The sequence below is a fragment of the Fistularia commersonii genome, chromosome 11 (assembly GCF_037954325.1).
Source record: "Fistularia commersonii isolate RoL2024-O1a breed Wild chromosome 11, RoL_Fcom_v1.0, whole genome shotgun sequence".
Taxonomy (NCBI): domain Eukaryota; kingdom Metazoa; phylum Chordata; class Actinopteri; order Syngnathiformes; family Fistulariidae; genus Fistularia; species Fistularia commersonii.
Window position 1 is genome coordinate 1097229 of NC_141294.1, and position 144179 is coordinate 1241407.

Below are 144179 nucleotides of genomic sequence, written 5' to 3' on the forward strand. Positions count from 1 at the left end.
AAACGCACGTGACGACCTGATCCGTACACGGGAGATGTATTTCACATCTCAAAAGGGCCCTGCTGGAAAATGAGCTACTGGACATGCTGGAGAATCGGTGAGGAATGACGCTTTCCACCGAGCACGGATTCACCTTTTGACAGCAGCGGCAGCAGCAGCATAGTTTGGCATCATTAGTTTTATTTACAAGCACGCGATGAGACCTTTCTCTTTTGTCTCCTCCTTTGTTCCCTTGCTGCTGCTGCTGCTGCTGCTGCTGCTGCTGTCCAGACACAATGGACGTCTCCAGGCAGTGCATCCAGGAAAGTTTTTTTTTTTATTTAACCCACCCCGCCCACCCGTCAGCCAGCCTGAGCTGTAGACGGCACCAAAGACAGGCACCGACCCATTGAGAAAAGACTGCTTCGATGAAAATAGTTTTAGTGAGGCTGACCTAAGTACACCTCAAAGCAGACACAATGCACGATGCTTGTGGGTGGAAAACAAAGAGGCGTGTGTGGATATATGTCTTTGAATGGCTGGATAGATAGAGTGATACACACATACACACATACATATGCATGGATAAATACATATGCGCAAACATGCACACACAAAGGGAAGGGACAGTGATTAGGGGAAGTTTGTATGTGGCAAACAAGGAGGTGTGTGGACATATCTGTGGATAGATAGTGTGATAGTACATACATGTATATAAATGTACATACATACACATACACATAGATACATACATGCATGCATACATATAAACATACATACATACACACATGCACACACATATATACATACATACATACATACATACATACATACATACATACGTACATACATACATACATACATACATGCATGCATGCATGGATGCTTGGATATTTAGATATATATGTATATATAAATGTACATACACACACATTCACATCCATCCATACATGCATGTATACATATAAGCATACATACATACATGCAAAAATGCATGGAGTCTTGGATATTTAGATATATATGTATATATAAGTGTACATACATACACATACATACATGCATGTATACATATGAACACATATACATACATATCTGTGGGTGTTCTGTCATCCAGGTCATGGTGAATGACAATATACATAAATACATACATATATATATATACACACATACATACATACATACATACACACACACATATATATATATGCATATATACACATACATATATACATACACACACACACACACACATATATGCATACATACATATATACATGTATGCATGCAGGCATGCATGCATACATGCACAAATATATAGATGAACAAAGTGAAATTATTATTATTTGTTGAAGTTTTGAAGTCAAATGACTATATAAATAAATAGATATATGAATAAGTGAGTCTCGCCGCCGCTCAATTAACCCCCGTGCTTTGCACTGGGACGCGTTCACGGTCCGTCTATATTGTTTTGCGCATAGTTGTTTGACTTTGAGAGGGCGGGACTCTTTGGAGAGCGAAATGAACTAGGCGCGGCCAAAAGGAGCCCCATCCATCTATCACACGTGTAGACAAAGGGGGACTCCACAACACAAAGCTGGATGTGCCCTCTCAAACTTTTACCTTTTCTCTCTCTCTCTCTCCACGACGCACCGCGACACGCACGGAGCGAGCGGACCTCCAGGTGAGTCCCCCCCCAACCCCCCCCCCCCCCCCCCCCCACTCCCACGCCGGCTTTACCTGCAGCCCCCCCCCCCCCCCCCCCATCCGGGAGCGATTATTTGTTTGATTTCCAGTAAGAAGAGAAAGAAAAAGTTGCCGCCGCAGTTTGTGCGTCAGCGCTCAAACTTGAGCACAAAGCAGGAGAGGGAGAGGGTGAGAGACATAGCGGGAGAGTGGGAGAGAGAGAGGGAGAGAGAGAGGAGCGCTCCCCTTTTCCTTTGTCTGATGCGGGGCGCTTTGAGGAGAGAACTTGCGGGGACGCCGAGGCACGCATCTTCACGACCCCCGCAACGGGATGAGATCCGCAGTGAGATCCCACCGGGGGTGAGATGGAGTTTCCACGACCGCCGTGTTTTTTTTTTTTTGTCTCGGGGGTGGAGGTGTGTGTGTGTGTGTGTGTGCGGGGGGGGATGTTGCCACTCACAAAGACAAAGCAGCTGCCTGTCAGAAGTTTACAGAGAAACGGACCTTTCTTTTTTTTGTTGTTTTACGCACAACAAAACCAAAACAAAAGTTGCGCACAGAATTCCACTTCTTTTGCGCAGCACTTTCTTTCCACGCAGGTCGCGGTCGGTGATGGCACACGCGTGTCGGGCACCGTGGGAATTCACTCCAATGTGATCAGGTGTAAAAAAAAAAAAAAAAACAACACCAAAAAACGATGACGACCATCAGAGTTGTTGCAAAGGACGTGCACGGAGCGGGAACCGGGGCTTCGTGCGGCGGAGGGGGTTTGATGGCGCGGCGGCGCAGAGATGAAGGAGCGGAGGATCCGGAGCAAAGTTAGTCTGATGGGGATCAACAGGTACAAGCCGCTGCCGAGTCTTTGTTGCAGCGCTGCCTTCTTTGTTCTCAGCCCGTACAAAGAAAAGGACTGAGTCTCCCTCCACGGCTTCCCCTCACTCCTTTCCCCTTGCAAAAGTTTGGGGAACATTTTCGTGGAAGGATTCTCATTTGATTTTTTGTGCATTCAAAGTGTAAGGGGATCCACCAGTGGGCCATTTCTTTTCTTTTTTTTTTTATTGATTTTTTTTTGTTGTTGTTGTTTTTCTAAACGCACTTCCAAAACTTCCAAGTCAAGTGAACCCGGTGATTATTTTGCTTTTGTCCTGTGGATTATTTTAAAATAACTTTGTCTCTTACTATTTAATAGTGGGGTCGAAAGAGAAAAAGTAGTTGTATTTTCTCCATTCTATTGTACCGTGTCCCCGGCTCCTGAACAGGAGGAGGGTTCCATGGATTTTATTGTATTTATTTTTATCATTTGTCTTTTGATTCAGTTTGTGCAAAATCTGCTTTGTTATATTTTTTACATTTTTTTTCAAGCCGCCTCAAAGTTCCATAGTACTTTTCACTTGAACTGCATGCTTTATTTACAGTCTTAAAATCTTTACTCACGTTTTGACTCTTTCTTTTTTTTTTCCAGCTGGATTTTTGTTTTTGTTCAACCCCAGAACCGACCAATCAAGTGTTTTCTGAGGAAACCCAAAGTTTACCGGACGTGGACGGGAGGAGCGCAGATCCAACCAGCATGCAGCTTTTAGGATTAAGAGACATTTTTTTTTTCTTTTCTTTTTGGAGAAGATGGTGGCTCATCTCTTAAGGATATACACCTCAGAAAACAGCTGTACCCGGGAGCGATGCATTTAAGGCCGACTCTGCAAATCTAAAACTCCTGGAGTCGAGACGTTTTGGGGATTATAGACGTTTGCCTACAGACAAGTTACAGCCCGGCGTCTACGATCGCTGAGAACTGCACCAAAAGGTAGGTGACATAAGCTGTTGTCACAGTTGTTGTCCTTTATTGGCAACCACACACACACACACACACACACACACACACACACACACACACACACACATACACACACACACTCTACAAGGACCACCATCACCGTTACCTTTACTGTAACAATTGCACTTGGTAACTTAGTTGAAGTTGGAAAAACCTTTGCTCCAGAGAAACCCTGACCCCCCCTACACACACACACACACACACACACACACACACACACACACAAGTTGTTCTGCTGAGTGGGTTGCCGAGTAATCACTGGGTGTCTGGTTTGATTGACAGCTCTCTCATAGTTCATGGCAAAAGTCCTGGATGAGGCCTTCACCTGGAGGACATGGACAACTGAATGAATGGATGAATGAATGGATGAATGAATGAATGAATGAATGGATGGATGGATGGATGGATGGATGGATGGATGGATGGATGGATGGATGGATGGATGTGAAGGTGCGATGTGGTCCGATAACGCCTAGAGAATGCACAAAGGCGGTTTTTAAGCGTGCCTTCCTGCAGAAAGGTGTGCTAACATCTACAAGCTGTCTTTGTAATAACTATCTACTGTCGCTCCAACATTTATAGGGCTGCTTTGTCATATTTGGAATTTATTCTGTCATTCATTATTTGCCTTTTGAAAGTTCATAATAATACGTCAATAAATGATATTAAATGTAAATGAAGTCCACTGCTACATGATTTACCCACAGTGTGTGATATTATAGGTTCTTGCAGTACAAGTGTTGGAAGCGTTGTGTACATTTCTGTGTTTCGTCGTATTTGAAGTCTTCCTCACAGAGGCTGCGGTCTGGGAATTGTGGAGAAAAGACGGGGAAAGATGACGTACGTCTGATTTCAGAAAAAAAGATTCCTGCAAGTGGCCTTAAACTGAGCTCACACTTCATGTAAACGACTAAAAGAGAGAGAGAGAGTCCGACTCATTTCGCTATCTGGCTGCTCCTTATCAGTGATGTCATTGACAGCCAATCAGAGGATACTGCTAAGCTCCGCCCCCCCAGACTCTTTCTTTTTTTTTTCTTTCTTTTTTTGCATGGCGGTCCACATGGTCCTGCAGCATCACCCTGCCTCACTCTGCTGCAGAGAGCCCGGCGTGCAGACGTGTGCTCTGAATTTAATCCTTCCCATCAACTGAGAGCCGGCCGGCCGGCTCGCGGTGGAAGCCGGGCTCGATCTGTGGGTCTCCACATCAGCTGAGAACGTGCAAACTTTCAAATTAGAGGATAAGGAAAGCCAGAGATGATACCACACAGACTGACCTTTTCACCGGCAGCCGTGTCGTTAACCTTCACGTGCTTAATTATTAACATGAATGATCAATTATTATGATTGATTTAATTCGGTGTAAGGATTTATGCCTGTGAACGGTGTGAAACCGTGGCCGCCCGGAAGTGCCCGGATCGGCAGGATGTGGGTCAGTCGAGTGTGACACACAGGTGGGGATGATGTAGGTCAGTGGGAGAGGAGCTGATGAGTCACGGAGCCGAGGCTTCAGCCTCCCGGAACAACTTGTAATAATCATTTCTCTGTCGTACTGTATGCGTTCATCTCTGCTTGTCCTTTCTGGTGGCTATTTTGAGTCTGACCGTGGATCTCACGGAAGGATCCAGATCTTGCATTTACACCTCATACACACATATCAGTTTGTGTATGACTAATCACTCCGACGAGCCCCGTCGCAGGAGCGCCGCTTTAGTTACAAAACTCATTTTGCTCCACTCTCTATATCATAATTGCATTGCTTATCTGCAGCAGTGATATATAGAAAGCGTGATGGAGTCTCCAGAACACTCAGGAGTTTCGGTCGCCGGATCGCGGTCCGATACAGCGGCGTCGGCCCGTCGAGAGCCGAGTTCCACGCCTAGTCGGGCGTCTTCCACGTGACCCACGTTGGCTCATCGGTCCGCCCCGCCCCCCTTTAATATGAAGGTTCGGCTTCTCGCAGAGCTGGAATGCTCATTAAAACGGGGCAGTGGTTTCATAGCATCTCTGCCGCGGCGCAACACGCTCGGCTAAACGTCATCTTCATCTCTGGCCCATCTGTGTTTGCGATCCCACTAATTTTCTGCGTTCTGTGTTTGCGCAGAGCAACGGTAAAGTACATTTCCAGGCTCAACAAAGATACCCGTCTCCCTCAGGCTCTCTCTCCACGCCGCCCCTTTTACCCATAGAACTCAAGTTGCGTCGCGGCGCCTTCCTCGGAGCCTCCGCCTCACGTTTTTCTCGTCCCGGCGTCCGTGGCTTTCCTCTGGGTTCCTCCCGCAGTCCGCAAACAAACAGCAGCTTTTCTGAGCTGAACTTTAGCGGACGGGTGGACGACACGTGAATGGATGCTTTTCTTTTCTCTCCTTTCTCTTGGACGTGACTGACGGCCAGTAGTTGTCGGTCCCTAAATGACAAAGTCCACTTTACGGAGGACCGAAATCCGGTTTCTCCAAGAACCACGGCGCAACAGTACAAAAAAATGATAAATATGACATCGCAGACAGGAAGTTACGAGGAGCTAGCGAGGTTACGTTGACGTTAAGAAAGAAAAACCTCTGCTGCTGCTCTCTTTAATCAAATGGCACATATTTATACATTTCTGTCTTCATGCCGTCAGATGTTTGTCATCTTTTCACCTTAACAGAGGTTTGTATCTGCGTGCATTTACACCTTATGCTTTAGTGTTTATGTTCAACTCTATTATTATTTTGTTAATTTCCTGTCACCGTGGGAACGTCTTCTCCGTAGCTCTGCATGTCCAGTACATGCAAAGAAATAGACAATCAAGCTGACTTTGACTTTGTTATGGCCCAAGTGTTATTTTTTTTTTTTTTCAAGTGAAAAGTGCATTTGCAGAGATCTAGAGTTGTTTTTTCTCCATGTGAACGTGCAGATCTCTACATGATGAGTGAATGAGTGTGTGAGCGGTTTGTCTCTCATATGGCGTCTGAATGAGAGGGTGAATGTTGTTACGTCTCTATATGTGGGGCTGCTGACGCCTCAGTGATGGGAAAGTGTTGTTGCGCCATTTTTTTGTTTTTACAGAATTATGAAGCGATGCAATGAAAACACTGCAGGAAAAATGACAATCTAAGAAAGGTCCTGTAGCATTTCTAAACTTGTCACGGCGGAAGAAGCGGCTTCTTTTATTCATTAATATCCCACAACGCTGTTGTTGTTCAGGGTTTAATGAATGAAAAGGCGCTTTGTTTTTTTAATAAACCCGCGTTAAAGCCACAGGTGAGGCCTGCTTCGGCAAAAAGGAAACTAAAACCGCAGGTTAAGGGTTTGGCTGACGCTGTGGTTGCGGTCGAAGATGTAAAACGGGAAACAACGGGCTCGGCATTAAACGGATTATCTCATCGCGGCCTTCGCTCTTTCCTGAAACGTCGGCACGGGGGAATTCTCAGGCGTCCCCGGATTATAACCGCAGCTCTTTATTCCCAGGGCTCGGCTTCACCTCGGCGTTAAACCGTACGGTTGGACTCACTTCCCAAAATTAACCGATTTCCCACACCTTGACGGTTATGAAGACTCCGGTTGGGAAACATCAGTAACAGGTTCCTCTTTAGCAACCGCCATTTGAAACCGCTGAGTTCTCACCTAGTTACGTCCCGCTAATGCGTAAAGACAAGTATGATATGAGTGCTTTGGATTAGAAGGTAACATTAGGCCTGGAATATCTAACCCCAGCTATCAGGCTAATGTTGTCAGACATCCTGTGGGCGCCCGGGGAAAGCCATCAGGTTTGGTTTTACTTTTCCCCCCATGCGGCTTCAGGCCATCACGCCGTCCCCTAATAGAGGTTACGTTTGTTTCTCATTTTCTCCGGCGGGTCGAACCGGAATGCGGTTGCACAATCCGATCCCAGTTGAGGTTTTCCGCGTTTTAATTACCCCACGCTCGATTGAGCCCGTATCGTTCCGTAATGCGAGAGTAGAAACGGACGTTTTTTGCACGTCGTCAAAATCGCTGCCGTAATTATGATTATTTTATTTTTTTTCTGTAAAAGCTGAGCTCTCGTTGACGTTCTTGGTGTCGTCAATTCGCTCGGGACGGTAAACGGCGGCTGCAGAATCCAGCAGAGTGACAGTGCAGGAAAAGGCGAGGCCCACCGGCGCTAATTGCCGGGACAGTTCTAATTCTCGGAGCTGCAGGCGTCCTGCGGTCGTCCTGTTGCAAACTATCAGAGCTTAGTTTTTCACCACTCAGTGCCTGTCGCAGGGAGATAAGTTAGCATGCTTTGCCGCCATGAGGAGGAGGAGGAGGCGCGGGAATAAATCATTTATTTATTTTCTTTTATGACTGCACACGAGGCAAAGCAGTTAAAAGGGGGGGCGGTTGTGGATGGATGGATGGATGGATGGATGGATGGATGGAGAGCGGGAGCATCTGGAGATGAAGAAAAAGTGGAAAAGACAGTGGAGAGGAAAGAAAGCGGAGAAATCCCAAGACAGATTGAGAGTTCGGGAAGCGTTACGGCAACCTTTACCGTCGACTTTCTGCAGGTTACAGTCATTTCCCCTGAATGTCAGACTCATTTGATTTTACATGCAGTTATGAAAAAAAAAAAAAAAATATATATATATATATATATATATATATATATATAAATATATGAAAAAAAAAAAATATATGAAATGGTTATATTTATTCATGGAGAAAAAAAATATATATATGTATGAAAAAAAAAATGAAATGGTTATATTTATTCATGGAGAAAAATGAAAAAATAAATGAAATGGTTATATTTATTCAGTTGTTTGTACTATAAAGTTATTTTCCATGTAGCTTCACCAATTTTATTTTATTTTTTTTCAAAATCGTAAAAAAAAAAATCACATTTACCGTTAGAATATGAGGAAGAGACATGCGGTGCACGTCACTGATACATGTATCTTACAATTCTGGATCGCCTTGCATTTCAAGAACATTGATAAGTCAAAAGTTCTACAAAAATATCCTTTTTTTTTTGTGTTTCAGAGCGTTTTAACATAAAACTGCCGCTTCGTTGCTGTGAGTGACGGGTGCAACGCCGTGATAGCGAGAACCTTCCTCCGCTGTTCTTGAACCGGGTTTGCACGTCATTCAGTGCAGGCCTGTGGCAGGACTGTGCCTGCCTGAGTGCACACTTCCTAAGAAAATGATTGAAAGATTGACTTCTTGCTGCTGTTTTTACCCTATTTATATATTTCTTTTTTTATTTCAATTGCAAAACTGTCACTCGTTCACTTATCCATGATGTCAGACAAAACACTGTGTTTGTGTGTGGTAAATAATATATATGTGTATATATGTGAGTATATAGGGGGGCTGGCGTGGCAATGACGGGTTTGCAGGATTGATGGGAATCGAAACAGCGTCGTGAATTTTGGGGATCGTTTGAAAGTATCCGTGTCATCCGGTGAAAGCTGGGCTCATGTAAACACATGGAATAAATGTTAAAATAGACAGATATTTAATAGAAAGATATTTAAACACACAAGGGGAGCGTTTGTGTTTCTTGGCAAAGAATAAAAAGAATACGGTTGCTCTCGGTATCACGGCAAATCAGCGTTCGGTGGAAATTGACGGGATGGGCACACCTGGTGGTTTGAACGGCGGATCCGTGGAGTGCCAAAGACACGGATCCGTGCCTCTCATTCGTCCTTGGCCCGGTGGAGACACACACACACAACCACGGCATCCAATTACGGTGATAGCCGGTCGCCTGTCTGTCTATTACAGGTCAACTTATTACCTCCATAAATGCACAGCGTGTCGCTGTCTGGGGATGGACTGATAATCCCTCTAAAGACCGGGGGGTTTTGTCAAAGCTGAATCTGCTGCAGGAGCGCGCACACACAAACACACACGAGCATGCATGCATGCGTGCATGCATTCCATGCGTGGAGAACACACACGGCAACACGAAGCCACGCAGAGACTTCCATATGGAGATCGACTCGCTCGGTACACAGATGTGTGCGTAAAGGCTGGGATTTGATGGCAGACAAATCTGCTATTGTCTGCTACTTAGGGGATTATAAAGGGGTGATGTATAGACGTATAGATACACACAGATACGCCGACGCTCCGGGGAGGATGAACATTGGAGAGCACACGGACAGCGGGAAGTGGCGGCGGCGGCGGGCCGCTTCGATGCTGTGAGTGACGGGTGCAACGCCGTGATAGCGAGAACCTTCCTCCGCTGTTCTTGAACCGGGTTTGCAGGTCATTCTGTGCAGGCCTGTGGCAGGACTGTGCCTGCCTGGGTGCACACTAACTAAGAAAATGATTGAAAGATTGACTTCCTGCGGCTGTTTTTACCCTATTTATATATTTATATTTTTTTTATTTCATTTACAAAATGGTCAGTCGTTCACTTATCCATGTTGCCGGACAAAACGTTGTGTTCGTGTTCATGAAAATGATCCCGCTTCCTGTTATAACGCACAAAAAATAGCTAATAGCGTAGGTAGCAGCAAAATCATGAACATCAAGAATAAAATTAAAAAAAAAAAAAATTAAAAAGGAGAATAGTATATATATATATATATATATATATATATATATATATATATATACATATAAAATTCCCCTTTCAATTTTTTTAATTAAAATTAATTTTTTTTTTTAAATTAAATTAGATTTAAAATTAGATTCAATTTCATATATACGTATATATGAAATTGAATTTAATTTTAAATTTATATATATATAATATATATATAATATATATATATAATTATATATAAAATTATATATAATTTTATATATATATATATGTATATATGAAATTGAATTTAATTTTAATTGGCATGGGACTGATGGATCTGCAGAGTTTTGCGTGCGGGGCAGCGAGCCGAGTTTGCGACCAGAGTGGAGCCTCTCCAAAGCGGGGTGTCAGATGTGGGACTGATCTACGAGGATCTTTTTGCCTGTTTTTAATATTTGATTGAAAGTGACGCAGGAGAGAAGTCTGAGAGGTTGGCCAGTCATTTTGGAGCAGACCAAGGCCTTGCGCTCCAGGCCATTCCTGTTGGGAAAATCGCATTTCACGAGACCTGTTTTCACGACAGGACTTTTTGTATTTCACAAGTTTATGAAAAGTTCTTCTTCTTTTCCGTTGGTCTCTTCCCCTCAGGGTCTCAACAGCAAATCCACCTTCTCCATCTCACCCTGTTCTCTGGATCCTCCTCTCTCACACCAACTACCTTCATGTCCTCTCTCACGACATCCATCCATCTTCTCCTTGGTCTTCCTCTAGACCTCCAATTCCAGCATCCGTCTACCAATATATTGACTCTCCCTCCTCTGTCCATGACCCAACCATCTCTGACCTTCTCTCCAAAACATCTGATGGACTCCTTCCTGCTCCTCTCCATCCTGGTCGCTCCCAAAGAGAACCTCAACATTTCTTATGAAAAGTTAATATTTCATAAAGCTGATGAACACACCAGTGCATTGTCTGTAGCATGTACAGAAACCAATGTGTTGAAACACACACACACACACACACACACACACACACACACACACACACACACACTTTCTGCCAGTCTTCACACAGTATTCATCGTATTTAATGCATTCCCCTTCTAAGAGAAGGTTGACTACTTTGGAAGTTGTAAAGTTGCGTTCAATACGTTCCAAATGGATGTGCGTCTTTCTCAAATAATGCAATTCTAATCTTTTTTAACGGGACTATTTGAAAGGCGGGGAGGAATCTGGAGACGGGTTCCTGCAACGAGCTGCAGTCTTGCTCAGATGCAGCTGTCAGATTCACGTTAAGCGTGGAGTCGTCTGGTGTGCAACAGCGACGCTAATATTTCCGTGTGTTTTATTGCGACGGCGCGTGCTATTGGCCCGCCGCTGTCGTGCTGGCGATAGCGCATCGGGGTAATCTCGTGTCATATCATTTCTTTACCGCGTAACGCCGTGTCAGAATGGTGCGCCACGGTTGACTCGCTCTGAATGAAGCCCGGAATGATGTCGATATCTTTTTGGTGAGCCGACCGCGGTCAGAAAATTCACTTTATATTCGGCGGTATCTTCCTCTATTGATATGGGGTAGCCTTTATCCTTCCTTTGTATATGCAGAGTCTGATGAGTATCTGTGTTTTACAAAGATTAGAGACTGGAATCGGGCGGATTGGCGAACGGGAAATGAATAAAAGCAATCCGAGATACAATAAACAGCACAAATATATGTAACTTTCCTACGGGATTTGAATATTTCCGACTTTTCTTCTCCTCATCCTTCTCCTTCCTGGAAGAATTATACGTGCAGACATCAAATATCTATCGCTTCCCAGAATCTCTGTGAATAGAAATGCCTTTTATAACCGCGGACTGGTTAATATTTTAAAAAGTGTCCTGCAGGCAGATTACGCCTCAGACTATGAAAGCCTTCCCGTAGGAGAATCTGCTGTGACACGATTTTCCAGCCTGGTGCGAGGCATAATCCGAGTGCCTGGAAATGGGCTGAATAAGCTCGAGTAAATGCCTGGTTCTCAATAATGTAGTAGAACCGCGCCTGGTCTGGTTACATCTGATTACACACTGCATTTCTTATAAAACATGACTGCATCTGTCCGTTTTAAAGATACACCTTCCGGGAGCGCGTGCGACCAAAATAGTCCCATGATTTCCGAGTAGAAACCCCCGCCGTCGGATGATTGTTATTTTTCACCTGCAAGTTTGAAAGCGAGCTTTTATCGTAAACGTGACAACAATGCGAACAATCGAAAAGATCTCGGGGAAAATAAACCCAGATATGTGATTTCTTTTCACGTAGTCGCTGACGGGACGCGACGAATAAGGCCGAGTCGTGACCCGCTCTTTAATTACGACGCACGGGCCGTTTTAGCTATTCTGTGCGATGGTTCACGAGGTCAAATGCTACTTGTAAACGTCCTTGATGAATAAAATTAGATTCTCACCTTTACTACATATGACTCATAGCCGATTTTAGTGTGGTATATGGGATGCGGTCCCGGCCCGCTCGCGCCCTCTGCGGGTTTTCGCCGCGTCGCCGCTCGTCCGACCGAACCGCTCGGAGCGGAACGACAGTTGACACAAATTTGTTTTCAGACAAGGTCAAGGCTTCTTCAATCCAGGAATGAGCTGAGTCAGCATGAGTCATGCTTTCAATTATGCATTAGCCCCCCCAACCCAGCGCGCTCTGACAGGCAGCTTTCAGATATCTGTCAGAGGGGTTGGATTTACGAGTGACCTTCCAGTCCTTGGGCACGGTGAAGCCAGAAAACAGCAAGTTAACTATTAAAAACATCAAAATGATATTTGTGTCAGGTTTAGACTGAATTAAAAGGCAAATGAAGTCACTCCTCCTAATGACACCGGCTCCCTGAGCCACCCCGAACTGACTAATGCAAGTGCATTATGTTAATCTCAGCCCGATATCCTATTAGCCGAACCAATTTGCTCACTTTCCCAATATAAGTGGCCCGTGTAAACACCCTAATTGGCCTGGAGGAAACTTAATTGTTCTTTTACATAACCCTCATACTTCCTCACTCGCCAAACGACCTGCCTTCACACCGTCACCCAGGGCAGCCGGCCAAGAAGACGTGACCGGCCGGCCTCCCGTTCGGGGCTGAAATTAAATTCCCACTCATTTCGCTATTGCACATACAGTTAATCCCTGCGCGTCTTTTTCTTTTTTTCTTTCTTGCTGGTTTATGGAGTTAATCCACTCTCAGCCTCCCACTGTATGCATATGTGTGAGCATGCTCTGTTGTACCACGCCCCCGCTCCACCCCCCGGCCCGGATGCCGTTTTTTTGTGTTTCTTACTTGTTTGGTTCTCGGTGCTGATGTCGGTACGCAGGCAGACTGTGGCGGATTTACCAGCTGCTCGCTAAGCTCTCTGATGTTGTCATCTGTGTGTGATAGCTGCTGACACAATGAACCGCGGCCAGAAAACACCTGCTCCACAAAGCGACGCCGACACGACATCGGGTCCGAATAATCGTTTACTTTTCTGCTCGTTTCCACGTACGCGCGAGCATTTCCATCCGAGATGCACCTCTACGCCTGGCGGCGCCGAATGGGTTTCTGTTTTCGGGTCCAAAACCATGCAGGAGGTTCATAGGAGCCCCTTAAATGCCCAGATGTGTGAATGAAGTGTTGGCGCATGAGTGAATGGTTTCGATATGATGTACGAGTGAGAGGGTAAATAGTTGTTTGTCTGTATGTGAATGAAAGAGTGAACGTTTACGCCTTGTGGTGGACGAGCGGACGCCGCTAGGCAAAGGGGGATCAGGCCAAAAATGCAGAGAAATTCCTATAAAATGTTTTATTACGGGATTGGTGGTAAAGCCAAACGGAGAGATATCCATAGAAATACATGCTTTTTTTTGTTTTTTTTCAATCATTTTGGAAAAAGAAAACTTTCAAAAGCTCAGGTCGAACTGTCATCGTGTCCCAAAAACAAAACTTGCCAGATCTCCGATTTAAACAAACAACAACTGTGCAGGAAGGACAAACACGAAAGGGAGTATCAAACATCGGACTCAAATGGGGGCTCGCTAAGTCTCTAACGGGAGCAGAGAATAAATATCAACAAGGACAGACGCAGAATCTCCTTCCAACATGGGAAAGACTTTCATACATAAAGGGGCGCCCGGCACCGTGAGCGCATGAAAGGGGGAAACCATGAGCAACTAAACACAAAGACATAGCAGACAGCTTTGCACCATGAGGACATTTCTGACTGACCAACGATATTAAAATGTAACTCCATACAACAGTGCATTGCGAGAAAGAAACAGTGTCGTCCCCATGACACTGCCGGGTCGGACCGGACCACCCGTGGCGAGAACCCGGTAAATGTTCCCGCCGGCGCCCTTTTGCACCCGGAGGAGCTCATCGACAACGAGGGCCACCGTCCCGATAGGCTACGTTGCGCTTCTTAAGGACGCGAGTTCGCGATGACTCAAAACACCGCCCAGATCTGCCCACGGCGTCGTTTCACTTCCTTGTCCGTAGCAGTTGTAAGTAACACCCGAGCGGCCCGCTCTGGAGTCTTGCGCGTAAAAACGACTGTCCGCGTACAAGGGTATCCGTCCACGTGAGTGCGTTTGACCAAGAGTTGATGCATCTCTATCTGAAGTCTGGACGATTGGTTGATGTTTGAGTGAGCGGGCGACTTCTTGGATGTCTGTATATGATGTGCAAAGGAGTGAGCGGGTGAACAGTTTGTCTATATGTGAACTAGTACACCAGAGGGAAAGCTTGTATGTCTCTGTTTGGCCTCCCGGATCGATCCAAGGTGAACCCCGCCTCTCGCCCGATGACGGCTCGGACGGGCTCGCGACCCTGACCGCCGGGTAAGCGGTACTGATAATTAACGAACACCGGAATAAATGAAAGAATGAACCGACAGCAAACAGATGCAGAATTCCCGAAGTCCCAACCAAATATTCAGGCACAGATGCCTCAAAATGGCGCCCTCTTCCCGCTGGCTTGCGAGCAGGGAGGCCTCTTCGGTGCCTGACGGACAGCGAATCCGGGCTCCGGTTTCGGATATTATTTTTGAATATTAGACGTAACGTACGGCGCCTCCCGTTAGTGTTTCCAAAAGATCCCGATTTATTGTGCCGCGGGAGGCTTCGTTGACACCATTACGGACTGTGTTCGACAATAAATCCAGGGAGAGACGGGCGATACTCGGAACCAGTAACGTCCTTGTAAAAACTCTATTAATCCATCAAGGTTGGTGGTTTGTCGGGAGTTGTATTTCACCCGTCGGGCGGCTGTGAATCTTGTCAGCCGGCAAAGCTTGACTTATGGCCCGCTTCGCCGTCTTTCGGGACTCGGGGCGACGACGGACGAGTCGTCCTTGTCTCGGGGAGATCTCGTCTGCCGGGCCACGATAAGCGCGTGAGATTCCTGCTGGGTTTTCCACTCGGTGTGCGGTTCGATGTCTCACACTCTGACTTTCTTTTTTACCGCCTCGCACTTTTGGTGTCCCGCTGGTGCGCGTGGCTGTCTTACAGCATTTGAACTTGAGGTTTCCTTGCGCTGCCGCCGTCCGTCCGTCTGGCTCGTTCTCGCCCTCAGGTTTCTGCTCGCCTTCCTGTGTTTATTGCCGCCATCCACATTATAACGTCTGCCCGTGCCTCCTACTCTTATTTTCTGTCTGCGTTTTGACATTTCTAAATAAATTCACGCCGAGCCGTCTCCTTCCCCGTTGTGGAATTCTTAAAATCGCCTGTCTCTTTCTCTATTTATCAGCGTCGGCCAACTATTTGTTACCATATTCCATTGTATCTGAATAATGGTTTGCTTTTCAGCCCTTATCGCGGGCATGTAAATGAGTGCATACCCGCAATAAGACGGGCCTTTTTCTTCCCCTGGCTGAGTCACCGTCTGAACGCCGCGGTGTCACGTTTCATCTGATCTCCGAGAGAGTTTGCTGCATCAGAAGTTTCCACTCCTCACATTACCTCTAATTAGTATCTGCGAGATGAAGATTTTTTTATTTTTATATTTTCTGGGAGCCGGTTTTGGATTACCCCCCCGTCCCCCCGGGGGAGCGGGCACGGCGAATGAAGGCGAAATAAATCCAGGCGTAAGATTTCCTGTCACACATTGGAGTGTAATTTTAAACATTTCATTTGCAGACGCACGAGCGCCACGCCTGCACCCGGCCTCGCGCGCCACATATTTCCCCGCTGGCGTTGCCTCGTCGCGGACAGCAATACATTGGCTGCTTTCGCGCTGAAGGAGATTTTTGCATTTCCCAGTACCTTTTCAGGAACTCTCACTGCATTCGGGCGGCAGAGGAACCAGGAACCAGGACCTCACTTCCTCGAACCGTGGCAGCTGCGACTCGGACGCACGTTCTTCTTACCATTCCACAGGAACTCGTATGACGTAGGTGCTGAGTGATCGGTGGAACTCATAACCAGATGCTTCTTGTGGACCGCAGAGTGCCCTTTTCAAAAACAATTTTTCCTTTCGAAAAAATTGGACAGAACCAGCGCGGTGTTGAATGACGAAGACGTCCTAGCTCTTCCTGCCTGCCAACATTTGGACCAAAATAAGCACAGTTTGCTCACGGCGGCTTTTTTTTTCATGCGGCAAAGCAGTGCGGGGATCTGATGGTCCACGGGCCGTGCAGAACATGCACAGCATGAACGCTGTGGTAACTTTATTCTCTATTTTGTCTCATTCGCGGTGGTTTGTTTATGAGCGCGATGCCTTAGGTCACGCCGCCGTCTACCCCGATCCCTCACCGCCCGTGAGAATGCAAAACTAAAAAGGTTCCCCTGGAGGAGGAGGAGGAGGAGGAGGTTAATTCCTGGGACGAAATTTGAGTTGAGAACAGTTCCATCCGAAAACAGCCATCGCTCCCTCAGCGCCGTTGCACAACCGTCACCTCGAGCCTCCAGCTCTATTTTCCTCGGTCTCTAAGTTTACGCTATAATCGCATCTGGTTGCTTGTTATATCGGGATACGCTAGATTTAGTGTTCCTCAAAACAGAGGTCTCCAATCCCGGGTCCCTGGACCGGTACCGGAGCGCAAAGAAAATCTCTCTCTGTACAAATGATAGTTTTTTTAATTCGACCTTCTGGATCTTATCCTGAAAAAAAGCCTGTTTCCTCCTTCGCTTTCCTGCCGCACTTCAGCTACCGCAAGCTAGCCCTTGAAAAAATGAGCCATAAAACAAAAGTCGCCGGAGAGCTTGTTCGGGACGAAACGAGCAAAAGATGAGAGCGTCATGAGCTGCCGGCAAACAGAAAGCTGCATTTAACAGAAAATATCAAGATTCCTACCGAAGTTACGGGTTCATCGCAACAGGTGACGCACAAGCTCCGCGCCCGCTAGGCATTATTTCTGGTGAACCAAAAAATACGGATATACGTGACACATTTGCAGCATCAGTGTCTCCCATCACCCACTGATGGGAGCGCCTAGTAGCAGGAAACAAGCCCACGGCTCCCGCTGACTCTACATTATGGGGAATTGACATTATAGTGCCAAATGATTGTAATTTCCTTATATAAAGTGTAATTGTATTCAAATTAAATACTGTGAAGTGACAAAAGTTTTTATCATTTGAGCCCGTTGGTGGATACATGTTCACGCATGAAACGAGTCCCTGGTACAAGAAAAGGTGGGAACGCTGCCTCAAACCATAAATCTCCGATTTTATTCATACATAAATAAAAGAATGAATGGCGAGTTTGTCGCCGGCGTGTTTCCATCTCTCGGTGTCCGAGATGTTTTCCTGATTGTAGCGCGAAAATATCAAACTTAAACTGCACTCAAATGTCTTATTGCACCGCCAGTGTTCACATTTATATCTATAATAATGTTGACACTCTTCCTGTCAGCCCAGATCCTAACGCACTGCGGAAAGCAAAGTAGGAATTTGGCTGTTTCTTCACCGTGTGACTATAAACGCTTTGAATCTTGCATCTCGCAAATGTGAAATGCGTCCATATGCAGTCCGGCGTTTGGCGTCTATATTTACATGCCGGACACAGTCGACATGGAATTTCCTGTCCACGGCCCCCCCCACGCCCTCGCCGTCGGAGCCATTGTCTCCAACGAGGGGCCAGTAAAGGGGCGGCGGTGAGTATTTTGAAATCCAAGTGTTCTTATCTCATGCACTATTAAGTGAGGCAGTGGGGTGTGTGGGTAACTTGGTTCGGAGTCCGTCTGTCACCGCCTCGGGGCGTGTTGCTTCGAGTGCACGCGGAGACACACACACACACACACACACGTGTGAAAGTATGCATATGCATAAACACACGCATAAAAAAAAAACAAAAAACAGACTCTCCTTTAACACACTTGAACACACACCTATTTCTCTCATTTGTGCATTAACACACAAAAGCATTTCCAATGCCTCGGGGCGCCGCAGCTCCAGTTCTGTCCGGTTTGGGCGCGCGTGAAAAGGGTCAACTGAAACTCTCTTCATACATATAAATATAAATATACATGCGCTTCCATGTATATTTACCCTTTAATCAACTTTGACCCGAGGGCAGGGGACGCCCCGGAGGCTGACGGTGAATTATTAACAAAGAAATGAATATCGAATCTAACCGTAGGGATAAGGTGATGATGCTCATTACAGTTGGGGATCCGACCGCCGCTTCATGCTTATGGCGTGATGTCGACCTGCCGTTGTTAGCCGCTTAGTTAAATCCTCATTCTCAAGGCGACGGCATCGCTGGGATAAAGACGTCCCTTTCGCGCCGTCACGGTCGCTAATGCTACGCGACGGCGAGGTGCGAGGAAAGCCGAAGCGCAGACAAAGATCCGACCACAGGCGGCGCCGCCGTAGACGAGCGATGGGATGTGAGTGGGCGGCGTGCGGCGTCTTCATCGGGAAGATTATGCGATGTTTTTCCGCATCACAATGTCCACCTGCGTTGATTTATGGATGTTATTCACAAACACAACTGACATTGATGGCTGGTTCTCGGTTCTTCATCCTACACATTTCCACTCAGCGGGGATTTAGGCGTGTTCGCCATCAATCCTCACTCCTCTATCACTTTTTTTTTTTTTTTTAAACATACGAGGCGCCGCCCGCACACGTTCTTTGTGACCATCGTTTTTCAAACAATGTCAAAAACATCAATTCAAGGCCAGGATGAATCGGACGGATGATAAAAACACACGTTTGACATTTGGCCTCTTGGATGCAGAAGGACAGACATGATATTTTGCTTTTTCCACCTTTGCTAGAAATGCTATGATGTCACACCCGGATGGAGAACGCAATTGGTGATTGGTCGATTGGGGTTTTGAATAAATGAATGAATGAATGAAGGCGTACTTCCAACGCACACCATTTCTCACTAACTTCTAATGACTAGCGTGCGCTAAATACAAACGCACCCATCTTAGCCCCACATTCTTCCAGAATGTTCTTGTGGAGCGCTACTGGAAGCATCATCACATCGCATGGCGTGAAAATGATGTCACTGATATCCGTGTGTGTGTGTTGTATCCTGGAAACCATTGTAGCAATGGTTGGGGGCATAGGTGGTGGTTGTGTGTGTGTGTGTGTGTGTGTGTGTGTGAGAGAGGTGGTAAAATTCAAAATATCCCCTGAACCCCTGTGAGTGTCTCGGCTCTTCAAATTCACCAAGTGAGTACTGTGAGATCATTTTTCACGACACTGGTTTTAAACAAATTCATTCATTGCGGTGCCCGTGCTTGAGGAGTGTGTGAGCGAGATTGGCTGCATGTGTGTGTGTGTGTGTGTGTGTGCATTTGAGTGTGTGTGTGTGTGTGTGAGTGAGAGTGAGGGATGAAGAGACATTCTCGCTGCATCAGTGGCCCCCTTGTGGTAATATCGATTCAAGAGGTCCTTCACTCTGCACTCAAAAGTGTTTACCTTCATTGACTGATTGATTGATTGATCGATTGATTATTTATCAAGCATACCTTAGGAGACATTCTCCATCCCTGTGCATCTGTAAACTTTGTGTTTCCACTCCCCCATCCTCCCAAAAAAAAACAAAAAAAAACAAATAAAACTCAGGAGGTCTTCTATCTGCTTTAATTTGTTTCCAGGTCGTGCTGGGCGGTATTTTTTGACCGTCACACACACAAAGAAACACACTCTTCCTGCTTTTGCTGAGTGAGTAACACAGATTACGACAGACTGCGTGTGAAGTGCTAAGTGAGCAGAAGACTCGCCGGCGAGCTCTCACAGCCTCTGCCAACAGCATGTTGCCTTGGCAGAAGAACTGTCCTTTTTGCACAGCTAGTGGTTCCACTGATAAAATATGTGCATGTGTGTGTGTGTGTGTGTGTGTGTGTAAGAGGGACCGCTGCAATTCCTGCTGTGTGTCTCAGTTTGTTCTGAACATCAAGTTGTATCTGAGGATCTGATTGGCTGTCTGCTCCGCTGATAACAAAAAAAAGAGTGTTGTATACTTGTGTGTTAATGTCGCCTCTGTCTTCATTCATTCATTCATTCATTCGTTCATTCTCCTCACCATTTTTCACAAATAATAGACACATTTAACCATTCACACGTCACATAGAGACTTACAGCTGTTCGCTCTGTTATTATCTTGTTGTTTACAGACGTCCAACCATTCACTCTGTCATCAAATACGGATGTAGAACATTCATTCTGTCATCCTCATGTCACGTAACCACACACACATATTCACTCCCTCATTCATACAGCCATTCACAAATCATATTTTAATATTTTATATAATATAGATATATTATATTTATCATATATTTATATGCAGTGGTATGAAAATCTGTGGTGTGATTAAAAGCGGGCTGTCCGTGCTCGGAAACCATCCAACCTGACTGAACTGGAGATGTTTTGTAAAGAAGAACGGTCAAAAATACCTTCAACCAGAATCCAGACCCTCATTGGAAGCTATTTAGAGGCTGTTATTTTTGCAAAAGGAGGATCTACTAAATATTGATGTCATTTTTCTGTTGGGGTGCCCAAATTTATGCACCTGCCTACTTTTGTTTAAATAGTTATTGCTCACTTTCTGTAAATCCTATAAACTTCACTTCACTTCTCAAATATCACGATGTTTGTCTTCTATATGTTTGTCTTCTATATGATATATTAAACTGAAATTGCTGAGACTTATAAAGCAAAATCTTGAAAATGATCAGGGGTGCCCAAACTTTTTCATCCCACTGTATATATTATATTTATCATATTTTCCTACCTGAGGTAGGTTTTTAATTCCTCTTCCTTCAGCCAAAGGGAATATTCAAATCTTTGTACTTTTTAAGACCTTTAAACACTTGATCGCCTTAACTTTGACACTTTATATTTTATTGTATTTCTTATTCTCCTTCCTTCCTACTATTATCTATAATTTGTTATGTTTTACTTGAAACTCTGGCACAACAATTTCCTTCGGGATAAATAAAGTTGTTCTTATCTTATCTTAGATGTATACATGCTATCATTCACACATCATACAGAGACATACAAATATTCACTCAGTCATCTTCATTCTGTCATTTCCACATCATAGATACAGACGACCATTCACTCTTTTTGAGTCATTTGAAGACATCAAATCGTTCACTCACTCACAAATAATTGACACGTTCAACTATTCACACGTCATATAGAGACTTACAGTGGTTCGCTCTGTTATTATCTTGTCGTTTACAGACGTACAACCATTCATATGGATGTAAAACATTCATTCTGTCATCCTCATGTCACGTAACCACACACACATGTTCACTCCCCCATTCATACAACCATTCACAAGTCATATGTATACATACAACCAGTCACACATCATACAGAGACATACAAACGTTCACTCAGTCATCTTGATGTCAATAAGAGACATGTAAACATTCATTCATTCATTTGCAAATAATAGACAGGTTCAACTATTCACAAACAGAGACATATTATGGTTCACTCTGTCATCATCCTGTGGTTTAGAGACGTGCAAACATTCACACGGCATCGAAACATGCAACCATTCACCACCTCACAAGTCATATAGACATGCAACTATTCGCCCTCATTCACGTCAGATTCACACAACCGTTCACTCATTCAATACAATAATTCACTCTGTCATTATCATGTCATATACAACCACTCACTCGTTCACACCACATTGAAACACGCGACCTTTCACCGCGTCGCGTCATAGCGACACGTACAACCGCTCGCTCCGTCACTGACATCGTATACAGACATAAGACATTTATTCTGCTATTTTCACCTGATTGAAACATTCAAACAACCACTCACACATTCATAAGTTATAGACGCTCCTTCATTCACTCGACCGATGGACCCGCGTCTCAGCCTCAGCACGGCGACCCCTGCAGGTCGCAACGCCTCCACGTCGTTATTAGAAAGGAGGACGGACGTCGACGTCTTGTACGATCGCGTTGTTTCCGTTCGGTGGAGATTTTCCGCTCCTCGCTTCAAACACGCAGACTGATCCGCAACACAACGCTTGTTACTCCGAACAGAGAAGTGAAGGTTAGCGCGATCTCCCGACGCCGTTGCGGGGGTTTATCAACAAAGCTCTTTGCAGCAGCGCGGAGGGGAAAGGAGCGGCGGGGGGAGATGAAGAGTTGAAAGTAGCAATAGGGGTCTTTTCTAGTTGAAAGTCAACCGGAGTGTGAGCTTGCGATCAAGGCTCGGGCAAATGACTCTCATCTGACCTGAGACCAAGGAAAAAAGGAAAAAGAATATATATATTATATATATATATATCAATTTCAAAGTTGGAGGAAGTTATAATCGCATACTTCAGAGAAAGAGAGTGAGTAAGAGTGGGTGGGAAGGAAGTGTCACCCAGATGATGAGCCTTAATATTTGTACCTGTCCTTATTCCTTCTAGCAGGCTGTGTACATTCAGAGAAAGAAATAAAATATGCCGGTTTAACTGCTGTCAAGTAGCAATCCTTCGTTACGGGAAAGGTGGGGAAGGGAAGGGAAGGGAGGCTCTCTTTCCCGTAAACAAATACGCAGGCGGTGTGTTTACGTGTCGCTCAGACACTTTAATGAACCACCTTTCCGCCTCTTCCCGAAATAAAATAAAAAAATAAAAACAAACCCAAGCAAGTTTCTTTTTGTGACCGGTTGAGCCCGACCGGCTATTTAATTAAAATTGCTGCCGCGGACAGATTTTTTCTTTTTTTGGGGAAATTCCTAACGCGGCATTTTGGGAAAATTTGGGTCCCGAGCCTAATTAGGGGTTCAATATGGGCCGCTGACTTCTTATCCGGCCTGTGGACGCACCGGAGGCTTCCATCCCGGCGTCTCAGCAGAATTAAAATGCAAACGCGTCAAGGCTTGATGCATCTCACGGGCCGAGCGCATTTCCTCCATCGCTCTTCATTTTCTCATATTAGAAGTGCATAATCAATGGGACGGACGTAAACATTCTCCGAGAACGGTCTCGGCACTTTATAAGCCTTATCGCGATTTTTCAATTCTCCGAGCGCTGATACTGTTAATTAAGAAGTGCGTTCTGGACCCGGTTTATATGAAAACGAATGGTGCGTCTTTTCCCCGATGTGAAACCCACGTCCCGAGGATTTACGGCCGCATTACACGGAGGACGTATCTCCCCGCTCCCAATGCATCTCCATCGCGAAAAGCCCCGGAGTCGGGCTCATTACGGGGATTTAAGTTCTCCCCGGGCCTCCTCGCCGTCCGGCAGGGGATCTATAAGGGTACGTTTCCCTGACTCACTGCCGCAGCTGAGCGGGGAAATCCCTTCTCTTCACGGTCTAGTTAGGATGACTGATGCAAATATGCCGTTGCCGAGTCCAGAAACTGACACCATCATAACACTGACCTAGTTTGAGGGAGGCAGACGGAATGCAAGAGAGAGCCAGAGAGCGTTTTCAGATTTATATTTTTTAATGTTTATTCATTGTTAATTAATCCTTGTATTTATTGATTGCGTTATCAATTAATAAATTAATTAAATGAATCGATTGATTGATACATGGTTTTGTTTATTTTTGGTTTTATTTATTCCGGTTTTATTTTCTCATTTATTTATTGTTTTATTTCTCTCTGACAGATCTGATGCCAAGCTCTTTTTCTTTTTATGTTTGTTTTGTGCAGCAAATAAAAAATACATGCAGCTGAAACATATTGAATTTAATAAGATTTTTTTTCTTCCCCCCTCCCATTGTGAATAATTCACAACTAACCCTAATTGGCCCTCGGGGGGACGAATAAAGTTTTTTTTTTTTTCCCCCCATTCTGATTCCCTTGCTAGCTGCTAGCAGATGCTATGGACATCCAGCTGAGCTAACCGGCCGTGGGGAAGTTCACCCGTCCGATGACGTCCGAGGTGAATTCGCTGAGTAAAGATCTCGTCACGCGGCGCGACGATCGGCGGTAAAACCGTCGACGGACGTTTCCGCTCGAACGGGAGGTCACGTGACCCTCTCCCAGCGAACCGTCGGTGCCGAGCTTTCATGCTGGAAGTTGCCGCTCATTAACCTTTCCTAATATGACCCGCCATGTATTAATAACGCTCGGCAGGAAAGGTCAATCGATGGATGCGAGCGCGCGTTTGTTTTTTTTTTTTTTTTTTTGCTCAGGAAATGCTTATGAAACCTATTAGTGGCTCGGTATAGGAGCTATATATGAGCTTGTCAGTGGACTAGAGAGGCTCAATTGAATTTGCTCTAAATAATTAACCAGGACTGATGGTTTAATGTTGTGTAGTGCTTGTTTGTCCCGGGCTGCGGGGGAAGGTGAGGAGGGGGGTCCAGCTAATGATGAAATATTACCGTGGCGAGTTAACATTTTATGATAACATAATATCATCGTGCGTAATGAGGTGCGTTCACTTGTGCCGCTCTCTGGAAAAATTGAGAACGTTCGGATTCCGCGGGTTTTATTTGCGGATTCGTCGGCACCGCTGGAAGACTTTAAGCATTAATATACGCAGAGTCGCCCGGGCTATGAGTTTAAACTTGTTTACAATGTGAAATTTAATTCCCTTTGACCTCGAGGGCAATGATGAAGAATTAAAATGTATACGGCCGACCCGCGGGATCGGGTGAAGCGGTTTGAATTGATTTTCCCGAGGAGGCCTTACATGATCAAGTCATGAGTTCAGACTGACCTTTTTAATTCGACAGCGCTCGGACACCTGGCTTTAAAACACACACACACACACACACGCACACACACGCACACCAGCAGAGTGATAACATTGTTTTACTCCCACGCATATCCAGTCGTCGCTTATTATAGAACCACAGAGGAAGTGTGATCCCAACATGTCGATTGAGTTAGCAGCTTTCTAATGAGGACATTGTTCCACTTTGAGTTTTTTTTGTGAAATAAACAAGAAAACACAATCTAATTGGCATATTTTCGCTCAGCCTTATTGGCCCTCCTTTGAGATACTAAGAAGGTTTGATTATTTCAAGAAACAGACCATCCTGAATAATAATAATAATAATAACAACAATAATAATAGCAATAGTAATAATGATTATAACAATAATAATAATACTGATAACAATACTGATAATGATAACAATAATAATAATAATAATAATAATAATAATAAAGAATAATAATAATAATGTATAATAATAATACAAAATGCATAGATAATTATAATACATAAATGCATAATAATAATAACACATAAATGCATAAATAATAATAATAATGATAATAATAATAATTAAACTAATAATAATAACAATAATAAAAATGCAAAAATACATAAATGCATAAATAATAACACACAAATGCATAAATAATAATAATACAAAAATACATAAATAATTATAATACATAAATGCATAAATGATAATAATAATAATAATAATAATAATAATCATAATAATAATAATAATGATAATAATAATAATAATACATTGTATTCCTGAGCCTCTTTCTTAGGCCATGCCCACTTTACAAAAAGTGTGAAAAAATAAACAATCATAGATTTGTAGCGGAGAGGAGGAGATTTTGAAGAGCTAAACTGAGGGAGAGGGTCAGCATTTGTGATGTCGGGCGTCCCGTCCCGTAGCCTGCAGTATTATGGGATACGGGACGGAGAGTCATGGATGACGACCTGGGAGAGCCGGACGGAGCGGCGGTCCGAAGCAGGTGTGACAGGTGTGGACGGGCGAGGTTGTGAAGTTGATCCTGGTTTCTAGGGGCAACCGGCGGCGTCTCGAAGGGTTAGCGAGGGGCGGTAAGGAAGCGAGCAAGGGGCGGAGCCTATTCATGTCACCCGGAAGCAGGCAGACCGGGTGGTAGTATTAATTAGAGTTCACTGCATTGGAGAAAGACATATTTTTTCCTCTCCTTTCTTTTGCTTCCTAATTTACTCCCTCGAGGTGACAAATATATATCAAGGACGCCAACATGACCAAATCCTAATGTGACGCTGAATAGATTTGAAGGCACAAGGACTTATGAAATCCGCTGAAACCCTCCCAACTCCAAAATCCACGCTTGTCTCCCGGGTGCGAGCCACCTCTTTTCCATAATGTCATCAATGTCATGACCTTTTCATGAATAATTGAACGTCGGTTTCCAGTTTCCTCTTACCGGGGAGAAAAGAAAACAATGCCACGGTAAAAAGTGTCTGATTTCCGAGCGTTGGCAGGTGAAAGTCAATGATTCGCCGAGCCGCGGCTCCTCCCTCCGCCCCCCCGGCGCTTTCTTGTAATTAGAAAAAAAATAAAAAATCACCCCGTCTGTCGTGCAGACCAGTGACTCGTCCGCGATGCCCGGACGCCCCCGCGCAAAGTTCAGCTTTCATTTAATTGCGAGCCGCCGATGAAAAGCCGCAGACCCAATTTTGGGTCCCAACTCATGTTTTAGGAAAAACATCCGACACGAGCCGTTGCAGACGAACATTTCATGTTTTCTCGGTATGTGATTTCCAATCTGACTGAGGCCTGATAACGGCAACGCCGCTGTTACTCATTCCCTCAGATCTCCTGCCTCCGTCTCCCCTAATCAGATTTCTCTGGTTGGGTTATTTATCATCTCCAGCTCTGACTGTGAGTGATGCTTGGCTAATGGGTTTAGCATTCAAATCTGCCGGCTTGATGCGACAGAATCCCAACAAGGGTTGCCAGTCCTGTGGCGGCGACGGCGGCTTCCGAGTGGCTTAAACGGCGGAGGAATGACATTGTGGAAATATGCATTCGCGGCACGCTTTGGAGAAAGTGCAAACGCATAAATAACAAAGAGAAACAAATAAAGAACTTGAATTATTATTTTTCCAAAAGCTAAACATGTGGGTCCCTTTCAGGTAATATCGGGAAAAAGTAGGAACGCAGAGGCAGAATGTATGGCCACATGAACCGGTGACTCAAGATAACACACACACACACACACACACCTCACTGAGATGTGACGTTGAGTGACAGTTATGGTGATGACAATAATTACAAATCACAAACCAACAGCTGTGAGAGCCGTCGTCTTTCCTGGTTCTGCTCAACATCATGCGATATGTGTTTCTCGAACGTTTTCTCCTGCCTTGTTGTGTTTTGCATAATCAGCAGCGATGACAGAAGTGCAAATTAAGAGGCGGACGACTTTCGGTCCCTCTCCGTTTTTCTTCTTTTCATTACGGGATGCGCGGCCGGGTGTCATTTTATAACGTGAGATCCGAGGCCATGAATTACGCCGAGAGGACATAATGAGGCGATTTGTTTGGATGAATAAGTTTTTCAGACTCAGAATTCACCACCGCCCTGCTACATTCACAAGAAAAACTCCCCGCGGGTCAAAAAATAAATGGTTTTATGTTAATGTATAAATGACATCATTGGACTACATCGTCCAATCGGACGTCCGTATGGTGGAAAAGTCTATGTAGGTTGAGTTCATTGCTTTTCGCGGTTTCACCCCTTCACACACAGATGGCGGTTAAGGTCCGGAGGTGCAAGGCAGCAAGCGATGGACGCAAAGGAAGAAAAGTCACGGAATTGAATCCAGAAATTCGACATTTTTTTCCAGAAACCGTGTTGTTCATTCGTTAAGTATCCCACTCATCCTGCAGAATGCACTCCCGCATTAGCATGTAGGGCTACAACATGACGTCCATTCACTCCAATCATGAGATTGATATTATCGCTGTCAGCTTTCCTTCTTGCAGAAAGTGGAGCCGTCATCTAGTTTGATGGCCGCAGGTAGGAAAGACCTCAGGCTACGGCTGAAGGTCTCTGCTACTGAGCAGCTTCTTCAGCCTCCTCCTCTCAGATGCCTCCACCAACTCCCAGGACGGAGCCGGCCTTCCTGATGAGCTCATTAAGTCTGTTAGCGCGCCGCCTTCGGCACACCGCGGCGTAGAAGATGACGCTGGACGCCACCGTGTGATCAAACACCCGCAACACGGCTTTGCAGAAACTGAATAGAGACGGGCAACCATTCACCGTCTCATTCACACATCGTATGGAGACGAGAAGCATTCATGCCCACGTTAGCGTGTCATCTGGAGACATGCGACCATTCGCCCTCTTATTCACATGGAGTTATGAAACCATTCGCTGTCTCATTCACACATCATACAGACGCACAGCCACAACACATCTGCGGAGGTTCTCTGTCGAATTCTTGTCGAAATCTTTTTGTCTTGGCAACCGGACTTGAAATTCTTCCCTTTCACCCCTCATTCGAGAGGCTTCTTCGGTTCTTCACTTATTTAATGCCTGTTACGTGTCGTCTGTTGAGCAGCGTCAACCAAAGCAAATTCCTTATAGGTGCAAAATTACTCGGCGAATAAAGCGATTCTGATTCTGATTCAGTTCATGAAGAACCTGAAGAAGAACTGAAGAAGCCTCTTGGATGAGGGTGAAAGAGAAGAAATTGGAGTGCGGTTGCCAAGACAAGAAGATTTCAACAAGAATTCGTATACAAGCATTCACCTTCCCATTAGCATGCCATGCTAAAGTACCTCGGGGTCCACGTCAACAATCATCTAGACCGGAGACACAACACCGATGCTCCCTACAGGAAGGGTCGGAGCAGGATGTTCTTCCTGAGGAGATTGAGGTTGTTCCTCAACACCTTCTACCGGTCTGTGGTAGAAGGTGCTCTTTTCTTGGCTACAGAGCGCTGGTGGGGGGGTGCTTGGACCGCCGAGGTCAACAGGCTCAACAAGATAGACCCATAGAAGATGGACCATCTCCAATCAGTGGCAGTGGGGAGGGTGAAGGACAAACCGGGAGCTATCCTGGACAATCCTTCCCACCCCTGCACCACGAGCCGAGGCTGACGGGCGGCGGCTCAAGCCGACGGCGCAAAACCCAACGCTTCAGACGCTCCTTCGGGTCCACGGCCATCAGACTCATGGACGTTCACACGTCTGGTCTTCAACTGGTCTACCTGGACCGTGGGAGGAAACCAGGAGGTTCCCCACAGAAAGGCCCCCCGTGGGAATCTAACCAGAGCCCATTTTTCCTCCTCATAACCATCACAGAATGATCCGATGGCTTCTAAAATCCTCCATTCTCAAATGCATTTTACAGAACAAATGTTCTGAAAAACATTCGGATTGAGAAACATCACCGATCAACCTGCTTGGGCGCTACATCAGGCAAGTCAGGACGTGTGCTGAACTCAAATCTGCATTTGCCCCAAATACACACACACACACCCACACCCACACACACACACACAAACAAATAAATCCTGTTTCCATTAACAGTCCAAAAAAACGGTCTGGGGGGCCTAATTCAACCGAACAAGCTGTCGAACCTGCCTCGCTGGTTGACGTTGACGAGGTCAGATCACATCATCTCCAGCACCCGCGTCGTACTTCACGGTTCGTGAAAAAGTACAAAAAACAAATAAACACATTCGATCAGCTGATATCCGTCTTTTTTTTTTTTTTTTTTTTTTCCACCCTTTAATGAATTTGGGCCGCTGGAAAGCCGAGTTTGTAGCCCGAGCCGGTTTTCCTGTTCATCAGCAAATAAAGAGGCCCTTTGACTGCGTCCCGGTAACCCCAAGCTGTTTCCCACATTTACATGTTATAGAATAAATCCTACCCGAGCGGCTTCTCGCCGTCATAAACCGAATCCATCCCCGTCCGTCGCCACTTTTAATTCGCCAGGTTCATCCGTCATCCTTTGTCTCTCGTCTTCATTTTACTTGTGTAGACATTTTGCTGAATCTAATTCCTTCCCCCCTCCGTTTTAATACTTGACTCGATTACGGTGTCAGGCCTGGTGGAATCAGCTGAAATTTCTGCCCTTCTTCTACTTTCATTAATTATCGGGATCCGTAAGGCTGTTCAGATCTCTAAATACCGACGTCCTTTCACTGGATGCTGACCAGGGATTTCTTTGCTGAATTCAAGTGGCGAATAAATGACATGTAATTGTCGCAGTGTCTCTGTTTGGGCCCGTCACACACTCCTATCCAACAGTCTGGAGTGTGTGCATTTGATTGTTGTCAGATGTGCGTGTGTGTGTGTGTGTGTATATGTGTGTATATGTGTGTGTGTGTGTTTGTCAACGTCATGTGTCTCAGCGTGACTTCAAGTCTCCCATTGCTTTGTAAATACCTTTTGCCCAGCTATGACTATTAATTGGAGTACACACACACACACATACACACACACACACACACACACATACACACACACACACACACGAAAAGAGTAGATGCCAGCATAGACCTGTCATTAACATTCATTTGTTCACATCCACCCCATCAATCCTTCCTTCCTGCTCAGCAACTCTTCCAACCCCAGACACGCGAACATCCGAACATCCACTCTGGGTGTTGTTTTGTGACAGTGTGCAACACCTGCATGAAACAACATTCTGGAAATTAGCGAGTCGCACTCTTATAAGGAATGACGGGAATAAAGGGAAGGGTGAAACGGAGCATATCCTCCCAAAACATGAACGCCCATTAAATGGGTCATGACCTGAGACCTGTCTGCTTGGTTTCTATGTCCCATCGGATGCAAGACTTGTATGCCTTTAAATAAACAATCAAGCCACGGCAACACCCCACCCTATCAGATTTATAATTGGTGCAGCATGACCACTCCGGAGCGCTGACGCAGCAATACGCAGATAGCGTCGTGCCTTGCAAGGCTAACTTCGAGGATCGTGACCGGCGTGGGATCCTCGTAGGAAACGAAGGTACGCGCCACTTTCCCTGGTGAAAGACGATTAAAGGGGATGCGTTTTTCTGTCTGGGTTCTGTAAACATGTGAAATAGTTTTTCAGCATGTGCCATGGATGTGTGCAGCCGGAGCAGGAAAGCGCTGACAATAATAGCCCGGGGTTTGCTCAACAGGTTTGCACTCTTCCCCTCTCCAGGCGGCTGTTGCCTCAGTCTCTCCAGCCCACGCACTCCCTCCCCGAGCTCATTGTTATTTGTCGAGTTTGTTGAGTTGATGGTTTGCTGCCAATGCAGGGTGACCAAATTTTGATTTCAAAAATAAATAAATAAATTGATAAAAAAACAAAAAACAAACAAACAAAAAAAAAAAACACCCTTCTCCGCCTCAAGATATTTAAATGATACTCAAAGTTTACTTGGCTTTACTTGGATATAAAGTATAGCTCGTCTGTACGGATGGGAAATTCAGTTATACAACAAAATAATGTGTCTTTAATACCGAAGACACAAAGTATAATTCTGAGAGGTAATTCATCATGTCTTGTGATTTAAAGGAAACTCTCTCTTTGGTAAGTCGCAAAATAAAATTAGAATTGAAATCTCTGGAATGAGACGATAACAGAATTAAAGCCTCTTAACCAAATGATAGTCATTCTTTCGGGTCCTCTTGGAAAAATTGAAAAACATTTAATAATGTTTGACATAATACCTCGTCGGGACTAGAAATTCTCTTTTTAAATAAACATATCCTCCTATCTCTTCAAGGTAATTATGTAAATAATAAAAGAGGAGGCCCAGATCTGACTAAATCACCACACCTTCAGTTTTCTCCTTCATCCATGTTCTGTTGCAGAGCGGTCTTCAACAAATAGCAATAAAAGTCTTCAAAATTAAGTCGTTAATTATCTATACCACATTTAGGAGGGGGGGCTATCGATGCTGTGGTTGGACGAGAGGCGGAGTTCAACCTGGATCGATCCCGGAGCCTCATACAAAGTCAAAAACCTTGAATCTTGAACCGTCATTCACACGTTGTACAACGCAAAACAACGTCTACTTTCACTCATTTATTCCTCCCCGAGCCAAAGTCAGAGCCTGAGCTCGGTCAAAAGCTCGTATGAAACGCATACAGCTAACACGGCACGTAAAAGCATCTTTCTGTGTTTGCTGTCCCAGATTATTGGCAACGGTCTGAACCTCGGTATTCATTTGGATCGCAGAACAGGTTGTCCGTTTTAACACTCTTATTCATTCGGGACAGGCGGAGGCACGTTTCCCAGAGAAAATGTTAAATCACTCGTCTCAAACAGCCCTCGGGTACGAGAGGCCGCGTGGTGATTTGCTTAAAGCGCTGCATCCGGGGGTCACTGACCCTCGGCACCCCTCATCGGTGCAAAAACAGTCGTCGCTCCGCATTATTCCCAGTTATGGTAACGTCAAAGTTTTACTGGCTTGGAAAGAAGAGGGACGGCGGCGAGCGGAAAACGTATTGTCAAAGATTTCAGTTTGCAGCGACGAGTCTCTGAAAGGCGAGGCGCTTCCCTGAGCTCATACAACCTGTCCATCACCATCCGATCGCTTGGACCAGACATGTCAAACTCAGGAGATGATTTCAAATATGTATTACATCTGGCCCGCCGGCCCGTTATACAGCGCACGTACCGCTAAAGGTGCCTACACATTGAACGCGTCAAGCGCTGGGTGGCGTCAGCGCAGCCATTCATCGTGTACGTGCGACGTCAGCGACAGAGCGCAAGTCCGCGCCGAGGCGCAGAGCGTCGCACGAGGGTGGCGTTTGACGCCTTGACGCCCGATTTAAAACATTTTTAATTCGAGCGTCAAAACGCTGTGACGACATCTACGCGCGGCCAATAGGAGAGCAGCCGGTGCTGGGGGCGGGAGTTACCGATGTGGAGCAGGAAGCTAAGCTTAGCTGCTGCTGAGCGATAGAAGGGGCGCTGCCGTCCGCGACATTGGCGATACTCGGGGCTCGAAGTGTCGGCATTTTATGTGGCCGTTTTTAATTTTTTATTATTTAATTATGATGATTATTTCACCAGTATTATACCAGTCCTTCTTGTCAGTTTTAACAATTTATGCACTACATATCAAACTTTATTAAAGGGACACCACGGAGAAAACTCTCTATTATTTTCTTAAACCTGTTCTGGTTTCAGTATTTAAGCAAAAATTCAATTGTAATATATTAGGATGGTTAATACAGTAGTTTACTGTATCTTAAAGATAATAAAAACATAAATAAATTAATAAAAAAAATGGGTCTGGCCCTCGACAATGTTCTTTTTTTTTAATTTTGGCCCTCTGTGAATTTGAGTTTGACACCCCTTGCTTGGACGGTCGACGGCTCGCTCTACAAACCGAGCCACGGGGACTTGGGACGGATCTGGAAGTTAAAGTCTGGAGCCGCAAGTCAGCCGCCGATGGAGGCGATTGAATCCATTCTAAGAAATTCTGCATGTGTCGTCATCTTGGTCGTTTGTTTGTTGACCGATTCATTCGTCCTGTACCGCTTTCCCTGCAGTCGTGGTCGCGTTGAGCCGCAGCCAATCCCATGTGTCACAAGGCGAGAGGCGGGGTTCACCCCGGATCGATGGCAGGACCACATACGGAGACGTACAACCATTCACTCCCTCGGTCGCCTGCCGGCTTCACCGACCGACAGGCGCCACAGGGCGCTAAAACCACCGGTTCTCTTTTGAAAGAGAAAGTCGCGCATTCGTATTTTCCCATTGTTATTTTCTTGATGGTTTACATTGATAAAAACACGGCGGAAAAAAGCAGCAGGACAGAGAAAAAAAAAAACAATAGTGGATTTGTAACCCGACATTTGTAACCCGGGAACAAAAATGCAAACGTGGACGCAAGAGAAGACCGGCGAGCTAACAGCGTTTCTCAACAATGACGGAATAACATCAATATCATCAAATTTTAGGCAACACTGACCGTGATTCAAAAAAACGAAATGGGAAAATACATTCAGAATGGGTTCGCAATACTTGAAATATAACACCATTGAGTACATTTTGATAGAAAGAAAGATACCTCTTTGCGAAAAACGAAGCAGCCCATTTCCCGCCGTCAAATGAATCCCGACAGAACAAAAGTCTGTTTTTTTTTTTGGCACGGCATACGTCTCACATGTTCACGGCGGAGAGGAAGGAGAATATGTGGAGTCGCAGTGGCAAAATAGGCAATTATTGCTAAGAATTGCCACCGATTATTACTTGAAGCATGTGTTTCGGGTTTGGTCAACCAGTTCCGATGAGCTTCGGGCGCCATATGTTCTTTAATTTGCATCTGTCTCTCATTCTGCTCCTCTTTTTCTAGTCAAGACTCAAACTTCAGACACGTATGTGTGTGTTTGTGTTTGTGTGTGTGTGTGAGATGTACAGACAGAACGTGTGATTGTGGCAATGGTTGAAGCCATTCCCCATCTGTGTGTGCAATTTTGTGACAAGAAAGCCACAGATTATTGCACATGAAATGTTATTCATACAAAGCAGCTCTAGCGTGACTATCCCCTTGCTACAGCACTCAACAGCCTATTGGAGAAACACAACAGAACAAATCTCGGTGAAAATAACAGTCTTCGAATCTCACAAGGGAGATTCTCCCTCACTGTTCTTCATTTTTGGTGTTAACTCATTTCTCCTTTTTTTTTTTTTTCTTTCCTCTGTGGCAGGGATGCACTGATGACAATGACGGTATTTTCTAATTAACAAAAAAAAAAAAAAAAGAAAAAAAAAAAGAAAATAAAGGTCCTGCTGCATCTGTTTTGAGGCGCCGATGAGTTCCAGGAGTTCATTTGAATATCTAAATGACGGCATCGTCTACCGGTGTTCAAATGGCTTTCGTAATTGTTTGTTGGAAAATATTCTCAATTTAAAATGTAAAATTGACAAGAATATCAAACGTGGGGAAAAAAGTTTTCAAAGGAGGACCTGGTTTTACATTACATTACATTACATTGCATTTGGCAGACGCTTTTATCCAAGGAGACTTACAATAGAGGACATAGGGACTGCAAATACACTTGCAAATACACGATGCACAGGAAATATACAGAACAGTAAGCTGCGGTTAGTGAGTTTTTTCTTTTTTTGACAAAGACATACACAAACGTACACACACACACACACACTGCATAGCCTAACTTGCTGCCTAACCTGATCTGGGGCATTAGCGCAGTAAGGTTGAGATAAATGATGCTAGACTTGTTGCTTCTGGGTTTTAATCGCAGCTCGGTTCTTTCATTGCTGTGTCTGCGTCTGCGTCTGCGTCTGCGTCTGCGTCTGCGTCTGCGAGTCGGTGACTCCTTTCCTTCTATCTGATTCTTTAAATCTGCGTTGCTTTTCCTGAAGCTCTGGAGCCATCACAGGGACACACATGGAGACACCCAACCAATCATCTCGTCATTTACTAACCCGTCGTATATCTGCGGAGGGTCTCCGTTAACCGTGTCGTGGGGAATTCTAATTGAAATCTTGGCAAATTTCTTCACTTAATGTTTCGCCGCTCGTCCCAGAGGCCTGTTGAGTTCATGTAGATGCACCTCTTGCAGAGGCATGGAGACTCCAGAGGTCACCACACAAATTCACCTTCTCCATCTAACTCCACCTACTCTCTGGATCCTCCTCTCTCACCACGTCCATCCATCTTCTCTCTGGTCTTCTTCTACACCTCCGATTCCAGCATCCGTCTACCAATACATTGAGTCTCCCTCCTCCGTCCATGACCCAACCGTCTCTGACCTTCTCTCCAAAACGTCCTCCACGGGCCACCCAAAGTGGTCAACATGGCAGGAAACCAAAAATCAATGTTTGCTTATATTAGCTAAAAGACAAATGAGTAGCTGTGTTCCATTGTAGTTCTGTGAACACACACACACACACACACACACACACACACACACACACACTGACACACACTGTTGTCATTCTAAGAATATCATGTCTTTCCCTCTTTCATTCTCATTTCTCCACTTCGCTTTGATTAAACTCTCTCTTTTATTTGGTTCCCAGTCGCTTTTTGGTTGTTTTTTTTGTTTTTTTCGTCGCCAACCGTCTAATCTCCTCTCACTTATTTGTTCTCCATCAACCAAAATCATGTTTTTCTTTTTCTTTACCACCTTTTTTCCTCTCATCTCCCCCTTTGAGTCGCCCCTCTCCTAAATTTGCCACCCGTCACCCTTTCTTGTCATTTCTGACACTTCGGCATTGATAAATGCAAATGGTGGTACGCGCCAGAGAAATGGGTTTCGTCATCCTAATTTGAAGTTTTGGTTACATTTTATATCTCGTTTTAATGAAAGTAGGAGGAAACAATGAGTCTCTTACCTTCGGCGTCGGCTGCACGCTCACGGTTTCGCTTCCTTTGTATTTCCAAGCATTTCCTTGGTTGTTTGACCTGACTGAGCTCTTTGTGTGATGACAATGGATCTCGACTGCAAAAGAAAATAAAAAAAATAGATAAAAGAAAGAAAAAAAAAACAAAACAAAGGGCGGCCTTGCATCGCTTGTTTCTCGGATAAAAGTCAGTAAATAAATTGGTGCGATAGCAAAGGGCACAACTTTGTAAGACTTATTCCTTTTAATAAATGCGATTTGAATTGTATTATTTTCTCTCCCCTCTGAGCAAAGTCCTTGAACAGTGGCTTAACAAGTGGCGGTTGCTAGGCAACGCGGAAGCGGTAACTTTTGGGCCGGAGCATTCATTTTAATAGCGACGTGTTAGCGATGTGTGTACTGTATTTCTTTTTTTTCTAAACATTTTTTTAAACCCCGCATTGGTGCACATCACCGGCACACAGGAACAATCCATCGGTGATGGCGGCGGACGGTTATTAAAAGGATTTTTCAAATTCTGATTTCCTCTCAATGTGTCAGAACCCCCCCTCCAGTTGGTTAACACACACACACACACAAGAGAAACATCTCTTTGTGAATAGAGATAGACCATATTTCACGGCAGCCGTGTATTTAAAAGGGGAACAGACAGCTGGAAGAATGGTTTCTGTAGTCTGACTCTGACGCTTATGATGCTTTCGACTTTTTAACCCCAACTTTCATTGGACGGAGGATTCGCCCCCCTTCTCTCCGTCTCATTTCCCCATTTGCTCTCATTCATGTCTGTCACACACACACGACACACCCCGCCGACGCCACCACCCCTCTTTCTACGTCTCATTACCTCTCTCGAACCCCCCCCATCCTCCTCACACACACACACACACACACACACACACACACACACAACCTCCCGCCCATCCACCACCTCCCATACTGGCACAATGCTGCTCTCTTCTTTCTCAGCGCCCGCGGTCATTTTCAGTCGGTGATTGAACTGACTCGTATGTGTGTGTGTGTGTGTGTGTGTGTGTGTGTGTGAAACAGGAGGAGCGGGAAAGAAAAGCCGGATCCAGTGATGAGGACGGGGCGGTAGAGAGGAACAGGATGAGAGAGCCTCGCAGAGTAGAGAAAGATGCATCGGAGGAAAAAAAAAAAAAAAAAAAGAAATAGAAGGGAAAATTGTACAGCGAGACAACGCCTTGATGTTGATACTACCGCGCTGACCTTCCATTCACCTGAATCCCTTTTTTCTCCCCCGTCTATCTTTTTCATGCCTCTCCGTCTCGCTCAAATTATTCCTCGACAAAATCCATAACACAATGGACAGAGGCCATTTGTCTCTCGCGGCACTTTGGAAACCGCAGCCCAATTAAGTCACGAGTAGACTGATCATATTTTGCAGCAATAAATGTGCATAAATACGGCGTTTTTTTTCTTTTCTTTTTCTCTCTAGATCACTCACTTTATCCCTCTTTGAGGATATCAATCTTTTCCACCATGTCTCAGCCGTTGGAGTATCACCCACTCCCACTCCTTACATTCTGTTATTTTTTTTAAGCCGTGTAATTTGAGACGGAACACATCGAGAAAATCCCCGCTAGCCTGACCCGCCGATGAACCTTTACTTGCTTTGACAGATCGCTGCAACACGAGCCTTTCATTTCATCTGCGGGGGAAAAAAAAAAAAAAAAAAAAGAAAAAATAAAAAGGTCTCACCCCCCCACCCCCTTTTTTTTTTTTAATGTGTTGTGTCTTTCACTTCAAATGGACACCAGTAAAAAAAAAAAAAAAAAAAAAGATCAAGTCCAGCGCCATTAATGTGATGTGTGTGTGTGTGTGTTTGTCCACCCCGGTGTCATTGATGTATACGATGATTATGTGTCTGTGTGGGGGCCCCATTTGTGTGATAAGAGTAGCTATATAGTGGCGATAAGGCGCGAGCAGAAAGAGGCTTTGTTTTGTCCAGATGTGGCGAGAGGGTTGACGCAGACAGTTATAATGATTCATGCGCTCGCGCTTTAAGCACCTCTTACTGTGAAAGCATCCAAAGGTGTTATCTGCGCGAGCGTGTGTGAGGACCGGCCGAAAAACCGAATCTACGTCGAACCTTTACGTCCGATCCGTGCGTTTATTACTGTAAATTACCGGTTGATCAAAAAACGTTTTAATCATAATTATTACACCCCGCTATTGACTCCAGCAAAAAAAAGGCTTTCATTATTGGCGATGATAAGACCCGGCCGCTGCTTTAAATGGGTGTCAGGCCGCAACGCTAGCTCGCCGTCGTGGGCGAAATGAAAGGTTACGGCGATCGAGAGGAAAATTAAAGGTTATAAATAAAATCGGGAATTGCCTCCGCGAGGTCATTTGAGAGATTGAGATCATCATCGCCGTGGCGGGGAAAAAAAAAAATGAAAAAAGAGAACATCGGGTCTGTTGTTGCGACCCAAGACTCGACAACGTGGAGGGTAGACTTACGGCGCCATGGATGAATTAAGAAGGGAGGTTGAATAAGGGCGGGGAACACGAAAAGAAGCAGAGCGGGGAGATGGTGAGCATCTTGACGTCTAGTAGAAGGTCATTTACTCCAGCCGTCTCCCCAACTTCTTCTTCTTCTCCTCCAGATAAAACCCCGGTAAGATGCTGCTCTTCACCCGAGCTCTTTCCGTTCCCCTTCCGGTCCTCCCACTGCATCAACCCCTCCTTTTTTTCCCTCCCTTCTTTCTCGGTCTGAGTTTGCGTCCCACTCGTTGCCACGGCAAAATTATTAACGGACGTGAATGATTTTAACGAACGGCCCCGGGTTGTGGAGGAACCCCTTTTTTTTTTCCTCTTTGTTTTAACGTGTTTTTGTCGTTTGGCGCGAGTGGTCTCGTCCAGGCGCGTCGGAACGTCGGAAGTTTCCGCCCAATGGCAAGATTGGGATTTTTTTTTTTACGGGCGATAGTAGAATTGAAACGATATCGGTGTTTTCATTGGTGGATATCAGGCACATTTCTGTCCTGCACGTAATTATTGAAGAGATTATTCCAAGTCACTGTGGGCTCTTAAACATAGCCTTCAGCTCTTATTGTGCGATGGGATAATTGCGCTCATATATTCTCGGCAGAATTTAATTGGCTTACTAAATTAAAAACAGAGTTATGTAGAAACGCGAGCGAACACGTAAGCCGCGACGCTCCGCTCTCGTTCTTGAAGGAAAAGGACAAAACGGACCCGGAGTCCCGACCTCGTGCACGGAAAAAAAACAGACGGGCAGAAATGAAAGAATACAAGAACAAATGTGATTGGCAGCGTCGGAGGCCGGGCCGAGGCGTCAGCGGACGAGTCACGTTGATTTCAAGATTGGACTAAAATTGAACGATTGTGTGACGCCCAGCGGGCGCCCCTGGAAGGAGTGAAGATATTATCAAGAAAGGGAATGAAAAGTTTGGAAAACGTCATCGATTCTCGTTCGTATGGGAGTTCGTATGTCTGCATTGTCTGAACCTTCATTTATGTTGCAAAAAAAGGACGATTTGACCCTGTGTGAAGTTCAATTTGGCAAAATCTTCAGGTCAGGCATTGAGAAAGTGCTTGAAACTACAGAAAAAAACATTTTTTTCTCGCCTTTTAATTAGCCAATCATGGATTTCTGTGGGCCCTTTAACCCTCTAATTATGTTAACGGTCAATTTCACCCATTGGGTCAATGGGTGAAATGGGTCAAATTGACCCTTAACATAATATGAGGGTAAAAAAGCAATGTCTCATTTTTCAGCAAGAAACTGAAGCTCAAAATGATCTACTGGATCGGAGGAGGCCAGACAGCTGCCGCAGTGCAAGTGAACCTATAGAAATGTAAGAACGGAATCCACATCTTATAATCGTGACGTTTCCCATTGGCTCGTTCCCCAACGCAGGACGTGGATGTTCATAAGAAGTCGCAAAGCGGTCGGGAAGAAGCTCCAGGGTTGGAACTGTGAGCGTATCTAGGCTGCAGTTGTCTAGAAAGCCGCGGTTGTAACATGAGATATTTACACACAAACATTCTTTTAAAACTTTTGATTAAATACGTGCCAGGATAAAATGCTTTTCAACACGGCTGATGAAAAGGATTAATACTTATTAAAACAGTTATGTAGTTTAATGAAATAAATACAGGTAACATCCGCAAATAAGTTCTGGAAATGCTTTTTTCCGAGCAGTGGCTGTAAAACGGCTGATGAAAAAGATGAATAATGAAATAAATAAGGTAAAGTCCATCCATCCTTCCATTTTCTATCCGTGCTTTTCGTCCTCCGGCCGATGGCTATCTTGGTCTTCCTCCTGCGCGATAAAAACCACTAAAGTCGTTTTCGCCGTCAGAATTGAACGGCCTCAGAATTTCACGTTCATTTTATCGGTCCGATGTGACCGGGCTAAATGTTTCGACAGCGTGAAGCTCGTTAGCCCCGAAAAAATCCATAAATAAGCTGCATTGTTGTTTAAGCCGCAGTGTTCAAATGGTGTGAAAAAAATATCGGTTTATAGTCCGGAAATGACGGCGACGAGAAATCATCAAATCAGGCACGTTAAGGCCATGAAATAAATTTATTTTCATCTTATGATGTACTTGAATCGTCTTCTGACACGGCAGAATTTAGCTCAAAAGTCAAAGTCAGCTTATTGTCAAATTCTCGGCAGGCACTGGACATGCAAAGTGCAGTAAAGTGCAGTTACATGAAACAGTAAACAAACTATAAAGTGCACATAGATACAAACTACTTGTAAGGTAGTGACGGCATGAGGACTGAAATGTGTAAATACGTGTCATTTGAATACAGCGAACCCTCGCTATAACGCGGTTTACTTTTCACGGTTTCGCTACTTCACGGATTTGCATGGTGCATTGTGTTCTGCATTCTGATTGGCTAAAAAGTCACTCCGCTTCTTCTCTACCTGTGCGTCAATAACGTTGCAGTTTAAAATGTACACGTACGTAAAACAGCTTGACAAATTTACATGACGTACGTGCAAATTCTCTCGCAATTTCGAGTTTCTCTAAAACCCGTAATGTTGACAAAACGCTCTGGAGCGACAAAAGCACCTTGCAGGGCCCAAAAGGCAGCGGAAGATGCTATCTATGGCAGATAAAGTTAAACTTCTGGACATGCTAAGGGAAGCTAAAAGCTATGCGGCTGTAGGTCAGCATTACGGAATTCATGAATCTTCCGTTCGTTCCATAAAGAAGGAAGAAAAAAACATAAGGACGACAGCAGCGATAAGTTTTAATAAGGATGCAAAAAGAGTTGCAACTGTCTGCAATTTTTTTTTATAATCATTTTTAATTTTTTCCCTTTTAATCCAATTCCTCGGGTCGCGGTGGGCGGAGCTAATCTCTGCCATTTGAAGCCTTCTGTTCACATTGATGATTAAAACTATTATTTGACAGTACAGTACAGAAGTTATTTGTTGAAAAAAAACATTCTAAAGTACAGTGAAACAAATGATTGAGCCTGTAAAATGGTTTGTTCTTTCTTTTCAATGTATAATAGAGTATTTAATTGTATAATAATCAAAAAAAATATAAAGGTTTCTACTTCACGGATTTTGCTTATCACGGGTTCTTTTTGGAACGTAACCCCGGGAAAAACAAGGGTTTACTGTACACCAATTTCATCGGTCCGTTGTGACGTGGCTAAATGTTTTAGCGGCGTGAAGCTCATTCGCCCCCCCACCCAAAAAAAAAACAAAAACATAAATCATTATTCAAGCCGCATAACGTTTAAGCTTCCGCGTTCAAAGCGTGTGAAAAGAGTAGCGTCTTCTAGTCCGGAAATGTTCGGACAAAAAGAGGACCTTGTAGCCTCTCCTGTGCTTGTAGAAGCTCATCCCTGAAAAACACTCACTGAAGACCTTCGGATCATCTGTTCCATCTTTCTCCCCTCGCTTTCTTTCCCTCTCGCTGTCTGAATGCGCTGACACAAGATGAAAAACCCTCCTTCCTCTACGGACGGATCCACCGGCACCTAGTTAATGTCGAGCTGTCGGACCCTGAGTGCTAGATTTCTTTAAACAGGCCTCGTCCTAATGAAGACAGAATGTGTTACATAAGTCATTTTCATGTAGGTGAATTTAATCATAGAAAGAAATCTGCTACGTGTTGTTGCCTGACACACACACACACACACATACACACTTGTGTTATTTTACCGGGTTCCCCAAACGTTCATTCATTTAATGGCGGGTCACTTAAGAATTTAGCCGCCACACACACTGATTTATTTAAGTTTCTAGACCACCTGCTCTGGTTCTCTCTCCCCAGCACATGACAAACTACCTGTTAATGGCAACCACTGCGCGTGAACAAATAGAAAAATCCAAATCTGAATAATTACACCCCCTCCCCTCCGCGCTGCACAGCTTGTCCTCTAATGACTGTCAAACACCTCAGAAAGCACGGGAGCGTCAGCGCCGCTGCCCTCGGGGAGGAGATGCTCACCAGGAGGAGATGCCGGCGTTCATCTCCAGACGTTCTCCTCCGAGACTCACATACAAATGTTTTCTAGATCGGCTTTTTCCCGGAGTCGGACTTTGGCGCGTTGCTTCCGTCTCGAAGGCGCTTCAGGCGGCGACTCGAGGTTTAACTCGAGTTCTCGTAATTGTTTTTGCGTTTGTTAATAATCCCATGGCTTATTCAAAATAGTGCACGTGGGCCAACGTGCATGCAGTCCATTGCGGTCGTTCCTGTTTGTTTTCTCATATAACCTTTCTTTTTATTTCCTTTGTTCAGTAACTTTATTTAAAGATGTTTTCTTCTCCAACAATAAATTTTACATTACATATATTTTAATATATTTTTGCATACCTTTAACATTACATTTATTTCTATTTTCATTTTTATTATTCACAATTTTATTCTTTATTTTTATATAAGATAAGATAAACTTTATTGATCCCCATAGGGGAAATCCCTTTGTCGCAGCAGCGTAACAGTTATAAGGAAAAAAAAAAAAAAAAAAAAAAGGAAAAAATAGAAATAAATATGACTATAAATACAAATAGAGAGACAGATGATAGCAAGACAATATATTGTCTATTTCGAGTTCTATGTTGATTCTTCCACCCTTGACTGTCGCAGGAGCTGCTTTAAACGCCTCCCGGGGATCAATAAAGTATTCAGATTCTGATTCTCTGGCCAGAACCACCTGAAATGACGTGGCTGGTTTCTGGATCCCCCCAGACTAGATCTGTCTGTTTTGGTTGATGTTTCACCGGCCCTTTGTTCACTGGAAGTTCACAGCTGTTTTTGAAGTGATTCACCCATGTGAGAATTGAATCACCCTGCCCTCTGAAGATGTTTAGCAGAGGGACTTCCCGAGATCCCGAAAGGTGACGGTGTGTCGAGCTATTTCGAGCGTCCATATTTGGAGTCATGTCGGGCTCAAGCCTCCGGTGAGCTGTGTGAGCATCAGTGGTGGGTTGTGTGTTTTAAGACTACAAGTTTCCCCCTGGAATCAAAGCACTTCCTGATGCCAAAATGTGATGCTCCATCTACGGAAACCGCTAATATTTTACCGAAACCCGATAAATAGTTGATCCATCAGCAGTGGGTGTCTCACGTATCAAGGATGGTTGCCATAGCTTCAGCAAGATCACCTGAGGAGCAAAGTCCATCAAGTTTCCCCTCACTGCGGCCAAAGTTAGACCACGTGCGTCAATATTTACCCAATAAAATAACAAAAATGTATAAAGTAACGTAGATGTGATTCATAATATGCCCCAAAACACAAAGTCCCTCCTGCTTTCTTTCCTCAAGAAGAGCTCAGGCCATACAAGGTGAAAGAGAAGTGTGGTACAAGGGAAGGACAGAAATCACAAAGATCAAGTTTGATGATAAAAGATCCGATTTAACATCTTAAACGTGAGCCGTAAAACAAAACTAAAAGGGAGGGCACATAGAATAGAAAACCCGGTAGTTTTAAACGATATGGTTGTCAGAGTTGTCAGGGTCGGATCGTGCGGTCGGTCCTGGTTCCCGGCAACCACTGGGAGCTTAAAACCCAGAGCTTTAAGTCTCACTGGTTGCCGGGTCATTTCCCGATTTCCCTCGGTATTCCCCGTTTGCACCTTTTCCCCTGACAATGTAAACCCGTGCCGCTGGCCGACCGCCACCTCCTCTGTGGGTGTATGTTAGCATCTTCCAACTAGCCGCCCGCTCCCTACCAGGCTTCCTGTTCCTGCCCGGGTTGCCTTCCTCGTTGGAGTGTGGCAGTGCCTCTTGTCTGGCCGCCCGTGACCCATCGGGCTTCCCTTGTCGGTGTATGTTAGCGCTTCCCACCTAGCCGTCCATCCCATACTAGCGCCTTCTGCCTAGCCAACCGTCCCCAACAGGGCTTCCCTCGCCGGTGTATGCTAGCGCTTTCCGTCTAGCCGACCGTCCCCAACCTTGCCTCTCTCGTCGGTGTATGCTCGAGCCCCCCCTAACCAATTGTCCCCAACCTCTGTCATCGGTGTATGCTAACGCCTTCTGCGTGGCTGCCCCAGACCCAACAGGGCTTCCGTTGTCGGTGTATGTTAGCGCTTCCCACCTAGCCGGCCATCCCTGACCGGGCATCCCTCATCTGTGTATGCTAGTGCCGTCTGCCTATCCAATCGTTCCAAACAGGGCTTCCCTCGCCAGTGTATGCTAGCGCTTTCCGTTTAGCCAACCGTCCCCATCAGGAGTTCCCTCGCCAGAGTATGCTCGAGCCCCCCCCCAGCCAAGTGTACCCAACCTCTCTCATCGGTGTATGCTAGCGCCTTCTGCCTGGCTGCCCCAGACCCAACAGTGCTTCCCTCGGTGTATGCTAGCGCCTTCCGCCCAGTTTCCTGCTCCTGCTCTGCGATCCCCTACCCGCTCTGCATGTTCATTGGTCTAAGTAAACTTGCTGTGTGTGTTGGTGCGGAGCCCTGCACCCGTGTGACCGTCCTACCTACAAAATCAGAAATAATAGTTACGAGGGAGAGATTTTCTCAAGCGAATGGCAGGAACATTAACGCTAAATGACATTATTTTCCACCACATCTCAACAGAAGAGACAAAAGGCCTCTAAACGTCAAGGCCCATGTTGGAGTTTCAAAGCATGTTATATTTCCCTGTAAATATCAATAAATAAAAATAACCAAACAAATTCAATCACGATTCATTACTTTATTTATTTTTCAATTTATCCATTCATATTTTTACCTATGTTACTTTTATTCTTTTCAATGCTGATTTCATGGCTCCTTTTGCACTAATGGAAGAAGGAAAACCTCCAGTAGCTGAATGGCAACAGTTGTTTTTTTTTTGTTGAATACACTTTTATTTGTTGCTTATTTAATAATAATAATAATAATAATAATAATACTACTAATAAAATATTGATAATAATAATAATAATAATAATGATAATAAAATATTGATAATAAGAATACAAATATTATTATTAATAATAACAATAACATTATTATTATTATTAATAATAATAATAATAATAATAGTAATGTTTATTGGGGCTAAAGGGGTTGGGGGGGAAAATAAATAAAAAATGACTTAAAAACCAGTCTCTGTGCAAATGTTGGGTGTTGTTGTTAGTGCCGGGAGTTACCCGTGACATCCCTGCTGCAGACATTGGGTTAAATCGGAGTAACCGCCGTGTATCAATGCCTGGTGAACCATGATACGTGTGTGCAGACCATGACGAAATGCAGACGTGCATTTATGTCTTAAACACATCGTGCGCCGCCCCGGCCAGCGCTGCTCACTGCATGACGTCAACTTTGGAGAGGCATGTGGACGTTTTTCGGGAGCAACATTTAGTCCCGATTATTCATTAGCCAGAGATAAAGCTGGAAGTCACGGCAGCGGCGGACATCCTCCATTCTCCTTCCATCTCTGCTCTGCTGAGCTCATCCAGGTTGTTGAACCGTGAGCGTTTCAAGCGAAACTAAAAAACCTGGCTGGAAGGAGCCTTCTCGCCGGGACAAACCTGAGGAAATCTAAATTTAACCGGGGGGTCACCGAAGGTCTGCGGCGGCCGCCGAACCGCCCGCCCTCACATGTTTGTCTGCAGACAATCAGGGAGAAACAACACAATTCAGAAGGCCCGAACCGACAGACGCGCAAACTTCGGCCACCCAGGAAGAGATGGAAACTTTAACCATGTTTATAACCCAATTCTGGATTACAGGGTTGACGGTAAGAAAGAGAGAGAGAGGGAGAAAGAGCAGGGGGTTTCGCCTGCTCAGCTGTAAATAATTAAAATGCAGCCCTCTTCTGCTCTGTCTTCAACTTCCTGCCTCCCACAAACACACACAGATGCTAATACACAGTAACCTTTATGATCTCTGTTATGACTTCCCTTCCTGCTATATATTGGCTGCTGATTTTACAGAAGAAAAAAAACAACACTGCTTTGAAGGAAAGCATCCTGTTCAGCTGTATCTGTGTTTTATTATATATGAGACGTAGAAGCAATAAGACCACGACGTATGTTGTGCCCGTACACGTCTTCTTATCAATCACCCCATCAATATAAAAGTCTGAATATGTTTTGTGACGTACGAGCAGATGCAGAAGGCGCGGCTGTGCTTCGGGAGCAAATATTGCCATATATAGTATATTTTTGGATGCATATTCAGCTGCGGCTGTTCTTCCCCGTCCATGGGCGAAGGGGTCGGAAAACTCCATTTTATCATCAACTCGAGTAAAAGGAGCCGTCCGATTGGTGCTTCTATTATTAATTCTCTTGTTATCGGCTTTGAGAGGCCCGTTTCGTAAACGGGAGCCGTCAACATTCGGCTGCATGAATCACTTAGCGACAATCTGATTTTTGTAATTCCTCGTTTATGAGCTCCAGAGGGAGGAAAGGGTGAGCGACATCCTGCCAGACGGGATGATCGCCATCTGACCTCCCCCTCCAATAGCAAAATCAGTTTCGGCTGCACCAAATAATCATTTTGAAAACTTCTAGAACCGCCGCGTGCGATAAGTCATCTGCGATCCATTTGCCGTGGATCCAAGGCCTTTAACGGTGGATCTCATTGGCAAAGCTAACACACAGCTGAAAGCCTCACAGATGAAAAGACATAAAACCCTACAAGGCATAAGGCTCGTAAAAGAGGCTTCGGTTTAAACAAGCTCGGGAAGATTACTTTCAGATTGGAGTCCATTACGGAAAACCGATTTACCTGCTTAAACCCGCTCCCCCCGATCGCTGAAATATTTCTCAGCGTCGCCTCTCCGATGGCACGTCCACACTTGGAAGATGCTCGGCGTGACAAACGGTGACGTGTTTGCCGAGCTGGAGGTGGGCGGATGACGGGCCGCGAAGCAACCATTTATCCGTTCATCTTATCTTCCAGAGGTTTCCAAGGAATATTACGCTTCCCTGAGCTCTGCTGCTGCTCTCTAAAGTCAAATGACACATATTTATACATTGCAGTCCTCATGCCGTCACTACCTTAGTTTGTATCTACGTGAACTTTATACCTTAAAGTTGAATGTTTACTGTTCAATGGAACCGCACTTCGCTGACTTTGACTTTTGAGCTAAATTCTGCCATTTAAGAAGCCAATTCAACGACATCATAATCTGAAAATTGATGTATTTCATGGCCTTAACGTGCCTGATTAGGGGTGTTCTCTTTTTTTTTTCCACAGTTTCTCAGCTCAAAATAAGCGATCAAATTTACCATCATTTCCGGACTATAAGCCGCTTCTAGACGAGTGCAGCCTCTACAGGAGTGTCTCAGAAAATTGTGATAAAGTTCTTTATCTTCTGTAAAGCAATTACAAAAACAAAAATGTCATACATTCTGGATTCATTACAAATCAACTGAAATATTGCAAGCCTTTTATTATTTTAATATTGCTGATTATAGCTTAAATCTTAAGAAAACTCAAAAATCCTATCTCAAAATATTAGAATATCCTGAAAAAGTAATTTCTGTTTTTCCAATTGCAGAACTCTATCACAATATTCTAATTTTCTGGGACAGTCCTGTATATGTACACATTTATTTAGTAATTTTCAGCCGATGCGCTCAATCTTTCAGATATTATGTTAACACACTTTGCACTGAGGCCTTATTTCTTTGAGTCGGCAATCGGTCGGCGCCTTCCGTCCGTCCTCCGCATTCATTTCCTGCATGATTCCGTACGTTTTTGGGTCGAATGCCTCATTTAACGTCTCCTTCTGCCGTCCGACCCCGAACCTGAGATCCAGAACTCGGGAGTGACCTTGGAGCTCCGCGCTGCCCGTAGGGGACAAGTGGCTTCACAAACCTGTCGACGGGCGGCGACGCTAGACAACGTTTACGTGAAGTCAGCAGAAAGGACCCTTAAGAGTGCATCTCATCTGAGTAACCACGGCAACAGGATGCAGGTCTGAGCATACCGGAGGTCAGACGTTCGGCAGCGGACTAGAAATATCTCAATACACAGCAACGATTGAAAAATTCACACCCTATTGATCGACTTTGACGACTTGTGTACCCTCAGAAACTTTGGATGGTGATGAAAAACAAACGCGGCTCCCTTAAATCATCATGTCTGATTAATTTGAACAAAAGCTTTGGATGCAATCAGGAGATGTATGCGCGGACATTTCGTTTGTGTGTTTCCCTGATCTCTCTTCATGTCACTGACGCCTCTTTAGGAATTTTAAATCGGCCGCAGGCGGGCGACGCTTAACAAACGGCGATAGAAAGCTTAAGAAATAAGAAAAAAAAATAAAAGGCGAGTCGGGGAAATTCTTAAATTCCTCAGCTGCGTGCAGCAGGTAGTTCTGCTGTGTGTGTGTGTGTGTGTGTGTGTGTTGTGAACATGGATTACTGCTGTACCAGCTCTGAAGGCTGGTTAAAGTAAACAGAGAGATGTGAGAAGCTGCTGGTTGCAGCGCACAGAGACTCTCTGTAGGACGTGTGTGTGGCCTGAAACCTCCAGAAAAGTGACGGCGTCCAGAACTCTCACGTCCGACATCGACACGATCATCGGCGTTTTGGAGGCGGGGTCTTGTGCCCCCCCCCCCCCCCCCCGACGCCCCCCGTATGCTTTTAGCACTCTTCTCACCGCACAAGTATGCGAGGGAAAAAAAAAAAAAAAAAGCTGGCACGGGATAACTTTCCCTTAACTTAATGATTCACGAGAGGTGTTGGCAGACTAAATTATCACCTTCTGAAAAGACCCATTGAGATCCCATATGTGAGACACAAGTATCTGTGCAAGAGCTGCACTCAGCCAAGAGGCGGGTTTTGATCCTGCGATGAATCGGGGGTGTCGCCTGTTGTTCGGCCCCCCCGAACTGGAAAAGAAGGGCTGAGAAGTGTGAAAAAAAATGAATAAAATACAGTTCGAGGTCTACGTCGGGTTCAGGGAAACACCGACTTTATTTGTTTCTTTTCTTTTTCGCCAAGAGTCAAAGTATATATTCAAATGAATTCGCCCGGGTGATAAAAGGGAACGTAAGGCAAATATTCTCCCCGGCGTTCGTGATGAAAGACTCGCTTTCAAGGCGTGACTTCCTTAAGCGATTTTCCTGCACGGGTGGATTCAGGTGTGCACAGGTTAACCGCGCAAGCCTTAAATCACTTAACTGATATATCAGATGGCGAGACTTGCGAGGCTCTCGGCACATGCGTGTCTTTTGCCTCCCATATGAAAATCACCAGATAACAAAAACCCCTTCCTCCTCCTCCTCCTCCTCAGATGAAAGAGCAGAAATCGAGGCGGCGTGATATGACGGCTAAATTGACGGCATGGGACGGAGCACGCCGACTGTCCTGAAGGTCTAATGAAAGGTTTCTTTGAGAGGCCGTGTCAGCAGGTGAAAGGAGGTGAAATATGTCCTCCTTTCTCCTTCTCCCCACCTGTCTTCTCCTCCACGAAGTCTTTTTTTTTTTCTCTTTGGGCAAAATGGCCGGTCCGCTTTGATAGTCAGGCTTCTATTATCGGTCCGTCTGTCTTTCTGTCTGTGTTTTTATGTGTGAGTGAACATGTGTGCCTCTGCTACCGGCTACCTTTGATGGGCCTTTTGATTTATTGCAACATTAAAGGGCTGTTGCCTGCGTTTGCATTTTTATTTTATGATTCCTCCTCCTTGCATGGTGAGATACTTATTAGCGCCAGGGATTCTGCAGAGGACGGTATTTCGGTGTGTACGAGGGGCCCCGGAATCGGAGGCACTGCGGCGCACGGCGCGTACGTTCAAATTATTAGATTTTAAATCACCTGCAAAAAAAAAAAAAAAAAAAAAAAAACAATCACTGATGCATTAATTAGAAATGTAACTTAATGTAGTCACTGTGCATTCTGATGCAGCTGAAGCAATACATCAAATGACGCTTGTCTAAAGTCGACGTTTTTGCTTTTAAACACGTCATTTATGCATTCATTCATTCTCTGTATCGCTTGTCCTGCTCTCAGGGTTGCGGGGCTGCAGGGCGGGTTTAACCTCCATCACGCCACCAACTCTTAATCTCAAAGGGACAGAAAACCATTCACTCAGGATCGGACGCCGCTCAACATCCAACCTTCTCGCTGTGAGGGCGGCTACGCTAACCGCCGCGCTCCCCTCGTGCGTTTATCCATTTATTTATTTTATCTATCCAAGTCAAATGGCGAAGTGTGTTACATTTGATTTTGAGCTGAGAAACTTGAGAAAAAACAGCAAACACCCCCAAATCAGGCACGTTCAAGCCATGAAATACATCGATTTTCATATTATGATGGAACCGAATCGGCTTCTTAAATGGCAGGATTCGGCTCAAAAGTCAAAGTCAGCTTTATTGTCAGTTTCTCCGCTTGCACTGGACATGCAGACCAATCGATCCCACGGTGACATGAAATCAACAAAATAGTAATAATAGAGTGCAAATTACAGAGTGAAGTGGACTGTTACATTGAACATAAACATTAAATCATACGGTGTAAATGCACGCAGATACAAACCTCTGTTCAGGTGAAAAGATGACAAACATCTGACGGCATGAAGACAGAAATGTATAAATATGTGTCATTTGAATAAAGAGAGCAGCAGCAGAGGTTTTTATTTTTTAACGTCAACATAACCTTGCTAGCTCCCATAAGTTCCTGTCTGCGATGTAATATTTATCATTGTTTTGTACTATTGCGCCGCGGGTCTTAGAGAAACCCGCATTTCGGTCGACAATAAAGTGGACTTTGTCATTTAGGGGCCGACGGTCACGTCCGAGGGAGGAACTCGGGTGGAACGGTGAGGCTACAGGGAGTGGAGATCAAGAAGCTGGAGGATTTCAGGTACTTGGGGTCAACAGTCCAGAGCGTAGGAGAGTGTGGAAAAGAGGTGAAGAGACGGTCCAAGCAGGTTGGAATGGGTGGAGAAAAGTGTCAGGGGTACTATGTGATAGAAGACTATCGGCCAGAATAAAAGGAAAGGTGTACAAGACAGTGGTGAGACCAGAGATGATGTTTGGACTAGAAACTGTTCCAATGACCAAAAGACCGCAGGCAGAACTAGAGGTTGCAGAGATGAAGATGTTGAGGTTCTCTTTGGGAGTGACCAGGATGGAGAGGATCAGGAATGAGTCTATCAGAGGAACAGCACATGTTAGATGTTTTGGAGAGAAGGTCAGAGAAGCCAGACTGAGATGGTTGGGTCATGGACAGAGGAGGGATAGAGGATATATTGGTCGACGGATGCTGGGATTGGAGCTGCCAGGCAAGAGGTTTGGAGGAAGACCAAAGAGAAGATTTATGGACGTCGTGAGAGAAGTAGTTGGTGGGAGAGAGGAGGATCCAGAGAATAGGGTTAGATGGAGAAAGTTGACTCACTGTGGCGACACCTGAAGGGAAAAACCGAAAGAAGAAGAAGAATCTGTCACAGGGGTGCAGGACATGTATGACCGAGACAAAGTGATGATTGAGATGGTTTGGACATGAACAAAGGAGTGTTCATGTCCAAACCATGGTGAAGATCTGGGTGGAAGATTGCTGAAGGTGAAGCTGCCAGGCATGAGGTCTTGAGGAAGACCAAAGAGAAGATTTATGGACGTAGTGAGAGAGGATATGAAGGTAGTTGGTGTGAGAGAGGAGGATACAGAGAATAGGGTTAGACGGAGAAAGTTGACTTGCTGTGGCGACACCTGAAGGGAAAAGCCGAAAGAAGAAGAAGAAGAAGAAGAAGAAGAAGAAGAAGAAGAAGAAGAAGAAGAAGAAGAAGAAGAAGAAGTCACGTCCGAGGGAAAAGAGAGAAAAAGAAAAGCATCCATTCGCGTGTCGTACAGAGACAAACATTCAGTCGCTCGTCCATCCGTCCGCTCAAGTCCTGCTCGGTAAACTCTGACGCCGGGACGAGAAAAAGGTGAGGCGGAAGCGCCGAGGAAGGCGCCGAGAGTGAACCTGAGGAGACGGGTGTCTTTGTTGAGCCTGGAAATGTACTTTACCGTTGTTCTGCGCAAACACAGAACGCAGAAAATTAGTGGGATGGCAAACACAGATGGGCCAGAGATGATGATGACAGGATTTATTTCTCTCCTTTTTTGCAATTTGGTGCAAAAGGTCAGTAAGTAATACAATCGCGGCAGCGATCGAGCGTTCATTTAAAAAATGAAATCTGACAGCACCTTGTGTTTCCCCCTTGAGCAGCTCAGACACGATGTGATGTTCTAATGTGGGAGATTCTCATTAAGGATTCTGTGTGTGTGTGTGTGTGTGTGTGGGTGAGATAATCGCACGATTAAAAGTTAGCATTAGCAGCGCTGCATGTTAATCGGACCAGATGGAAACGGTTCTGTTTGTGCAAATGAACTTGTTATTTTCCTTTTGTCACCAGAGCACATCTGTATGTAACATATTTCTTTTTTCTTTTTTCCCATCCGGCTCGTTCCCTCTCCCGTCAGGTTTACCGTGCCGTCGGAACGATGCCGCTGATTGAATTGCGTTCATATGAGTCGGCCGATGAGCGGCGGTGGCTGCGATCGTGATGACTTTTTGATCTAATTTGAAGAATCTCGCAGTCCGAGGTGATTATCCGCATTTATCAAAATTTCAATTTTCCACCCGTTAGCGTAAAACGGGATGTCCGAGTGGATGCCGATCACCTGAAATATCGCATTTGATGGATTTGAACGGCTACAGAGCCGTCAGAAAAGCGATCTTCACGGCGTTAGCGAGCAGACGTTATTATCTCGCGCAGGAAAAACATGCAGAGCTTCTCCGTCCGAATAAATGAGGCGCTGACAGCGGCCGCTTGTGCCCGGCGGCGCTACCAACTTCACCGTGTTAACTTTCCGAGGACGCCGACACCGGCCTTCTGCTGACTTTGGACAACCGTTGAAGCCAATTTTTTTTTTTTTACTTTTAACTTATGTAAGAAACACACACACACACACACACACACAATTTCCAGCTATAATAGCCCACCACTCAGGCATAAATGCAGAGAAAACATCTGTCTACATTATAAACGAACTATTGGCAACTGTCAACCTCTGGCTTGTTAAAATGTATTATTTTTATCCCCTGAATGCTGTCATTATCTCAGCAACACTGAGCGAACTGTCTCTCGCACAAACCGGTTCACTTCTCAGGCCAAAATCACTATTAGTTTTCCACCGCTGTCCACGGGCGAGTTCTGGCTCTGCAGCTCGCTGATCCGGGGCATATTCTAAGATCCTTGACCCGGCATCGAGTTTTGTGTTTGGGCCTTGGTCCAGCTCTGCTCTTGGGAGGTCCAACAACTCCTCCAGTCATTTTTTTTTTTTCCCTTCCTTTTCTTTTTTTTTTTTTTTTTTTTGGAGGGGTTGGGGGGTGGTAGGGGATTTTTTTTTTTTTTTTTTTTTAATCGCGCTGTCCCAATCCCCGGGACAATTTGAGGTCATCGCAGAGCAGTTTATAGAAAGTGCAAAGCCGGAGAATGTTGTTTTGGAAAGTTGTAGCGGTCCCTTGTGTGACTGAATATTCTTGGAACAGCAGCATTGAAATGGGGGAAAAAAAAAAAAAAAAAATTGTGGAATATTAAAGCGAAAAATAAATTTGTTTAAATCATTTTTTATTCAGTGACAACATTATCTATCCAAATCCCCGCTGGGCCGGGGCTGTCAAAGCAAATGAAATGTGCCTTGTGTACGTTCATTTGAACTCATCGCTTTCAAGACTGAAACCAGAAACCGTCCTCCACTCCTCCCACCGCTCACGCTCAGCATCTCCATTCGGTTTTAAGGTGACATCATACAACTCCCCGGATATTTTGATACCTCACAAATCTCATCTCTCAGAAAAAAAAAAAAAAAAAATCTGTTTTTTATTTGTAACGTCGTAAATCACCTTTCATTTAGCTCTTTGTTTTGACCTGATCGGGACAAACGGTGTCGCCCCGGCATGAGACGTCACCTCCCGGAGGCCCAGCGAGGCTCTCGAGACTTGGGATGGAAAGGAAATCAGAGCTAAACTTGCCAAAAAAAACATCTATTCATTCATTCTTTCATTCCGTACGCCGACAATCCCGGCTGCCATCGGGCGAGAGGCGGCTTCGAGCCGGAAACGTCGGCGGTCGATCGCGCGACGAACATCAAGGGTGTTTTTGGACGGCGGGGGGGAAAGCAGAGAACCCGGAGGAGCTTCATGGTTTCCATGGTTACCGGCCCAGAGAGAGCTCCACAAAAGGGGCTGTGAGAACGTGACATTTTATACTTTTTGTGAAACTCGGTCGCAGAACTTTAGGGAAGTCCTCATACGCTTCGAGCGTCCGAGGAATCCCAAGCGAATTACTAGCCGTTATAATTTATACTTTATTGATCCCTGTTGGGGAAATTCTTTTTCAGTGTCAATAAATATGGCTCTAAATATAAATAGACAACTAAAAGATAGCGAAAGACAACCACAAATGAATCGACAGCAGCGTAGCGTGAACAACAAATACATATGTCGTGTGCAGTATCTGACTTCCAAGACGTCTTTCATTTTTATACATTTGATAGATTTTCAGACTTTATCCTGTCATACCTCGAGACTTTCCAGCGTTGTGCAACCTGGTTTTTGCACATAAACCCACTTAATAATAATAATAACAGACTTATAACTTCACATGACACCCTCGGCCTTTTCTTAAAAAGCTGTATGTTCAACTGATCCGAAGATTTACCGAAAGAAAATTCAGGGGGAAAAGAAACAAAAGTAGGTTGCTTATTTAAAATGATTGAATTTGCGTGTTTCTTTACGGCGCCTGACGATGAAATGAAGCTATCGGAAGAGTCGAAATAAAGTATTGAATTTTTTTCCGATTTCGTTTGTCATTCTATAACGAACAAAGTGATTTAAGAGAGAAATGCCACGGTATCTTGGTCGGCTGGACGGGCGACAGAAGAATGAATATTTAGGCAAATGAAGAGGAAGGAGGGCACCTTAAATAAAAGCCATGTTTTTCAGGTAGACAATTATTAAATCTATTAAGCATTTAGGCTTAAAAAAAAAAAAAAAAAAAGGTTTTCACCTTTCATCGCTTGGCATGAAACAATATGAAACGTCCATTCTCCCGTCAGCATGAGGTCGCCGTCCCATCAAAACATCATGATGTCATTTCCTTCACAAACAAGTCCGGCATCCTCCGGAGGGGCCGTATCAGTGGGGCTTATCCTGTGAGCGTGCCGCCGGGGATTGATTTGTTTTTCTCTCCCTCCCAGCTTCCAGATAAACTCCGGTATTAGTTTGAACACACTTAGTGCAGATGCACAGAAGTTTGCTCCAGACGGCTGGTTCTTCGGGGCTCGCCGAGGGAATATAAATAGCTACTTGTGCAGTGCAGACCCACTAAAGACCTGTCTGGCGAGTCAGATGTAATCCCAAAAGCATTCATCCGTGTATATACGCCGCCTATACTTTTGTTACTCTCTTTCTGCGCGTAGTTTAATTGAATGAAAGCGGCTGCGTTTTCACCGTCTCGGAGGAATATCGTTTGGTTTGCGCCAAAAGCGCGACCGCGGGCTAAAGCGCTGTCAAACAAGCGGAATGTTGAAGTCGACAGCTTCGCCGTGCCGCGACCGTTTAGAAAGGCCGCCTGTCCCGCGCATTCGCTACGGCGGAGCCGTCGGACCTTTAAAACGTCAAGGTAACGTGAATGACTGCCGCTTAGTTTTCTCTTTTTTTTTTAGAGGTTTGGTGGAATGAGACGCAGCTGTAGCCGGCGTGCAACAACATGGGCAGGGTCGCTATATTCGGCCAAGGTAATCAGAATCTAGATGCGCTTAAAAGGCCCCGGTGTTTTCACTGCCATCACCCTTCCTCATTTTTGGTTCTCCGCGAGGGTTGATAGGGTTCGGGGTGTTTTAACTGCTACACGCCCATGTGTTTTCACAGTTTTCGACCACATGCTATCAGCTGAGCCATGAATGTGGGAAAGCCCCACAGGCGGAATGACATCAGCGCCTGTGTAAAAACTAGATATAGTTTAACGCAAAGGGTGTAACCCGGGGATATATGGGAAATCAAAGAAAACAACTGAAACCAATTAGGGCAAATAACAAACAAAGACTACGAATGCGTAAGACAGTTTGGGTTTTGTCGTATGCAGCATTTAAAAGGCTGTGGTAGCACAGTGTCGAGCAATTTATGGAGAGTGAAATCTTGCGGGAGATCTGTCAGGAGAGAGCAGAGAATCATCTGTTATAATCATACAGATGTGCTCGCCAGAGATGGATTTTATTCCATTTAATTTGATTTCATTTTATTTTGATTTATTTTATCTTTTTATATTCCATCCGTGTTGTGACCCTCTTTTTTAATTTTTTTTTTTTAAGTATTTTTTTTACTTCTTCCAGAAGATGTTGCCCATAAATGGGGTTTAAGGCAGAGCCAAAAGGCTTTTTTTTTTTTTTTCCTTTTAAAACCCACCATTGTATTGGAACTAGGTGGTGTTCTGTCAGCCGTCCAACAGCTCACATATCTGGTTTGGGTTAAGGTTGGTTCTATTTTGAAGAGCGCTGTCATGTTGCAGTCATTTCCTTATAGTTTCCAAAGCCTGTAAAGTAGGAGTACACATAAACAATGAAGTCAAATCATAGCCATGGTTTCATCTGGGTCTGACCCAAAACCTCAAACCATCCTTACAAAGGCAGTGGGGCGCGTTGTGGAGCGCCGAGGCTCCTTCTATGTGGCTCAGGGAGGAGCCTGCACGGGCACGTGATGTTTTCCGGGTTACCGTTAATGATACCGATGGCCAAGTGTTGCAAGCTGCAGCCTTGCATCAGGAAGGTATGGCTTACTGGAAAATGAATAGATCCAAATCACAAAGTCTAAATCAAGACACAAATTGGAATGCGGTCAGATTTTGTTACCGTGATGGTTATAGTTTTTTTCTTAAAAGTTTCCGTGAATGAATTGGAAGAGGAGCGGGAAGTGGACGGGACCTCTGTGTTTGGGGTTAGCGTGATAGCGTTAGCGTTAATGATGACGTTCTCGGTCACCGGCGAATTCTTGTTGAAATCCCCTCAACTGGACTCGAATACATCGAAGAAGTTCAGGTCCGGTCGCCACGACGAGAGGATTTCGTCAAGAATTCGATGACGGCGCGTTGAAATGAGGGGTTCGTTTGAGTTCCTGAGCATCGATGGATCTGATTGGACCGTGGGCCGGAGAGGTCCGCCCGCTGAGCCGCTCGTCTTGTGAAACCGAAAGGGGACAGAGCTTTGGGGAGGATTACATCACCATCACCGCTATGACCGCTGCATTTAGCATCACCATGATCGTTACCGCCGCTCTCACCACCGGCACAGTCATCATCATCATCATCATCATCATCTCCCAGAGCTCGGCTCTTTGGCATAATAACTCTAACATTTAAAGGCCCGTTGGAAAGATGACATCATTCTTCTCCCCTTTATAACTCTCCAGTGTGCAACTGACAGCTGAGGAGCGAGGAAATACTTTTGTAAATGATGTGATGTGTTGGCATCTTTGCAGATTCTGTCAGCTGCTTTGCTGTGTGTATCTCACAGTAAATTCCCAGCGGGGAAGTTGACATCATTCTTATGTTGCAGAAATCAGAATCCCTAATCCTCTGACATAAAATTGACATATGTCTGCATGAAGGGAAATGTATGACAGCACTGGAAATCATTTGCCCTTCTGCGGGAGCAGCCGACTGTTTGGTGTTCTGGAAATAAATGGAGGGGACCGAAGGGTTTCTGCACAGAAGCAAACTTTCCAGGGACACGGTTCATGAACTGTGACTGTATCAAAATCTCCTCGTGAAATGCAGTCACTTAAATCCCCGCCTTTTCGGCGTGGATCGACATTGTAAAGTCTCCGAATGGCTTCTAGGGCGGTGGGGCTTAAGATAGCCCCTCCCACGCTAACTGATATAAATACTAGATGTCACGTAAAACTGGAAAAATATCAAACAAAAATCCCAATCACACTGTAACAGGGCCATTTTTTCCACAAAATGTCCCATGCTTCAATAAAAAAATAAAAATAAAAATAATAATAATAATAATTAAAAAAAGAATAATAAGACAAATGATAATAACAACAATAGCAATAGCAACAAAGACAATAATAATAATAATAATGTTTTTATTATTATTATATATAATATGATTGCTACTTATATTACAATGAAATAATTTATAAGAAATATATATGATGATCATATTTTTCAATATTAATTTTTATCCAATTATTCTTGTTAGATTGTAATAAAAATAACAGCAATAATAAGACTAATAATAATAACTGGCAATAAAACCAAGATAAAAATAAAATAAAAACAGTATCATAAAAACAATAAGAGCAATAAGATATTATTATTAGTTATTACTGTTGTTATTGTTATATATGATATTGTTTATGATAAAATAATTTTATTATAATGAAATAATAGTAATAAAATGATAATGTTGATGAAGAGTCTTATTATTTTTTGTTACTAGTATATAACACTACTACTACTACTACTGCTACTACAACTAATAATAATAATAAAAAAAATACAATGGTTATTATACTGGGAATTCCTCAATTATGTGTGGCTCGAGTCCAATGTGAAATGACCGTTATTGTTATTATTATTAGGTGTGATGGTCTGACACAGCGTGAGTTAGCGAGCCACAGGTGAAATGACACTGCGAGGTGACAACATGGTGGCAAGTGATGACCAGCGTGTTTGTTGCCTGTCAGAGAATTCTCCGAGAGATCAAGGAGAGCCAGATCCCGGCTCTCTTTTAAGCTCCCGACTAGTAGAAACATATGATTTGTGTGATTTTTTTCTTGAGTGGAGTGAGTATTGTTCCGGCGTCAGTAATTGCAAGGCCCCGTCAATGACCTTAAAAATAGTAAAGCCTTGTAACTCGTCCTTATACCTTTGCTACGTGCACGTGGGCTTGCAGGTTGGCACAATGCAGAGCAGCTTGTTCCTTCATCGCATGAATGTTGGACTGGGATTTAAAGTGCTCTGAGTGCTAGAAAAGTGCGAGGCAATCTATTGACCATTGACTGTAAATGGGTGGGAAACACAAAGCCAAACCTAAAAAGTACTTCTTGCAGTCGCAGCTATTTATTCAAGCTCTTTTTTTCACTGGATGTTGCAAGGATGTTTTTTCTTTACCAGGAAAAAAGGATCTCCAAACAGACTCAGCCCAAAAAGATGTTTTCTAATGTTTTCTGTGATTTGGGTGTTATTTTTAAAGGGAGTAAGTATTTCCAAACAATAGTGAGTGGTCTCAAATCTTCCACATCCCTGAAAGAACTGGATGCTTTCGCTTCATTTTTCGATATTGTAATGTCGGTATCTCCATGGCAACCATTAATCGATCGCTAGCCCTTGACAGTATTTGGAGGAAAAATGAAGTTCGACTGTCAAATGATGTGGGTCCTATAAATGCATTTCTATAGTTAAAAAACAAAAGTCCTGCAAATCTTTGCTGCCTTTATTTGTGACATTTAACTAATAAAATCATCGCACTCATATACTCGAGCATATATTCTGAATTTGACACCAACACCGATGGCAGCAGAATTACAAATAAATAAATAGATAAATAAATAAAAAAACAAAATGTAATACAATTCAATGAAATAAAATCATAAATGTAAAATTCTCCATGGATAGATAAATTAATCAATGACTAATGAATACATATATTTTTAATAAGAAAACATTCATTTTTACCCAATGTACTGCTAAATAAAAAAAAAGTCCTATCCTCTTTTATTTGACACATGCTACAAATAAAAACAAAAAATTAGATGATTAAAAAATGTAATGAAACAAAATTGGTACTATTTTGTAAGTGCCAAGTAAAAAAAAAAAAGGAAAAAAGTGAAGAAAAAAAAAAAAAGCCAAAGTGCACAACCTCTTTGTGGACCAGAAATCCAGGAAACACTTAATAAACTACATGGCCGGGCAGGCCGAGTTATTCATCTGGGTGATTCGGGGCTCTCGTGATCGGGAACAGTAACTCCTTCATCTGCGGGGAACAATGGATATCGCTAAAAACCCAAAGCGCCTGTGGGAATAACCGATCCGGATTCCTGATATTAAATGAATCACTAAAAGAGAGAGAGAGAGAGTCATTTTAATAGGGGCCTCTAGATACCGATGGGGGGTCTGATTCAGCCGCCTGAGGCATCATGATGTCATTGTGTGAATAACAACTTTCATTCCTCAAGCATCCTGTGTACTTAACGCTCTCTTTTGTCTCCTGAGGCATTATGAATCTCGGTCTCTGACTAACTTGGGGGCAAAGCGAGGCCTGCGGAGAGAACACAGTGGGTTCAGTCTGGATCAACGTGGGAAACGCTCCGTCAGATGAATCACTGCCGCGACACCGACCACGTGACTCGTTCGTCAAAGTCCGTAAATCGATGGCTGTGCGTCGGTTTGTCAACTGTACGCTCAAATAAAATTACAAGTTAAATTAAGCAGTTGGATTCCCGAAAGAGACGATCGAGACGATCCCAGCGGGGGATATTACAAGCTAATTTTCGTCATAACTGTGACAAAACATGAGAATAATAGTGACATTGAAATAATTTCATTGTATTTTGTTCTAATGTGCGATGAGCATGCGTGCATGTCCGTTTGTGTTAAAACGGTCGCGCCGCTGGAAGCTTTGGCTTCCCTTGGTGTCGACATAACAGGAGATTCCTCCTCATCCACCCAGGAGTTTGTTGTTTTTTTATCATTTTTTTGTCGTTATATGATGCGTCGATGAGAGGGTGAATGGTTGTGTGTCCCCGATGCAGGGCTGACATCTGAAGACTAAAGTATCAATAATAAAGATTCTGAAAAGACTCAGTTAAAACTCTCATCTCACACCAGCAACTACTACCACTAATAATAATAATGCAAATAATAATAAAGATGATAATGCAATTATTATTATGCTGGTATTTCTGTGGGATTAAAGTCAAAGGTGAAATGACCGTTATTGTCCATGGTAGATAAATAAAAACAGACGTAATATGATAATGATAAATAAAAAGACTAATAATAATGTCTAGCAAAACGCAGAATAATAAAATATTACCAGCAATAACAAGAGCAATAATTTCAATTAATAATTAGACTTATTATTGTTACATGTAATATGATTGTTAATGATAACATACTTTTATTATATTATACAATATATTATTGAATGATAGTATAACAATAATTATGATGATTATTTTTTCTATTTTCCATTTAACCTTTATTTAACCTGGAAAAAAGTCCCGCTGAGATTAAAAACCTCTTTTACAAGGGAGTCCTGGCCAAGAGGCAGCAATAAGTTACAGACAGAACAATATTGCAAACAGTTAAAAGAAGCAATTACATTTTGACAAGTTGACCTCTAGTGTTCTCAGTTTGGTTTTAAAAGCATTTGGTGAGATAAAATTAGGGAGTTTCCAGTCTTTCTGAAGTCTGTTATTATTATTCGTGTTAGTCTATAATAATAATGATAATAATAATTATAATAAAAAACAACAATAATAAGGCTAATAATAATAACTGACAATAACACCAACATTAAAATAAAATAAAACCAGCAACAATTACTGTATTATTGTTGTTATTGTTTTATATCATAATTTTATCTTAATGAAATAATAGTATTAAAATGATTATGATGATGAAGATTCTTATCATTCTTGTTAGTAGTATATAACACTACTACTACTACTACAACAAATAATAATAATAATAATAATAATAATAATAATAATAATGCAATTATTATTATACTGGGGATACTGGGGATACTGGGGACACTACTACTACTACTACTACTACTACTACTACTAATAATAATAATAATAATAATAATAATCATAATTATAATCACAATAATAATGTAACTATTATAATCCTGGGAATTCCTCAATTATGTGTGGCTCGAGTCCAATGTGAAATGACCGTTATTGTTATTATTATTAGGTGTGATGGTCTGACACAGCGTGAGTTAGCGAGCCACAGGTGAAATGACACTGCGAGGTGACAACATGGTGGCAAGTGATGACCAGCGTGCTTGTTGCCTGTCAGAGAATTCTCCGAGAGATCAAAGAGAGCCAGATCCCGGTTCTCTTTTAAGCTCCCGACTAGTAGAAACATATGATTTGTGTGATTTTTTTCTTGAGTGGAGTGAGTATTGTTCCGGCGTCAGTAATTGCAAGGCCCCGTCAATGACCTTAAAAATAGTAAAGCCTTGTAACTCGTCCTTATACCTTTGCTACGTGCACGTGGGCTTGCAGGTTGGCACAATGCAGAGTAGCTTGTTCCTTCATCGCATGAATGTTGGACTGGGATTTAAAGTGCTCTGAGTGCTAGAAAAGTGCGAGGCAATCTATTGACCATTGACTGTAAATGGGTGGGAAACACAAAGCCAAACCTAAAAAGTACTTCTTGCAGTCGCAGCTATTTATTCAAGCTCTTTTTTCGCTGGATGTTGCAAGGATGTTTTTTCTTTACCAGGAAAAAAAGGATCTCCAAACAGACTCAACCATCAGAGAAATATTTGAAAACAATAGTGGGTGGTCTCAAATCTTCCTCATCTCTGAAAGAACTGGATGCTTTTGCCTCATTTTTCGATATTGTAATGTCGGTATCTCCATGGCAACCATTAATCTATCACTAGCCCTTGACAGTACTTGAAGCAAAATTGAAAGACTTTCAATGATGTCGCTCCTATAAATGCACGCGTATTGTTAAAAAACAAAGGTCCGACTCATAATTTAAGATGTGCTTTTAGAATCTAGTCTTACGACGCTGCGGGTCCCACATCCAAAACATTTTTGCCAACGTCGAATATTTTTACCAAGTATCTGCAGAACCTCTGCTATTGCAGTCCAAAAAACTTGGAGGAAACGACGGGTAGTGCATTATTAGTATTACTATTATTATTATTATTATCATTGTTATTATCATTATTATTAATAATGGTATTATCACTGTTATCGTCATCATTGTTATTAATGTTAATTTGTTACAATTATTATCATTATTATTATTACATTGCTATTGTTGTTATTATTATTAGCAGTAGTAGTATTATCATCACTATTATTATTAGCATTATTGCTAGTATTGCTATTACTATTATTGTTAGTATTGATATTATCATTAGTATCATTGGTATAATTATTGTTCGTAATATCATCACTGTTATTATTTTTATTATTAGTATTATTATTTTGTTATGATGATGATGATGATGATTATTATTATTATTACATTGCTATTGTTGTTATTATTATTAGCAGTAGTAGTATTATCATCACTATTATTATTATTTTTATTGCTATTATTGTTATTACTATTATTGCTAGTATTGATATTATCATTAGTATCATTGGTAAATTACGAGTAATATCAACACTGTTATTATCACTATTATTATTATTATTACTATTATTATTATTATTGCTTTTCCTTTTCCACTCGGTCGTGATACGTTGGAGAGTCGACATCATCCATCCCTCCTCTTTCGGGACGCTCCATATTGATCGGAGCGTCCTTCGCCGTTCCCGTTCATCCATACCGCAAACAAATACCGTCTCTGCCGCCAATAGCGCTCTGGGGATTGTTTGTCTAGCCGGTTTCCTGTTCCCGGTTTTGTTGGAGCTCATCTATTGGTTGTTGATTCAGTCTTTAAGGTGACGTGACGTGAAGACTTACGATAATATCAACCTCGCTTCTCGCCCAATGACAGTTGGGATCGGCCGCGGATCCCGAGCGCAGCGGCGAAGACGACAAATCGATGTGTTGATGTGCAACAAATGCTTCGGCGGCGTCCATTAAGTTCTAACCGAGAGAAATCGGACGAAGCAAACAGCAAGAACGCGTCTTCATTTATCCCGAACCGCGATTCCCTGTTTATCCAGATGACATGAAAAAGACACAATCAGCTCGAAGCCAACATAGAATGACTCCAAATAAGCTGGATTATTGTTCTAATTAAGCTTCAATAAACCCTTATTAAACATCTGCAGGCCTCGTTAGGTGGTTCATTAAGTCATTTCATCCTTTTATACCTTCATTAAGTCTCTTTTCAACTCTCTTTTCAGGGACTCTGGGAACAGTGAGGTCTGGGAGATCACGACCTTAATTTTCCAAGACAGACGGTTTAATTAACACAGGAGGAATCCTCATCGGCGCCGTACCTCTACACCGGGAATTGGATGGCAAAGGTATGGTTCTAATATAATCTGTTTGTTATTGCCAATATACTTTGGACCTTTGCAATAAAAGACAATGTGCACAATGGTGCAATTAGTAATATGGCATAAAGAAAAGGAAAAAAATAAATTTGGACTTTTACATGCAATCTGTTTGGAGGGATGCCTGCAAAAGGGCTATTGCTAGTTCATCGAAGTGTGCGCTCATGCATTATTTCACAAGATTTTAGGGAGTCGGAGAGCTCTGTAACTTACTGCGGGGGGATAAATATATTAGAGGTGATTCGAGCGAGTGAATTTTGGAGTGCAGCGACTGCCTTTATGTGCGGTTTGATGAGACGTGCCGTAATTAATCTATTCAACGACGAAATGATCACTATTTTTCTCTCTGTGGAAAGTGAACAGTGAGAACTGTTTTAAGGCGATGCCCAGTTTGAGCAGCGTTTCAATTCCCCTTTTTCTTTTTCTTCTTTCGTAATTGTGATGAGGCTCCCCTGCCGCAACGACATGACTATCTTTTTTTTTTTTTAACTCAATTTTTATTTTGTTTTTCTCCACATCAATAAGACAGCTACTGTACTGCATATAATGAGATGGTACCAGGAAATAGTAACAGAAAGAGAGAGAAAAATAAAGGGAGGGATGAAAAATGGTAAAAATCCACTCCGCGTACGTAATCTAAAAGGATATGACGCTTCTGTCCGGTGTCAGTCCAAAACTCCTTGAGTCCGACTTCATCGTATTGGTAAAGACACGACTGGTGTTAAGTAGAAATAGTGAGCTGTTCTGAAGTCTTAATATCGTTTGGATCCGGTTTTAACCACCTGAAAACCACTTTGAAACTCCCTTCCACGATAGACTATGATTTTTAATGCTCGTTGTAATTGATATTTTGACCAATTTCCCGGAGCCTCAAAACCCCCAACAAAAAACTTCTTCCGCAAACAGAAGCTATTTGTTTTTTTTAGTTATTACTTTGCTGTATGTCGCTTGTAAGACAAGCAAATGATGGGCTGAGAAACCGCGATGGGCGAGCGGGAACCGTCGGCGGGCGTGTCGGACCGACAGGACACTGCGGCGGTAAAACCTCATGTTGAGGGAGTTTGAGTGAGAAGAAAGACATAAATCATTCTGTTTGAAATATGGACCTTCTTCTTCAAAAGCTGAATCTCAGATGACTGAGTTAAGTCTTTATGTTGTTGAAACTTCAGTCGAGGCTGAAAAATCCTCTCCGGACGGCTCATCGGAGTCGCCGGGCTTTTTGGGGGATTCTAAACAAACAAGAGCCGTCCACAAGCGGAAAGCAAACACTCCTTTCGGTTGGTACTGGGTCAGTGAAAAAAAATGAAATTAGAAATGGCTAAATCCCCCGATTATGGTGATGTAACAAGAACCGTTTCATTTTTGAGGACAACGTCCCTTCATCACACCTGGTGAAACTAGATATCTTGAAACTAGGGCGGAACCGGCGGTTAGCGCTTCTGCTTCATAGCAAAGAACGACTGGTTTGATTCCTTTCTGTTTCGAGTTTGCATGTTCTAGTTCTAAACCCCCGATTACGGCCGACGCTCCAGAAACATGCAGGAGGTTCAACGGAGACCCTAAATTGTCCAGATCTGTGAGAAGTGGTTGTACGTCTCCGTGTGACGTATGAAAGTGAGTCAAAGTCAGCTTTATTGTCAATTTCTCCGCATGTACTGGACATACAGGAGAATGGAGAAGTCTCACGGTGACATGAAATGAAAAAGAATAATAATAAGAGAGTGCAAAGTAGCCGTAAAGTGCACGCGCAGAGTACAGTTGGTCGGCAGTGGTGCACCGTGCACTCGCTGCACGACGGTTTTCTTGGTGCAAAGTGCAAAAAAATGGTTGACGTCTCTATCTGACAGGTGCGTAAGAGGCCGTCTCGAAATGAAATGCAGGGCAGGATAAGCAGGAAAGGTAATAAGTGAATGAACGAGCATGTTAAAAAAAATAACTATTTGTTGTCGTTTTCACCGGCGCTTCTGTTCCCGTCCGTTGATAATTGTCTTAATTAGGCTAAAATAACAGAAGTCTGTACTTGCAGTCCAAGAAACTTTAAGGTGACGGACGACTTTGCTTGAGTGGATGCAATTTAATTATTGCCCAGGGGCCGGCGTGAGATAATTGTATGAACGTTGATAGCTCGTCCGCCTCGAGTGTCACAACACAAGCGGCAAATAAATAAACATAGCGGGGACGAGGACGGCTCCGCTATGCTAGCTGGCGGGAGAGCAGGTGTGTGTGGAGATTGACAATGATGAAATACCCGACCAGACACACAGTGAGGCCAAATTTAAGCATCTATTTTGACACAAGATGTATGTGCGTGTGCGTTTATATGTGTGTGTGTGTGTGTGCGTGTGTGTACGAGAACATGCTTTTGCATATTTATTAGCTGTTTGGATCCTGCTGAGATGACAGATGTTCATGGCAGAGGCAGGCAGAGATGAGAAACTGTCTCCAAATTAATCTGTTGGTGTCTCTCGCTCTCTCTCTCTCTCTCTCTCTCTTTCTCTGCATGTGTGTGTGTGTGTGTGTGTGTGTGTGTGTGTGTGTGTGTGTGTTAGAGGCTGTGAGTGTGTTTGCATGAGATGAAGTCTGTTCCCCCATGGAAGTCAGAGAAGCTGTCCTTCATGTGTCTCCTCTCTTCAACGTGAATGTGTTTCCCCGTGTGTGTGTGTGTGTGTGTGTGTGTGTGTGTGTGTGTGTGAGGATGATTTAGTACGAGCGAGGAGATGTTGCTTCTGCCCAAGGCCTCGGCAGATGCCCCGAACCCCAGGATCCGGCCTTTGCTTTCCTTGTGTTTCGTAGAGGTCACTTCATTTTTATTCACATTATTTCAGATCTCATAATGCAATTGACTTTGGGCTATTTTGGGGAAAACACACACACACACACACACACACACACACTGAAAGAGGGGGAGGGGGAAAGAGGCAGAAAGACAGAGAGAGAGAGAAAATACTGCATGTGCTGGTTTGGATGCATGATCTTACCCTCTGTGAGAAAACTCATTAAAAACACATCTCAAATATATGTGGGTGTACCAGGGATGTTAGTCAATACACGTGTGATTAAAAAGCAGAACTTCACTTCGCCTCTTGCTCACAAGGAGAAGTGAAATGGCAAACAGTTTTTTAACCGCGTATGAGGTCCGGTTTTTGATTATTTTTCGGCGCTTGAAACGACAAACATGCAAAAAAAAGCCTTTTATTGAAAGAAAACAAACACGCGTTTTTAACGGCGAAGCGTAGCGTCACACGGATACGATGCATTCGGCGTTAGATAGCCGTCGAGTAGATTTTAGCATAATTAGCCGATTCTAAATCTGAAAAGATGTTTCGGACAAACAGGTCGTCTGAAAAATCACGCCGAATGTGCAGCAGGAAGCCCGTCCGTGGACAAATTGGCTGTAATTTTAGCGGTTGTCTTTTTCAACCCAGGCAATCACAAGAGGCTGGCCGCCGGCCCTGCGGGCAGAACTTCAGACTGGGAAACATCCACGTCCACGTCCACACACAAATAAACACACAAGCCGAGACGCAAAGATCTAGCAGTCACCCACACATTTCCTGTGCGTTTCATGCAAGGCAACCCTTTTTGTTTTGTTTTTGTTTTTTTTCTCCTGTGTTTTGGAGAGGAAGTGTGGGTCTAATGACTTTTCCTTTGCGTCACACACACTGCATGTGGGAGGCAGGCAGCCGCCTCGCACGTGTGAGAGTCCTTTACACATGCACGGCTTTGAAATAAGCTGCACACACACACTCACACACACACACTTTGCAGGGCTTCCTGAGATGTTCGCTGGTATACGGGTTGGTGATTATGAGACGCCACAAAAAAAAAAAAAAAAAAAAGCAATAAAATGATGAAGCTACATGTTTATTGTCATAATAAATGTTTAGCTTCTGTTTGGAAGTTGGTATGAAAGGAATAAGAAAATAATAAATACAAAACTGTCAGTGTTCAGAGGTTCGGGGAGACTTTTGTCTTGCCGATATCTTGTTAGGGTTAATGAGATCATCGCTCATAGTTTGCAAAGCGAGATGTTTCCTGTAACGTCAGACTCGGCGCATCACTCCAGATAAATACAAATTTAATTGAATCATAATCATAACACAATCTTTTTCTGATGAAAAAACATCAAAATATGAACTATCCATGTTCATTCATTTTGAAGATTAAGCCTCTCATTCAATTATTTGTTCACCGGCTCATCATCCATATAGGCTCCATATGCAGACATGCAAGCCTGCAACCGTTCACCCTCTCGTTCTCCTTCTTCAGGGTCTGATATTTACCGATTGCATGCTTTTCGACTGCGGCAGAAACCGGAAAACCCGGATTGAAGTCGCCACCCCTGTGACGCGGCGCCGCCACCAATTCAATTGTGCTCAAGAGCATTGACATTTGACTTGTTGGCACGTGGGACGGCGGCGGGAGGTTAGCATCGATTTAAATCCACCTGGTTAGGATGGGTTTTGTTGGAGCGTTTTCATCATGTTATGGCAAATAATGTGTTGACAGCCGACCGCTTGATACGCTTATTATCAATAGACGTCCTCCAGAGCGATGCTGCTCGCAGAACATTTACACATATCAGGTTTTCTGCATCTTCTTTCTGTCACTGAAATCGTTATGACCACATTTTAGAATTTTACCCTTTTACCCCGCCAAACACACACATACAAACACACACATATATATATACAGTTTTGTATAAATGTCTAAATAGTATAGACACACAGTGTTTGGTTTTGCATGAGCTATTTTTTTGGCACTTCCTGCTTAAGTGGAAATTTATTTTGAAAGCCTGTCACAGCATGTAAAACCTCGTAAAGTGATGTCGAACAGGAAAAAATTAAAGATTAAATAAAATATATAAAAATATATATATGTATAAATACAGAACATATATATATTTTTCCTATACATATATACATATTCATATATATATACATATCTTATCAGATATATATTAGGCAACAGACATTTAGAGATTATAGATATTAGATATTTAAATATTATAGATTTATTCATACATATGTTATGAGATACACAGGAAATACACAGGGAAAATATACATATAATTTATTCTATTTTATCAAATAAACAGTGTAAAAAGTAAGAATAGAATATATATATATATATATATATATATACACACACACATTATATATTATATATATATATTTATATTATACTGTCAGTATTATATTATATATTTTTTTTGTTATTTTATTTTATTTCATTTTATTTTTCCCTCTTCAGTGTCAATTTCCCAGGTTTTATAATAGCAGCAGCTCCTATATATATGTTCTCATATATACATATATACATACATACACACACACACACACACACATATGAATAATGAGGGTCATTGCAGAAGAACTCTCCAATCAATGGTCCCATGTATGCTGGTTTTACAACCAATTACCTTCAGGGTCAAGTCGCTGAAAGCGGTGTTAAACAAGCAGGTGTCTATTTCTCAGCTGCGTTTGTGACCAGTCCAAATAATTCTCCACTCGCCGCCGGAGTCAAACACGGCCAGGCGGCCTCATAACACAGACAGCTTGCGGGCCACGAGAAAAAAATAAAAACCCAAATCCATATTCCTCGAAAATGAGAGCCGATTCAAAGATGAAGGTAGCCGCTTAGCGATGAGCCGTTGCCGAAAGAAACATTTCAGGTGAAATGAAAATACAGATTCAAAACTACTCTTTTGATTGGATCTGAAGCCTTTTCTGAACTCGCCGCTCCCTGCGTTTACCTTTGCTCGGCGGCGCCAACCCCATCATCCCCCTCGCTCTGTCATATAAGCACCCAATTCTTCCTCTATTTCATACATTTTCTCCTTGCATTCCTCTCATTCTTCCATCATCCAGTCTCTACAGCCGCCTTGATCCCGATCTATGTTGGCGTGTTTTCATACTGCCACCCCTTTGCTCTTTTTCAACAGTGTTTAATTGCACGGCGGCGCCGCGGATCCTCCTGGTCTGGGAGGAAAAATAGACGTCTGACAACCACCAGTTTGCAGCAGCGGGTCGAAGTCGGACTGTTTTGGATTCACGCGACACGTCGCACTCGTATTAGCAGGTTTATCCCGACAAGGAATCCAGGAGGATCATCGGAGGGCGTAAACTGTGTGAATGTTTTCTATCTGGATATGATGTGTGAATGTTTCTGTGTCTCTACATGACGTGTGAACAGGCAAGCGTGATGGTTGGGATTATCCACCGTCATTTCTGGACTAGAAGACGCGACTTTTTCCACACGTTTCGAACACTGTGGCTTGAACAACAATGTGGCTAATTCATGGATTTTTGGGGGCTAAAGAGCTTCACGCCACCAAAACATTGAGCCGGTCGCATCGGACCCACGGGATGAACGTGAAATTCTGAGGCCGCTCAATTCCGACACCGAAAAAGGGGACTTGAATGGTTCGAGCGCGAAGGAGGAGGAAGACCAAGAAGCCATCGGCTATCAGGATAGAAAACGGATGGATTTCCTTGCCTTATTTATTATTCATCTTTTTCATCAGCCGCGTTACAGACGCTGCTCGGAATAAAAGCATTTCCAGTACGTATTTGCAGATGTTACCGGCACGTGTTTCATTAAAAGTTAAAAACAATGTTTCTGTGCAAATATCTCATGTTACAACGTGCACACCTGCGGCTTCCAGACAAATGCAGCCGATATATGCACACTTAGATTTGTTGAGTTCTATTCAAGTTTGACTGATATATCAGTTAATGGGTGAATAAGAGGGTGAATGTTTGTCTCTAGATGACGTGAGAGTGAAAGAGTGAACAGTTATATGTCTTTACATGACATGGGAATAAGAGGGTGCACTGTTTTATTCCTGAATGATGTGTGAATGAAAGGGTGAAAGCTTCTTTGTCTCTCCGTGACGACTGAATGAGAGGGTGAATGGACGTTTGTCTCTATATTACGTGGCAACAGACAAGTGCGATGGTCCTGAAATCAATATGCGAATGAGAGGGTGAACGGTTATATATTATATATAACGGTTATATAATGAAGTGAACGGTTGTATGTCTCTGCATGACATGAATGAGAGGGTGAACGGTTATATATTATATATAATGGTTATGTAATGAAGTGAACGGTTGTATGTCTCTGCATGACATGAATGAGAGGGTGAATGGTTATATATTATATATAATGGTTATGTAATGAAGTGAACGGTTGTATGTCTCTGAAAGACATGAATGAGAGGGTGAACGGTTGTTTGTCTTTATATCACAAGTGAACAAGCTGTTGGTTGTGAGTTTCTACTTAGCATGTGAATGAGAGGATGAATGGTTTTATATCTCTGAGTTGTGAATGAGTGGATGAATGTTTCTTTGTCTCTACAATGAATGAATGAGAGGGTGAACAAGTGAACAGACAAGTGAAATGTTGTTATTATCTACATGGCATGTGAATGAGAGGGTGAATGGTTGCATCTCTGCACATGACATATCAGAGGGTGAATGGTTTTCTATCTTCATGATGCGTGAATGCGTATTTGTCTTTATATGACGTAGGTGTGAATGCTTGCATCTTCCCATATGACATGGGATGGAGGCTGAATGAGAGGGTGAATTGTTTTTCTCATGTTGAACCTGCCTCTCCTCCAATGACAGCCCTGAGTGCAGGAGAATCACCCAATGAATGAATGAATGAATGAATGAATGAACGTGTTCAACCGCGGCAAATGCTGATGATTTGCAGGTGAGCTGCTATTTTTCAATTCTCGTAACACTGGAAATAAAACGGTGTGTGTGTGCCGTTCATCCTGGCCGCTCCGAGGTCACGCCGACCGCCACGGGGAGACACCAACCGGCAACTAAAAGGTGAGAAGATGCACCGGCGTCCTTTTGCTTTCTTTGTTTTTTGGGCCGGACGGGGCGGCGAGCGTTCGGAGCAGCGCTCTTAGAAAACCAAACATTACAGAGCAAACGATAATAAAACTTAGCAAAGGAGAAACCGCCTCTCTGTAAATTCCCTATCAGCCCTCTTTGGCCTTCCTCTCAATGATAGAATGATTTATTCATGTCAGCATAAATTCCATTGATTTCTAGCGTTCCGTATGAGAATTAAACCCTGCTGAATTTTCAGAATTTTGTTTTTTTTTTTTTGCACTTCGGTGCCAGCCACATTTGATTGGTGTGTATTCGAACGCTCGTGTTTCGTGTGTTTACTTAAACCCACTTGGCTTTCCCTGACAAGTTTGATCTGAGTAAACAAGGAGTCGGCCAAATAACTGCGGAGAGAGAAAGAAAGAGCGCGAGAGGGAAACCGGGTCACAAAGTGAGTGCCGGAGCGAGAGAGGCAGATGCAGACACTTATTCAGGCGAGACCCTGAAGCAATGGACAGGAAGCTGATATTTTCCCAGACTTGAGTTTTTCTTTTCTTTTCTTTTTTTTTCTTTCCTTAGTCTGATCTGACAATTGTAGTTTCCTCTTCGGGGGCTAATAATACAACAGAGCCATAGCGTGTTGTTTCCTTTGCCTGATTTAGGACGAGAGCGGGCGCTCGCATGCGAACTCGCTGCTCCCATTGTGGCCGGGTGGGGTTTTTTTTTTCCTGCCATCAGATTGGATTGTAACATCACATGGTAATAAATGCACTATTATAGTCTGGCTCAGATTAACATCAATACACTGATAACGGTGTTCTATAAGTATCTCAATTCCCTGCTGTTGGTGAAAGGGATTTTTCTTTCTTTTTTATTAGAAGCAGCTGCGCGTCAAACGCAGAAGGCGAGACGCGAGCGATCTTTCATACCTGCAACGAGAGCGGAATTGCCAATCGGGTTTAAGGTGTCTATTTGCATTTAATAGCGTATAACAACTCCTGTAAATGTGGTCTTGAAATCAAATAACTGTATTTGCATTTGTTTAGATTAAAAAGATCCATAAGAGCACTACGGTCGCATCCGGGGGGACGGGTTTTATTAGCAAGCGTGCCGGGGTTCGGCGTGGCATCGTGCGGCGCCCTCCCACGCAGACGCCACGGCCGAATGTGAAAATTACTTCTTAAGATGGATGGTGTTTGCAGTGCGCTTGACGCGGCCTTATAAAAAAAGTATAAAAATGATCTGGCAAACGATTGCTTCCACATCGGCCTTATACGAGACGCGAGCTCTAATAAAGGACGTATTTATTGCGTTTTAAAACACACAAATCTTCCCGTAATATACACCTCTCATGGACACACAATTGATCAATTGTGGGGTTGGAGATAATAATAAAAACAAATGACAAGCAAAGCATTACTCTTACATGAACTGTGATTAAAAAAGATGACCCAGACAGCAGAACATTAATGAGACAAATCACTGCGTATCCCGGCTTACCCTTGATCATCCCCACAGGCAAAGCAAAGTCAGCCTGTCTGGCCAGGTTGACCATTTTGACCCAGTTTGTCTTTGCATCCAGCCTCTCTCGCCCCCCCCTTCGCCAAAAAGCTCGTGCCGCCGCTATCACCGAGCCATTATGTTAACTTTGCTTGTTTAGACCCAACTAAACACACACAGCTGGTCTTTGAAAGCGATATAAAGACAAATTTAGACTTCTGCGCAGAATAAACACCGCCGGTCGCTGTGACGGTTCTCCACTTCCACGTGGAGTTTTCCTACACGCCGAGCATTTTGTATTTATTACATATTTATATTGTTGTTTAGTTTTGGTTGTCCATTTTTATTCCTGATAATGTTGCCGTTGTTGTTCTCCCTGCTGACTATTCATGCGTGGATCTCTTTGCTATTTTCTGTCCTCTAACTGTCTCTATTTATATTTAGATTTATTTTTTAGACCATAACATCTACGCTGCTGTGACAAAAGAATTTCCCCTATGGGGATCAATAAAGTTTATCTTATGTTTTCATTTAATCATCATAATAATAATGATTATCATCAATCATAACACATGTCCTTATTCTGCCATCTATTTGTTTTGTTTGTTTTTTTATCCTTGTCGTCACTCCGGTCTCACAATTTTTCCCCTCTTGTTGCTGCTGTTTTTCTGTTGCTATCCACTCTAATCCTTCTTGATGTTGTCACTTGTTTCTTCTATTTATAGGTCTTCTATTTCTACATAGTCATATTTATTGATATTGTTATTGTTGTGTTGCTGACAATGAATATTATCTTATATTGAAGTCCAAAAAAATATTGATAATGCTAATAATGATGCTAATGGTTATCCTCTTTGGGCTTTTCCCTCCAGGGGAATCCACCTCCTCCACCTCAGCGTGTTTTCTGGATCCACCTCTCGCACCAACTACCCTCATACTCCCTCTCTCTTCTAATTATTAATCATTAATTATTTGATAATTATTATATTTCTAAGAATAATAGTAACAAGAACAACAGGAAAATTAATAACAACACAAATACAAAATTATGATACCAGATTATCAGATATAGTAATATAATAATAATAATAATAATAATAATAATAATAATAACTATTTTATTTATATTACTATATCATGCTATTTTATTATAAATGCAATTGTATTATATTATAATATTCTTCTTGTTATTATCATAATTATGATTAATATTATTACTAATACCACTGCTAATGACTGGAGGTAGATGATTGGCTGTGGTGACCCCTGAAGGGAACAGCTGGAAGGGACAGAATGATAAAAATAATCATTATAATTAGGCTAAGAATAATCATAACAACAACAACAACAACAACAATAATGATAGTAACGATATTAACGGCTGCCGCTGTTTGATGTAAACAATGCAACGGTAAGAATCGCTTCCTGTGTTTGGAGGTCGGCAGCGGCCGGACGGTCGGCCCTTTTAACGGGCAGAACTGTCGGATCAGCGGAAGCGACGAATCCAAAGTTAAGAAATGAAGAAAATACAGCGAAGAAAAAACTTTTGCAGCTTGGAGTAATAAAGGTGATAAGTGCGTATTGTTCTACTACAGTTCTACTACAGTTCTACTGCCTCAGTGATGGAACAAACTTCCAGTAGCAACAAGACTAACATCATCTCTCTCAACCTTCAAGAAACAGGTAAAAACTGTTCTCTTTCAGGACTTTTTACTGCGCTGATGCCCCAGATCAGGTTAGGCAGCAAGTTAGGCTATGCAGTGTGTGTGTGTGTACGTTTGTGTATGTCTTTGTCAAAAAAAAAACAAAAAACAACTCACTAACCCAAGCTTACTGTTCTGTATATTTCCTGTGCATCTTGTATTTGCAAGTGTATTTGCAGTCCCTATGTCCTCTATTGTCAGTCGCTTTGGATAAAAGCGTCTGCCAAATGTAATGTAATGTAATGTATTGTACGGACGTCACCGGCTCTCACGCGTTGATCCGGCCCTCCGTCCCCCCTCCTCCGCCCCCGGTTCGGTTTCACATCTTTAATGCACGAGGTCGCCGAGCGCACCGTCAGAGAGCCTTTCGGTGCACGTGCGATGATATCTTAGCATGTGTCCCTATCTGTTGGCCCGGCTCCTGGCCTGTCCCACTGTTTGTCTCTGTGTTTGGCTACTCATGCATCTTTCATTTTATCTGCAAGTTTATCAATCGGTGTGTGTATGTGTTTGTCCATGGGTGAAATGACCACAGGGCTTCCTGCTGTGTTGACCACATGCTCCACTTCATCCTCCTCCTCTGCGGCCGTCCTCTTAACCCCACCTGGCCGCTCTACCTTGACCACCCATGTTGTTCTGGCTTGCCTCCTTGTTTTGTACTGAATGATCATATTATGCGGGGGTTTCCATCCTCGAGGCACGGGGGCCCCATATGGGGCCGCGGCGGGGGGAAAGTTGCCCTCCGTGAAATGAAATACTGCTGGGAAAACTAATTCCAAGTGTCGTACGTTGAGTATTTTGATTGAAACAGAAATATATGTATGTATACGCTGCTCCAAAAAATAAAGGGCACACTAGAATAACACGCCCTCGATCCGAATGAATGAAATATTCCTATGAAATACTTTGTTCTTGACATAGTCGATAACAAAATCATAGAAAAAGGATGGATGGAAATCAAATGTATGAACCCACGGAGGTCTGGATTTGGATTTCAAAGCGGAGGCTGATCCAACTTCCGTGTAACGTCTTTAAAGCAAGTCAAGATGAATCCGTGTTGCTTCCAAAGTGACGGAAGTGTGATTGACTTGGAGTTACATTGTGTTGCGGAAACGCTGCCTTTATTTTTTTGGAGCGGTTTATATTTCACCTATGCAACTTGAGCAGTGAAATTCAAAAAAACTGTCACCGAATATTACATCGCTTGGGTTCGAGAACATCGGAGAGGTTTCTGCAACCGTCGGTCACATTTCTACTCGCGCCCTCTTTTGGAAAGGGGAGAATTGCAATTTAAATGACTTTAGGCAAAGCACGCTTGAACGGAGGGCTCGGACGCGCCTTTCCTGGGGGGAAAAAAAAAATAAAACGACAAAAACCTGCGATGTTCTTCCATTCACCGAAAACAAACAGCAAGGTTTTTTTTTCATCCAAAGATTGGCTCATAATGTGCAATGAATTACCGACACCGAATTGATTCCGAACAAGTGGAATAAGTGCTTGCACCTTTTGCCCCGTTGTAAACATTCACTTGTGCCCTCTTTAAACTTTCCTCCAGTCTCAATTTAAAGGGCAGACGCTAGTAAAACTACCCAGCTGTCTGTTCTCTCATTTTCTCTGTAAACCCAGCCAGCTGCCTGCCCTCCACTTTTGACCTTGTTTTGATGAACACCGTTGAATGTGTGTGCGGCGCGCATGTATATGTGCATGTGTGAGAGCATACATGTCGGTGGGCTTTTGGCGTGACCTCTGACCCCCCGTGACTGACAGGCTAAATATAGCCACCCTACCCCTCTTGCGTGCGCTACTCGTCTTTTCTCCCCTCCGTTTCCTGACTGATTGCCTGTCAGTGGGACAGGCTCTCGGGCTATGACATTGTGTGTGTGTGTGTGTGTGTGTGACAAGGGAAGGAAAGCGAGTGTGTTCAAGTGTGTGTTTGTGTATATAGGTGAGGGTGTGTGCACAAGCTAAGTGGGTCACAAAGGAAGACAGTGTCCAGACACCTCAAAAATAACAACCCGTATATACGGCGCAGCTTTGTGTTTGGGTATGTGCGAGACTGAAAACAGTATCTTGTAATTGTTTAGTCAGGCTTTGACCTTTCACCCCCTCATTTGACCTCCAACATCCTGTTCAGCTGGGTAGAAGATGGACACGTTCGTCCATATGGTGGCACACACACACACACACACACACACGTACAAACCGGCATGAAAAACGAGGGCTTATTTATGTTCACACGCTACGAGTGGTTGCATGGAAAACACACAGCCTTTCACATATCGACAAAAGTTACTCGAGCGCATTTTGAAATTCGTTTTTTTTTTCGCTCCCTGTATCAATTTTTATGTCATTCAGCGACGCGCGGGAGCCGGACGACGGCAAATAAGAGAATTGGCCGCGGGGACGAGACAGACGCAGGGCAGTGCATGTGGTGAAATCCGGAATGAGGTAAACCGGTTTTATTCTTTCAATAAAAAAAGGACTACCTAATTATCTAAAGTATTGCCTCGGCCGCCAAGGTTCCTTTCCGAGCAATTCTATAAAAGAGCGCAGAGATGCAGCAAGAGGTGCTCCGGGCTTTTCCATGTCGGACAACGTCACTTTATTCTTTTCAGGGACTTGGATTGGCTCTCATTATAGTTATTGTGTACGTTCGTGTGTGTGTGTGTGTGTGTGTGTGTGTGTGATTTGAAGTGGAATAAAATATAGGGAGGTCTGTCTTAAACCATTTGACTGTCACTTGCATTGTCCTTTAATTACATTTTTCCGCAATCATGCGAGGACGCCGGACCCCCGACTGTGACGATCCGGCTACCATCTATTTTCACGATTCCGTGTGGATCGTCGGGCCGCGGCAACAGTTTCTGGCTCTGATTTTCGATTTCATAATTTTGCCTCTCCACAACCACGTTGCATAATTTTAAACAATTCAGTCGGCGGCCGTAAATCCCGCCGTGAGGCGGCGTAAGGAGGGGCGGAGCGTTGGAAGATGTTGCCGTTGGACTCATCTGCCGATACGAGTCACAGGAGTAAAATCCGGTGGAAAAGTGTAAAAAACCCAAATTAAAAACGATGCAGAAAACATGTGATTTCAGCTGCAGGTTTGAGTCTTGAAATACTTGTTCGAGGTGAAAAAGCCGACAAGCCCTGCTTGGTTTTTGATTTGGGGGGGCCTTATGTGCATGTGTGTGTCATCAGTGTGTGTGTGTGTGTGTGAGCAAAAGAGCCCCCTATCTTTAGCGCCGGGGTGACTTCCTCCTCTTTCATGTCGGACCGTCGTCTGGAGAGGTTCTCCGCATTTAGTCTTAAATTGATGTTTACCGTCCTTTCACTCTTTCATTGTATGTATGCGCTCATGCACACTGGCACGCACACACTCTTTTCCCCCTCTCTATTTTCTTCCAGTCGCCAATAGTCCGCTGGGAGAAGCTCACTCGCCATAACGGAGGACGGCGAAACAGTCCGCATGTGATATGACTTTCCATTAAATAGATGGAATGCTGTCTTTGGGGTTTGATGCCGGTTCCAAATGGTATTAGTTGTCAGGTCCGAGCGCTTGTCCAATGTCACTTCACACCAGATGCAACCCCGCCGACTTTTCACCTCCGGGAGGATAAACTTTGACCCGCCGAGTAACGACCCTTGACCTTAACAGGTCCTAATGGCACAGAAAGGGACTGGCCGGTGACAGGAGACAGATGAAAACACACACGTGCAAAGGCAGACACACACATGTGCCGGCGCGCGGACATGGAGACACGCTAATCAAGTGGAAAGCGTTACTCGGCAGAGCCGAGGAGTGATAGGAGAACCGTGGGGACACGCTAGCGAGGCTCGGCTTACACGGGAAACTGCTGAGACACGCGGGTCATGTCTGTTTTCATGTTTATGGAGCGAGCTGACACACAAAGGAGCACACACGTGCACGCCCGGTAAGTACAATCAATCTATTACTTCTGTTTGCTGTGGGACAAACTTTCGGCGTTGTTATTTGTTTTGTTTTTTTTTTTTTTAAAGGGAACGACGCGGCGCGATAGGTCAACTGCGACTCCTCTCTCTTATTACTGTTTTCCAGAATACGAATGTAAGTTTGCATTGATTCCTAAATAAGTCTCACGAAACGCCGCGCAAATAAACAATGCACCTCGACAATAATTGAGTTTTCTGAACTGGATACAAAGTAATTTGTCCGGGCCTCTGAGGGCCCCCCCCCCACCTTCGCTAAAATAATGAGCCTCGTAGTTTACCCTTTCCCGAACCTCCCCAGCGGACTGCAGATGGCCTTTCAATTACCAAGCTAAAACATACAGAATGGCAATGCATGGCATTATCAATGAACAGGCGAGCACCTTCTGTTAGTCTCCCTGCCTCACTACACACACACACACACACACACACACACACACACACATACAGGCATGCACGTGCGAACACGAAAAGAGCGGTTTCAGTTGCTTATTTGCTTAGCAGGCAATCTTTGTTGGGGTGGCCACTTCTGTGCACTGCATCGCATCACAGCAGTGGATTCAATAACAAATGAAAAGTGGAAATATGTATGTATGCATATATATATTGTAATTTCCGGACGATAAGCTGCAACTTTTTTCATGTAAACAACGGTGCGGCTAATATATGGATTTTTTTTTGGGGGTGCTAACGAGCTTCACGCCGCTAAAACCTTTATCCTCGTCACATCGCATTGATGGAATGACCGGGAAATTCTGAGTCTGTTCAACTCCGACACCGAAGAAGACGACTTTGACCGTTTTAGTGCGCAGGAGGAAGTCCGAGATAGCGATCGGCTAGCCGGTGCGGCTAATATTGAGGTGCGCTTACTAGTCAGGAAATTACGGTATATGTATATATATATAGAGAGAGAGAAGGAGGGACAAAGATAGTTTGTAATGAACAAGTTGGAGAAAAGTTTGTATTTTAGGACTTCGATTTTTTTCACTCATTATCATTTTGAAAATAACATATCTGCCTCCGCTTATACAATATTTATAGAATATATGCTAATACGTAGAGGAGCATACCATGACAGTGGCCCTTTACAATCCACGCATTAGTTTGACAGCTAAATGTTACTTTTGGATTCTTCTTTGTGATATGTTCGTCTAAATTTGTCTACTTCGATATCCACCGCTGCGGTGACATGATGAGATGAGGAAGTTGTGAAAGGCTGGATGCATGCAAGTCCTACTGTTTAGGAATATATAATTCTCTATTGATATGCTAAAAAGACATTTGGGATTGCGGTTTTAAAGGCAGATATCCACCAGGGAGTTGTGGGCTAGCGGAGGGTAGCTGCATAATCAGCTTCACCATCAGCTAACTGATGTTCTGCATAAGAGAGATGGGATTTCTGGGTCACTGTGTGTGTGTGTGTGTCTGTGTGCGCTCACGCGCATGCATGTGTGTGTTTCTGTGTGATTGTGAATGGTGCTTGCGCATCAGTGTGTGTGTGCGTGCATATGCACGTACAAATGCGCATGCTCATTTCTGTGTGATTGTGAACGGTGCATGCGCATGAGTGAGCGCGTGTGTGTGTGTGTGTGTGTGTGTGTGTGTGGCAGCGATGGGGTTCCGTGCTTTTATCCACACGGATGTGTGCACGTCTGCATGTGTCCTATCTGCATGCGTATGCATGTGTGTTGTCTACGTCTGTATGTTTATCTGTGGAAGTGTGTCTGTGCATCTGTGTCAGGGGCGCTGACCTCTTTCTGCACAGGGAGGACAGTCCCTGTCTCATTAGGGAAGAGAGATTGAGAGCGAGACGGATCGACAGACGACAAGAGAGAGAAAGAACGAGGGAAAAAAAAAAAACGAAGATGATGGAAATAGAAGGACAGAGAGCCCAGAGGCAGGCATAGAATGTATTAAAGGGTCAAAGGTCACCCATCCATTACCACAATGAGCAGGAAGCACCCTGGCAAAGGGGGTCTTGAAGTTTTCTTATTCACACACACACACACACACGCACACACACACACACACACACACACACACACACACACACACACCACACCATGGGGTGTATGTCACTATCCAGACTTGACTTGGTTTAATTGAATCAAGAGGCTGTGTGTGGGTGTTTGAGGTTCAGGCTACGTGGTTGGGCTCTGTGTGTGTGTGTGTGTGTGTGTGTGTGTGTGTGTGTGTACATGTGTATTTATAAAGAAAGAAAATCTGATTGTCTGGTTCCATGTGTGTGTTTAAGTGCAAACAGAACTCTGGCTGTATGTATGTGTGTGTGTGTGTAAAATGGCTAATGTGTGTTTGTAGAATGAGTGGGCGTCTCTCCATGTGACTATAGGATTACTCAAACCTCAAGGGCCTCCATCCAGCTTGCGTGCTCGGTGTCACAGAAGGCAGGTTAAAATATCTTTTAAGCTAAAGTGGGGTATAATCTTTTTTTTTTTTTTTTTTTCTGCTCCTACATGCATGCCGAGGTTTATGTAAGAATTAAAAAGAAGGGAATAAGAGGAGCGAGGCGACTGAAAGAGCAGCTATAACATCTGAGGGAATCAAAGGAGAAAATGTATCACCGGGGTATTTTTCAAATTATTTTCAGGCCACGAGCTTGCAGAAATAACACAGACTATTGGGGTTGTAAAGGTTGATCTGCGGAGAAGCGCTGGGAAATGATCCAGGAAAAAAAAAAAAAAAAGAAAAGAAGAAGAAGAATTGCTCCGAACTACAAAGCAACCACAACAGAGGCCCTAAACCCCGACGAAGCCCACTACCTTCTGATCACAGGGCCGAGCGGTTTATCTGGCAGGACGTGCCTCCACTTATTGCAGTCATAATCCAAACTCCCCCTGCGTTGGTGTTACGACACACAGGCAGACACATGATAAACAGATCGGGATCATTACGCCGCCGCAGTAACTTATACGTTCTATAAAGCTTATTCGCTCGGTCGGCGTAAAAGCGCCGTTCGATCGTCGCGGGCCGGCGCTATCGGACGATAGACGAACGGGTTAAAGAAGGATTGATGGAGAAAGAGAGGGAAAATTGCAGTAGGAGACACGGCGAGGACGGAGATGGAGGAGTGAGGGAGAAGAAAAGAGAGGGATGGAATTCAAGGAAACCACAAGAGAAGCCCGAAAGCTCACAAAGTACCCTTCTCCTCATGACGACGGGGTGTGGTGTCGGGGGATCTGGCACGGCTTCCTGCAGAATAACTCCTTTCTAAACATCTCATGAGTACACCCATTCAGAGATCACCACATCACAGCATCCGTGCATGTGTGTGTGTGTGTGTGTGTGTGTGTGTGTCGGTATTTGTGCATGTATCTTCCGGATTTGCGCCTTTGGGGCTTTTGCAAGGTGCGGGCACGTTGTCAAAGGGGCTTCCAAGGTCATAACTTCTTGGTAATGACCTGATGCTCTGGATCTTTTCTCCGCGCTATCTTTTTTTCTCTCGCTCCTTATTTTGTCTTTCCTCTCATCCCATCGCCCCTTCGGTTTCCCCTCGGGGTTCGAAATTCGCCCATCGGACCCGTGAGCGTCCCTCATTTGCTATAGATGAGTTTGGGCGAGCAGACAAGCCGGCATATGGATCTTCGGGTTGAGTGTGAGACGATCGGCTCCCTCATGAATGTTTCATGCTGGTTTACATAACAGAGGTTCAGGTCTTCCGGCGCTCGCCGAGGATATCCGTGTACGTCTGTCAGTCTCTTTTACATTATCTGTCACCGTAAATGTCGCTCCTCTTCGCATTTCTCTCTCGTTTCATGAAAATTATATCAGGGAGGCTCTTCTCGCGCGTCGGCATCACGCCTCGCACTTTTTTTTTTTTTTTTTTTTTTTCCCCCCCCATCCCCATTTTGTTTTTGTTGGAATTGAATTTGACATTTAAATCTCATTCCGAGCATCCGCATTGTTAATCATTCAGGGAAGGAAAAGACACGCCGATGACACATTGGGGACCTCCGAATGTGTTTATTTGATAACACTCAGATAGTAAGAGCGAGTCCGTTTAGTTGTTACTGCAATGCGATCGGTTGTCGTCCGACGCCAGTTCCGTCGGTCCTTCTTCCAACCCCCGATGTGAAGCTGGTTAATGTGTTTTCATGCTGGGTTTCGGTGCCTATTTTCGGGGCAACCTCAGTTCTTTCAAAAGTCACCACCGCTTCCACGAAATGAGTCAAGCCCTTTTAATTGAGCTCTTCGACACAAAGGGCTGAGCAGACATTCTTCCATGAATATCTGCGTGTGTCTCCGGCTTGATATCTTACAGACGGCGCGTTGAAACAATCCCTAAGCCACACAGAGGAGTGTGTGTGTGTGTTTTTTTTTTCCACCTCAGTTCATTATGAAAGTTCTAAAACCTACGTGAAAGGATTTGGCGGCGGGAGGGTTTGTCCTGAGTCGCTCGAGGTCTTAGTCAAGTCCCAGTGCTGACAATGACTCTGTCAAGTACAAACTAACAGGAACTGCTAGCTATAGGTTAGCTTTAGCTTTTAGGCCGTTTCGAAAGTCTTAAACCAAACCGTTTTTTCAACGCGTGTCCACTCATTGAGCACTTTCGAATCCTTTACACTGGATTGCGCGTTCGGACGTTCACGAGCGCACCGACATACCGATGGCGAGGCGCTAACCAGCGCCGCGGGAGCAACCGGTCCGACGGCACTTCGACATGCGGGCGGGAGGAGACGGGAATCAAACCGCCGACCCGTGAAATCTGCGATATCCGTGAGTGTGTTTATGAGCAAAGTCCGGCTGGTCATGTATCACTGACGCGTCGACACTCGTATTTGTTGTGAAACGAGGACGACGAAGCGAGGTTTACCCTCATGTCTTCACAAATCGCCTCAGCGACGACTGAGGAGGTTCTTGGTCTTCTTGTCTCGGCAACTGGACTTGAATTTCTTCAGTCGAAGAAGAAGCCTCTCGGACGAGGGGGTCGAAACGGCTTCGAGCGAATAAATTCAAGTCCAGTTACCACGACGAGAAGATTCAGACAAGAATTAGCCTCGGCGATGTTTGCCCAGATGGCCGCCGCGGCGGAAAAAGCAAGAGAGATCGGAACTAATCGCCAAAGCTATCGGCCGCTTAACGCGATCCATCAGCCTAATGATGTACCGTTCTTTGCAAAGCCTCAGACTGATCACGCCGTAATCTTTGGATGCCAAGGTAATCTCCGGAAGCATTTCCCAGCCCTGCTCTTGAATGCTGCAGGGATTACCGTGTCTGTCTGCGCTCCCTCGCCTCCCCGCAACCAGGCAACCGGACCGACCACCGATACGCCCGTTTGGGAAATTCAATTAATTTACGAAATACTTTAATTACACTTGAACAATTCTGACTTCAGAAGCGAATCAAGCGTTTCAACTCCCGAGCCGAAGTTACACGTCGAGGGTTTTACAGCGGGAACTCAAAGGACGCGGACGTATTGTGAAGTATCAATACCAATATGTTTGCCGATAATTGTTGTGTTTGTCAGCTTCTCGGTTAATGCGCAACTAATGAAATGGATTCGGTGCGTTTAAGCCGCTGACTCTGCGGCTCACCCAACGCCTCGGACTCGCAACTCGGTCAATTTCGCGATCACGTGCCAGACGGGAATGCCGGCTGCGTGATGCTGTCTGTTAAACATTCCTGAAATTCAGCTATTTAGCAGACTGTGAAACTGACAGTGATGGCCGATGATAACAGGTCGGTCCGGTTTCAACGGAATGCACGAAATAACGAAACATCGCGCCGGATCCATGAAACGATGGCGGCGCAACTCAATTACTGATCTACCTGCAACAACCGGCTCAAAAAGGTCGATTTCAGCCTGATGTCGTCAGTGGGATGATTTGCCGAAGAGGCCCAACTTGAGCCGACTTTGAGAAGATCTCTCAGGCATTTCGAATAATAACAATTCTGTGAGCGAAGACTGCGGTTTGCAGACGACCCCCCGATGTTTGACAGTTAGTAGAAATCAATGAATTTCCCGCGTCTACATTTTGGGCCAGCTAACCCGGTGTAATTCACGGGGGCGGCTCCACGCGGAGCCAGCGTGTCGACCCCGATTCAGAATTTTGCCAGAGCTCAGCTTAACGTTTACATTCGAACCCAAGAAACAATGCGTGACATGTGATTTATTGATTCTGGCTAAAACCTACGTCTGCGAGAAGGTCCAGGCATCTGCATTTCTGTCTCTTATCAGGATCATTTGGCGCTCCTTCTCTTCGCATATAAAAGCCACCTTTTTAAAGATCGTTCCCATATATTTCAAACTCGAGTTTTCCCCATTTAGGTCAAAATGATTGATTGTTACCAAAGCGATGGCAATCATTCTGGTATAAATTGAAAACACAGCGAAACTTAATACTGGAGCTCAATTGTGCTCTGCAAAGTCTGTCTGCTAATGCGATTGTTTTTTTTTTTTTTTTTTTTTTGTCTTACTTCTCCTCCACTGACAGGCTCGGATTTTTACGGTTGTTTTCTGGTTGTTGTCAATGTCACACAACATCCAAAAAGGGACGAGTGCGTGAACGGAAAAGTCTTTAACACTGCCAATATGGCGCTGGTCCTTCCAGCGGGGCTTTCTACTTGATGGCCTGGACCTTGGGAGTTCTTCGCAGGACCAGAGCATCTCAGATGTTCTTCCCAGAATCTCTGGAGCCGTTTATTGCTCCAAGTGACCCGATCGCCGCCGGGACGGCTTTTACCAACTCCAGTCCAACTCAAGAGAAAACGCGAAATCCCAAACAGGCCGCCTTCTGCCGCTTGTCCGCCACCACTAAGTGGACCACCTTTGGAGGTGTCTCCCACCTTGATTCCAGGACCTTCAGCCAAAACCAGGTACAGACGTCCTTTTTTTTCCTACTTCCCTGGTACTTCACATAAAAACTAGCGCCTCAATGTATGTATGAGCCGCAAATGTTTTGACCTTTTCAAATTTATCAGGAAGTTGCTGGTGGATCCAGACCTCCAGCAGGCTGCTTCTCTGCATGCACGGTGCTGTAAACTCCTACCAACAGAGCATATGGACAGATTTTTTCCTGCTTTTGCCTGTTTGTAGGCGTTTACAGCAGATGCCTGTAAGCGCTGCCGGTGTCTAGGTTGCGGTGGAAGAGCGCGTGCAGTCGCGTTGGTGTGTGTTACCGTCTTGTCTATGTGTTCCGGGTATGTAGGTCACCGATGTATTTCTGATGAGGTGTAGTCCTCTGGAGAACTCTGCAGATATAAGGACCTAAATTAGGCACTATTATCTGCGCACAAGTGTGTGTGTATGTGTGCGTGTGTGTGTGTGTGTGTGTGAGTGACTATGAAAGGGATAGAATTAGACATGAATATGAGACAAGCACCACAGAGGCACGCGTGTTCACTTCTGTACATAACACTGCTCATCTGAGGCACAGTGTCATGACCATGTTTGTCCGTGTTCGGCGGTATTGGATTCTGTTTTGATGTATTTGTGCGTCTGTGTGCGTGTGTTTGTGTCCGTGGCTACATTTGAATGACTGTTGACTCTGAACACATTTTTATATTGCGGTTATTGTGTTTATTAGCCATGAGGATGGGTCCCATAAAACTAAATCAGATGTATCAGCGCTGCACTAGTAGTATATTTTGTGCAACTGCGCCGCTTTATTCCGCTTTATTCCTGGCTAAAATTTTTCTTTGGGTGGACAGGATGCGGAAGTGGAGACCATTTACCAATTCCGAGTTGCTCGTTGTTCGCTGCTACGGATACCAGGGTACAAATTCTGACAGTTCAAATTGAAGCAATCAGAAAATATCGTGCTTCCGCCTCCGTCAATACCCTGCACTAGCAAGCGATCGCTAAAATCAACTCCACCAAAGCGCCGCGAGCAACCAGCTTGACGTGTCTTGGGTCGGAACCACGCCGTGTCGGCATGACGGCACCCGAGAACGTGAACCCTTATTGCATCGCGGCGCGTCGCAGCAGTGCAGGACGATTGTTTTTGACTCACTTTCGCCGCCTTGTGGATTTAGTTTCCGGGTCAACCTGTCACGCCGCCGAGACGAGCGGCTGGAAACGTGTCAGGAGATGCGGACGGAAGTAACTTCAGGAGAATCCGGTAGGCCCGGGTTTTAGTGGATCTCTTCTTTGGCTGATACCACCAGACCATAAACCCTCCTACTTTTAAGGTCGATCTCTCGACTTGTACACAGACACACGCACGAAAACGCCGATACTAACGGCTAGCCTTTCGCCACGTAGTTATTTCCTCTCCTTAAATTTCTTGCGAGCAGACACCTTGAGAGCTTTTCTTTATAAATCCCCCGTTTTGCATCAAGATTCCTGAAAGCTATAAAATAAGGCCATCAATAGTTGGCTCAGGTTACATGCGGGAGCAGATGTACATAGAGCTGAAGTCATAAGGATGAGGTCATCCGACTCCTGTCTTGCACATATGCTCAATTACCTATACCTGGACCGGGTTCAAGGGACTTGAAAATAGCCAAATGGCAGCTCAGTGCGCAGACACTGCACTGCCCGGGAGGAAAAACGGGGTGGGGGGGTGAGTTTGGGAACGACGTGGTGCACGGACCCACGCACGCCAGAACAAAAAAAAAAAAAAGCAGTCTCGTTCGTTCGGTTTAAAAAGCGTAAAATGTAAAACGACGACGACAAAATGAACCTGTCTTTCCACTTTTGAGACGTCGACCGAGCTGTCAAATGTATCTGACAGAACATGGCTGCGGAGGAAGTGTGTGTTGTGCGTGTCGGGGTGGGACCGTTTGAAATTTTTGGCCAGAGATCCTTCTGTCGGTTGCAGGTAGCAACACACTGACTGCTGACGCCGAGGGAAAAAAAAAAAAAAAACGTTGCAGAGTTCAGGCCACGGAGCGATTGCATCAAGATCCGAGGAAGCGTGTAATAACAGACACGGTCCGGCCAAAAATGTTTATTCCCAGAGTCTAATAAGGAATGAGAGGGCCCAGGGAAATTACCCCCTTATCTTTGCTAATTTGACGTGATTAGGCTTATAACATTTTTAAAACGCCGCAAAAATGAATCACTTTATCCCCGATCAAGTTCGCGGAGGGCTTTAACTGGACGTCAGGCCAGAAAATACTATAACTGCTTTCAAGCCTTCACCGGAAAATAATGAAGCGCAGTTCTTATGCATCTGCACGCTTGACGGACGCAGATGGTCGTGAGGAGATTTATGGATGAAGAAGAAGAGGACATGGAGGAAGCTGGTGTGACAGAAGAAATAGGAGGTAGATGGAGGAAGGTGATCGGCGGTGGCCGAGCATGAAAGCGGCTGAGGAGAAGAAGAAGATGCATCCTTGAACTTCAGCGTAGGTTTGGACCTGAGCAGGAACTCGTGCAGAGAGCCAGACCGTGCACCGATGGGAGGCCGGTGTCGGGAAGACAAACACTATTAAAAATAAATCGAGGCTGAAATAAATCCCGCCGAAATGAATGTCGCCGGACCTAAACGTCGGCATAATGCATAATATACCGTTCCAAAAAATAAACATTTAAAAAACACAATGTTACTCCAAATCAATACCACTTTTGTCACTTAGGAAGCAACGCAGATTCATTTTGACTCGTTTTAAGGACATCACACCAACGTTGGATCGGCCCGAAGTGTGTTTTTCCACTTTAAAATCCAAATCCGGACCTCCGTGGGTCCACACACTTGATTTCCAGTGATCATTTTTACGTGAGTTTGTTGTCAGCACATTCGACTATGTAAGAAAAAAACAGATTTTCATTAGAATATTTCATTCATTCAGATCAAGGATGTGTTATTTTAGTGTTCCCTTTATTTTTCGGGAGCCGTGTATATATTTACATGCATCTCAAAGAAACACAGCGTGCCAAGATTTTTTTTTTTCTGGGGGGGAAAAACTGTCCTTCATAGTCTTGCAAATACAAATCTTTTCGGCATTCACACACACGCAGGCAAGCGACTTTTCAGAAGCAATTTTTTTTTTTTTTTTCACCCGGCCACCATTGCCCGATTCAAGGACAAAGATAATGAGGTTTCTTTTTAGGCATACAGCATTATAAATCTGATGTCATTTCCTTAATAAAATAATAATAAAAAAAAAAAAATAAAATAATGCGGCAGTTTGTTGAGACGTTACATATAATCCCCTCCCTCTCCGGCTCCCTTCGTTTCGGGATGTCTACATTTCCAGCCGTCCGGCGAGTCACGGGGACGGTGCCACATGCGGCGAATCTGTCAAACCCATTTGGAATTTTGCCAGAGCCCGGCCCCACCAAAAAAAAAAAAAAAAAAAAAGTTACATTCAACCTGAGATGAGATGAATGGGAGTGAGAATGTCTACCTTTGAAAAGCTTCATGCTTTGACCAAATCATATGCTGTCACTCCTAAGCTTTAGAAGGCCTGCACTTTTCATCAAAGCCCTTGATGGCTACCTTTCACAGCGCTGTCGAATACACCCTCAAAAGCTCCCCTCCCTCTTTTTCCTCCCTTCCCCTCCCAAATCTCTTTCTTCTTCCCTCCAATGTTGACTATCCCTCTCCTCTGCCTTTCCGTCCCCCCTCCCTGGATCCTCCCGTACCCCTTGTCCCTAATCCCACCATCCCACCATCCCTCCCTCGCTTCCCTCCTCAATCAAACCCCTCAAATCCCTCCAGGTTTTTTTTTTTTTTTCCTTCCTCCTCCTCCTCCTCCTCCTCCTCTTCTCTCCGTGTGACTTCAGCACTGTCAAGGTAGATGAAACAAGATGAATTCAGATTTATAACCCGCGTTGATAACAATCCACTGCTGTTCTTCCCGCGCGTCGGCGGGCCGATATAACTGGCCTTTTTTTTTTTTTTTTTTTTTTTTTGAGGTTTATTTGCATATTTGTTTCCCCTTTGTTTCTTTTGATGAATTATTTACGGCGGAGTGATATGACAGCAGAAATCACCCATGATTGCCGTTTGCCGGTGGATGGGAGCTTTTTCTCCTCTTTGTAATTACCCCACCCCCTCCAAATACCCCCCAAACCCCATTTTCAATCAACTTTTCTCAGTCATGTCCCCCCATTGACAACAGCGAAGAAAAAAAAAAAAACATATACATATATTTATAATATACATATACATGTACATATAAAAAAATATATAATATATATATATATATATATATATAAAATATATAAAAATATATAATATATATATATATATAAAATATATAAAAATATATATAATATATATATATATAATATATTAAAAAATATATACATATATATTTTTTTTTTGCGTCGAAAGTGGAATCTTTCCACTGTTAACGTGTAAGCAGCTTCCTTTGTTATTGTAATGATTACCGAGTAGGAAAAAAAAAAAAAAAGGCAGGAAAGAGGAGGAAAGGGGGAGGGAAAGCAGTGGAGTTCGAAATGGAAAAATTCCATAAAACCAATTGTGCCGCTAGAACCCCTCCACCCTCTCGTACAAGTCCGTTTGCGTGGAAACATATGTGGGCATATGTTCTCCTCCTCGTCCTGCTCATTAGTCGGTTTGATTGGACCAAAGCGAAAAAAAAAACCCAAAAACCATCACTTCATCGGCGCACTTTTGTTTTGTCACTGTTTTTGAGCCGGAACGCTGTCGCAACGAGTTACCAGGGAGCCGGGGGTTTGTTGGACCGCCCCTCGTGTTTGCACAGTCTTCCATGTCTTAAGACTTCTAATCACAGCGAGCTCAGTCCACGCAAGAGCCTTGATTGTGCGCCTTGGAAATTGTAGTCACATTGTGTACACACTCCGGGACTGTCACACTGTCCCTGCATTGCCCTATCCAGGAATAACAATGCATAATTCATGTACCGGAGTCTCGTCTGCAGACAAAAGTCAGCGTTTGCATTTATTATTTATTGAAAACAGCCCACATGATGAATCCTTAACAAACAGAGCTTCCAGTGAGCACATACCTATTTCTTCCTCTGCTGTTTGGGACGTAGCGTGGATTTAAGTCGGCTCATTAGCGGAGATGAGGATGTAAGGGGAGAGGAAAAGTGGCGTTTGAGGATAAAAAAAAAAAGAAGGAAAGGAAGCCACATTGTGATGGAAGCGTTTTCCGTAAAGGTAAGAATGAATCAAAGGGCTTGAGCTCCACAAGCAAATTAAAAGGACGATTTCATGAGATTTGCGCTAACAACCTCTTCTTTGGACATTTAATGTTTAGCTTCTCTAGTCCAATTAAACGTATTTCTTTAAATGCTTATTGTTGAAGCTGCTTTGGGCTGTACCCGTAGCCTCCAGAAGATCAAGATTGTTCAAAAAGAAATACCGTACGCGTACGTAGCAGATTTACAGACTCAGAGAAGCCGCTTTCAGGCATGAACTACAACTCTGGACCCAGCTGGGCGGCAGCAGGACGAACCATATGCAAGAATGCAAATCTGGGTATCTGGTTTGCTTTCCTAGTTCCCTCAACTGAAGTCCAAATAACCCCTTGTGTAAAGAGCGCAGGATGTAGTGACGTCCTCTCCTATCGGTTGCCTGCATCCACGGCAGCCCATGTGATCTGACTGCAAGTGAACATGTCCATTCCACTGGCTTCCTGTTTGGGCAAGAGTTCACTTGAAGGTGTTGCTCTTCACCAAGAAAACCGTCCTTTTTCACCATCTTATCTGTCTGACCAGGTGAGGCCATACGTGCCTGGACGTGCACGGCCCTCCCGGGGGTTTCTAGCCTTTTGTGTGTCCTCGAGGTCCGGGAAAAAGGACCTTCTCTTCTTGTGCATCGACATCGTGGAGACCTCGACAGGCCTGCTCCGGTGGTTCTTTGAACCAAAGCTGAGGATCCACTTGTTTGCCGCTGCATACGAGTCTTGAGTGCCGTATCGGACTTTATGACCTCTCGAGTCCCTCACTACAGGATAGGCGGAATAAAGGAATTGAATGCGCGTCTTTGTTCGTCCTACTCTTGACCCTTCTCCCCTGGACAGCACTTCCATGGAAGGAGCTCCATCAATGGGTTTATTATCGCAGTCATCGTGAAAAGATGTCTCCTCGAGTCTAGACCATCACGGCAGATGGATACCAAAGTTTAGCCGACAGACTCGCTCGTCAGTAAGTCGTGATCTGGCGTTGGGACGTCACCTCTTTGCTAAACTTGCTGTTTCCACTAACTGATCGTGTTTTCTACGTGGAGATTCATCGTGGAGGGCAAGGAGTGCCGTCATTTCTGGACTATTAGCCGCTACTTTTTTCACACGGTCTTAAGCAATGATGCGGCTAATTTATGGATTATTTTCCAGCTAATGCCAAAATATTCAGCCCTGTCACATCAGACCAATGAAAGTACACACAGACAGGAAGTGTGCGAAGGGGAAATTGTGAGGCTGTTTAATTCCGATACTAAAGAAGACGACTTGGTTTTCTTGCGTAGAATAAAGATTAACCGAGCGGTGACTATTTCCTGGTAGGCTCCTCTATTTCTTTATTTTTTTAACCAGGCTTGTTCTAGGCACTGCTAGAGGAAATGAAAATGCTATGTTTTTAATAAGGTTAAAAAAATGTTTCTGGGTGAATAACTCATGTTAGTGCGGCTTAAATACTTAAAAAAAAATTATTTTCAAATCTAGTGGGTGCGGCTTATATTAAGGCGCGCCCAATAGTCCAAAAATGATGGTATATATCAGTCAATGCCGATGCACCGATTCTTTCCCCGACTCTTCAAAATTCATCGGTCATTCAAGACCTGAGGTTTTATCTCTGGTCTCACTTGATGGGCAGACGCACGCACACACATGGTCATTTTCTTTTTTCTGGGGGGGGGGCAAGAAATTTGAATTTTGTTTGAAAAAAGTTTAATAATTAATGTGATTTTTAAAAAAAAAAAAAAAAAAAGAAGAAAAAAGTCACTTTCTTTTTTTTTGGAAAATCAAGAAATTCGAATTTCATCTTACAAAAATTGAATAATTAATATGATATTTTCAAAAAAAAAAAAAAAAAAGAAATACCCATAGCCGGGTGGGTGTTGGAGGAACATCAAACCCACCAAGAGTTGGAGCCGGGCTGAGCCGAGCAGTGGCCTCATGCATTCGGGGGCGACTGTCTTGTGAAATAATAATGAATAGCAAAGAGTAAGGGGATTAGCGAATTTTTGTTCAGGACTGTACCTGACACGTATCCTTGCCCACCCATTTTTTTTTTCCAGCATGACCACAGCACTGCAAGAATTTCCTCACTTCACTGATCACCAGTGATTTAAATTCCATATTCCATCTACGACAGCTGCACCTTAACTACAACAAACCATCATGGACGTGCAGTGTTCGGGTCGTACTTTACCTGTTTTATAAACTCAAAGTAAAATAGAATAATATATGCTTGTTTGGAAGCGTGAAACTGAAGGCTACCTCTCGGGGCTGTAATTTCGCCCACAAATACATACATACATACATACATACATACATACAGAGCGTGCATTTCTTTAGCGGTGCACACACATGTAGAGGGGGAGCGTATCATGGCTTCAAATGATGATAAACTGTCTTTGTGCTCACGACCACCCTTTTTTTTTACGATATCCGGGATGCAACAACAATGCGTGATGAATATATTCATCCCGGGCTGCAGTCAGACCTGTGCAGCCGTGCATCTCTGACCAATATCTTTTCATGATTGTATGAAGGCTCCACTGTATAGATTTTCAGCGATGGTATATAGATGTTTGTTATTATTGTTTCAGTTTCCCATTTACCATCTGAGCCCCCCCCCTTACAATTCTAATTTGAGCTTAACAAATGATCCACGGGAATGCGACGTCGCCGGGGTCAAGAAGTGCTGGAATTCAGATTTAATGGATGGCGTCCGGACAAATAAGAGTGAACGACAAAGTGTGTTCGTCACACCCGATGCTCCTGAAATAGAGTCCGCATGGAAATTTATTCATGCTTAAAGGAGAATTTTGAGGAAAAGGGATTTTCTTTACCAGAAATATAGTGTTATTTCTAAGTCCTCGCACACCATCTTGGACTGGGACTAATAACGGCCCCGCTCATGCAACATCTACATCGCCGCCTCCCGCCTTTGGATTATTTTGGCTGCTTCTTTGCTGTAAGGACCGAGATCAGGACCTTAACCCCTTCACTGCCAGCGTTTAAAAAAAAAAAAACCCTTCCAGGAACGCCGTCAGCGCCAGCGGTTTGGTCCTGTTTTAATGGAGTAGGGTTTCTAAAACAAGACAGACGCAGGGCTTTTTATCTGGTCACGCCACATGTTATCAGCCATTTATCCAATAAGACTCCTTCTGAGGCCTTTGACCAGAGACGGGGTTGGAGCGAGGGCTCTTATTTTATTAATTCACTGTTTCCTCCGTTACAGGCCCCTTTCTGTGCCGTCCACGTCGCTCGGAGACCACCTCACAGGGATTTTCCCCTTCACCAGGTAACCACAAAGGAAGAAAAGGACCACATTATCCACATTTACAACAAACCCCCCGACACACGCACTCGCACGTATCCGTGAACACGTACACACTTGCTTTCGCCGCCACACAATGCTGACCACCGGCACAGAGGGGTAACGCACACACACACGCACACACACACATACACACACACACACACACACACACGGCATATTATCTTTATGAGGTGTTATACACCAGTGACCACCAACACAGGGTCTCAGTATTCTCTAATCCACACTCGAGTTGAATAGGCCGCCCCGCCAATGGAAGGATTACACTGAGAGATTAATGGGAGTTTTAATTTGAGCCGTTGTAGTTGTAAGGTCCGGTTCGTGAGAAGAGGAGGCGTTAGAAGGACGAGCGCCGGCGCCGTAGGATCGCGTTCCGCGTTTCACAAATGTTGCTTTTCCTCAATTGCGCTCGTAGGAACGGCAAACTTGCACCGCGCACGCGTTAATCTGTAAGCCGGGCAAATTAGCCATTAGCCACCGAAGGCGCCGCCGCCGTCTATCGGTTCGGTAAAAGGGTTTGGGGTTAAAAATTCAGCGAAAAGGCGATATTTCATTGTAAATAAAAATCAAATAATGAATGAAAAGATCAGGGACATAATTATTTGTGTCATGATTGTACTTGAAAGAAAACACACAGGTTAGGGATGGGTGCTGGATCAAAAAAATTGGACTTAGTTTGGAAAAAACTGCATTTTACATCTAACACAAAACACTTATTCGTGCACGCATGATGTTTAGAGCAAAAAATCTCTTTCTCAGATGCTTATATGTGCTAATATGTGCTAACATATTAGCTAGCATTTTAGCTAGCATATTAGCAATATGTGCTAACAAATTTGTTATTGTGGCGCCATTTTTAAACAGAAGAGAACGATCAGGATCGTTCTGCTAAAATTCTTGTATTTGGAATTTGTAGTTGTAAACAAGAACAGGCCTAAACGTACACAATGCGTTGTTTTGTAACGTAGCGTTGGATAAAGACGTGCACAAACACACCCGCAAAAAGGCAGGGCTGCCTTAAAAAACTTGTTGTTTAAGCGGCGTGTGAGTCACGCTGGTGTTTGTCGAAGTCACAACACGCTTAATGCGGTTCCTGGAATCAGCCGCCAGACGTTCCATGAAGCGAAAGCGTCCCTCGCGAAAGTCTGCGGGATTTATTTTTATTTTATTTTTTTGCCACTCGCCACAAAATAACTCGGTTCAGTGCCTGGAGGAGGTCGGCCGGCTTCCGAGTCAGCTTTCATCACGTCCAGATCATGAGATTCCGGTTCATCGCGGCTTGTAATGACGCCGTTTTGGAAAACGGCACGGTTCAAGTTTGAACAAGCGTTCTGTCAAATGTCCTCATCACCTTCGCATCCGCGGAATAGCGGTACGACGCCGGCTCCAAAAAATGAATCGAAATACAACTCCTGTGACCGTAGACAGTCTTTTGACTTTGGGCTGCTCCCTGTAGAGCTCCCAACAGCCAATGGGCTTCCTCCATCCATAAATCTCCAGTCCGGTCTTCTTGGAGACCTCCTACCTGCCGTCCTTCTCCCCAGATCTGCACCATCCCAGTCTGACTTCATCTCCAGAACATCTAGCATGTTCTGCCCCTCAGATGGTTCACTCTCACCCGAGATGAACCCACTTCTCAAAATCAGATTTTCAATGCACATCAGAATCGCCACGTGGCCCCTTTTGTGAGATGTATTCATTCATTCTTTCACATTTAAAGTCCTTGCAAAGCTAAAAGCTATTTACTCCTCTGCTGGTAAATGAGACAAACGCATATTTAATTGCTTTATTTTGTGTTATAAGTTGGCGGCGCCGCAGAAAGTGAGAAACCCCGAACAGATTTCATCTCTGCCGTCGAAGCCTTTGACTCGATAAAAACCGCAAAGCCGTGAACTTGGACGCCGTCCCTAAAACTGCAAAAATGGAAATACGAAATCTCAAACGGAGGCCGGTCGGGATCTCCTCATGCTAAAGTTGAGGGCTCCATCACTTGGATGATTCTGCTGCTGCCTCCAAAACCCCATTGGTGCGAGCAGAGGGCGATCGCTGACTTATAAATGGGCACAATAGAAGAACTCTATGAAATATATGAAATATATGTGCGTAGCCACACTTTGGTCGATTTGCTTTTTTTAGGTGTCCCGCCGCGTTCAGACCCGATTCATTTTGATTTGAGGCTCTGCGCTGATGCAGCGAAAGTGTCGTTGCTTCCTGCAAAGCAACGGCAATAAAGCATGGCAGCATGCCGTCATCAGTTAGCATTTGCGTTTTTTTTTTTTTTTTGCATTTTTTTTTCACGTCGGGGTAATAGAGTTCACAGCAGATGATGAATTGGAGACGCGCGCTGACGTCAAACCCCTCCACAGATGTGGACCGCTCTTTATGTTTTAACTGCATGCGTTTTGGGCGGAGATTTATTTTGGAAAAACGAGGCGTGACAAACCGGCCATTTTTTTTATCTAAAATGATGAAAAAATAAAAAAAATTGCACACACAATTAAGTGCATTGATATTAAATGAGTGCACAAAGAAATAAATAGATGCATAAATCAATGCAGAAAGCAATAAAGAAATGCACAATATATGCAATTGATAAATAAACTAAATGAATAATAAATTATTGCACAATATAAGATAAGATAAGATAAGATAAGAACGACTTTATTTATCCCCAGGGAAATTTTTGTGCCAGAGTTTCAAGCAAAAACATAACAATAATAGATAATAGTAGGAAGGAGAAAAAAAATTCTTAACTAAATTATTACTAAAGTAAATAGAAAAAATAACACTAAGGTGAGGAGAAACTCTGGCAGGCAGCTGCCCGAGACATTGCCGAGAGTAGAAAAAAAAAAAAAAAAAAAAAAAAAATATATATATATATATATATTTTTTTTTTTCATATATATTTATATATATATATATATTTTCAAAAAAAAATATATATATATATTTTTTTTTTTCCCCTGTCCCTATATGCAATATATATGCACTTGATAAAGGAAAATATGAGTAAAAATGCACAGATTTAATTTAATCAGTGCACAGATAAATAACTAAACAAATATCAATGACAGGATAAACATGCTTAGGTAAGGGTTAGGTATTTGTTTGAAAAAAACAAACAAACAAAAAATAAAACTGTTTTTCCAGTGTGAGATGAAAAAAAAAATGATGTTTGTTTTTTTTTTTTGTTTGTTTGTTTAGAAGTTTATTAGGACAGTGTACAAATACATTAAGCACAGAAGCAGAGATGTTTGTACCAGATTATAGCTCATAGCTAATTTAATAGTCCTGTACAATACAAATATAAAACTGTATAAAATAGATAATAAATATAAAATATACAGATGGGCAATAAAATAACTATACAATATATAAACAGGCAATGAAATATGTCTTTTGCAAGTTGAAAGTACTATTGTTGTGCTATTGTTACTTTGGCCATCAGATGTTACCCAGAAGGGTAACATCTGATGGCAAAATACCCGTCTTTTTCTTCTACCGATTGGTGTTGTAACCGTAACCCTGATCTCGTGCATCACATTCTGCTGCTGTTTTGCATGCCGTCAGTCGGGGGCGAGTGAGACGGGGAGGGGCGCATTTGAATAGACCTGCTGAAATCGTACAATCGTGAGGACAAGAGTGGGATGCGTTTCCAAATAGGCAAATTGGGGCATCCTCATTGAAATGGATATCCTTTACGGCAAAAATGACACGTCTCATATATTATGCTAAAAAAAAAAAAAAAAACACATTTGAATGGTAAATCAGGTGCGGTAAGCGGGAAATAGAAAGTAAATTGGCACATCCTGGCAGCTTTACATTAATTGTGGCGGTGGTATTGTCAGGGCACGGCGAGGTGACAGACAGCGGGGTGGGGGTGGGCTGGGGAGGGCTGACACATGTTTTTAGGAGTGTTTAAAATTCAAATGCTCCTCATGTGCGAATCCAGACACCTGGGGTAATCAACTGGCGCTGCGTAGGTGGTGTGAGTGGCGTCGCGGCTGTATTTACCCATAAGCCTCTCTGTCCTTGTCTGTCTTGTTGTCAGCATCTCCCCCCTTGCTTTCCCGGTGTCAGGGTTACGCCGTCATGTCTTCCTGATTAAGAAAACGCTCGTATGTGGAGGGGAAAAAAAAAAAAAAAGCGCCGTTGTTATATTTTTATCTAAAGAAAAGCGATCGGCGCTCCTGGTACGGCTATTAAAAATGTATTTGTTGTAAAAACCCGACCAGACGTCCTTCTCCGTCTCCCCTCCTTTATGCTTCTGTAGCACGTTTCATTTTCTCAATGGTATCTCTGTCTCTTTGTGTCAGTTCACTTCATTTTATTGGCAGAGGGTGTGATTCACTGCCTCGCTTTCTCTCTCTCTCTTTTTACTCGGTTTGTCTCTGCTTTCATTCTGCGCCTCCATCGCTCTCGCCTTCCCTTTTTCCTCTCTCGCTCCTCTCTTTAGAAATCTGGCATGGAATCGAGACAGGGGAGCGCCCGCTGTTTCTCTGACACACTCTTCCTTTCTTAAATCAAAACCAACTGAGGCGTATTCAGGTTATTACCTTCGCTGCTTTCTCTCTCTCGCTCTCTCTCTTCCACATTCTTCCAGTTTTCACTCAAGGTCTATGAAATTCTACACGTTGGAAAAAGAAACAGGGGGGGGGGGGGGGGGGGGAGCCGGCCGGTCAGACCAACGGTCGCGAGCTGGACGTGAAAGACGAGCGGAAAAAAAACAACAACTTTTTGGTGATATTGCATCTAAACGCACACAGGGCAGCATTGATGTGCACGTGATGTGAGAGAGAGGGCACTGCCAACAGCTGGTGAATAAAAAGAGAGAGAGAGGGAGAAAACATGAAGGAGTTCACCGGGGAAACTTTTGATGGCTTCACGATATTTATAGATAGACGGATGAGAGACGAACGTTCGGACGGAAATGGGAGTGGCTGAAAGAGGACGGCCGAAGGGGAGGGAGGGGATCGGGAGTGAGCAAGGGCGTTCGGTGAACAGCACGGCGGCGGGCAGACGTAACCTCCGCTAATGACGGATGGTAATGACGGAAGAACGGCTGCGTCGGTGATGGATGATCGAACAGAATGACGGATGAACGAAGGAGTGGAAAAGAGGGCGGAACATGTAAACAATCTCACAGGAGAGCCAAAGTGCAGGTGGACGGGGTCGGAAAGGGCGCGACGTGAAAGAAACTCAAGAGTTACCTCGAGGAGGAGCGGAAAAAGAAGGGAAAATAGTCATGCCGTCTGCGGGAGACGGATGGGACGGATGAAATTTGTGATATTCTAATGATATCCTGCAGCCGAGCCGTCGCAAACGCCCCCTACTCTGAGGCAGGAGAACTGCGTGCCTCACTTAGCTGTTTTATGATCGCTCAGCACAGGAAACTAGTCACACACACACACATACGGTTGTTGACGATCTGGAAATGCGGTTCATCGAGGAAAAGTGTTTCAACATTTTAAAAGCGACATACAGAGAGGGGCCAATCCGGTGTTAGCGCAGAGCATGCCAGCAGTCGGCCGTCATTGAGGCACAACCGTCCGCTGCCTCACTTCTCAGTATATGAACAGTAAACGTGAAAATCCACACATTTTGAACAAAAAAAAAAAACTGGTGAAGTTAAATGAAATATCTTTATAGTGCAAATCGCTGATAAATATGATCATTTCATTCCTTTATTTTTTATTTAACATTTTTTTCTTTGCAAGATTGGAAAGTGAGGCACGGCCTCTCCCGCCTCCCCTGGCTGCACCGCACTGGTTGCAGCGTAGCGGCAGTCGTGCGCGGTACTCAGTGTTGTTTATATCATTGTGTTGTCTTTGTTTTATTGCTTTTTTTGTGTTTTTTTTCAGTAAGCTAGCCCTCATTATGGTGCAAACGGTAGGGCTGTTAAGAACAAGTTCAGAATTAACAAAGAAGGAAATGATAGCTAAACGCGAGAGTGGTGTTGGTGGAAGGGATCTCGCCAAGCACCAAGCTAAGCTAAGTCGGCCATGTGGACAATCCTGAAAGACGGCCGATGTGGCTAAAGGGGCGACGAGGTTAATGAAGCAAAGGTCGAATGCTAGTTTGGATAGTTTGGATCCGCATGTAGCGTTAGCCAGGGTCTCAAGTGCAAGAAGGCTTTACTTTTGCTGATTTGTTGGAGGAAAGGCAGAATACAAGTGCAAGCAAGAGGAGAAAGAACACCAGAAACACAGTAATAATTCAGGAGATCTCAAATTCCATTCCTTATTTTCGACACAAATAAAGTCAGAAAAAAGTTTCCAAGAATCGCAGTATGTTCTTTGGGGTTGGAGAACGGACAGACAGGATTTACATTGATTTATGGGGGAAAAATTTGATTTGGGTTCGTGGACGGAGTCAAAGAAGGAGTTTTATTTGTAAACCGAGGTTCTACTGTTGTTAAAGAAAAGTGAAATAGAACAAAGAAATAAACAAGCAAACCAACGACAGCAGATTAGATCCTAGGGTTGTGTAAACCCAGAAAGACTGGAATGTTTGCTGCTTCTGTGCAAAGCAAAAGAGGGTTTTGTAGTTTTTGGTTCCTTTAACAAACTACTACTGAATAATAACAACTTTGTGATGTGTTTGGTTTCATTCGGGGGGGGTTGTTGTTTTGATCATTGTCTGAGGCAACGTTTGCCAAAATTGGAAGTTTTTGACTCCCGGTGAAATCCCCCTCCTCCAAAAAAAAAAAAAAGAAAGTAAATGAACAGCAGCCTCCTGCTGCTCGGTGTGTCAAAACAACAGTCTCATCTCGCAGTGGGCGACGGGGACGGAGTGGGGGGGCGTTTCATCCAAATCTGCTTTTTGTTTCATCCGCCCAAACAGCCGGCCCGGCTTTTTCACACTGCATCGCCATGTAGCAAGAAAGTCCATGTGTGTTTATAATATATTTGCTAACCAAAAGGGAGCGGATATAGAATTGATGCGATATTTGGAATTTCCGGCAAATTTATGATGTATGGATTTGAATTTGGATTGAGAATTGAAATGAATGAATGAATGAATAAAGAGTCTCTATGTAACGTGTGAATGGGGGAGTGAATTGAGTATATATTTACTGAAGCCTGCACACATTCGGCACATTTTTGTGAATTTATTTTATCCTTGTCATTGCTGTAGTCACTATTACTATTTTTGTATTTTTCGCCCTTGTTGTTACTCTCTGTTGTCAATTCTTATCCCCGATGATGAAGTTGTTGTTGTTTCTGCTGTCTATTTATTCTTGGATGTCTTGCTATCGTCTGTCTCTTTGTGTACGTTTACATTCATATTGATTTTTTGACATTACAGCTGTTACGCTGCTGTGACGAAGGAATTTCCCCGATGTGGATCAATCAAGTTTATCTATCTTATGAATGAATGGCCAATGGAAAGCGCTCAGAACGAGGGTTTTAATCCGGTGTAATCGAAGCCAGTAACAATGCACCTCTGCATATTTTTGCAAATTAATGGCTGAGGTGGTTCGATTGGGAGGCCGCATACGTCGACTAAAATCCGGTTCACTCTGCCGAATGCATCCGTCGCCGAATTCTCTTGGAAAGCCGGCGTTGAACTTGGATTTCTTCACTTGAAGACGTCTCGGGCCTCGTCCGAGAGGCTTCTTCGCTTCAGACGACCTGAGGCGAGTTCCCCAGTATTTATTGGAACGGCAGAAGCCTCTTGGACGAGCCGTGAAACGTCTTCGCCGTGACCCGGATGACCGAGAACCTCCGAACCTGACTGAGATCGGCGCCAAAATATCCCCGCTATTTGTTTTTTCCACAAGCGAAGTGATACCTGAACAAATCTCGGTCCGTGAATGGCGTGAATTCACGGCTCGTCCCAATGACCTCTTGTCTCAGGAGGCCGGAGCCAAACAAGGCTCCGCTATATTCATCTTTGCGGCGCATCGTCTTTCACCTGTGCAAATTGCTGTGCGTAAACACAGCGGATTACGGCAGCTTCATGTGGTTCGCCAACTTCCTTGATTAAGGCGGGCTCTGTTTAGAAGAAATAAGCCATTTCCTGTACAGTGAGGGGGAAAAAACATGCTCAACTGTAAGATATTTTAATGCTTCCCAGGTGGCGAGTGCATTTTTATATTTTCGGAAAATGTACAGTACTCATGCGCGGTAATTGCTTTTATTGGTTAGAATTCTTTTAAATATTTACACTGCGTAGAGCTTTTAACATAACCTTCTAACGTAGGTAAATACGCACGGCGTATGGTATTTACACACATGGTATTCATGCACATAATTAAATATAGTGACCTTCGGCGATGGAAAACACAAGCGATCTGCTTTAGGTAATGCTCCGCGCGGAAAAATCTTTTAAAGTTTTTTTTTTCTTCACGCACCTTGCGTTGCAAAATACTTGAACGGCTTTCGAGAGACGTACACACACGGTATTTAAGGAAGTGCGGGCCGTGTCGGTGAGATTCAGTATATCGAAGCATGTTTTACAAATGGAAAAAAAATGAATAATAATTCCAACGGCGAGTTTGTCGGTTATTTTCGCCCCCGGGATGCAAAATCATCACATTCAGCTCGGAAGCTGTTGAAAAGCTGCCGTCCTCCGTTTTGCTAGAACTTGTAAACGAATGAATATTCTCAACTCTCGTACGGCGCCTTGTTTGTCAAATCTTTGGGAACTTCTAAGAATACAAAAAAAAAAAACAAACAAACTGTATCCGTAATTTGTTTTTTTTTTCATCAGATCTTTGATACCTAATTTTATGTATTTCAATGAATTCCGTCGGTAAACCCAGAGCGCCGCGGATTCTATCTATTCTCCGTGACAGCTTATTTCTCAAGCTGATTCATGGTGATTGTCTACGGCGATATGCGTGTCGCAGTGTGTAAACACAAGTAATATTAAGCAGTTCAAGCTAAATTCCCAGGTTTGAATCTCTGGAGCACTCAAAGTGCCTTCGAGCAAGACCCTGAACCCCTGACTGGTCTGTGGGCGCCGCTCGGTGGCTCCGACACGATGGAGCTGAACGTGTATGTGCAGAAGAAACCTAAATCAAGATATGTGTGTGCACGTGTGTTTGTGCACGTGTGTGTGTGTGTGTGTGTGTCCCATGGGCTGAATCTCCTATACGGTACAAGATAGTTCCGAGTAGAAGCCTGACAAACTCAAATACCATTCTAATTTTTAAGCCTGATGGTGTGTGTGTGTGTGTGTGTGTGTGTGTGTGTGATAAAGCAGCTCTCCAGGCAGAGTGGAGGCATGTCCTGGCTAATCCACAGGCCAAAACACACAGGCGGTGTAGTTTCCATGACCTCAACGCCATGCTGTTTAAACATGTATACACACACACACACACACACACACACACACACAGTTTTGTCTCCAAGGACATTTCATTGACACAGGAGACATACACAAAATATACAGCCCTTTTGCTGGTGAGTGACCACAGGAACTCCCCTGGTAAATAAAGAGCATGCTAATGTTAATTAGCAACGTTGATGTTTATAATGGATGTTAATGAGAAAAATAGATGTTTTCCGTCACAGGAACCGTTTTGCTCGGTCACACTTCTAATCATCGTCACTGTCTCATCAGCGAAACCAAATCTGATTTATCGTGACAAAACACAAAAGCGTTACGTTTAAAAGAAATAACACAACGTTAATTAAGTCTTCTCTCCGCAGTGAAACGATCTGACCGATATTATTTCCTCGTCTCGCACGGAGAACAAAAAGATTTTGCTTTTTTTCCAGCGCCCCGTTCGTCTCGCGGCGGCTTCTATTCGCCGCCACTTTTGGCCGAACGGCATCACCTCGTCACTTACTATTAAAAGCGTCGTTAACCCGCAGAAGAAAAGTGTTATTTGTTCTGCAGAGACCATAGGAGTGTGTCAATTAGCTCACATGTAAGTGGTTTCATGCCAAATAAGAATAGTCTAATGAATTGACAGCCGCCCAATTAATTCAAAGTAATTGCTCGGTAGCGAAACTGCAGTCGATGAATCATAATGTCCCCGTTCGCTCCTTCCCTCCGTGCGCTCTCTTGTTTTCAGTTAACATTCCACACTAAGTGGCCGGACTTACAACCTGTCAATCAATGCAGAGTCGCCCTCCCACCTCGCCACAGATGGCGAGCCCTGTGACATCACATCCATCCTGCAGGTCAGCGCAATTGACTTCTAGCATACCGGTGGAAAAAAAAAAAAAAGCAAACGCTTGTTTTGACTGAAAAATAACTTTATGGAAATAAAAGACAGACGGACGTTCTACGTGACCCTTTTGTTCATTTGCCGCATCGGACGGGGAACGACATCGTCCTTGTTTTAAGAGCGCCGCCGAGCCTTAACCTTGGCGTTTACGTGCAACTTCAATGCGTGTTTGCAACCGAAGATCATTTCACACGGGGATACTCGCTTATACAGCGTTTATGATCCATTGCTGGATCACTAAGCAACAGTTTATTGTCTATATGTCAACTTGAGCGACTGTTTTGTTTCAGGGTGGAGCTGCAGATCTCGTTCACGTCCGACTCAGAATATTTGCTTAACCTGAAAATGCAACCATTTAGGTCGCGTGACCTAAAAAGAAGATCTATTGCTGAATTATTTTCTCAACCGGATCAAACCTCAGCACTTACTCATCAGAGTCATACATATAATAATAATAATCATCATAAAATAAAATAAAAATAAACAAATAAAATAAATTAAAAATAGGTCAAATAAAAAAAAAATAAATATAAAAAAAATAAAAAAATTAAATCAAAAAAATTAAATTAAAAAAATTAAAAAAAAATTGAATTGAAAAATGAAAATAAAATAAATTAAAATAGAAATTAAAGAAATAAAATAAACAGAAATTGGGGATCGCCTGCAGTGCGATGCAGCAGCCACAAAACTGTTCACGGACCCAGAGGGCAGCTATTTAAAGCATGTGACCGCTGACAAGTTCTACTAGCGGGGCTTAAGACCCGCCGACCAGTCTGGCGGCAAAGTCTTTGGCCCTCATTTAGTCAGCTGAGCTCGAGATGATGCGGGTGCCGTTTTGCAACGTCGGACAGAAAAAGTAGACATTTCGTCGACTGCCGTCGTCTTTCAAACAGCAATATTGCGGCTCGCGGAAAAGGCCGAGTGGTTCGTCGACTTCGGAAAGTCACAAAGTTAGGAGAAGAAAGCGATTGGGGGAAGAAAAAAAAAATACAATCGCGTAAATCACTAATGCGGTTCTTGGACTAACACGAACTCGTTCCCGAATTCTCGCATTGATATGCAGACTCTGTTTATCCGGATTAATAATTAAGCATGTTTTGAATGGAGCATTCTGTTCAAAGTGGTCCGACCGCTTGATCTCACAGGGTCCAGCTGTGGCACAACCGCCTCCGATACCGACTGCTGGAGCTCATCACGGCCGCTCCAGACCATTATTGTAATTCAAGCAGAAAACGCTGCAGGATTTATCGGAAGCATCCCAGATGTGCTTCTCCGGCGTGCTTCGCGAAGAATATGCGGCTTGTCTATTTCTGATTTTGCAATCGAGAAGGTCAGGGAGTCGGGAACGCGAGGAGCTCGACGCGGTGCGGTATGTTCGATTAAAAAAAGAGAAGGGAAAAAGAAAAAACGGCCGTTATTCGGCGCTGCCGTCCGTCACGTCGCTTCATCGATGGGATACAAGTGGGACTCCGGGCCAGATATCAGTCAGAGCGTTTTAACCGTGCAAAAAAAATCAAGCCTCATCGACCTCGGCCGTCGAGGCCACGGTCATATTTCATTCCCTTTTACCGTAAATGCCCTTTTGTCTTTTGCCCGAACGCGGTCGGAAGTGGCTTTCGGGCTTTTCAGCGTGTACCTGCGGAACCCCGACGTCACGCCTCGGTTCTCTTCCGTAATCAAAATTCCAGCGGTGAAAGAGGCACCATGTGAATGACTTTGGGGATCGTTTCCACGACTCAGCGCCATAAATATATTGCAACGTAGTAAAACGGGGGGGCCGATTAAGAAGATTTGCCAGCCATTAATGGATGACACACATTCTCAGTCATTAGACGAAATCCCTGTCCCTCAGCGATATTTATTTGTTCCTCCGACGATGCGTTTGTTCCCCTCTTTCCATTCTGATTCCGACCACAAATTAGGAATGGGATTTAGCTTCCGATGACTTTAGTGCTGGATCAGAACACACCCATTCATTATAAAAACCCAGGGAGCCATAAAATAGTGTCTGCTTGGCCACTAAAGCCGTGCAGTGGAGAGAGCCAAGGGTGGGAGGGGGTTCTCGGTTTCATCTGCTCCAAGACTTCTTTTCCCTCAATGTCTCTGGGCTTTTCCTTCAAAACGTTTCTTTTTTTTTTTTCTTTTTTTTTCTCCGATCCAGCTCTTTCTTTGCAGCCCTCGCTCACATGTGAGCCTCTACGACGCTTTTTCCTCAGCCGTCTTGGTTTGCGCACACAGATGTGATGTGTGAGAATGAGGGCCTCGGGGTTGATTGGGTTCGCCTTTGCTTCGGTGTATGTTTGCAATTTCCAGCCTTTGGCTCACCCCTCCAAAACCCATGGGAATTCGAAGATCAACATCAGCAATTTTTTTTTTTTTTTTTTTTTTTTTTTAGGAGTGACGCTGCTCAAGTGCAGACACTTTTCTACTCTACTCCTGCCGCTGCTTACTTTCATTTCCTGTTTAGATTTATGTGCAGCTGCAGGATGACTTCCTTGGAGTTTATTTTCGGATGATAGGGGAGAGAATAATGTCATTTTTGACTTTTATCTGTTTAAAAGTTGCTTTTTTTGTTTTTTGCAGTTGGAGGGGGATGGAATATAACTTCCTCTGTCATCTCTTGATTTCCCAACAGGGGCTGATTGTGCCAGAAAAATCCCATGACTTTAAAATAAAAAAAATACCGCCAAATCATATAGACGGAAGACTTATCGACAAACGTCTCGTGTTACTCGAGCTGCTTTCCCAAATGCGCAAGTGTCTGAAAATCACCAGGGACGTGTGTTGCTACTAAGCAGACATCAGGTCTGGCCCGGAACAACCCGAGGCCAAAGCCACAACTAATCTGGACATGTGCTTTTGGCTAAAACGGGGGAGCAGGACCTGTTTTAACCACTGCAATGTCAAACCCGGAGCTTTGGGAAGACATTATATGGGGCAAGAGAAGGGAAAAAAAACAGAACACACAGTTCCTATTCACCCTCACTGGAGATTTGACTGTAGCATTGAAAGATTATTCTAGCCACAGCTAGCATTAACGCCGCTAACTCTGGAAATTTACACTTTAGCGTTAGCGCGAGATGCAGACGAAGGCGGATTGGGCAACGTTAGCGTCACGCCGTCACTCAGAGGTAAACAAAAGCCCGGGAGCTAGGAAAGCAAGTCAAAGAGGATGTTATTGTAGGGAAGTTGGCCGAGCCGGCCGAGACATCGTGCCAGAGGTTTCGTCGGTAGGTGACCAAACGCTAAAATATGTCAGAGCAAAAGTTGGAATAGTAGCATATCAATCCGAGGGATATTGAATCATCTGCGCCGTTGGACATATTGGAAGATATGACAGTTCTGCAATCAAATATAACTTAAGGCAGCTTTAAAATGATTCCTTATGGGTACGGTCACATCCGAGTCTTCCTTCTGGAAAGCCAATGAACCCTTCAGACGTTGAACGGCATTAAATAAATGTCTTTCTTTCATATTTACAGCTAGAAATAACTGAACATAATTGTCCTGGGGGCACGACAAATGGATAGGATTCACCTTGCAAAGGTGAGCGCGTACCGCCAGCCTCACCTATGGCCTACAGAATGACCAGACTGGTACCTGGAAAAAGTCAGGACAACCTTGAAACGCTGATCCCTCCCTTCAAGTTCGGTCGGAAATATTTCCGAGAACCGTCCGGTGTGAAATTCATTCGTGGAACTCCTCTGCCCCGGGGGAACCTTTCAGCTTTGTATGTGCACAGGTAGTAGGGGACCACCATAGGGGCCAGTATGCAAACTTATTTTGGGTGAAAATGTTTATGTTCCACTGCGAGACCCCGGAACCCCTCGGGGAGGTCGGAGAGGGCAGAGTGGCGGGCCAGAAGAAGCTTGAACTTTAACACCTCTCCATTCCTCACTGCCTCTGTCCTTTCTGTTGCGAGAAACCGGTTGAAGGTTCACAGTCCACAAGAAGTGAACTATATGGACAAAAGTATTCGCTCACCCATCAAAATCACGGGAATCAGGTGTTCCAATCACTTTCATGGCCACAGGTGTGTAAAATCAAGCAGTTGGGCACGCAGAATGTTTTTACAAACATTTGTGAAAGAATGGGTCGCTCTCAGGAGTTCATTGACCTGGGATAGGATGCCACCTGAGCAACAAATCCAGTTGTGAAATTTCCTCGCTCCTAAATATTCCACAGCCAACTGTCAGGTGTATTAGAAGAAACACGGAAGTGTTTGGGAACGACACCAACTCCGCCACCGAGTGTTTGGCCGTGTCAACTAACGGAGCGGGTCGGTGGAAGCTGAGGTTGTCAACTTTCAATGGCTACAGACCTCCAAACCTCATGTGGCCTTCAGATGAGCTGAAGAACAGAGCGCAGAGAGCTTCAATGAATGGCTTTCCACGGTCGAGCAGCTGCATCCACTAAGTGCAATGCAAAGCGTGGGATGCAGAGGTGGAAAGCACCGGAGACACGTTCTCTGGACAGACAAATCGCGTTTCTCCATCTGGCAATCTGATGGACGAGTCTGGGTTTGCCGGTTGCCAGGAGACCACTTCTTGTCTGACCGCATTGTGCCGAGTGTGAAGTTTGGAGGAGGGATTATGGTGCGGCGCTGAGCTCGGCCCCTTAGCTCCAGTGAAAGGAACTCTGAAAGCATCAGCATACCGAGACCTTGTGGACAATTCCATGCTAACAACTTTGTGGGAACAGTTTGGAGGCGGACACTTCCTTTTCCAACATGACAAGAACCACAGCAAGAACCACAAAGACATGGATGCTGTGTCTGCTGCTGTGGATGAACTGTACTGTCTTGCAAAGAGTCCTGACCTGGACCCCATTGAACACCTTTGGGATGGAGACTGAGAGCCAGGCCTTCACGAGGCCAACATCACAAATGCGCTTCTGGAAAAACAGTCCAAAATTGTGGACAGCCTTCCTGGAAGAGTTGAAGCTGTTCTAGCAGCAAAGGGTGGATCCACGTCGTATTGGACCCTATGGATTGCCACTTAAGTTCATTTGCGAGTCAAGGCAAGTGAGATGATACTTTTGGCCATATAGTGTATCTAGTAAAGGGCAACGCTTATGAGTTCCACCAATCACGAAGCACTTAGGTCATATGAGTTTCCATTGAACCAGCCATGGAGCGGGAGCTCGGTTCCTACGATGGATGGGTGAACAGATGACGAAATGGTCTAAAAGGGGCTCCTGAACCAGGCCGAGGCCGTGGACGATGACACGTATCTCCGAAACGACGACGTCCCTTTGGATGAGAGGTGAAACGTCTTCAAGGAGAAAAAAAAAACCACGAGTCCAGCCGCCGCCATGGGACCTGACAGACATCGACCGTGACCCGGGTGACCGAACCTTCACGGGCGCAGGTTTCTCCCCTCTTTTGCATCCCAGAGATGCTTAGAATGCAGAGAAAGGGGATTGACGAGATGTCACGGCGAAAGTCGCCGCCTAGCCAAACAAAGCGAGGACGGTCTAATAACTGACACTGCAGGTTAGCCGTCCTGAAGGGGTTACAACCCTGTCGTTTGCCATTACGTTTAAATCCGCGCTATATGAGTAAACTCGCCGTTCCCTCTCGAGGTCCCGAGTTCCAGACCGGCGGTCAAAGAAAGTGAGATCTGTGCGGTCCATGTTTTACGTCATATTTCTATTTTGCTCCGGTAAGGTCATAATGAAAAGCAGTCTTAAGAGGCGCGCCAAGTAAAGCCTGATAACAACCAGATCATTCCGGACCCAACGGAGAAGGAGGCCTTTTTGAGCGCATTCAGTGGAATTGTCTTGACAGCCAGGAGTAGCGTAATGTCAACTTTATGTCCATCTTGATTAGAATATCCAGTACAAGTACACGATTTCCGTTTCGACGCAAAAAAAAAACAATCAAAGCTGCTGATCAAAACACTCGTCAGACCTTGAAAACCATCTCGGCCGTGATTTGGAATCCCGCTTCTTATCGCCCGCTGTTTGTTTGTTGATTTTTTCTTTTTGTTTTTATCATCAATCACACCTGGGGATCGGAGATCCGGCGCTCGGGGCGTAAGCGGAGATGAACACGCCGGACGGAGTAAACACACATTCGGCGTGGCGGCGGGGAGCGTCACGGAAGACGGCCCGGTCCGGACGCCGTCGCCCGCCGTGATATACGATCCGTCCCTCCGTCCCGACCTCTTGTTCATTCTGTTGTCAGATTTGTCTCTCTGTTTATCTTGTCCGCGTCCTCGCCGCTCTCTCCCTCCGTCCTTCTTCGGGCTGATTACATGAATTATTTACGGCATGTAAATCCTCGGCAGCTGCTCGGCTCCGACCCGCCGGTTCCCCTCCCTCCCGTGTCACTCCTTTACAGGTGAACATTGATTTTCTCAGCCGTGTCACCTCGCCCTCCTCCTCTCGCCTTCCTCTGCGCTCGGAGGTCAAGCCGCCTCCGCCTTCCTCTCTAATTACGGCGTCGCAGCTCCGCGTCTCGCCGTTTTCTTATGAAAGAACCGGCCCGGTGGCTTCATCCTGACTTGATACTTGCATTATTTGCAATCTTGTTTTTGTCCTCAGATCACGGGAACGCACGACTCGAACCTCGGGATAAATACTTTACGTTCAACCGGGGCAGATTTCTATCGCTTCAGACTTCAAACGCTTTGAAATAAGATAAGATAAACTTTATTGATCCCCATAGGGGAAATTCCTTTGTCACAGCAGCGTAACAGTTATGTCAAATGCCCCAAAAAATTAAAAGTTAAATAAAGATGAATATAAATATGAATAGGGAGACAATAAATATGATTATGAATATAAATAAAGAGACAAAAATGGATTTCGGGCAGTGTTGAATTATTAGTATTTTTTTGCTCTTCTCTTTTTCGGTTTCCTTTGGATCAAAACACGAAGTTTTGACTCCAAAATCTTTTTTTTTTTTTTTTTTTTTTTTTTTTTAAATAATTTTTTTCAAAAGTAATTTACAGGTTGAAAGGGGGTGATTATTTTTTTTTATTTATTTATTTTTTTAAATCCTACCAAAAAAAAAAAAAAAAAGAATAGAGAATAAGATGAAGCTTTTTCGAGGAAAAAAATGAGAGACAACAAAAGGGGAAGGAACACCTTTGGCTTTGTTAAATAATTTCCTTTCCCCCCATTCATTTGCAATGGTTGGGAGCCGGGGACGATCTCTGCGACATTACCGCTAATCTAACTTCAAAGGTTTGCGGCGGCGTTAAAGCACATTTTAATTGTGACAAGGAACACGCTTTCATGCTCAAACCCGTCTCCGCTGTTCGCCTGAACAGACCCCATAAATATAGAGAGAGCCTTTTCTTCATTGGCAATTAAAATTGGAATTGGTCACATTTTTCACTGTCAGCCGTTTCCTTTGCGCACAAAAGGGTGCGAGGGGCTTCACACACACACACACACACACACACACACACATACACACGTGCACAGAGGCATAACTCAACCATTTACATGCATCCGAAAGAAATTTCTCAAAGTTAGTAATAGTTGCACGGTTACACGGTGATCCTGCAGACGACGCTAGTAAACGTAGCTGCTCCGCTTGTCTATTTGTGAGGTTTGGTTCATCTGGTGAGGTGATTCACGTCGGGCTTCCCTGTCGTGCCGGCGTCCACGGAGCGAGATGACTCAGAGTGAATCACCACGCGCTCAGGGCTTGGATATGTAAACAGTTGAGTTCTCCTGTGGCAAAGTTGATCCGTGGAACGGACAGGGTTGAAATGAGCGCTGTAATTAGCCGGCGCTACAGCGCACGCTAATACAGGGCGCACCTACTCACTCTTGAAAGAAAAAAGAAATTGTGCATAAATAAGCCGCACTTGTCTATGAGTGCGAGATTACGCAACAAGATGTTACAGGAAAGATTTTTTTTTTTTTAAATTTTACACAAATGCTTTTTTTTTTTTTCTTCTTTAGAACAGATGCAGAACTTACATGCAGCCGCTCTATTTCCTGCTTCGACCGCCAAACCGATCGCTCTCAACTCGAAAGCCGCATCAAATGCATTTCTGTGTTTGCAAAAAGCGCAAAATGGCTGATCAGGAGAATTATGGTAAATGCGAGCGGGTTTGCAGAAACGGTTTCATTCGTCCTCCATGAGGCTGTTGTTGGAAGGAAGCTACCGTAATTACCCGATAAAATCTATGAATTGTTGTAAAAGCTGCGGTTCTCAATTACTCTCATTTCCGGAAGATAAGCCGCGACTTTTTTTCCTTAAAAAACGATCCGGCTAATATATGGAATTTTTTGGTGGGGGGCTAATGAGCCTCAAGCTGCTAAAACATTCAAATAACCGCGAAATTCTGAGCCTGTTCAAGTCCGACACCGAAGAAGACGACTTTGACGGTTTCAGTGCGCAGGAGGAAGACCAAGATAATGATCGGCTAGCCGGTGCGGCTTATATTCAGGTGCGCGCAGTAGCACTATGAATTTAAAAATCTAGAATTTTTAATCGTGCATTTAATTTTTTGGAAAAACATGGCCTCCATAGCGTGATTTCAGTGGTTTCTCAGACGCTGCTGCAGCTTAGCTGGAAGAAAAGGCAGCGCTCCTTTCAGAAGGTTGTCGGTTGGATTCCCAGCCTCTCCTGGCTGCATGCAGAAGTGTGCTTGATGCAAACTTGCTTGTGTGTGTGTGTGTGTGTGTGTGTGTGCGTGTGTGTGTAAGTGCTATTTTACATTTTTGCTTACATTTACAACATTGACCCCACCCTCGGGAGCCAAATCCATTTTGACCTCCTTTTACGATTTATAATAAATAAGACAATCGCACTATAATTCTGCGTCGTATTTGTTTAATTAGGACGACGTTGACCGCGGAGGCGTTCTTGTGTACTGAACTATAAACGCGTTAATCATGAAGGAGTGGCCAACATGTTGCTGTGAAATAAAAAGACGTATTTATTTGACATTTTAATGAGAGGCCAGAGATGATGTCGATCATTGTCATGATCAGACTTGCAGTTATTGCATGAGGTCAGCGTTGTACTTTTTATATAACTTTTTAGTTACTCATAAATGAAAGCGGTTGCGTGTACCTGAGTGCAGAGTCATTCTCTGGACCTTGGAAATGCAATAGCTATAAATATGATTTTGTTCTTCTTCTAAGCTTATTCTCTGGATCCTCCTCTCTCACACCAACTACCTTCATATCCTCTCTCACCACGTCCATCCATCTTCTCTCTGGTCTTCCTCTAGACCTCTAATTCCAGCATCCGTCCGCCAATATATTGACTCTCCGTCCTCTGTCCGTGACCCAACCATCTCTGACCTTCTCTACAAAACATCTACCATGTGCCGTCCCTCTGATGGAGTCATTCCTGATCCTCTCCATCCTGGTCGCTCCCAAAGAGAACCACAACATCTTCATTTCTGCGACCTCCAGCTTTGCCTCCTGTCTTTTGGTCTTTGCTACTGTTTGTAGATCATCTCACCAGCGTCTCCTCCACCTTTCCTTTCATTCTGACTGATAGTCACCTATCTGACACTTTTCTCCACCCATTCCAACCAGCTTGAACCCGTCTCTTCACCTCTTTTCCACACTCTCCTCCGCTCTGGACTGTTGACCCCAAGTATCTGAAATCCTCCAACTTCTTGATCTCCACTCCCTGTAGCCTCACCGTTCCACCCGGGTTCCTCTCATTCACACAGATAGTCTGTCTTGCTGCGACTAAACTTCATTCCTCTCCTTTGCGGCGCATACCTCCACCTCTCTAGACGTTCCTCAACCTGCTCCCGTTTCTCACTACACATCACAATGTCATCCGCAAACATCATGATCCATGGAGATTCATGTCTGTCCTCATCTGTCCATCTCCGCTGAAGAAGAGAAGGGTCTCAGGGCTGATCCCTGATGGAGTCCACCACCACCTTGAACTCCTCTGTAACCCCTACAGCCCACCTCACTACTGTCTCATAGGAGCATACATGTCCTGCACCAGTCTAACATACTTGTCTGCTACTCCAGACGTCCTCATTAAATACTAGAGTTAATCTTTTCATATAAAATATGATTTTATCAATTTTATCTATTTTTTGGGGGAAGACAGCAGCCTGTTGCAGCAGCTCTTATTATCTTATCTCATGATCCAGTGACATTAGACGACAACCGATACCGTTGGCCGTCACCCGATCGCCTTTGTGCTCTGTAATGAGAGAGCGAGAGAGAGAAAAAGAACTCTATCCAGTAAACAGTCGGAGTAAGAATGCAGTCAGACTGACAGCTCTGTGCGTCACTGCACGGCCGCTTACACTCCACCGCAGGGCGACTTCACGCTGCAGGCAGTCAGCAGAAAAATAGTTGAAACTTGGGGTTTCTCGCTGGCGTGGGATCGGCTCCTCGGTTCGGAGGGGGGTGGGATTAAATGCGAGGGTCGGGGGACGGGAGGAAAAACAGTTGACTCCGCTTTGCTTCCCTTCACCTCCCTTCACTGCCATGTGTCTTTAACAAGGCGGTCAGTCTGGATCCTGTGTTTTGGCTGACGCGGTGGCATCGGCCCAGACGCACAGCTGTACGCGCTTGCATGCCTCTGCTTGCGTTTCATGTTTGTCCGGATAAACGAAGAGCGTCGCGCGCCCTCACGCACCCCTGCGCGCCCCTTCACGCCTGCGCGACCATACACTTTGACATCCCCACGCCACGGCATTTGTGTGTGTGTGTGTGTGTGTCACTCTCTCAACCCTAGTAATTAATATAAGCCATTCTAACATCCGTACAAGTAATTGCGTGCGTGCGTGTGTGTGTGTGGGTGTGTGTGGGTGTGTGTTCTGCAGCGTCGCTTCATTACGCAGGTGTTTACTCCCGACCACAGGAAGCACTTGTCAGTGACGAGTGTCTGCTGGTAAACACCGCCTGAGGGGGAGAATGACAAGGAGGAAGTGAAAAAGACCGAAACCTAAAAGGATCTACCTTGTTATTTATCGGGTTATCCTTCTATCCACCCCCTCTGTCCGTCTCCCGTCCCCCGCCGAGCCATGGCGAGCGGGTAGTGTGTGTGTCGGCGTGGCCGGTCGAGCCCTCGCGGCGGGTCATCGGGTTCCTCGACTCCTCTAGCGGCGAAGGGAGGGAGGAAGGAGAGGAGACGTACAAGCTGTTGACAGGGATTTATGAGCTGATAGTGTCAGACTGCAAGCACAACAACGTCTCCCTGTCTCTGCCTGTCTGCTCATCAGCGGGGAGAGACAGACAGGGACTGACAGAAAGAATGGAAATTAAAAAAATGGAAGCCGGGGCGTGGAGACGGAGAGAGTTAGGCAACGGGAGAAGTTGGAAAATGAAAGAGCCGGCGACGGCGGTGAAAATAGAGGGCAGGCGGGGAGAGGATACAATTTCGTTCTTCGGGATTTTCTCTCATTTCTCCTGTCATGACGGTTCACTTCTTCCTCTCCTTCCAATCCCCTCTCCTCTCTTCTTCACCTCACCTTCTCCCCTCCTGCCAATATCAGACGGGAACGAGCGAGGCCGTCGCGGGAATCCGTCTTTTGCGACGGGTTTACACAAATTAAAGAAAAAATGCACAGAAGACATTCATTGATTTAGTTATTATTCACCTCTGGCCCTGTTTTTGTGTGTGTGTGTGTGTGTTTAGATTCTGGGCGGTGAGTCACACTTGGAATGCTCGACGTGGGATGACACACACACACACACACACACACACACACCGACGGCTGGTCTGACTGTCTGACGGATGAGAGACGCCGTCTGGTAGGACCTTCCTATCTTCACGCTGATCTGACTGTGATCACCACTTCAATATCTGTCACTACTCAGGTTTGTTGACGTTACACAATAAAGTTTGGATTCAAATTTGACATCGCGTTCATCAAATTGTGTTTTTTTTTTTTTTCGAATAAGTTTATAATTCCGTAAAAAAAAAAAAAAAATTAAACTCTTAGATCTTCATCATCCTCTGCGGGAAGACTCGCTTTTCATTTCCGATACGGCACGGCCGTATCTCGAATATCACGCCAATTAAACGTTACAACTCTGGTAATAACAGTGATCTGGATTTGAAGTCTACCAGACTGACGTGTTGGGAGACAGACAGGCCGACAGAGCAAGGCGCACATAAAGAGGGATAATAAAGACCGGTGATTTATATGTCAGTTCCGATTTAATGATATGGTATTAAAGAGCAATGATTTATGAGGGCCTTTTGATTTTCCCGTAGACGTTCGGACGGGTTTCACGGCGCGGCTCATATCCACCGACGCGCGAGACTCCGTCCCCATGTTGGATTTCGTCGTGCCGCAAAGAAAAAAGCACGAGTAAAGATCGTATGGCGGCGGTTTGACGGCTACGGCCCGGCTCTCCGGTCCGTTCGAACCGCTTCAGTGGGAAAAGAGATCTCGTGTCGGCGACCGGATCAGGTTACGTCTTTCAGCAAAAGTCACAGTCAGGGATTTGTCATTTTTAGGGATTTTCTGGGTGCAACCTATGAGTAGTACAGCGAGCGGCCACAGGGAGGCGCTCGGGGGGGTCGCTGACGCTTCGTCGCGTTCTGGAAAGCTCCGGAAATCCAACGAGAAACTTTGCGGCGCCGCTTAACACACATGCTGCGTTTACTGCTTGCCTCCGCGTTCACTTGCACATGTGCGTGTTCCTACGCGTTCGTACGAGGCAAAATTACCTTTTTTTGATCGAGAATAAAAATCTTACGTCCCGTGTTTGAGCGAGAACCTCTCACTGCGATTTAATAGAACAAGCGGTCAGTAATAAATTAAATCCTGAAAGGCTTTAAGCCGGAAGCTGGACTCAAAGCTCAGAAACGTGCCACATCGCGGGCCATTATGTGGGATACATGATCACCATACGGTCCTACATCTGATACGGCAGATATATGAAACACAGGTTGCTTAAAACACACTCCCTCTGCACAGAGAGAACAGGCGGTGCAAACTGAAGGTTCCAGGGTTGTTATTTTCAGTGACCGTGAAGAGGCTGGAAAATTGTAAGGCATTCAAACTACATGTGTGTTATAGGGTCAGCTTTTTTTTTTTTTTTTTCTTTTTAAGCAAATGTTTTTGCCTCAGTGACAGCAAGGTCCTATGTGTATGAATAGTTATTAGAGCTCTGCAAAAAAAAAAATATATATATATATATATATATATACACACACACACACATTTTTTTTTTTACTTTGTAGTTATGGAAACTAAATATTCGCAATGCTTTACAGCTTTGACATCCATGATGTCTGACATCACGCTGCACGTCTTCTGAATATCCTGTGATCCCACTTTTTAATCACAGAGAAACAAAGATGGCGGCAGAGAACCGTAGGATGCAGCGGCTGCACACACACATCCTGTCATTGACTCAACCGGGGCCAATATCAAGTGCATTAAATCACTTTTATCATTGCATCATAGATTATTTATGAAAATTCTATTGCTTTGGATAAAAAAAAAAAAAAAAAAAAAAAAAAAAAAAATCAAAGTACTGTTGCATAAAGACTTTGAAAGGTTACGCAACAGACTCATAAAGAACGTGGAGCTGCGCTTGCATGCTTGTCGAAAGCGGCGTGGAGTATAAGAGCACTTCCTATGCAATGTGAGAACATATTATTCTCCTCTCCACCCGGCTGCAGCCGCTCACACCAGACGGCTGGAAAAGTGATATCATGTCGACTTTGGTGCACGACGGCGAAACGTTCGAAAATAAAGAATTTAGGCAATTTCGCGTCGGGGGGGCTTCCACATCGGACTATCTTTGTTCCGACCGCAAACCGGCCCGGATAATTCGCGATTGCTAACGAGAAGGTCCTTTTTTTTCCCGGGTCACATAGTTAATTCGTTGTAAGTGCTTAATAGCCGCTGCACGGTTTCGACCTCACACACCCATGCATGATTCAGAGCTCGCTATCTGCCAGTTGCCATCTTTGTTTGTGGTTATTAACCCCAGCAACCGTGGTGGAGACCCGGCCCCCTATGTTTTCCACCGACTGTTTATCACACTTCCTTTTCTGTGCTCAGGGCCTCCAGTTTGTCTGTCGGCCTGGATAATCAAGGACGTCTCGGACACGCCGTCCCAGCGCCGGCGGTCGACTGCATCGTGCATGCTAACGGCGTAACGTATCAACAAACCACCTCAGAAATAAGTACAGGATGGAGAAGGCACACAAGTTTCCGGGACTCGCATCTTGATTATTTATCTCGACGGTTGGGCGATGAGATATAAACCCCGATGTTATTCTGTACCGGAACCCAACGTGATCCGGTTTCATCGTAGGACGTTGAACGGACCGTCGCCGATTGAGCCGACGCAACGCGTGGATCGAAACGTTTTGAAATAAAGTCATTTCCTCCAGTGTGTTGTCATGCTTTTCGACAGCCCGGCTCGGATTCGGAGCAGACGTCTCCGAATTTGAGAAAGAGACCGACCGAGAAGGAAACTGCTATCTGGAACAGGAGTCGCAACTCGGCCATAGAATTCAGAAAAATTCAGAAGGCGCCGTTCGAGGCGGGTTTAATAGCGTTTTCACCGATATGGGCTGTGAAAACAGCGCTTGCTATAAAGTCACGATATGCGGTGAAGAGTTTGAGGATTTGCACTGGCATTCAAGTCATAAATGCAGGTTTGACCTTGTGTTGTCCGAAACGGACCGGCCTTTTCATTTAAACAATCGTCTGATTGCAGAAAAGTACGACTTATCCTCCCAACGCCAAAGCAGAGAGCAATACAATTTCAATCACATGACTTTTAGCTCCGCGCAAACACCCGATGCATTTCCGACAGCGCGGCTTTCCCTGTTTGCCCATGTGGATGAAATTCTCAAAGACAATTAAGGCGGAGAATTATTGCAGTCATAGCTTTGCGCACATGGCGTGCGGTAGGGAAACCCGCTATGTATCTCTTGAATTAACTAGCAATTACAGTGTAAAATAACACTGTAAATTCCAGTTGTTAGCCGTTGTGACATGAACGCTCCCATTTTACCCCCCCAACTTCGACGCCCTCCCCCCCCGAAACAGCTCACCAGGATGTATGCGAGGCTGCCAGCAGTTAACCCGACAGAGGAAGTGTGTGGGAAATGAGATCAGACTAACAGAGTGCTAACGCCTGCGCCGCTGACACCAGACCAATAACTGCCACTCAGCGCACCTGACACTGAGATAATACAAACACAAATAACAGGAAAGGCAATAGAAGAGAATAGACGACAATGTGCAAAGTTAGAGCACTCCAGATAAGACCAAACGTGGGCAAACGAAGCTTCTGCAGATGTTTCAAACGGCACGTTTTTTCGAAAGGAGATAAAAGAAGGTATCGGGACGAATTCCGGCTGAAAAGACTGTTTTCATGTGCTAAAAATACCGGCATGGCTGCGATCCGTTTCGGCGGCTCTGAATGCGAGTCTGTCACTCTGACCTGGGCGCTCTGCACCGCTGATGAGAGACGTCGTTGCAAAAAAGAAACCGAGCTTGACAGCAGTGTGTGTGTGTGTGTGTGTGTGTGTGTGTGAGCTCGCTTGTGTAAGCAATCAGAAGTCAAAATGAATGACGTACGATTGAAAATAGAAGCAAATGTTATATTCTTCCGAATTATTTAAACAAAAGGAAAAATGAATCCTACAGTATAGTTGTCAGGCATCACCTAGACCCCCCCCGAAGGACTAAGAATAACCGAAAATGTCAAAACACCTTTACAGCCGCAGCGGATGTGATATACCGAGTTTTTAAAAACACAATAAAAATTAAAAGGTGGATGCTTAACATAGGAGAAGTCCTATAGCAACATTTTATCGGTTCACCTATCTTTGCATTCTCCATTCCATCTTGTTTAGTTTTAGAAAAAAAACGACGCAACCTGCCGCGTGCAGAGAAGTGTATGCTTGGTCCTGTCTTGCAAAACTAAATGAGACTTGTTATCCAGTATGCTTCAACACCGTGAGCGCACACTGTCTCATAAAAAGATAAGCTGGCATTTAAGTCTCTGTGAGATTGTCTGGAAATCACTGGATGACAAAACAAGGGAATATGTGAAAAAAAATTCATCAGGAAAAAAGAAACAAGCAAGAAAGTTTTCTGACAAATTGCAATTTATGCAAACCCAAGCATCCTGAATATGTCTTTTTTTTTTCATGCTATATTCAGAGCGATTGGCGATGACGTAAGACCGCGTGAGAGCCAGGGCTTCCCTTCGTCACCCGTTCTGTTCACGACTTTTCTGGAGAGACTTTCTCGGCGCAGCCGGAGCGTCCAGAGGATCCGGTTCGTTTGCCGCAGGATGGAGTCTCTGCTTTTTTGCAGATGATGTGGTTGTGTTGGCTTCATCCGTCCGTGACGGAGCGGGATGAGGATCGGCAACTCCAGATCCGAGCGCCCTCCCCGGGTCGGGGAGGAGGTCCCGCACCAAGTGAAGGAGTCCAAGTATCTCGGGATCTTGTTCGCGAGCGAGGGGAGGATGGAGCCGGACGGGCGGATCGGTGCGGCGTCTGGGGCGATGCCGGTTCTGTCGGTGGTGAAGAGGGAGCCGAGCCAGAAGGCGAAGCTTTCAAATTAGCGATCGATCTACGTTCCCACCCTCACCTGTGGTCACCAGCTGTGGGTAGAGACCCAAGGAACCAGATCAACGGCTGAAAATGAGCTGTTTCCGCAGGGTGGCCGGACTCTCCCTCGGATAGGGTGACAAGTTGGGTCATCCGGGAGGAGCTCGGAGTGGAGATGCAGATCCTACACATGGATAGTCAGATGAGGTGGCTCGGGCTTCTGGTCAGGAAGACCCAGGACCCGCTAGAGAGACTCCAGACTGGCCTGGGAACGCCTCGGGATCCCCCAGAAGAGCCGCGCCACGTGGGAGGTCTGGGGCTCCGGAGAAGCGGCGGAAGATGGATGGATGAATGGACAAGAATGAAAAAGTGAAGAGGGTTTTCAAAGAGGGCGGTCTCTGGATCCGTCGTGCTTTCGTTCATCCGTTCATCCATGATCACGTATCCCGGGTCATTTTGGCGAGAGGCAGGGAGGCGGCGTTCACGCTGGACCAGCCGGCTCTCCACCACAGACCATTTACTCTCTCATCAACACATCACATACAGACAAATAAATGTTCACCTTCTCATTTATATATCATATAGAAAAAAACAACCGATGACATTCACTCTGTCATTTGCATATTTGGGCATTTTAGGGTCCCCGGTGAAGCTCCTGCAGGTATTTGTGAAGCAGGAACCCCCGTGGCCGGGAGGCGACCCGCGCACTGACACCGGATCCCAGATATACTTTGCATGTTGAGTAATTTAATTTGAACTCGGCAAGCAACAGTTAATTACGCAGGCGAGAGTTCAACCGAAAATGATAACCTTATTTTACCCTTATAATCCCGACCTGAACACACACTCTTTCAGTCATCACACACGCGCGCAATTAAATAAATTGACGACCGGGAATGTTGAACAGCGGCGAACTGAAAGCCTTTGGCTAACAGCACTTATATTACCTCAACTTAAAACGTAAACACGCTTTGCGGGAAGGTGATTATCGAAAAAAGAAATGAATTAATAAACAAAGAGGAAGTGGAAATTAAACTTTGTCTTGTTCTGTTTCATTTCAGATAAAAGGGCCCGGGCATCATTTGCTCTTTATATTATGCCGTTCTTGGAAACAAGGGCAAATTAATTTAGCAAAAACACAGTTGACTGGCTGATGCAACACACTGAAATTTGAGGAGCATTCATGCACGATAAACCACTTCTCCAGGCCACCTATGGAGCTTTGTGTATGCGCCTGTGTGAAATCAATGTCAGTATTGTTCAGAGTGTGTGTGCATGTGTGTGTGTGTGCATGTCTCTCTCTCCCTCCTCTGCTTTCACACTGCAACCTTAAGGCAATTTTCATCACCACCTCTGTTGTCGCGGGCCGCCATTGTGGTCAATTCCTGCAACGAGGCTGAAATGTTGGCCGTGGAAGTTCAAATCCTCTAAATCTCTCCACTTAGCTCGAGTCATATAATTCAAACTCAAGCCCATAATCTGCCTGCACAGATTAGCACCGCCGCCGCGGCTCGGTTTTCACTGTTTCTAAGTAGCTATTAAACGATTGCGCTGCCTTTGCAGGATTTTGGCCCGTCGGTCACCCAGTATGAGACGTGAAGATTGGCGCCGAAATCACCTCGCTGTTTCCGTGAGATTGCTTTGTCCGCTGTGCACGCCATCCAGAATGGCGAATAAAAATTACAATTTTATCGGCGCCGCCGAAATGTCCCGTCTGGGTGTTTTTATTTTTAGTTATTTCTTTGTTTGTTTCGCCGTATTCATGACACGCCGTAAACCTGAGCGCACAATCAACACGACATCCCGAAATCGGACTTCCTATTGTTTACGAGAAATATTAAATTTAAGCAAGAAGGTCCCCGGTTCCGTTCCGACCGCCACGCATCTAAGTGGGTTTCCTTTCCGGTTCAGTCGGCGAAGAGATCTGACGCCGCCCGCTGGAAAACCAAACTGAAGTGCAGATCGGCCGTTCGTGCACGCCGTCTTCAAATTTCTCTTTTCAGTGAGAGAATAATATTTAGTTTGGACACGATGACCCGAGTCTGACCCTTCTAGACTGAAGCCCTGCGATGCTGGGGATGTTATACGGGGTTTGGCAACATTTAATAGGACTCCAACTGAGGGGATCTCACTCGCTCCCACTGTGTTGCCCAAATATGGGCGTTCCTGCATCAAAACAAGACTCACAACAGCACATATTTATTTTGTACCTCATACCATCACTATCTGCATTCATGGAGAAGGAAACTGCTGCAGGAAACTGATAGATAGATAGATAGATAGATAGATAGATAGATAGATAGATAGATAGATAGATAGATAGATAGATAGATAGATAGATAGATAGATAGATAGATCGATGGATAGATAGATCAATGGATAGATAGATCAATGGATAGATAGATGGATGGGTGGATGGGTGGATGGGTGGATAGATAGATAGATAGATAGATAGATAGATAGATAGATAGATAGATAGATAGATAGATAGATAGATAGATAGATAGATCTATCAATGGATGGATGGATGGATAGATGGATAGATAGATAGATAGATAGATAGATAGATAGATAGATAGATAGATAGATAGATAGATAGATCTATCAATGGATGGATGGATGGATGGATGGATGGATGGATAGATAGATAGATAGATAGATAGATAGATAGATAGATAGATAGATAGATAGATAGATAGATAGATAGATAGATAGATAGATAGATAGATAGATCTATCAATGGATGGATGGATAGATAGATAGATAGATAGATAGATAGATAGATAGATAGATAGATAGATAGATAGATAGATAGATAGATAGATAGATAGATAGATCTATCAATGGATGGATGGATGGATGGATGGATGGATGGATAGATGGATAGATAGATAGAGATAGATAGATAGATAGATAGATAGATAGATAGATAGATAGATAGATAGATAGATAGATAGATAGATAGATAGATTTGTATTTTATTTAATATAATATAATATAATATAATATATGCATACACACAGACAACAGGATGGTATGGATCTGATACATGTGTAAAGGGTACAGTTACTTAGAATAATATTTTGAAAGCTATGTATGACGTGTTTACTCAACATGCATATAATTGATGACAAAAGTGCAAATATACAATGGCTCAAACGTTGGATCGGACTTGGACAGAATGTCCCAACCCCAGGAGGAGGTTCTTCACATCCACCACTCAAGATTCCTGGAGGCTTCCTTCTGCGCCGCCTCCAGCCGAGTCCGACCCCGACCTCCAAACCCATGCGTGTTTGCAATCCGCGCAAAAGTGCAGTTATAAATAAATCGGTGAAAAGTGAGTCACGACAAGTGGACTCTTGGAAGGAAAAGGAGACGGGAGGAGCACTGGATGGAGATTGTGTTGCACCGAGACGAACCGGACCCGAATTCCAATTGTAGCATTACAGTTCAACCGTATCCTCATCCAGATCACAAAATATACTGCTCAAAAAATAAAGGGAACACTTCAACAACACAATGTAACTCCAAGTCAATCACACTTCTGTCACTTAGGACTTGTTTTAAGGACATCACATCACGCTGGATCAGCCTGGAGTGTGTTTTTCCACTTCAGAATTCAAATCCAGACCTCCACCGGCTCATACATTTGATTTCCATTCATCATTTTTGGGTGATTTAAATTGTCAGAACATCCAACGATGTAAAGAACAAAGTATTTCGCAAGAATATTTCATTAATTCCGATCCAGGATGTGTTATTTTAGCGTGCCCTTTATTTTTTTAAGCGGCGTACATCCCCATACCATGACGATCGCGGTGCATACGTGAGCAAAACCAGAGATTTCTCCCGACACCAGCGAGCCAGAGATAAGAATATCCATTTCTTCTGTCTGAATTTCGGGTGGAAAAGTATCACTGGCATAGCGAGTATTTGGACAGTGACAGATTGTAGCGTGGTTTAATTACTCTGGAAATGACAGTAGTTATTTAATTGTTCACTTCTTAGGACTGTATGTAACCTTTAATTAAAGCTGCCAGTCTTTTTTACCTCATAATTACGGTGTCATTTCATTTCAATAAAGTAATAACAGCAGGGAGTCCAAACATCAAACACTGTGTGAGGGTCTAAATCCATATGCAGCTCGCTAAATGACTTTCCACCGCCTCACATCTGCACCAGGGACGCTCGGGTGTCGTGCAAACGTCGGACGGTCGTTCCACCTCGGGCGATCGTCGCTTGATAGCGAGCGATTTTTTAGCAGCAAAAAAAAAAAAAAAAAAAAAAGTGGGGAGATGAATATTACTCTCCTTTTTCTATTGGTTTGTATTTTTACACTCAAGAAGAAAGAGGGTATTAAGAAATATGGCAGTAGCCTGGCCCGGAGAATGATGAACCAGAAAAAGAGATTTTAGAAACTAAGCTCCACACGCTGTTTGAATTATGGTGACATGATAAACTAGATGACACCTGGCATGCGTAGGCAGTTATTCATTTTTTTTTCTCCTGCCTATGGCCTTCTTTTCTTAAAATAGTTGTTTTGGCTTTGACACCACAAAAGGTTTCAGCACCTATTTATAAAATAGGATGCGTGACTTTCTGGGGACCTGCAGACACCCCGTTGTGTCCTTTCTAATTAACTTTATTCATGTCGCCGGTTGTTTTTAAAGAAGGCAAAGAAAACAACGGCGTTGGAGTTAAGACGTGCAAACACAGAAACCTAATTTACGTCCGCGCAAAAAAAGTACGCGCCGTGATAATCTGTCTCCGACAGCATATTTCACAACAACACGTATGCATGAGTCCTTGCCTGCGGGCGAACAGGAAGTAAAAGAAAATAATCATCGTTGCATCATTATTTCAATAAACAGTTTGTGGATAATATCTTTTTTTCCTGGTGACTGCGTGGTTTTAAACACTTTACTCACTTCTTTTCCGTAATTTCTGGACTATTGAGCGCACCAGAATAGACGCCGCGCCGGCTAAAAGTAATTAAATGAGTATGTGTGTGTAATATAGGCTGCAGGTGTACATGTTGAAACATTATTTTTAGACTTTTAATTAAATACATACAGGTAACATCCACGAACATGTACTGGAATATTTTTTATTTCCCAACAGTAGCTAACACGGCTGACGAAAAAGACGAATAATATATAAGAGGAGGAAAAGTCCATCCATCCATTCATTTTCTCTCGTTCTTTGTCCTCCTCCAGCTGATGGCTATCTTGGTTTTCCTCCTGCACGCTAAAACTATTCAAGCCGTCGTCTTCGCTGTCGGACGTGATCGGCCTCAGAATTTCCCGGTCATTTCATCGGTCCGATGTGACCGTTAGCCAAAAAAAAAAAAAAAAAACATGAATTAGCCGCAACGTTGTGTAAAAAGAGTAGCGTCTTCTAGTCCGTAAATGACGGTATATTGATCTATGAGTGAATCTGCAATCTCCAAGCGCAGACAGAAAGGTGTGGTTTTAGCATCTACCTTCCTCCAGGAGGACCTTTTAGCTTTGCATTCTCAGCGGCCGTAAGGGACACTGAAGTGTCTGCGATGTGCACCGTCCAAAGCCAAGCACACGGAGAGCGAAGCGGCATTCATGTTCTGCATGGCGGGAATAATTACCACGGACTATCGGATGGCTTGAAGTGTTTTACGACCTCCCTGCACTGCTGTTAGCTTACGTTTGCTAACTCTGGACTAACCCAAATTGTTTCGGATCCGCTGCTCGGAACCATTCTTCGGACCATTTCAGCCCACCAGTGACTGCAATAATTTTTATAAATGGTTCTCCAGAGTCCACTAGAGGTACCTTGGCCACGGGTGTGGCTTACATCATTGAACCTGACTTGGTGCTTGGACCTGGGGCCTCTGGCCGTCTGAATGCATGAAGAAATGGCCCGGTTCCTGAAAAGGTTCTACTCCTAAAATTTCCTGCGGTGCAAAAGGTGCTTATGGGATCTGATTTTGTGTGATCAAAGAATTGTTAGCACAAGAACCGGTTGTGTCATTGAGGTCAGTAACCTTAACATGTACACAAATGGACCGTTGTCATGGGAGATGGCTAGAGCGAGACTCCAACCCAAAATCGAAGGCCTTTGTAAATGGTTATAGGTATTTTCGTACAAGAAAAATAACCTCTTGTCCATCCAGGCTGTGATTTGGCGATAGTATTTACCCAGATGTGCCGTACGTAGAGTTATATGAAATCCCCTTATAGAAATGTAAGAGGCGCCACATTCTCCTGTAGTTACAGTATATGTAGGTTTATTAATGTGCATATATCTGCACATGCAGATCCCACTGGATGTTTCATGCTTCTTGCTAACACTGCAGGGGACATGCAGAATGTTATTAATGCCATTAATTATGACCCTTTCCCGGTGATGTTGCCGCGGCGGCGGCCGCGCTGCGGAGCGGACCTTCAGGACGGCTGGACGAACAGGTCTTGGCTTGGGGGAGTTCATCTGATGATGATAGATGGCATGGCTGCAGAAATGTATCATAAGCGCGCAGCGCTTCAGCTAACGCCACCGCGGCCCACGATGATGAAACTGAATGCCGAGTACGAAGGCGGAACCTGGATGGCTATCAACAGATTAATAAACAGGTATTATATCTGATTACGAGTGTCTCCTAAGGAAAGGGCAAGGTTACTTTGCCACCTGGGGAGTCTAAAAACCTCAACCAAGTGACTTGAGTCTCATAAATTATAATTGCTACTGGTTGGACACCAGCAGCATCAACAGTGTGAGATGGAACATTAGTTTTGTTGCACGGCGGTGCAGCCGCCCCTTCGTGGAATCCTCAGCTCTGTTTCCTCCGGGTTCTACCGAACCTCCCGCCGTCCAAGAAAAAATGGCCCATTGGGCGAATCGCCCGGACGTGATGCATGTCTCTGTGCGTCGTGTGAACGGGAAAGTCAACGGCGGATGTCCAAATATGACGTAAGACCGGACCGGTCCAGGGTGAACCCCGCCTCTCGCCCAGTAAGATAAGATACGACCTGATCAAGAGGAAACTTGATCAATCCCGAAGGGAATTTTTGTGCCGGACGGCTCCGAACTGAAAAGTGAAGAGTGATATGGCACGTGACAGTGACTTAAAAAAAAAAAAATACTGCACATTTCATCAAAAAAAACTCGATTATAATTATTAAGAGTTGGGATCCATCACTCCAGTGACCCTGACTGGAGGAGAAGCCGTGCAGAATAATGAAAAAAAATGAATGAATGAACGTATCAGAATTGAATCGTCCCGATGTGGAGACATTTCATTTGGCTGCAAACAGTTGCACAGAAAAACTCCATCACCATCATCATCACCATCATCATCAGCAACAGCAGCAGCATTTTACTGATCAAGCGAGTGTGGAGGCCTGAAGCGAACATAGATACCACAACTGTTACCCGGCGAATGTTCAGGATGTCACCGAAGTGCGACGGCCTCAGGAAACACACATTTCCTGTGTGTTTAATTGCACCAAGAAGAACACGTAAAGAAAAGATAGGAGGGGTGAAAAATCCACTCCCCACGCTGGCGTCTTCCAAATGCACACGGGGTGCCGGGAAATAACCAAACCTCAAATAATACGGTAAATGTCCCCGCTGTCTCGGATGCTCTCTAACTCGCTGTCTCTGGTAATAAAAGCCTGTTTGACAGGGCGGTGCGGTGCGCGGCGCAGGGGGGAGCCTCCGGTGGCTGCCGAACACAAAATTGTATTATTGAAGCCCGGCACCCACCGCCGCGCTTTCTTATTCCTCCCCCTCGGTCTCTCCCTATATTAGAAATGTTTTCAGTCGCCAATAAAAGCATAATGTGGTCTTATACATGCAGCATTTGCAAGTGAATTGCGTTGCCCCATATTGCCTCTGATGGTAATCAGGAAAACATTGTGCTAGCAGAGAAAGAATGGCCGGTCCAATATCATGTGTGATTGTACTGAACGTTATCTGATGGAGGTGTTGGAAATAGAGGCGTGCCGCACGTAAAGCGAACGCCGCGCCGCTCGGCCACACGGGCGGGAATAAGATACGGGCCGTATGAAACAGCGGGAGCGAATTATTCTTAAATTATAACCGCGGCGACGCTCGCATGTGAAACCATAAGTAAATAGGACAAGCATATGGCGCGGAATAAGTTAAGAGTGTGTTATATTGGAAATATGGTTAAATTGTTTATGAAGCCACGTGTGACACGCTTTGAGTTGTCAGTGAACGGCATATCAATTCTCCTCCCCCTCCGTCTCATTTGTGTCGTCTCATTTTCTTCTCAATCAAGCCTCCATTTCATATTTCATCCTTATCTCTTCGCAGCCCATTATTGCTCCTCCTGTTTGTCTCCCTCGGCGTCTCCTGCTCCCTTTATACTTCAGCCTTGATCTCATTCCGTATAATTTATGTTCTTTTATTTGTGTTATATCTCATTTTCGTCCAATTTAAAATCTCCTATTTTGCCGTTCTGTCACCGCAGTATTTTTGAGGCTGCGGGTTTCTAATAGCAAAAGTAATGCAAACTTAACTCACTTATCCTGACACCGGTTGCTGGGACTTTTCTCCGCCTGTTTGCCCGACGTGAAATCCGAAGAGTCGCTGACAGGTGCACAGATGGTGCCGGCTGGCGAGAAGAACGCCCGAGATTCAGGAAAAAAGAAAAAGAAAAAAAAAAAAAACGGAAAAAGAGGTGGGGAAAATGGCAGGAAAGAGAAAATGCAAATAAATTAGGAGCTGTACTGATGTCACGGTGTGTTTTGCTGCTATAAAAGCTTTGCATAATGTTAGATACAATAAAAGAGACCAAATAAAACAAAAAGGATAAAAGCTGATTCGGAAACGGGAGACGGCAGAGGAGGGCGAGGATTTCCCGAGTGCTTGAAGACGCTTCCTCCGTTTTTTTTTATTTCCTCTGATCTGCTCTGACCTGATAAACTCAACACTGAACCTGAATCCCTGTGTCTGATTGGTTACACCTGTGCCAGCTATTTATGTGACTGCGCGCACACACACACACACACACACACACACACACACACACTCCGCCCCTTCAGCTGAGGATGCAGTTCTTTGCGAAAACTTTGCAGCGGCGTTTGCCTTCCCCTTCAAGACAGCGTTGGACGCCCGCTCTGTTTCTGGAAATCTTCTTCTTCTTTCAGCGAGTCAACTTTCTCCATCTCACCCTATTCTCTGGATCCTCCTCTCTCACACCAACTACCTTCATATCTTCTCTCACTACGTCCATAAATCTTCTCTTTGGTCTTCCTCCAGACCTCTTGCCTGGCAGCTCCAATCCCAGCATCCGTCTACCAATATATTCTCTATCCCTCCTCTGTCCATGAACCAACCATCTCAGTCTGGCTTCTCTGACCTTCTCTCCAAAGCATCTAACATGTGCTGTTCCTCTGATAGACTCATTCCTGATCCTCTCCATCCTGGTCACTCCCAAAGAGAACCTCAACATCTTCATCTCTGCAACCTCTAGTTCTGCCTGCTGTCTTTTGGTCATTGGAGCAGTTTCTAGTCCAAACATCATCTCTGGTCTCACCACTGTCTTGTACACCTTTCCTTTTATTCTGGCTGATGTTCTTCTATCTCTTCGTACCCCTGACAATTCCAACCTGCTTGGACCCGTCTCTTCACCTCTTTTCCACACTTTCCGTTGCTCTGGACTGTTGACCCCAAGTACCTGAAATCCTTCAGCTTCTTGATCTCCACTCCCTGTAGCCTCACCGTTCCACCTGAGTTCCTCTCATTCACACACATATATTCTGTCTTGCTGCGACTAACTTTCATTGCTTTCCTTTCCAGAGCATACCTCCACCTCTCTAGATGTTCCTCCACCTGTTGTCTGCTCTCACTACAGATCACGATGTCATCCGCAAACATCATGGTCCATGGGGATTCCTGTCTAACCTCATCTGTCAGCCTGTCCATCACCATTGCGAACAAGAAGGGGCTCAGAGCTGATCCCTGATGGAGTCCCACCTCCACCTTGAACTTCTCTGTTACCCCTACAGCACACCGTACCAGTGTCTCACAGCGAGCATACATGTCCTGCACCAGTCTAACATACTTCTCTGTCACTCCAGACTTCCTCATACAATACCAGAGTTCCTCTCTTGGCACCCTGTCATATGCTATTTCTAGGTCTATCTGTCTAGGTCTTCTAGGTCTTCTAGGTCTAGGTCCGCTCTGTTTCTGGAAGTAAAAGCCTTTATTCGGCTCCTCCGTTGGGGATCTGCAGGATCCAAGGCAGACTTTGCACGGGCTAGAACCAGTTTTGCACACTGGTATCGTCTTCTGATGGCTGTCCTCGTTCTTAATGTGTTTATCATGTGGACGGCTGTAGTTGTGATTAGCTGCTATGAAACTGCAATGATGGTGATAATAAATCATGTGTTGACTGGAAGTCTTGACTCTAGTCTTGTTTTAAATAACTCTTCTCTGAAAATAAGAGAATGGTGGGGAAAAAAAAAAGGTGGGATTTTAAACAGGAAAAAGTAAATTGTCAGAGTTCAGATTCAGTGAGGGAGAACTCACATACAGTACAGAGCAATATTTCATTTTTCATGTTCTACATATTTATCTATTTATTCTTCTAGATGTTATTTATATTTTTTGTTTTTTTTATGTCTTATATCTCCAACCTAGAGCTGCTGCTATCGTTGTATTGTTGTGTCCTGCTTTTTGAGGTCTGTTTTTGAACCTGAGAGCTGCTTTCGCTACATTTTGCTGAACTCTGCGTAACGACAATAAAAGTCTTGAATCTTTAGTCTTTATTAAAGCACCTGCACATGTGTAACTACTCCTTAATGTTGAATAATTCATTAAAATCCAAAAAGTTACGTATGAATGTCCATAGATGTAAATAAATGCTGTCTAGTTGCTAGCTTTCACTGCTGCAGTGTTTCTGGCTGCAGCTTTGGTGAACACGTTCTGCTGCCGTCGTAGTTTGGCTCTTACTTCTTGGAAAATTTGTTGTTTTTCCGGAAGGCTAACTTTAGCACACTTAGCTCTGTGTTTGGATGTCGGTTGGACTCTTTGACCACCGCCGCTGCCTCATAACACCAAAGACATAGGTTTTCTTTCTCCTTGAAGCACAAACATGTATTCAACTTTTCTCTTCCTAGACATTTAGGGATCGTTTGTATTTCTTAATTCCACTTGTTGGAAATGGCATTGATGTGGATACACTTCGATTCAATGGCGGGACGCCGTCACTTGGCGGGTAACATGATCGCCATGAACTGCGGGAAATGTAGTTCATGGTCATTGCACGTATTTGACTTATTGATTTTCAGACAATCAGAACTTTTAAGACTCTAGCGGCCAAATAAAATGATGTGACGGGCCACATTTGGCCCGCGGGCTTTGAGTTTGAAAAGTGTAATCGTGGATGAATGAATGAATGAATGTATGAAATGAATGAATGAATGTATGAAATGAATGAATGAATGAATGAATGAATGAATGAATGAATGAATGAATGAATTTGTTCTGTGATGTTTATTGAAAACCCTCATTGACACCGATTGATAATCCACAGTCAGTAAGTGAAAAACTGCTCAAAATGTCAATCTTCAGGTGAAATTTTTATCTTCTCCCTTGGTCTTTTCCCTTCAAAGTCTCCACAGTGAATCCACCTTCTCCATAGAAGCCTCTTCTCTGGATCCTCCTCTCTCACACCAACTACCTTCATATCCTCTCTCACGACGTCCATCCATCTTCTCCTAGGTCTTCCTCTAGACCTTCAATGCCAGCATCCGTCTACCAACATATTGACTCTCCCTCTGTCCATGACCCAACCATCTCTGACCTTCTCTCCAAAACATCTACCATGTTCCTCTGATGGACTCATTCCAGATCCTCTCCATCCTGGTCACTCCCAAAGAAACCTCAACATCTTCATCTCTGCAACCCCCAGCTCTGCCTCCTGTCTTTAGGTCATCTCACCGTTTGTAGGTCTCACCACTGTCTCCTCCACCTTTCCTTTCATTCTGGTTGATAGTCTTCTATCTCATAGTACATAGACTGTGGACCCCGAGTACTTGAAATCCTCCAACTTCTTGATCTCCACTCCCTGTAGCCTCACCGTTCCACCCGGGTTCCTCTCATTCACACACATATAATCCATCTTGCTGCGACTAAACTTCAAGGGTTTCAGAGTTGATCCATGATGAAGTCCCACCTCCACCTTCAACTTCTCTGTTACCTCTACAGCACACCGCACCACTGTCTCACAGCGAGCATACATGTCCTGCATCAAGAAAAATAAAAAGGTTTGCTGCATCTCTGTGACATCACAAACATCACGCTTCCTCACCGCACCACTGTCTCACAGCGAGCATACATGTCCTGCATCAAGAAAAATAAAAGGTTTGCTGCTTCTCTGTGACATCACAAACATCAAGCTTCCTCACCGCATCACTGTCTCACAGCGAGCATACATGTCCTGCATCAAGAAAAATGAATAGGTTTGCTGCTTCTCTGTGACATCACAAACACTAAGCTTCCTATTGGTTCATTCAAGGTTCACCTGATTTGCTTCAATATTTTTTTTTCATGCACTCACTCCAGGTGGAGCTGAAGACTTAGCTCGTGCTCACTTGCCTGTTTTGGTGAAATGCAATAACTAAAGCACAAAATTTGCAATTTATGTCCGTGCCGGCTTGGTAAAAAATGACGATGCACATGGTTTGCTATCTTTTTCCCGTGATGCCATTGATTTCTTTCTGTTGTCATTTGTTCTTTCTCCCTTTTGCATTCATCCACACTCTCCCTTCCCGCCCCTTCCTCTCGCTGTTTACCGGTCTGTCATGTCCACAGCTGTGACAGATCTTGCAGAGCTATCCCCTCTCCTGGCCTGGACACGGTAATACTGTAATTCGCATGGTTCTATGCTAAATGCAACTCCAATTTCCTTTCAGTATTTTGTGTTTAGCCCCTTTTTATTGTGTTCCACTTTCAATTTCCCCATTCCATTTAAAGACGGTGCATCTGGATTTCTTCAAATTTTACTCCTGTATCTTTGACTTCCCCTTTCTGTCATTATCCTCGTCCGTGTCGTACATCACCTCCTTATTATCCCTTTTTTTCTTTTTCTTTTTAACGTGAAGCCGAGAATCAGAGGGCGGCTTATATCAACATAAAATTGCTTCGCCGGCAACTTTTGACCCTTGCAATGGCGCTTAAGTCCAAAGGCTGTTGGCCGCGTTTCAAAGCCTTATAGAGCCCGATAATAGCATGTATGGAGGACATTTCGCTGGGTTTGTTTTTAGTTCAGATGCTATCTTTCTTTATTTTCCTGTACTTTTCAGCAGTTAAACTGCGGCGCAACATAACTGATCGGAATCTGGCAAATGAGGCTTGCAGCTCCAGCTGTTGGACGATGCCAGACACGTACAAAGAGATTTTGGTGTTGGAAGTCCAAACGAGGAAGGGCCGGACGTCCCCGCCTGCCTCGTCATCGATGACGCTCGGATCCAAAATAACTACCAGGAGAAATACATTCATCTGCAAAGGTGCAGTTTGAATAGTATAATATTTCCCGCGTGCACTTTCTCCACTTCACTCCAATCATGAGAATGAATGTCAATTGAACCCATGAAGGAAAATGGCGGATATTTGCCATTTTAGAGGCTGTCGGTCGGTCGGTTGCTATTTGCCCCCTAACATTCTGCGGTTACCACGGAGACCAATTAGTGTTGACTAAATATTAGAAACCCATCCCGGAGTGGCTTGTACAACACCACCACAAAATTACAGTCTCCGAAATGACATTGAAATCAAATTAAATCCTCTTGAAAGGCAGATTCGTTTCAGAGCTAATGGATTCTTGCTCGCTTATGAATCGCCATCTGCGTAAAAGTAAGCACAGATAAAAACACCTCGCGTTGATCGTCTCGACTTGGGGATATTATTGCATAAGTCCCGACTTTTGAGAACAAGATCTCAGATTTGATGAGTGGAACAGCTGGCCGGAGGAATGTTAACATCTTTCACCGGTAATTTCTATCTATTCTACCCATGTTTACCCGCCGCTCACCGCCGTCTCCTCCCGCCCAGCTCGTCTGAGGTCTGATGTAGTCTCAGGACCCGCAGAATGAGAACGCGAGCCAGACGCCAGACGATGAATGATAACATTCATAAACCCAACATCTGACGTTAGCACCCCTCCCCCCCCTCCTTCCATGATGAACACGATTCAAACAGGAAGCTTGAGAGTTTCATAATTCACCTGCAAGCTGCGACCTGGAGTTAAAAGGAAAAAAAAAAAAAAAAAAAATTGGAGCTAGTTTTGAGCGGTGTCAGGCGGTTCAAAGAGGCGGAGGAGGGGATTGCATGCTTTCCCCACTGTGGGCTGCAGCTCGGTCATTAGCGACTACAAAAGAATGCCTGATTAGACAAGTCGTCCCCGCAAATGAAATGCTGGATATCAGCGCCGGTCGGGACCGCGGTTTTGCGCGGCGGCTAATTCGTGCCGATCAGTCGGAGCGCAATAACCGTACGCTTTGCACTTGGGTTGACCTCTGAACCGGCCTCTGAGAGGCGGAGTTTCAATTAAAAGCGAAACCAAAATTATTATTATAAGAGGCCACAGAGACGGCGGGTTTCGGGATGAAGTAATGCTAATCCACCCGGGGGGAGAAGAAGCTCGATTTGGGGAATCAAGAGCGGCGCTCTTCATCGAAACTGAACCCGCAGATCACATTTTCCGAAGCCTCGCCACATGAAAGCGCTGTTGGGCGTGTGTCTGTTTTGTATCATGCAGCTTCATTCTGCCATATGATGCGCGTCTTTCCCGGAGTCTTAAATTTAGACGTCCTGTCTTTTATTATTTCGGCATTAATTATCAAAATGATAGGGATCTGATCCTGCATTTTGTGCGTGCGTGTGTCTCCACGATGCGCCTCCCTAATTTTGCCAAGTAAGAAGTTGGAAATGCTAATTATACAGTGTCTGTAGAGTCCATTGGGGATTCGCTTGATACAGTTTGCTTCTTGTGTGTCGCTCACTGGTGGAGCTCCTCCCAAATGAAAATATGTATATCAGCAAGACACTCACTGTACGACTTGCTTGATGTGATTATTGTTTTTATTTCATTTAGCCTCCCCTCCCCCAACACACACACACACACACACACACACACACACACACACACAGACACATTTCTGTTGACAATAAAGCTAAATAAAAATATGAAAAGGATGATAAGAATTGCATTCATATGGTGAGTCATTTTCCGGGATTTAAATCGGGTAACTCCGAAAGATGGATTATTTTCTTAATTGTTTGTTATGCTTTTAAAGCAGATGTAACAAAAAAGACACACACACACGCGTCCAGACAAACTCACAATTTTGTTTTAGGTCATAAATAAAGACATGCAACCATTCACACGTCGTGTAGAGACTTGCAACCATTCGACATCTGTGCAATTAAGCCTCCTGTGTGTTTTTGGACTGTGGGAGGAAACCGGAGAACCCGGAGGAAACCCACCCACACACACACACACACACACACACACACACACTGGGAGAACATGGAGATTCCACACAGAAAGGCTGAGGTTCACCCTCATGCAAAAGTGCTTTATCACTTCCTATCACTTTTTCCCTGGATGAGATCTCACCCTCTCACTAACTTATCTTTCACATCTGCTTTGTCTTCTCTTGATCCCTATTAAGTTCACACTAAATAGTTCAGAGGCTGAATTCAAAGGATAAATTGTCCAGCAGTCATGCTCACATATATTTGGGAGTCACACACACGCACACACACACACAGATAGAGAGACAGACAACACACATATGCATGAATGCATGCATACACATGAACACACCCACTCATACAGACAGTCAGACAGACAACACACACACGAATGAACCCTTTGCACACACACACAAACGCTCACACATGCATGCACACACACACACACACACACACACACACACCGAGGGGGGCTCCGCTGTGTGTTGCTGTGCCAAACTGTAGGGGTTCTGGGAGCAAAAATAATGAGCTCATCAGTTCATTCTGGAGGTGGTGCAGGCAACTCTCTCTCTCTGTCTCCTCCAACACACACACACACACACACACACACACACACACACACACTTTTTTTTTTCTTGTCTTACATTCTGTCCCATACACAAACATAGATTCAATTACCGCAATCCATGGCTGGTTGTGTATTCCATCTCTCTCCAGTCAACTTCACAATGACTCAGTGTAAAGACTGGGCTGCAGGAGAGATCGCTCCCCTCGCTCCCCCTTTTTGCCCTTTTTCCTTCTCCTGCACCACCACAGATACGCCTGCACTTTTAAAGCGAAAGCACGGCACCAGTGTGTGTGTGTGTGTGTGTGTGTGATTTTGTTTGCCACGCTGGTTTTCCCGCAAAGCGTCGATACCCGTTTTGTATCGAGAAGAACCGCGATGTGTTACGGGACGATACCGTCCTGGATATCAGTCGCGTCTGAATTGATGTCGTTTTAAGATCCCGGGGAGCCGCGGGGATTCTGAAAATACGGAGGTCTTATTCCGCACTTATATCCTGTCTGTTTTCTGTTTGAAGCCAGGATTTATTTATCGAGCGAACTCGGTGAACCCAAAGTTAAAACACGCCGGTTTTAGAAGCAGAGGTCATGAACTAGCAGATTGAATAATTGCCATGGTTTGCTGCGCAAGCTGCAAAATAAAACATCAAGTGGGTGGTCTGAATCCTTTCAAAGGCAGATGAAATATTTATCAAGGAGTCTTGGATTTTCTCATTAAAATTGCTGTGAAATTTTCAGAGTGAGAAAAAAAAAACACAACGTTATCACGGCAAATAGAGGAGTGGAAACAGGGAGGAAATGTCGGCGTCATGGTGAAGTTTTATTAGCGTCGCTATTCAAGTAACGACAAAAGTGCGCTTTGTGATCCTTCTTTATCGCCACCGATGCAGTCAGAGTCGCGAAGGCGTCCTTAAAAACTGGAGTGGTGTCACACACACACACACACACACACACACACACACACACACGACTCGAGCTTCAAAAGTCTACACGTTTGAGGAAACACATGGTGTTGTGTTGCACTTCATTAATCTTCCTCAAGTTGGGCTGTTTGTCACGGGGAAGTCGCTCACATGGGTTTAATTGAGTTGCAAAGCGATTCAAGGACTCTCCTCCTCCTCCTCCTCCTCCTCCTCCTCCTCCTCCTCCTCTCTGCATCTTTTCCCGCCACTTCTTCCTATCTTTCCGTTCCGAGGTATCTTTTTTTTGTCATCCCGATAACCGGCGTTATGGTCTCGCCGCTCCCGGCGACGAGATATAATATAATTTCGGAGGCAAATAACGGCAGCCGGTATGTGCGAGGATTTCATTCCCCGTCTTTATTTTTTTTCATTACTGCCATCGTGTATTAACAAGCTTACTTTTTCATCCTCGCCGGCTTATTGCTTAATTACATTCAGATAGACGTCACGATGAGCCGTGGAGCGGAATAAAGTGGCAAAGTCTTTTATTTTTTATTAAAACCAAAGTTTGTGTTTTGGGTAAGACTTTTTTTTATCATTATTATTGAAATAATAATTATTATTATTGTTATTAGATATTATCTGCCTTCTTTGTGATATCGGGTTGGAAGATCTTGTCCAATATATATTGAATATATATGTAATATTCTAAGTAGAGGGTTAAGCTCTCTGAATCCAGGATGGCAAATATTTAGCAAAGCAAAATGTCACACAGGAATATGAAATTAACCTTTTGAGGCGCTCATTATGCAAGTCATAAATAACACGTGCGAGCCTCCCATGAAGCCTCTGTGTGTGTGTGTGTCGATTGATATGTAAGAATCCCATTTAGGTCAGTGGGTTTAGAGTGGCTAAAACTTTATTTATCTACTTTTTGGCGGCGCAGTTGTTAAAAGGCGCGTTTCCCCCGGGTTCGCCGGTTTCCTACCGCTCCAAAACATCCAGAGGGTTCGTCGCAGACTGACTTCATCACAATCAGATGTGAAAAAACATATGAACTCCACGGCTGCGAACTGCAACTGCCTCACTTCGTAGGTTTTCTCAGCCGTTTTATCGCTCGGCACAAGAAACTAGTAACACACATCCAGTTGTTGACCAAAAAAAAAAAAAACCAACCGTACATCGGACGTAACCTGACGGAAGAACGGTTTCACCGGTGACGGATGATCAAACAGATTGACAGATCTGTTTTATTTGTTATATTTTTGTTGCTGTTGTGTCCAACAATGTATGTCTTTGTCCATTTTATTGCCATTTTTGACATCGGGACTACAGATGAAAAATAGCCTCTTTGGCTAATTCTGGCTTTTTTTACTCATGTTTTACTCATGTGTTTTATAAAATTGCATTGTCCCCTTTTGAAATAAACTAATTGAATTAATTAATGAGTGGATAAGAGGGTGGAACAGAGGGGTTAGAAAGGGCAGAACGTGAAAGAAACTCAAGGGTTACCTTGAGTAGGAGCAGAAAAAGAAGGGAAAAGTCATGCTGGGATTGGAGGGGTGCAAAAGGACGGATGAATAGATCAACCCACCGGCCTACGAACAGAGTTTTCAATTGAATTCTAACAAACAAGGAAACTGACAGGCTTTTCGAGTGCTTCCTGGCTGATGAGGAACTGTGTTTTGCAGCCGAGGCGTCGCAAGAAGACTCCTTGGAATTAGCGCCCCCTACCATGAGGCAGGAGACCTGCGTGCCTCACTTCGTGGCTCTTTTTGCAGCCGCTTTCCGCGACACAAGAAACTAGTGACACATTTAAGGTTGTTGAGGAATTGGAAATGTAGTTCATAAAGAAAAGGTGTTTAAATATTTTAATAGCGAGATAGACGGCGACCCGGCGTTAGTGCAGAGCATGCCAGCGGTCATCCGTCATGGAGGCTCAACGGTCGGCAGCCTCACCGCACGTCTCTTCTCAGTATTTGAAGAGTAATTGTGAAAATCCAGCCATTTTGAATGAAAAAAAAATTGAATCCAAAACTAGCTAAGTTCAATGAAACTACGCTTATCACCGATTATTACAACCATTTAACTCTTTTTCTCATTTGACATTTTTTCCTTTCCAAGATTGGCAAGTGAGGCACGGCCTCTCCTGCCTCCCCTGGCTGTGCCTCACTGCAGCCGGGAGAGGCTGCAGGGCCGCCTGGATAAGACGTACAGATAATGAAAGAACGAATATTTATTCATCAATTTGATTGATTGATTTCTTTCTTAAACTTATTGTTATTCTGATAAGCTGACAGATCCAGAGAACACAGCTCTCGAATGCCTCGTCTTCGCTTGACGCTTTTGCATTTCATAAATGAAAGTTCTTCAGTTCACTCTTAAATCCATAAATTCTTCATGAATGTTGTTATTATGCATGTACTCGCCTTCCCCGTTGTAATCTGTGTTGCTCCTTCAAATGTTATAAAATGTAAATGTGCGCGCGGGTCGTTTTACTTGACCGGGACTCGAAGAGAGTTATGTGACATTTGGGGCTATTTCGGATTAGACTGTCACTGCTGACCATGTAATCAATACTCGAGACAGGCGGGGCGCGGTGATTGATTACAGATGTGAGGTAACCGACACGACTTTCCACTCAGACGACTCTGATTTTCAGTTATTACAAATGTACATTCGAATTAAAAGTAATTCATTCCGACATCTGTTATTTTTATACTTCCACTTTGCTTCACGGCGGGAGGCCGTATTCGTCCGACGCCGAACCGTATTCCGCTCTCGTGAATTAAAATCAAATGAAAAGATATGACTCATTAGTATAAACTTCACACCGCACCGCGTTCGGCCGGTGATGATATTCATTCACGCGGTGTTTTCTAAGGACTTTGCGATCTTATTATTTCGCCTTGATTTATTAATTACCATTCAAAGACACAAAATGTGAGGCCAGTCAATCAAACATCGCCTTCGGGTTGCACGGCCACAGCACTCAGCCAGCCGCCTGGATTTCTTCTCCAGTTATTAATTGATACTAATATTATCCCGTGTTGAAAGCCCGGGTGTGATTTAAGGGCTTGTGGACAAACTCCAACCACGCCGGCCTTCTACTGCTAATCCGGGAAGACGCAGCGGCGGCAGCTGAAGGGACCCGGGACGCTTCAGACCCGGCCGACAGATTTAACCCCCGAAGCCCGGGTCTTTCCCGAGGCCTCCTCCCGGTGGGACGTCTGACCTCGGGGAGGCGTCCGGGAGAATCCTGACACCCGAGCCGCCTCGACCGGCTCCTCTGGATGCCGGAGGAGCAGCAGCTTCGCTCTTTGCATCCTTGAGTCGCCACCCACATCTCGGCACAGCTGTTGGTTCAGGCCGCGGTCATCTCCCGCCTGGACTACTGCAATTCCCTCCTAGCTGGACGACCTGCTTGTGCAATAAAACCACTGCAGATGGTACAGAATGCTGCAGCACCGTTGGTATTCACTCAACCCAAAAGGGCTCATGTTACACCTCTGTTCGTCCAGTAGCTGCCAGGATCAAGCACAAGGTCCTGACCCTGGCCTTCAAAACCACCTCAGGAACAGGTCCGGCATATCTGACCGAAACGATAAGACCTTATGTTCCTCTAATACAAACCTACTAGCGGTACCTTCTGCTCGCTCTAAGCGATCTCAGGCAAAACTGCTCTCAGTTCTACTACCTCAGTGGTGGAACAAACTTCCAGAAGCAACAAGACGAGCATCATCTCTCTCAACCTTCAAGAAACAGGTAAAAACTGTTCTCTTTCAGGACTTTTTACTGCGCTGATGCCCCAGATCAGGTTAGGCACCAAGTTAGGCTATGCAGTGTGTGTGTGTGTGTGTGTGTGTGTGTGTATGTGTACGTTTTTGTCTTAAAAAAATAAAATAAAAACCCAGCTTACCGTTCTGTATATTTCCTGTGCATCTTGTATTTGCAAGTGTTATTTGCAGTCCTTATGTCCTCTATTGTAAGTCGCTTTGAATAAAAGCGTCTGCCAAATGTAATGTAATGTAATGTAATCTCGTGATCACAGGTGAGGGCGGGAATAGAGATTGACCGGCTAATTGCAAAGCTTCGCTAACTGAGCCACATCACCTTAGGCTTGAAAATCCTGGTGATGAACAGAGACGGACAAAATCGGGCATTGGATTTTTCTTGCAACTTAGTCATTTCGCGGAAGACAGTGTTTTTCATAAGATTATACTCCTCAGGAAGCCCGAAAACTCACTTTGCCTTCTAAAAGTTAGGCCTGTACTTCGACTCGACGGACTTGTATGACTCAGATTTGGCCCGAGGCGCAAAGAACTGTTGACTTAGAAAAAAAAAAAAAAAAAAAAAAAAAAAAGGGTGTTTGCTGTTCTACAAATGCGGAACAACCCGGGGACAAACTGAAGCCGTCGCCGTCCAGACTTCTCCTTTATAACGCTCTGCGCCAACCGATATTAACAGCGCAGTGAATCGCTGAACGGCATTTCAGCTCTTGTCGCTGAACTTTGGCCGCGTGCTGGAAATTCTCGGGTAATTTCCCCGGGTCCATTTTCCATGAGTGACATTTCAAGGATAGAGTTTCGGTAATACCCCGACAGTAAAGGCTGACTTATGAGAGAAACCTAATGGAAGTATTTTTGCCACTTAAATATCCTCGCCATGAGCCGGGTCGCATTGTTGCTCCGTTTTTCCGATCGCTCCTCGGCGACGGGCAAACTCGACACTCTAATCACCCGTTACGTGGATCATCGCCTTGGCAACGTTTAGCGCAATTATTATCACGCCGCTGTTGTGGTTGTAGGGTGCACAAATAGGCACAAGTCTACAAGATACGGACCGGAATAAGTCGGCCGGCGCACCGAGGCTGTCACCTTGATTCAATTTTCATCAAAATTCCACGCCTGGCCCCTTTTTCGGCACCCTCTGACCATCAAACCATCATGTGGAAAGCTGGTAAATGGCCGTTCGAGCCCATTCGGTACATCATTCGGTGGAAATGCACACCTGAGGCAA

At 44.3% G+C, this 144179-nt stretch overlaps 1 long non-coding RNA gene across 1 annotated transcript; it reads left to right on the top strand.

Moving 5' to 3' along the window:
- Nucleotides 1-1552: 1552 nt before the first annotated feature.
- On the top strand, nucleotides 1553-65204 carry LOC147229182 (uncharacterized). Its single transcript, XR_015106866.1, has 3 exons — nucleotides 1553-1660; nucleotides 3125-3463; nucleotides 64966-65204. It is a non-coding gene; the product is annotated as an uncharacterized LOC147229182 (long non-coding RNA).
- Nucleotides 65205-144179: the final 78975 nt, after the last annotated feature.